At 39.8% G+C, this 144,179-nt stretch overlaps 1 long non-coding RNA gene across 4 annotated transcripts; it reads right to left on the bottom strand.

The window, feature by feature from the left end:
- Positions 1-58,361: 58,361 nt before the first annotated feature.
- LOC120406621 lies at positions 58,362-119,559 on the bottom strand. Of its 4 annotated transcripts, none has more exons than XR_005599416.1 (5): positions 119,460-119,559; positions 116,945-117,012; positions 115,901-115,991; positions 64,656-64,819; positions 58,362-59,048 (listed from the first exon to the last, which is right to left on the bottom strand). It is a non-coding gene; the product is annotated as an uncharacterized LOC120406621 (long non-coding RNA). The 4 variants fall into 4 exon arrangements; XR_005599417.1 differs by having other exon boundaries at positions 119,380-119,521; XR_005599420.1 differs by lacking the exons at positions 58,362-59,048; positions 64,656-64,819 and adding exons at positions 111,376-111,639; positions 113,381-113,493.
- Positions 119,560-144,179: the final 24,620 nt, after the last annotated feature.

Raw genomic sequence — 144,179 nt, 5'->3', positions numbered from 1 at the left:
TGATGTGTCTCTTCCTACTACATTCTCTCCCCAAACACAGCCAACACTGAAAGTAAAACCAAACCCTTCTGTCTCTGGGCTGTGGCTTATGACTGATTCTGGTAGTATTGCTAGCCAGTTCTCTCTCCATCCTGTACCTTAGGCAGTCTGGAAAATAGACTCTTTATAAATGTCTGCCACCATAACTGCTGTTTCTGGGTTGACTTCCTTAGAGCCTTAGGGTGGTATTTCAGGAGCACCCTCTCCAAAGGGGTTACACCATTTGTAGTTCCATAGAATCTCTAGTCATGGATCAGGACCCCATTGGGACAGGTGCTATACAAACAGGAAAAAAAAGATGGTCCCTATTTCAAAGAGCTTACATTTTAAGTACTGCTGCTCCCAGTCTTCAGGAGGCAGGGAAAGAAGAGGGGTGCCCCATTGTCACTTCCAATCTCTAAGCTGCTGGGGACAGAATGAAGCCCCTGGCCAGCGTTCCTCCTAAGGTGGTTGTATTCTGCTGCTTCTGGGCATTGAATGGATGGAGAAGAAGGGGAAGGAGCTCTCACAGCAACTGCTCTTGCTTTTCCGTAGGTGACTAAAGAAGGGTCCTTTCGCTTCAGCTATTACCTAGAGTAGAGTGCAGTATGGGAGGTAACCCAAAGTAATGGGTTCCTGTGGGGATAGAGATTCTGCAATCCACACTTCCTCAAACAAAAGGACCTTATCCTTGGGGTGGCTGCCATGCCAACCTTCCTGAGCAGGGGCAGCAGTCACTCCCACTCCCATGCTTCAAAGAACTGTGTGGGTCAGGAAGGGCATCTGCTGGCCCCACCCTGGAGAGTAGAGAGCTGTGTGGCTCTGCCTAAAAAGCTTCTCCCAAATGGTCCCACTGCCTCCCTCCAAATCTCCCCGAGAGTCCTCAGTTGAGGTGAATGAATGAGCAGCACTCTCTGTGCTGGAGGGAGCAGCAGTTTCCCCTTCCCAACAGCCTTCTACATCACACTGTCAAGAAGCTTTCCATCTATTCAGCATAAATGTTCCTTTTCCCTAATTCATCCCTTTGCTTTGATTAAATTCCTGTGTACCAGCCTTACTGACTCCTTTTTGTCCTTTCTGAAATTATTCCTCCTTTAACAATTTTAACATGATTATCCATATACCCCTGCAGAATCATCTGTGCATATTTACTTGTTTTAGTAATTTCTCACAAACAGAGCTGGTTGAATAATGCAAATATGAAAACATTCATATGAATAAAACCTGGAAATTCTCTTCAATGGTATTCATGTCCTTTTTATTCATTTTCTGCAAACATTTGCCCTTTTTTGTTTGTTTGGTTTGATTTGCAAGACTGTTAGCAGACTAATAAATCTCACAAGTGCTCATGAAAATGTTTGATTGCACAAAGGTTCACATCAGATATGTTTGCATATCACCAAGAAACTTTTTAATAACCCCACTGACTTAGTCCCTCTCCTCCACTCATTTATAAATTTAATTTATCCACTACCTCATGACTACGAAGACTGCACTCATCCAAAATTATGAATAGTGTATTTGCCAAGCAATAGTTTGCATAAAACAGGTGCCAAAACATTTCTACTACCCAAAGTCATACTAAGTAGTTCCTGGGTGATTCATGAAGAGGAAAAGGAAGAATGCAACTTATCTGCAGAATAAGTTATTTGCTATGAGGTGTTCACTCAGCTCTGCTCATAAGTCAATACCTTCAGTGCCATATTCACTGCTCCCTCCAGTTTGTATGCATTTTCCACATAATGAAGTGTGCAGAATTTAAGAATAGAAAGGTATTATAACCTCTTTCTCCATGATATATTGAAGTATTTTGTGTAGTCATCTTTAGATCACACTGGCCTTTCCTTATTGCAAAACCAACTCAAATTTGCCATCTACTATCATTTCCAGTCTTCTCCTTGCATGATTCGTTTCCAGATTCCTTCAGAATAATGTTTCTATGTTTTGGTTGTTTTACTCTACGTTTAAGCTTTCATTTTAAAGATTGAATCTAACTTCACTATAAATCTTAAGAATACATAATCAATAACAGAGCAGATACTAGCTCTGAATATTGCCTATTCTAAGCTGAAGCCACAATTTGTTTTTATTTTCTACTTAAGATTTTACTTAGCAGTTTTAAAATTGCAAACATAAAAACCACATAGAGACTTGTATAAATCAGAGTGGGTGCAATTCTACACCATAGCAAAAAGAACAATGTTAGGTTTGTACTGAGATGCAAAACACAGTACATCTGGTATCGTATAACACAGTTCCCTGTCGATATACTACCAAAACTGCAGCAGTATATTGGGTGTCACAACCAGACAAACAAAACAAATAACTAACAAATTCAGCATGTGAGAAGATAGTCAACAGAGGAGTCAGCCAATACAAAACTAAACAGCCATCAAATGCGTAAGAGTAAATGGCACCTCACAGAAGACTGCAGGGACGTTAGATATCACCTAAAAATGTAGCTGGAAGAGCTAATAAGTGGGAATCCAACCTTATCTCTTCTCCAGGAAGCTAACCAGGCCACAGCCAAAAGAGAAACTTTTCAAAAGGGTCAGAGTTGTATTTTATTAAAGACCTGCAGGAAGCATTAGGGGACTGATACAAAGCCTACTGAAGTCAATGGGGGTCTACACTGCAATAAAAGATCCAGAGCTGACTTGGGCTGCAGGGCTATAAAATTGCAGTGTAGACGTTAGGGCTCAGACTGGAGCCCAGAGTCCAAGACCCCATGAGGGAGCTGGTCTCAGAGCCTGGGCTCCAGCCAAACCCTGAACTTCTACAGTACTATTTTATAGCCCCACAGCCCGAACCCCACTAACCAGAGTCAGCTGATCTGGGCTGTGAGACTCACGGCTCCAGGTTTTTTATCACAGTGTAGAAATACCTGGGGAGTTCGTCTCTTGGGCCTGGTCTACACTAGGACTTTAATTCGATTTATTCTGGCCAGCCACACAGGAAATGACCCGCGAAAAATTCATTTTTTTTTGTCTGGGCGGTTTTTGAATTGACAGCCAGGATCTCTTCATCACCCTCACAGATGTCTGTGCAGGGCTTCTATTAACATCCGCCTCTCTGTGTGCGCTGACACGCCGCTCAGGTGTGATTGTGGAAGTGCTGCATCTAATTAGTTTAGTTAATTACTGTGTTTACTATTGTGCATGGTAGACTTTTTTTTGCATAAGAATGAGAGAGCACAGCTAAGCACTATCTGATAAGCAGTCTGTACTGTAAGGCTTACCAGGACTTTGTGCAGAGGATGATGCTGTGACTAGTTCCGAGATCTCCTGAACTTTTTCCCTGTTTGGTCTTCTTAACTGAAAATGACTAGACTGTGTTTACTGTTGGCAACATGTATTTTTTCAAAGAAATCATACAAGTGACAAGAAGGAGGGGCGCGGGCCATGAGAAACTGGTCTGCACACGCAGCAGAGCGCTATGTACACAACACACCTCGCGCTGTAAATTTGTAAGTTCTTCTTTTACAGGATCCCAGTCCCAAATCAAATCCAAGTTTCAACCCCTGTATAACATTATTAAAATTAAAAGCTGTTACTCTGTTGTTTCCTCGTTTCTTCTCATGTCAGAAGACTTTTTTGGGGATTTTTAATTACCACATTACCAGGGTACAGACTTGTACAGACTTGGGGGGGGGTCAACTGCAGGGCACACACAGACTGCAGTCCTGCAGGCACCAGGGACAGGGTGTGTGGTGTGGTGTGGTGTGTTCTCTTGTCTTGGTTTGATGTGCCCTGTCCTGACCCTGCCCCCCCCGCAGGCAGGCTCTTCACATCCATCACATGCGTTTGGATCCTCGTAGTCACGATCCTCCCGGTGCCCAGAGAGAGAAATCAGAGATCATCACCCTTCTCTCAGCACGGGTGTCTGGCTGATCATAAAACAGCAGCCAGGGATTTTGCTCAATGATGACCTGGACATTTCCGACAGTCACTACCTTTGAGAGCAGTGCTCAACGAGATGCGTGGCTTTGAATGAGTGGAAGAGGTGGACGATAACGCGCGAGGAGTTGACACGCCATAAGTGCAGCGCGCGATCACAGCGGCTCCCATGCTCGCAGTGCTGTGTGGCGTCCGCGCTACCCCCGACCAGAGAAGCGGCGACTGGGATAGCTTCCACAGTGCACCGCTCCAAAAGAAGCTGGCCCGTGAATGTGTGGACTCAGAAGTCGAATTGTGTAAAGCCCTTGGTTTCAATGGGCTTTGGATCAAATTGTGAAGGCCAAATTCTGCTTTTACTAACACTAGTGTAAATCTAGACGTCCTCTATTCAAAGCAATCATAGAACTCCAGATTTAAACCTGGGTAACTGAAAGCAGAACTAAATCTTAAGTATTCTACCTGAATAAATCTTAGCAAAATGTTGTTTCCAGGGGTAGGGATCATGCCTCTTTGTGTGTTTGTATGGAACCTACCAATGGGGCACCAATCCTCACTGGAGCTTTTGTGCACCACTTAGTGCAAATAATAAATTACCAGATTTGATAGTCCAGCCATCCTGAACTTGGGAGTCTAGACAGACACAAGTGGAAAAACAAAGAAATAATGAGACTTGAAGACCTTTTTCAAGCCAAAATTACATTGATAAGAGCCTAAATCCCATCAATTAAGTGCCTAAATCACTTGGGAAAATATTTAGACTCCTAAACCAGTTAGGTGTTGCAGCGCTGAGCACAGCAATGCCTAACTCTGTAACCTGTAAAACTCTGGCCTCAATACTTAGACAGAAACTTCTGGAAAGCTTTGGATGTACTGTGAGCAAAGGTTTGGGTCAATTCTTATATGAATCATTAATACATACCTCCTGTGAACTATCAGACATATATTGCTGTACATTATAACTCTTTTGGGGCTAGAGCAGAATATATGAGGGTTTCATTTAATCCAAGTAGAGGAATTCTGATGTACTCACCCTGGACTAGATCTTTTAACTGTGAAAGCTCTCATAGCTCCATTGAAGCCAATCGAGCTATGACAGTTTAGACCAGGGATCAGCAACCTTTGGCATGTGGCTCACCAGGGTAAGCACCCTTGTGGCCTGGGCCACTTTGTTTACCTGCCACGTCTTCAGGTTCGGCCGATCATGGCTCCCATTGGCCGCGGTTCACTGCTCCAGGCCAATGGGAGCTGTGGGAAGTAGTGCTGGCCGCGTGCCAAAGGTTGCCGATCCCTGGTTCAGACCATCTGAGGAGCTGCCCTCCTCTATTTGGAAGTGTCCATGTGCTATGACATCCTCAACTTTTTATGACCATAAATAGAACTGTTTACTAGAATAATCCATTTAAATTATACATGCCCCGTTACATTACACTATGACCTATCATCATCCTGTCCAAGGGCAAGGATGCTTAATGGAACAACTACAACCTACCAGCTTTGGCTTCAATTAAAAAGGTTATAGGAAGCTGGCTATTTTCCATGTATTTTACATGCTTCAAAGTTTGTTTGACAGTTTCTCCAGTGACTCCAGTTAGTATGCTTTTTTTTGCTAAAGGTCTAGCAGTCGATCCTCAGGTCTTATAAATTGGCAGAGCTACATAAGCCTCACTGGAGTTAAACCAATTTACACCAACTGAAGTTCTGGTCCATAAACTTTACAAATTTGTTTAAAAGCAAGTACAGGGATTGCTTGAATGTATTTTTTCTTAAAAATAAACACCAAAACAAACAAAAAAAGCCCAAAGTCATGAGGTCCTATAAGGCAATGGCATAAAATCTCCCAATCTTTAACTTTCTGTATCAGAGTTCTATTATCTGGTAGATTCATGTTATTTCTAGGGAATAATGTCTGTTACATTGAAAACCTAGATTTATTATGGTATACTAATGTTTTCCCATGGTTTTGAAAGGAACAGTTAAATAATCTGTGCCATGCCTTGCAGCGAGAACATATTGGTTTGAACTACAGGGCAAATTTTCCCCACTGTAGGAAGACTATATTTTTATTTCTATCCATAACTTGCAAAAATTTCATCAAATTCAAAGAAATACGATGGAAGGATCAGTGAGTAGATGACTCATGTAATTCTAGAATAGAATGTGGACAATTTTGAAGTCTCATTGATTGGAACATCTCATCACTATCTTTCCCCTAACCTCACACCTCAGCAGTTTGCAACTAAAGAAAAATAGTGTTTAAAAAATAAATAAATACTCCTACCCTGGATATATCACAAGGACATTTTTAGAGATGTCTTCTAAAGATAGAGGTTAAGAGGGTATAAAACCAGGAGTCATGGTGAGGGGAGATAGATTAATAGATTCCAAAGGCAGAAGAGACCATTGTCATCATCTAGTCTGATCTCCTGTATCACACACAGCATAGAAATTACCCAAAATAATTCTCAGATCATATCTTTTAGAAAAGCATCCAATCTTAATTTAAAAATGGCTAGTAATGGAGAATTCTCCATGACCCCAAGTATATTGTTCCAATGGTTACTTATCCTCACTGTTAAAAAATGTATGCCTTATTTCTAGTCTGAATTTGTCTAGCTTCAACTTCCAGCCATTGGATTATGTTATACCTTTGTTTGCTAGACTGAAGAGCCTGTTATTAAATATTTGTTCCCCATGTAAATACTCAGTCCATAATCAAGTCACCTTGTAACCTTCTCTTTGTTATGTTAAATGATGAGTTCCTTGAGCCTATCACGATAAAGCATGTTTTCTAATCCTTTAATCTTCCTCATGGCTTCTCTCTGAACTCTTTCCAATTTATCAACATCCTTCATGAATTGTGGATGCAAGAAATGGACACAGGATTCCAACAGCAGCTGCACTAGTACCAAATACAGAAGTAAAATAGCCTCTCTAATCCTGCTTGAGATTCTTCTGTTTATGCATCCCAGGATTGCATTAGTCCTTTTTGCTAGACTTGTACTGGGAGCTCATGTTCAGCTGATTTATCTACCATGACTCCAAATCTTTTTCAGAGTCAATATTTTCCCGGATACAGTCCTCCATCCTGTAAGTATGGCCTACAGTCTTTGTTCCTACATGTATACATTTACATGTAACCATATTAAAACACAAATTGTTTGCTTGCTCTTAGCTTACCAAGCAATCCAGATCGCTCTGTATCTGTGACCTATACTTGTCATTATTTACCAGTCCCCAATTTTTGTGTCCTCTGCAATCTTTATCAGTGATGATTTATGTTTTCTTCCAGGTCATTGATAAAAGTATTAAACAGTGTAAGAACTGGCTGGACCCCACTAGAAAAGTACCTCTGTGATGGTGATTCCCTGTTTATAAGTACATTTCTAGATCTATAATTTAGCCAATTTTTATCCTTTTAATGTGTGCAATATTCATTTTGTATTTATTCTAGATATCTAATCAAAATGTCATGAAGTATCAAGTCAAACGACTTAAAGAAGTCTAAGTATATTACATCAAACATACTTGTAACTTCATCAAAAAAGATATCAGGTTAGTTTGTCAGTATGCCTTAGTTTGGAATAAATGCTTTCCCAGAATAAAGTAATGGAGGAAGTTTTATAATACGGTACTCTGTTTCAGGTTCATGGTGTTGATATGTTGGGATTTACTTACAGATTATAAGAAAAAAGATGGAATCATTAGATCATCTAATCTGGTCCCTTGCATATCACAGGACACTTCACTCAGTTACCCTTGTAATGAGCCAATAACTTGTGTTTGACTAAAGCATATCATTCAGAAAGGTATCCAATCTTGATTTGAACACACAAAGAGATGCTGAATCATTTCCCTTAGCAGTTTGTTCCAATGGTTAATCACCCTCATTGTGAAAAAATTGTTCCCTGTTTCTAATGTGAATGTGTCTGGCTTTAGCTTCCTGCCATTGACTCTTGTTATGCCTTTCTCTGCCAGGCTAAAAATCCCTTTAGTACCTGGTATTTTCACACAGTCATAAAAATGTAGGACTAGAAGGGAATTCAATAGGTCATCTAGGTCAGTCCCCTGCACTATGTAGGCAGAACTATGTATTATCTAGGCCATCATTGACAGGTGTTTGTCTAAACTGTTATTAAAACCTCCAGTGATGGAGATTCCAAAACATCCCTTGATAGTCTATTCCTGTGCTTAAATACCCTTACAGTTAGGAAGTTTTACCAAATGTCTGACCTAGATCTCTTTGTTGCAATTTAAGCCCCCACTTTTTTTTCCATTCTAATCTCAATGGTTAAGGAAAACAATTTATCACCCTCCTCTTTATAACAACTTTTTATGTACTTGAAGACTTATGTTCCCCCCTCACTCTTCCCTTGTCCAAACTAAACAAACAGTTTTGTTTTGTTTTTTTCAATCCTTCCTCATAGGTCATGGTTTCTAAATCTGTAATCATCGTTATTGCTCTCCCTGGAGTTTCTCCAATTTGTCTACATCTTTCCTGAAGAGTGGTGCCCAGAACTGGACTCAATACTCCAGCTGAAGCCTTATCAGTGCTGAGTAGAGTGGAAGAATTACTTCTCGTATCTTGTTTACAACACTCCTGCTAAATTTCTCCCCATGAAGATACTTATTAGAGCTGGATAGAGAAAGGTGATTCTGTTTTGCAGACAATTTAGATATTTTGAAATTTGGTTTCATTCTGATTCCAAATCAAAACCACATTTTTAAAGTGCTCCACAAAATGAAAAAGAGCAAGTGCTCCAAGGCAAACTGTCCAGAAGGCCAGCTGATGGGGGGTAGGGGATGGTTCTGAAGTCAAGTTTGTGTGATCCACAAATATTATCAGCAGTGATTTTGTATTTACTTCCAGGTCATTAATGAAAATCTTGACTAGTGTTGGCCTGGTTCTGATCTCTGAGAAACCTCACTAGAAACACCCCATTCAATATCAATTTTCATTTGAAATATTAGTATCTGGGGAGTGATATGCAGAACAGGAGCACATTCAATCTGTATGAATTAAACATCCAGTGATATGCCATAAAGAGGTCACATTAAATCAGCCCAATATATGAAAATAAACTAAATCAAACCAGCCACAAGAAGGAAGAAAATGATAGGGTCAGATGGCTATTAAAATAACATTAGGAATCTCATCCAACTCTAGTTCATATCAGTGGAAGTCTTTGCATAGGCATCAATGCAAAAAAAGGTTAGAACCCTAATAGATGTGCCGCACGTTTTTGAATGAGCTTCTTTGAGTTAAAAACAGACTGAGGTCATGTTCCTGCTATGATTGAGGTCAATGTCAAATCTTTCATTAACTTCAGTGGTACAGGATCAGGAATTTATTGTCCTTATTTATTTATTTTATTTATTTATTTATTTATGTAAGGTTAATCCAAAATGATTAACAGTTTTCTGAGAATGAGCCTGGGGGAAAATACTGTTCACCCATGATAAAAAATTCTTGAGACCTTTTGTTTGGAATGCTTTAGCACTCTTATGATTTGGATCAGGGATTTGAAATATGGCAAGGTGGGGTGAACCTTGTGTCAAGGGCGGGTGCCTTATGCTATCCACATGAAAATCTCCCATAATTTGGCCTAGTTATAAGCCTTTGGGAAAATTGCAGTTCAGGTATGCTCAATAGAGACTCGCTAGAGTTAACAGACGATTCCATGCTCACTGAGCATGTTCAAGCCTCACATGGATCCTACTGTTGACCAGATAGTGCATGCACGATCCCCACAGAATGACTGACCATGCTCCAGCCCCAGTTTATGGGGGGGAAGAAGGGGAGGGGCAATTCAGAAGGATTTCCCCTCTAATTGCTGCTCCAGGCCAGGTGCTAGAACTGAGATTATGGAGCCTGTGTCTCCTGTGCTCTCAACTCAGGCAGTGTGGAGGAGGAAGCTGTTTGATTCAGATGCAGAAAGGCCAAAAATTAGACCAAGATGAGATAAATCAAGGACAAGATAGGGGAGGGGAGGAAGAGAGAAACTGTGGATGGAATTCTGGGTAAGGAGACTGGGTTTTGCGGGGAGGGTAGTCTGGGACTGGTTGGATGGGAAGGCTGGGACTGGAATCTGAAGAGGGGAAGGGAGAGTTGGACTGGCAGATATGGGATGAGGAGACAACACTGGGACTAAGACCTAGTGAGAGAAGACAAGGGGAAAATGGGAGCCAGTGGGCTGGAGTGGGGAGAACACTGATATCAGATGAGGAGAGTAGGGACTGGAACTAGCTGCAAAAGGGACTGAGGCAAGGGACCATGGGCAGAAATGGAGGCAGGGGGAAGAAGAGACTGAACTGACAGGGCCACTGGGGTGTAAGAGGAAAATGTGGAACTGGCTGGGCAAAGAGACTTGGACAAGGAACCGGGGCTAGGGGAGAGAAGAGGGAAGATCAAGATTGGATGAGGAGCCCAGGGAGGGAGACTGGGACTAGAAAATATTGTGGAGTAGGGGAGGGGGGACATCAAACAGGTGGCACTGACAGTCTTAATGCTCACATTTCCGAACATTTGAGTGTTTGACTTTGCAACCTTAAACATGGTATTTTAACATAGTTTTGTGTGTGATAGCTAGCTAGCTAGCTAGATACAACGGATTTAAGTTATATTCTGTTCTCACTTATCCTAGCATAAATCTGGGGAAGGAATTACTGTAGATTTACAGCAGTATAACTTCATATTCAGCCCTGCACCTTTAATTTAATGTTCTGTTATAAAAAAACATTCAGTATATATGGTTATATCAAAGGCAAACTAATCCTCCATGGCTGCAAATTGTTTACTGCAATGTATGATATGCATATTGTCTGGATAAAGCAACTGTTCTGCAATATGCTCAGAATCATTGATGCAGTGTAGATATTAAAATATGTTTATGCTAATACAACTTACTAGGTAAAACCAAATTGTACTGAATGCTACCTCTCAGTATGAAACACCTACCTATGAACTCATGGCCAGGTACTGACAGTGAGTGGCACCTTGCTCTGTCAGTAATGGCCTTGAAATTCATGGAACTATTCCTGGTGTAAAGTTCTGTTCATTGTGGGATCTGAATCTGGCCTGCAATTTACTGTTAGTGAGACTCCCAGGAAGGTAACAATAGCAATATTTTGTATATGGAATTATACTTTAATCATAGCCCATTCTTATATTAGGGAACATCTTGCCCCATCACTGCTGAGAGAAGTCCTGACTGAGGAAGTGGTATGCTTATATGACACAGCATGCACAGAATTTGGGGAGGCTGCAGAAAGGATGGAGACAGGGAGTTGTGGGTTGAACACAGTAGATCTACAGCTATGAATCTACTGACCTTCACCAAACTTCCAAATGAAGAGGCAGGGCAGCTATTTATAACACAGGTGGCTCCCCTGCTCCTGCCGTTTTGGGGATGGGGGGAAATTGATTCCTCCCCTAAGCTCCCATGAAGCTTCTCTAAGTCAAGGATCTGTACTCAGTTCCAGCATGTGTAGCAGTATTTACTCCACTTTGCAGAAAGTTTTATGATGAGAACTCTAATCGTATTTCTCTTCTGGAGAACATCTTCCTTTATGAAATGTCAAAATTAAGAATTTAACCTGCAGACATTGGCACTCAAGGAAAGTGGGTACAGAACTGTCACTAAATGTGTGAACATCTGAAAGAACACGCTGGAAATCCAGGATAAGAACTCATGCCACACACCTACTTTCCTTTATTATACTTTAATACAGTTTTAAAATTAGAGTATCATCTTGTAAGTGGAAAGGCTGAGAACTACAAAGCAAATCAGCTCACTTTTGGCACTTATATACCAAGTGAGATGACACGTACATATTGGTACCATAAAAGAAAATCCAAACTGGTATGTTCATTCATTTTAAAAAAAATCATTGCATTTTATTAATCAGGATTACCTGATATTCTGAGACTGTCAGGAAATAACAGGAACAGAGAAGTGCTTCAGAAATTTGGGCAAACCTATCATGATGGCTGGATGAAGAGGGAATGATATATTATATGAGTTCATAATGGTTTCTCTGCCTGTATCCTTCTCACTTTATAAAGTGTTCTTATTCAATTTGGGGGTAATAAAAATAGTGCAAACCACACGAGTTCTTGGAATTACTCACAGTGAGATCACTTTAATATTTTGTATAAGACATGCATAGGAGCAATTATAACTACATTATTGAGAAATAAAACTTTGATATGTAATAACTGTTTTGAACAAGAAAGAAAACGGTAGTTACTTTAGCCCAGCAGTTTCTTCTCTAGTGGAATTTCTCTGAATAGCTCTTCCTGTAGTTTTTCTTGCCATGCACATGAAGGTTCTACAACAATAGGTAATTTCTTTGGATGGAAACAAAGACATACAAAATTATTATACATTATTAATTATTAGCATTGTGATAGCTTCCAAAATGTACCAGGCAGTTTCCAAACACAGATGAAGAATGTGCTTGGCTGTAATTAGTAGGATGGTTTTCAGTGCCTTGTATGGAAAGTAGGATTTGTCACTGCAGTCAAGAGAGCTAGTAAAGCAAAAAAGGGGCAAGGAATGGTTACACTTGAAATTAATTTTTCTAAATAACTGGTAAGCCCTGTTTAAGATGTGTTGTAATATTCTGCAGTCATAGACTATGTATAAAGAAAAGGCATAAGGTCTCTTGTGGTAAAAAATAACCCTGGAAGGCATTAAGGCATGCCAAGAAGAGAGTGATGGGTGTGAGCAGAGAAGGCATGGGATGATACGTAAGCAAGAGATCTGTGCAACCAAGATAAAGTTTTAATATCTTCCAAAAGAACAACAGAACCCAGTTCTGGGAGTTACTCATGGAGGTAATAAATGAGTGGGTAGGGAAGAAAACTTTAACTAGAGTCTGTTGAGGGAAGTGATATGTGAAATGAGAAGGCCAAAGAGAAGAGGAGGTTGTAGAAGTTGAAGTGACTTGTGCTATTTACAGTATTTCATTAAAAAGAGAAATATTATTAATAATGTATTTGCATTCTACTACGACCCAGTGAACTACCTTTAGCACTTCTTACATACAGTTCAGAATTTTCTACTACAGTACACTAAAACTAACAAGACGTTAGTTATTGTCTTAGTTTCCCTTGTGGTAATATTCAGGAAAAAGAAGGCAATGCAGGTCTGATCAGAAACATTCTTTTTTAACAGCAAACTGGTAGCTGTATTGTGCCTTATAGATGGGACTGTATGGAAGAGGGCCAGGACATAGCAGCAGATCCCACAAAGGACTGTCATCTGTGGGACTTGCTGTGATGATATCTGATTAAACTATGACCATGTAGATAATTGTTGCCACCACTGTTATATAATTGCAATAAATCTTGTACAAAATGTGGCATATAAGATGTCTATGGAAAGGTTATGATTCACTGAATATGATTATGATATTTGTATGAATGTATCATTTTTGTAGCTGAAGTTAGGAATATTAACTATTTGCCTGTATTTCTAAGGTATTTGCTTCTGGGTAGCACCTACAATGTGTTTAGCTACCACATTGTGAAGGAACTATTAAAGTGAATGGCCCATTAAAGAACACCCAACTCAGAATGGAAGATGCCCATCTACAATTAATGGACTTCTCTGCTGTGACTTGCCCATATGCAGGGGCGGCTCCAGGCCCCAGCACGCGAAGCACGTGCTTGGGGCGGCATGCCGCGGGGGGTGCTCTGCTGGTCGCCGGGAGGGCGGCAGGCGGCTCCAGTGGACCTCCCGCAGGTGTGCCTGCGGGAGGTCCACCGGAGCCGCAGGACCAGCGGACCCTCCGCAGGCACGTCTGCAGGAGGTCCACCGGAGCTGCGGGACCGGCGACCGGCAGAGCGCCCCCCACAGCGTGCTGCCGTGCTTGGGGCGGCGAAATTGCTAGAGCCGTCCCTGCCCATATGACTTCAAAACACCATCTTGTTCCCTGTGATTTTCCACTAGCTCTGCTGAGGGCTTTGTTTGAAACAATGGGTTTCCCTCCACATGGCAGAAGCTATAAAAGGTGCTGGAAACATTTACATTTTGCCTCTTTCCTACTCAAGCCTCTGTCCTTCTGAATCCTCCAGACTATGGACTTATCCTAGGGGGAGAATTCTAACCAAAGGACTGAGGGCCTTCCAATGATTTGTAAGCAACCAGAGACTTGACTTAAACCAGCAGTTTATTCCATCACTGCTACAAGCCTGAACTAACAACTTGGCAATTATTGTATGTATTTGATTCCTTTATCCAATATTGACTCTCATCTTTCTTTCCTTTTGTAAATAAACCTTTAGATTTTTAGATACTAAGGGATTGGCAACAGCGTGATTATTGGGTAAGATCTGAGTTACATATTGATCTGGATGTGTGGCTGATTCTTTGGGATCAGAAGAAACTTTCATTTGATGAAATTGGTTGTAAAGAACCACTCTTCTTAAAGTCTAGTGTTTTTGGTGGTGATACAAGGACTGGAATGCCTAAGGAAACTGCTGTTCTGAGTTCTTGTTAGCCAATGTGGCGAAACAGAAGTTTACTTTTGTTGCTGGTTTGGTATTTCTTAAGGAAGAATAACTGCCAGTTTTGGGGTGTATCTGCCCTATTTCTCAGCAGTTTGTCCTGACTTTGGTATTCTCAGTTGTGACCCACAAAGGCACGGTAACACTTGCCAACAAAGATTCTGTGAATGTCAGACAATGTGGTGGCAACTGAGCCCCAAAGCAACTACATGAGTTAAAGTGCTCTGCTGTCTTTGGCATGTGACCAAACATCAAACACCTCTGAGAGCCCAGAAAAGGAAGAGCAATACAATGCAATGCTGTTTTCATCATCAGTGCCACTGCACTGAGAGAAGAGCATGCCTTATAAAGCAGTTCTTCACGACTCTTCCTCTTGGTCCCACCTCCCACAACCATGTGACCAAATTTTCAGCACTACTGATCACTCAGTAGCTCCTCTTCTCAGTGGGAGCTCTTGGGTGATGAGCACTTTTGAAAATCTGTCCAGTGGCACAGACGCATGCAGCAGTCAGATTGGATGCAGAGAATGCATAACCATCTTTCTCTGCTAGACTTCTCTGGGATCTTCTGCTCCCCTCCAAACCATGTAAACTGGATGAGACAGTTATGTTTAATTTCAGGGGAGGGGAGAGGTCATGACCACCCTAAGCTCAGGCTACATAACAATAACACAATGTTACACACAAAAAATGAAAAGATCTGGAACAAGATAAAAAGACATCCAACCCCTTTAATGGCAGCGACCCATCAAAAGACTGAGAGGACCCATGTGAAAGAATTGAAATGCATCCTTTATTAGAAATGCTTGTGTTGGAGAAAATGGACTACAGTCACCTTTGGTGTAACTCCATTGACTCCAGTGGGCGAATATCTGTGATAGAAGCAGCTCTAGGGAGAATATTTTTTCGAGTATACCTACACTGCAGTTAAAAATCCATAGCTGGTCATGTCAGCTGACTTGGGCTCACAGGGCTCAGGCTGCAAGGCTGTTTAACACTAGTATAGACATTCAGGCTAAGGCTGGAGCTTGGCTCTAGGATCCTGTGAGGTGGGAGGGTCCCAGAGCTCGGGCTGCAGCCTGAGCTGGAACACCTCCACCACAATTAACCATCCCTACAGCCTGAGTCCAGTGAGCCCGAGTCAGCTGTGGGTGTCTAATTGCAGTATAGATATAATTGGTTTCCGCAAACTGTTTATTTAATTTAGCATCTTTCCATTAAAGTTCTGCTAACGTTCACTAAACAGGATCTTACTTTCTCACCTAAATATACATTTATCTCTTTGAATCTTAATGTTTCTAGTTGCTTTGCTAGGATTAAAGCCAGCTCTTACTTAAAAAATTAGATTTAGAGCTCTTAGCAGCACACATACTATAGGCAAGGGATTTCTCTGGAGCGATTTTTGCTTGAAATCTGAGCTAGATTCCATTCAGTTTGCTTTTGAGTAAAGAAGGATTTCACTTGCTTAGGCTTTCATTGATATTAGAATGCCTTTGAAATTAATCTATCCTCCTGATGTTTCCATACTATTGTTGCTGTAGTAAAATCAATATTGTTAAGTGTGTTTATCTACTTCCCTACCTTTTCCTCCTGCACTAGTTGGTAGACTAGTAGGTCTTCAGGAGACATTTTTGCAACCAGGAATGAGTAGTTTGTTTTAAATATATATATAAAAAATAAAACATAAGGCTGTAGAACAACTATGTTGCTTAGGATACCCATGCTGCAGATCATGGTGCTGATCCATGTAGCTCTACTCTGCCAGGGATGCCAATCCAGACTGCCCCTTGTTCAACTTTTCTAATGCGCACATTTGCATTCTCTCCCATGCTGACTGATGTGAGTGGAAAGAGATCCCCTAAAATCTCCAAAGCCATTTTAAAGTATGAGAGCTTGAAGAAATTCCAGCGACGCTTGGATTTGATAAAATAACAATTTCCAGTGACGAAGTGTTTGCTGAGATGAGTAGATTCAAAGTTCCAACAAAAACCAAGTTGTGTTTTAACTGATACCTACCTGGTTTCCTGCCAGTTTACCTGCTCAACTCCATGTCAGCCTGCCTGCCAGACTTCCTCAGAGTCAGGGACCCCAGCATAGAGGTAGCCCACCACATTAACTGCCCTGGGGCTGGTTCACATATTGAGCAGTGATTTTTTTGTTTTTGTTTCATCCCAATTTGGAACTAAAGCAGAATTAGAAATATTGAAATCATCTGTGAAACAGAAGTGTCTCTCTCCATTATCTGTTTGTATTACTATATAATTTGTTTGTATTACCATAGAGTCAAGTCCTTCCTTAAAATTATTCTTTGCTGAGGGGATGCCTGTAGCCATTGCTTATCTAAGTGTTCATAATCATCTCATTGTTATCTTAGGCTCACTTTATCTGTAGCATGCATCCTTTTTATTTTTTCAGACTTAGAATGTAAGCTTCAACATGGACTGCCTTTTCAATACGCATTTGTACAAAATTCTTTGGGGAATTCTGCACCAAATAATTAAAAATTTAGCACAACATATTTTAAAATTCTGCATATTTTATTTGTCAAAATAACACAATAGAATCATTCCAGTTTCAATTATTTTGGTAATTTATTTCAAAATATCAGTAGCAAATATGTCTGTAACAATACAGACCAAAAAAATATTTTTTGACAAAGATTCCTTACTAGGCATATTAATACAGAACTTTGATTGAAATATTTTGGCTTCTTTGCAGAAAAATCATACTGTTTTGTCTAATATCACCACCAGCTACTATCAGTATACTAAATATTGCACTATAAGGGTATATCTACACTGCAAAACAATACACCATGGGGATCAATTTAGTAGAGATGAAGACTAACACAAATAGTTAGGCACTCTTAGCTATTGCAGCTCGGCTTTAGGGTCAATTATTTCTCATTTCCTTTTGCCATTTCATAGAATCATAGAATCATAGAATTCAAGATCAGAAGGGACCATTATGATCATCTAGTCTGACCTCCTGCTAGATGCAGGCCACATAAGCCGATCCACCCACTCCTTTAGCAAGCGACCCCTGCCCCATGCTTCGGAGGAAGGCGAAAAACCTCCAGGGCCACTGCCAATCTTCCCTGGAGGAAAATTCCTTCCCGACCCCAAATATGGCGGTCAGCTGAACCCCGAGCATGCGGGCAAGACTCTCCAGCCAGACCCTCTGGAAAAAGGTTATATCATATCATTGACCCATTGGACTATTTACTTCAGTGCGGCACTTAATTGACCTATTGACTAAGCCCGTTATCCTATCATACCATCTCCTCCATAAACTTATCTAGCTTAATCTTAAAGTCATGGAGGTCCTTCGCCCCCACTGTTTCCCTCGGTAGGCTGTTCCAGTATTGCACTCCCCTGATGGTTAGAAACCTTCGTCTAATTTCAAGCCTAAATTTCCTGACTGACAATTTATATCCGTTTGTCCTCGTGTCCACATTAGCACTGAGCTGAAATAATTCCTCTCCTTCCCTGGTATTTATCCCTCTGATATATTTAAAGAGTGCAATCATATCTCCTCTTATCCTTCTTTTGGTTAAGGAAAACAAACCGAGCTCCTCAAGTCTCCTTTCATACGACAGGCCTTCCATTCCTCGGATCATTCTAGTGGCCCTTCTTTGTACCCGTTCCAGTTTGAGTTCATCCTTCTTAAACATGGGAGACCAAAACTGCACACAATACTCCAAATGAGGTCTCACCAACGCCTTATATAACGGGACTAGCACCTCCTTATCCCATTTCTGCATCTACATCTATTACTGATCACTCATATATCTCAACTTTCATAGGCCTCAGGGTTGTCATATTAATTTAGATGGAAAGTATGGGCTAAAGGTGTTATCATAACCCTGTCACTGCCCAGCATTAAACAAGGTCCAGGATTTGGTATACAGAGATCTCAGCCAGCTTAGAACCATGGCAAACAACACTAAAATCCCTTTAACTCTTTTATTAAAGATACAGATGTCATGAATATAGGGGGAAGGGTAGCAACCTTTCTGTATGCTTGGCAGCTGTACTGGATTGCCTTACCTGTAAAGGGTTAAGCAGTTCAAATAAGCACCTGACCAGAAGGACCAATGAGGAAAAAAGATCCCCACTCCCAGATTTGCAACTATTTGTTTTGTTGTTCTGGGGATTGTTCCCTTTCTGGATGGAGGGGGAAACCAAGCAGGTACAATATCTCCTGAAACATATACCTGGAATAATCCATTTAAAACCACATAAACTGTGAGTAGGGCAAGGAAATGTGTTATGTTATCTTTTGTTTTGGCTTGTGAATTTTCCTATGCTAAAAAGGTAGTTTCATTCCTGTTTTGTAATTGTGAAGCTGAACTCAGAAGGGAATCCTCTGTGTTTAAAATCTTTTTATTACCCTGTAAAAGTTACATTCCATCCTGATTTTGCTGGTGTGATTATTTATCAAGAAAAAAAGCAAAAGAAAGTTATTTTTAAGAACCTGATTGATTTCAGTGTCCTGAAGACAAAGGGTCTGGTCTGTGCTCACATTGCTAAGGCAACTGGTTGGTATTTTAGTCTCGTTCCTTTCCAGGAAAGGGGGGGAAGGGGCTTAGGCGATGGGGATTCCATGTGACCCTTCCCTGAGTTTTTTGTGTACATCACTTGGTGGTGGCAGCAATATACTTTCCAAGGACAAGGAAAGGAGTTTGTGCCTTGGAGTTTCAAACGAAGCTGGTAGAATATAAGCTTAGGGGGTCTTTCATGCAGGTCCCCACATCTGTACCTCAGAGTGCAGAGTGGGAGGTGGGTACCCTAACAACAGAAAAGAAGGGAAAAAATCAGTTAAAGCATTTTAAATGTAAAGTATTTTGTAAGGCATTCATTTCTTGCCCCCTTTCCCTTTATCTGGACAGAGTTTTAGAAGGAAAATATCCTTGTTTGACAATCTAAGATCATATTAAAAAAATGAGAGTAACTGTCTTTTTTGGGTAAAAAATTAGCTGAGATGAGCTTGTACTGTTGTTCCTATCATTAAAGTCCAATCCCATTTCACCTTGTGTGATATTTGAGATTCGGCTGAAGCTGATAGTGGTGGTGCTGATGCCATCTGGATCCCTCCCTTTGGTCTGATCTGGTAAGGTAAGGACATCTCAAGATCAGGACGACCAAGAGCCAGAATCTCAGGAAACAGTGGGGATGGAGCCATGATGATGGAGCTCACTCCAATAGCTTGTCAGTTCTTCTCTCTTTTCCCCCTCAAAGTCTTTCTTTAAAGATCAAAAAAGGAGTAATGGGTGGAATAGCTTATCCCCTCATTACTTTGTCCATCAAGCAGGCCTAGTTTCCAACACATCAGTTTTGGTTCACTGATTTCCTAACCCACATTTTCTTGTTTTCGAAGTATGATCTTAAATCCTATCTTTAAATATATTAATAGGCCTTTTTTGTTTAGACTATTGGTTCTCAACCTCTGATTGGGCCACAGGTTGAGAACTACTGGTTTAGACTAATTTAGTCTGTCTCCTTTTCATACCTTTTCTCATTAACATGTTTTTTCTAGGTTATTGTGACATTTTAATTTTTTACATATACTTTTTACAGTTGAGATCACAATTGGACCAACAATTTTTTCCTAATTTTCACAAAGGGCAATGAAAAGATTGTTCAGGAAGTGTTTTGTTTCTTTCTGCCCGCCCCCACCCCATATTATAGTTTTATATTACAGGTAAATGAACCAATTCTTAACTCATTCTTCCTACCCCATCTCAATTATTTCCTTTAATGAAGGGTATTACTTTTCTGTGAAATTACATTGAAGTGAGACTCAGAGTTGCACAACTTCAGGCATCCCCATGGGTAACAGACTAAAAACATTGCTTTGGCATATTTTTGAAAGGTTCTGTGCATTTGTTCCAGCCAAATACCGTAGGCTTTAAATGAATCCAGCCTTCATCCTGTTGGCATGGAAGCCACCAGATGTTGTGAAGGAACATTAGGACAGTCAGCCTAATTCTATTAAGAGGCACCGATTTTATTCCATGAACAGTAAAAGCTCTTTGCTTACTGAATTCTTCAACTTTTGCTCAAGTGTTATAATTCTTAATTGCAAATCTAGATTCCTTTTCAGACTTTGGGGCTGGATTTCTGATGCTACTAACCAGCCCTTTGAGGATTAGCCGTGTGGTGTACAGCTGCAAACAGCAGTTCATAAGTCACCCACTATTCCTTGCAGCTTGTGTTTGAGAATATGGCTGGCTACAGAGGGTATGGCAAGAGTATCCTGACAATCCAGCTATGCTGCTGGAATGCCCTCCTGGGGGCACAAGTAGCTAGCTTAAAACGGAGCAGCCCAAAGGCTGCTCTCATTTATTCCAAGGACCTCTTTAAAGATACCTTTTGCATGCCCTTCCTAATTTGATCAAAATATTAAAGACAATTGAGGGGGGAAAGGTCATTAAGCATCTCATGGCTCCTAACCTGCTGCACAGTCTCCTAAGCTTTCAGAACTTTAATGGGGAAGGCAGGAGGAGTCACTGGTACTGAAGGCCCAATTGTGTCAATACTTTGTTTTTACTTCAGTATATCTCCAGTCTCAGTAACAGCAGAAACCAGCACCTTATTTCCTTGAAACCTGGATAAAGTCAGCCTGGTCTTTTCTCCTTTTCTGAGCAATCCATCTAATTAGACATTTCACTGGATAGGCAATTTAGCTCTGCATGCCCATGTGGTGCACTCAGTTCACACGAACACTTCCACCTTAACCGTTTTCTTTTGCACTTGTTCTGAGAGCTTTACAGATGTTCATGACTGTCATTTTGCAACCACATTTCCTTACGTTTAGCAAATAATGTATTAAATTTGAAGAGCTGCATGCAAGTCCATTTAAACTTAAGGAGGAGATTTTCAGAAGACCTCAACAGGACAGTTCTGATCCAATGATAAACATTCCATTCACTTCACTTGCAGCAGAGTTTGGGTGATGGTGTGTGCTTTTGAAAATCCTTCCCAAAATGATTAAGATAGAATTTCCATAAGCACCTAAATGACTTAGACAAAAAGTTAGTGGGACTCAATCACTTAATGCTTTTGGAAAGCTTACCCTTAGCCAGCTTTTGCACTAGCCTCGGGAAAAATTGCAGTGCAGTTTAAGATCTGGGATAGTATGTTTTCCCCTGTTCAAGTGGTGAGAGGTTTTGTTAAAACTTTAATTTGACGTTGGGGCAAAAACAAAGCATGGGAAATAGACCCCAAAGCCGAGGCTTTCAGAAAACTGAGCAACTGAAAATGGAGAGTTATAATGGAAACTGTTTTGCAACAATAAGTACAGCAGCTCTGTTGTGGCCAAAAGAGGGAGGGCCTGTCCCTAGCATAGATTAGCCCACAGGCTGTGGGTCAAGCTCCTGTCAAAGGACAATCCACAAGCTAAAGATAGCTGGGCTGGCTTTGGGTATGTTGGTTCATCCCCTATTGGAGGATGCATCACAAAGCTGACTGTGTGGGTCCAGAGAGTTTCACACACTATTTTGGAATTCACTGGTTGTAAATGAGCTACTGATCTTTTTTGGTCCCATATATCACCATTTACCAGATAGTTTGGGCAAAGAAAAACTCTTAGTCCTTGCAACATATCTGGTTTCTTTACTATAACTATTGATGTCTTTTCCTGAGCACAGTGATGCTTCCTACTTTGGTTCCTTTATTGATAATTTAGCTCATGCTGTGAATGAAATACATGTGCTTGAATTTCAACTTTAGTTCCCAGCATCCCAACGTTTAGATCATATTCTGCTGATGTCTTCGGTACCAGCATAAGAAATGTATCTGGATCAATTTCAGCTTCCTGAATTTAGGAATTTCAATGAGGTCACTAAAAAGTTAATGTCCCTTATTAACTAAATATGCCTTTTTCCCCCTCAAACTGAGCTTCCAAGTAAAATAATTGGTTCTTGCGGCTCAATGCTGCATACACTCTAGGTTAATTAGGTCTTTAAGATATAGGGCTTGATTATCCACTGTATCACACCTTGGACTCATTTACAAAAATGGTGCAAAATACTGGATGTTGTTCAGCACTCTCTAATGTGCTCTAGTTATATCTAACCAGAGGGTAATATAAATGATGTTTCTGATTTATATTATGTTTATTTGTTATCTTTGCAGCTACACATTGGGTTAGAGGTACATGGATTTATCCACAATGACACCTAAATCGCTTTTGGATAGTATGCCGGAGCATCTTTCTATTTAGAAGATGCTCGCTAATTTGCTTTTCTATAACCTCACACTGGAGCATCACTGTCTGTGCATGTAGCTAAGGCTCAGAAATGATCTAAATGGCCAGAGGGTGTTTATTTCCCCATTGTTTCATAATAAGACCTGTAATTCTGTACTCTCTAAATAGCTAAAAATATTGTAAAACAGCTCTCAGATACTCATTAATAGCTTCTAGCAGATTGAAAGATAATGGGCTTGACCTCATGCAGACTCCAGTAAGTGTTCAGTGCAGTTGAGAGCTGCTAAGGAGTCATTTACACATCCCTGTTCCTGAGGCCAGTTTTACATTAGTTCTGAACCCAACATAGTTTAGAACAGCTTGCTGGGATGTACCAGCTGCACATAAGCTAGTCCAGAAGGTGCAGAAAGTAGAGGTTAAAAGTTTGATGCCCTAAGATTAGGCTCAAAAATTTGGAAATCGGGCCACCTGTCTATATTATGTATGTTACCATTGTACTGACCACCTCATCATCATCAAGGTATTCATCCTTACGATACCTCTGTGTGGGAGAGAGTTATCATCCCCAATTTACAGATGGGAAATGGAGGCACAGAGACACCAAGTGATTTGCCCATGGTCACACAGAAAGTCTGGTTCAATTCCATGCTCTGCCACAGTCTCCCAAGCTAATGCCCTAACCAATAGGCCATTTATCCTCTAACATGCCAGCACTAATTTACAATTCCAGGTGGAATTTAGCCAATGTCCTTGTCATCCATAAAAGAGGTCAAATTCTGCCTTTTGTTATACTGTGCAACCCAGCTATGGTCAATAGTGGTGCATGAGTCTAACAGGGGACAGAATATGGAAAGATGTTGATTATCCTTATACCATACTTCCAACTTGTTCTCCATTAGGCAACTTTAGGGAATTCTTGCAACTAGTTAGTTATAATCCATAACAAGGGAAAACCTAATCACGAATCCGTAAGAACTCTGCAAACTGTTCACAATTAACTTTGATTCAAAACCATGCAACCCCTGGTTACAAATTCTAAATTATGCTGCATTCATACAGGTCATTCTTTTAAAACTAATATTTAAGAATTCTAATTTAATAATCATTATACACTGTTATCCTAATCCCGTTATCTTCTCTTGCTGGATTAGTGTTCCTTGATATAAAGCAGCTACCTACTCTTACACGTATTTAAGAGAAGAAGGAAATGTTTAATTTACTGCAAAGTTAAGTTAAAGAGATGGTTTTCAAGTCTAGACTAGATTTAGGATTTTGACTTGAATCATCGGTAGGGGTTAGATCCTCTTTTTGCTATGTGTTTGTACAGTGCCTAGGATAATTGAGCTCTGCTCAAAGTCTCTAGGCACTGCTATGACTATAGAAACAACCATAACCATCTTCAGAAGATTATGGCTGCATCCATGAGTCAGTATCTCCAGGAACACAGTGCCCCGTTACACCATAGTGAGATCGGTTCAGTACTGACTCAGAAGATAGTAAAATAGCATATGACAGATACATAAAAATAAATTAATAAAAGGTCTCCCATCCATAAACTAACCAGGCAAAGTCTCTCTTAGCTTACCAAATCTAAGTTTAGCTTGAAGTGGCCAAATAGGAATGAAAAATGACAGAGCGAAGGATAAAGACTTGTGACAAATTTTCTTTACCAATCTGCCTGGAGCATCAGTTGATCAGGCTGACACCACAGGATCGTTTGGGGAGGAGATGACAAAATGCATCAAGTGTCTAGATTTTAAAGCTTTATTAATAAAATAATAAAACAGCAGAGAGTGTTGGGAAGGCTCCCACATCACTCAGGGGAAGAAAGAAAGCATTAGAGGCCCAAGCCCTAACCCACTTTCATTCTCACACATGCACTACCACAAAGCTGGCTGGACTTGGGTGTAACGTAAGAAGAAGCGGGGATGGAGGATGGACAGGAGTGCTGTCCTGGGCCCAGGGCGTCCGAAAATCTCCGGTGCTCTCCGAATTGCTTCAGCTCTCAGGAGGGTTTTAAATCCTGGGCTCCTTTGGGGGTGTTCCATTCTGTGACCTCTGTTCCTGGTGCTTTTTGTGCCAGTTCAAACTGGCTTTCTGTGGTCTCCTGTACTTTTCCCAAAACACACCAGCTAGACTCTGTTGTTCTCTCTGTTTTCCTCTGTGCTGGCCTTTGCTTGCCTTGCTTGTTATGGGCTGGCTCTGCAGGTCTTTGTCAGTTCATTCCGGGGCCCGCTCATTCTTGGCCAGCAGCCAAGAGTCAGATGTGTGCTGTGGCTTTGAGCATTTTATCTTTGGGCCTAGCAGGAGCGTGGAGTTAACCAGTTCTCTGCTCTTCTTCTTTCTCTCTCCCTCTCTCTTGGCCTCTCGCACTCCTGTAAAGGAATCTTCCATTCCTCACTCACATACCTTTGACCCTCCCCAAAATGCTTTGCAATGCTTGCAACAGCGTTAGCCACATAGAATGCTGATCTGCCCCTGAGGGGGCAATTGGGGTGTGACAGACTTACAATTGGAAATGACAGTGACTATTTTACAGATGATATACTGTTCTGTACATTACCCAAAAGGAGTCACAAAAGGAGCTGTTGGAATGTCTAAAGTCCCAGGTGTCCTGTCACATTGTGGAATTCACAGCTCTGAGTTAGACACCCAATCTCCCTGTACCCTGTATTAAATATTACATATTAATAAAATATATTAAATATTAATTGGACCAGATAGAAAAAGATGTATCTGTAGTCCAATGGTTAAGGCACTGATATGGGACAGTCAGGTTCAAATCTTTGCTCTTGTAAATATTTAGTGATTTATACAGTGGAACAGTGCCCAACAGGCAAGGCACCCACCCCAGCATACCCGGGTGGTTAGTGCACTCATCTAGTATGTGGGAGATTGGGAATCCTTCCAAAGCAGGGATTTGTACTGAGGTCTTCCATGTTACAGGCAAGCACCCTAACCATCAGGCTATTTAATATACACACATAGGCCAGCCAGCCATGCTCAAAAATTTCCTGCTGTTCTGTTGTGCAGGACAGATGTTCTCAGAGAACACCTACTGGACTGGGCCTTGCAGACAAGAAAGTTAGAGGAGCACCTCATTTGAGAATCCCACTGGGGCAGAGGTGGTGCCAGCCTCTTCCTGGCGGGCTAGACAGAAAAAAGGGGAGCTGCACTATACATCATGTGGGCACACACCACCCTTGCTTCTGTAGTTCAGCACTGCTGCTGGCAGTGGCGCTGCCTTCAGAGCTGGGCACCTTGCCAGCAGCTGCTGCTCTGCACCACTCATCTCTAAAGGCAGCACCACCAGCAGAAGAGAAGTAAGGGTGACAATACCATACCATGCCACCCTTACTTCTTCATGCTGCTGGCAGTGGCGCTACCTTCAGAGTTGCTTGCCCAGCCAGCAGCTACATCTCTCTCCACTCTGCCTTCAGAGCTAGGCAGCCAGAGAGCAGTGGCTGCTGGCTAGGCACCCAGATCTGAGGACAGTGCCATGGCCGGCAGCAGCACAGAAGTAAGGGTGCCAAGCTATGCCTTTGGTCTGGGAGGGGTGGCAATGGAAAACTTTGGAGGGGCTGCAGACCTCTCAACCGCCACCCAAATAGCACCACCCCTGCACTGAAGTCCCTGCACTGAAGTTTAAGCATGACCTAGCATGCCAAGCAGTTCATTAGCTGTGAGGCAGCATCAGAACGTCAGTGGCTTTGCACATGGCCTTGGATGGAAACTGAGCTGCCTAAGGGACTTTAGGAACAGATAATTAGGCACCTATGTACCTTTGTGAATCTTGCCCTCACATTATACCAGGGGTCGGCAACCTCTGGCATGTGGCTCGTCAGGGTAAGCACCCTGGCGGGCCAGGCCAGTTTGTTTACCTGCCGCGTTGGGAGGTTTGGCCGACCGTGGCTCCTACTGGCCGTGGTTCACCGTCCCAGGCCAATCGGGGCTGCAGAAAGCAGTGGGAGCCAAAGGATGTGCTGGCCATTGGCTTCCCGCCACCCCCATTTGCCTGGGACAGTGAACCGCGGCCAGTAGGAGCCAGTGGGAGCCGCGGTCGGCCGAACCTGCCGATGCGGCAGGTAAACAAACTGCTTACCCTGGCGAGCTGTGTGCCAGAGGTTGCCGACCCCTGCACTATACTCTCTTGTCTGATTCTGCATTTATAAAAGTCAGTGGGAGCCTCCCTTTCGTTTCAAATGAAAATAATGTTTTTCACTTCATTGGACTGATTTTTTCAGTCATCCTTGATGTCTGGACTTCTGCATTTTGTGGGCAAAAATAATAGGGTGCAATTTTGGGGTCACTATGTTTTGTGAGTGCAATTGATGACACTTACACATTTAACTACCTGTTATATGGTAGTCATTTATATTGTTCCTGCCATGGTGCTGAGGACAGTCAGGTAGTTTTGGAAGTCTAAATTACAGCAACTGTATCCACAGTTAACTGATCCTTCTACATGGGGAGGTCAGAATCACAAACAACCCCTCAATTATGCTGTAGCTTCTAAATGGCTGCTGAGTTCACTTCACTAGTTAACAAAATTCATAGTTTAAATGATTATGATATAGACAAAAAACAGCACTATGATCAGATGAAGGTAGGTCTGATATTTTTCTGATGCTTTAGACAATTATCACTTTATCAGTGACTTAATAAGCTAATTAATGCTTGCATAATTCACTTAAGAGATTATTTAACAATTTTATGCTGATTTTTCAAGGGTTTTATTTTCTCCACTTTTAGTCTTAAACTTATGTCTTACTGAAGACTGCTTACATCACTCCATTTCATAGTGAATAAATTTAAACACATAGATCAGGATTTTGTCTAAATGTAAGATGGTTCATTTTCCTGGTATTGCCCAGGATTTCAGAATTTTTAGTATAAACATGTGTTTCAGAGAACTCAGTAAACACAAACACACCACCCAAGGTGAGCTAACACATGGCAACAAAGTCAAATCCTACTTGAGCCATTACTGAACAGTTTAAAGAAAAATATTGTAAAGCTGTGGAATGCAAGATGTCCTCTCCTCACCCAACCTGGCTTTATTACCTGATTTCTCCCAAATTTCCACTCTTCTAGTTTTCTCTTCATTTTGGGGCGCGGGGGAGGGCAGTGGGCAGCAGAGGTGTTTGTGGTATTGCAAAAAACATGATTTCAAATGAGGAGATCAGGCAGGGAGAATCACTAAACGAGTGAAAGAAAATAGCAAGACTTAGAAATCAAATAAACCTGTAGGCAAAGAGCACTATCGGATGAAAGCAGATGGATAGCTTAGGTTTTTAGGTTATCCTTATGACTACATGCAACTGAAAAATAGTTTGTTAGTTTGCTGGCAAACTGTTTACTATGCTATACCAGGGGTTCGCAACTTTTTTCTTTCGGAGGCCCCTGCAACATGCTATAAAAACTCCATGGTCCACCTGTGCCATGACAACTAATTTTCTGCATATAAAAGCCTGGGCAGGCGTTAGAGGGTAGCAAGCAAGGCAACTGCATGTGGCTGCATGCCACAGGGGGCCCCATGAAACTAAGTTGCTCAGGCTTCACCTTCAGCACCAGGTGGCAGAGCTTAGGACCCTGGGCTTCAGCCCCATGTGGTGGGGCTTTGGCTTTCTACCCTGTACTCCAGCAAGTCTAACACGGGGATTGCTTGGCAACCCCCCTCCCCCAAACCTGCTCATGGTCCTGCAGGGGGCCCAAGACTCCTGGTTGGAACCACTGTGCTATACAACAGAATTCTGCTATTAATTTTGTTTGATTACTTTTGCCTCTTTTAGTCTGAGCAGTTAGCCAATATTTGGGGCTTCTCCAGGTTGATTCCTTTAGGATGGGGGCGGGGAATGATGATAGAATCTAGTACTTCTTTGGGGCAATACTACTTATTTACAAAATACACACACAATGTTCTGCTTCCTTTAACAGAATTGAAACCAGTGACATGGATGCAGTTTCCATGTTAAGAAATCCAAGCCTGGCTCCAGTGAACATTCTGCCCAGGGCCACATTAGCACTGTCTCTTCAGAGTTCCCTTAGCTTTCCCGTTTTTGCTTACACACAATCCTGTAATCCAATCAATTTCCAACATGTGCATTTGCAATCCATTCCCTGGGAACCTACCCCAGTCTGATTTGGGCTGTGGCCTCTATTGTTTCAGATATCCCAAAACAAAGGGATGTTTAATCGCTCCCTCATTGAGACCTAATGCAGCATTTCAACCACATAAAAAAGCTGGCCGGACAGAGGTGAGACTGCATCAGACCTGCAACTGCATCACTGGGGATATCCTCAGGGTAGTTAAAAACATTTGGGATGTCGGGGGAATTGAGACTCTATCCTCCTACCACCCGCATGTTGTAAAGGGTCCTACAGTGAAAGTTGTACACTGTGCCTTGATATGATTGATCTAGTGCATGAAAGCTTAACCTTGTTGGCTGAATGGAAATGATTCATTAATCATAAACAGTATCTGAACACTTTGGCAAGTTGAAGTCAACTGCCTGCCACGGGCAGGCTAGTGTGGCCTGCCAATGCACAGTGTCTGAAAAGTCAGCAGATTTTGCCACTTTGGAATTCTTTGGTATAGGCATTGATGGAGCACACACTATTCCAGATATTCCTGAGTGATTAAGGGATGTAGAGGGGATAGAGCAGTGGCTCTCAACCTCTCCAGACTATTGTACCCCTTTCAGGAGTCTGATTTGTCTTGCATACCCTCAAGTTTCACCTCACAAACTACTTGCATACAAAATCAGACATAAAAACACAAAAGTGTCACAGCTCACTATTACTGAAAAATTGCTTACTTTCTCATTTTTTCCATAATTATAAAAATCAATTGGAATATAAACATTGTACTTACATTTCAGTATATAGAGCAGTAAAAAAGTAATTGTATGAAATTTTAGTTTGTACTGGCTTCACTAGTGCTGTTTATAAAACTATGCAAATATCTAGAAGAGTTGATATACCGCCTGAAGACCTGTGTATACCCCAAGTTGAGAACCACTGGGTTAGAGCAATTTCCCAGGGAGTGGATCCACCAACTTTACAGCCTGTTCAGGGCTCCAGACCTAGTGGAGAAGGTATTAAGTGGAGTGGTGCTTCAAAGGGTTTTGAATGAAAAAATAGAAGTAATCCAAAAATGTTTGTTTGTTTTTGCAGGAAGAGAGGGTGTGGGGGGGAGAGAATCAAGATTTTTTCAAAGTTTCCCATTTTTTGACAAAGCCCCAAAAATGGGGGGTGGGGTGAGGGGTGGAGGGGAATCAGTTTTTGGTTTTAACATTTTAGGGTGTTTCGTTTAATCTCCTTCCACACCCCCGCCTTTCAGTGGCAAAATGGAGAAATCAATAAATGAAGACAAGGGAAAATAGGAGGAGGGAAAAGAGAGGGGAGAAGGAGAGCAAAAAAAGAGGGGGGGGAGCAAAAATGAAAAAATTGACAAAACAAAATTTTGCTAACCAAATTTTTCCAATAAGCATCTGTGAAAGATTAAAAAAAAAATCTGCTTAAGAAAGTTATTTTGAATATTCACAAAAATCCTTATCATTATTTGACCAGCTCTAGTCCTAGGTCTTTGGCTGGGCCATATTTCTGACTTGTGTTCCAAAGGGTAAACCATAATGTCATAGTTCTGGGCAATGGCACCTGTATTCTTCTCACAGCCCTGCAAGGGCACCCACTCTAGTCTCCCAGACATCACCTCTTTTGGGCAGAGGCCTTCATGTCTCTCCCCTGAACTGGGGATTTTCCCGGCTGCCCAGTTTTCTGCCTACACTGAGATCTCCAGCAAATTAGATAGCTGAAACAGCTAGCATCTGCACATCATTTTCTCTCCAGAGGCTGTGTAATTGCCCCACAGATATAAGTTATGTTACCCCACAGCTCTTTCTAAGCAAACACATTTATTCTTAAGGTGAAATCCTTACAGAATATAAAATAATAATAATAATAAAAAAACAGTAAAAGAACAAACCTACACACATGCTAATAAGCTTCCCACAAGAGCTTTGATAGGGGTTTTCTTGTGGTTACAGATTCATAACAGCCTTATCTCAGAACAAGCACACCCATAAATCTGTAAATCAATCATTTATACAGTTTGGGCCTTTGATCCTGGGACCAACGGTGGGGTTCAAAGATGGGAATTTTCATTCTCCTCATCCCAAATATTTCCTAGGAAACCCACTCAACTAAAAGTTTATTCTTGTCTGGCAAATTGTTTAAAAGTGTCCATTGAAGTGTCCCATGTTTTACATTAGTCACAGCTCACCCCTAAATCCCACAATAATATATAAACATTTGCATTTTTAGTACAATAAACTTTAAAGATACTTAAAGTTAATTCAGGAAGGTTTGTCCAGGATATGGCAGGAAACTGGCATATCTGTCACACACTTCCATTTATTTTTATCATGGTATGCAAAACGGAGGCAGTGGGCTAGATTCAGCCCATTTTCACTCTAGCTTCCTCTCAAATCAGTCTACATCAAGGGCACCCCAGCCGATCTGCCAGTGTGGAGGCTGCAGTAGTTGAAAGCAGCCACCATATCTGCTGGAAGCCTCCCAAGCAGCTAGCATTGGGAAAGAGCTGCTGGCTGAGAGGGGATATAGCTAGTGTGGGGCTGACTCAGCACATTTTCTCAATAGAAGACCCCCTTAGGGCTCCTGGGGAAAAGGTTGGAGTGTCTAAGGGTATCTCTACACTTCAAGCTGGGAGTGTGATTCCCAGCACAAGGAGACATACTTATGCTAGCTCTGATTGAGCTACCATGCTAAAAATAGAGTGTAACCATGGTGGTGCGAGCAGGGCTAACCCCACCCTGTACATACCTGTCCAAGACTCTAAACTTGTACTCTGGGGGGTGGGTAGCCCCTCCCAAGGCAAAAGCTGCACTAATTTTAGCACATTAGCTTGATCAGAGCTAGCACAGGTGGTGTCCTCCAGCTGGAAATCACACACCCCAGCTCCAAGTGTGAACATTCCAGCATAAAAGTTGAGGGAGGCCAAGCAGGGTTAATACCACCTGCTATCACTCAGGTCAATCCTTTCTTGGGTGTAGCAGGCCATGGTAGAGAAAGAAGATTTATTTTACACCTCCCTGTGCTAGCAGGGATGATGCTTGTATGTTTGTGTATTTCCATTTTTTCCTTAAAACCATCATTATGATCTAAAGTTTATTCCACAAGAGCAAACAAATTCCATATTACGTCTAAACTTCCACATCAACATTACGAGCAATGGGGTTAGATAGGTACAAGTCTAACATTGAAATAAGTGAGGTTGCATGAAGAAAGCATTTTGCTTTCTTTCCTTGACAGGGATAATATATCAAATAATGGCTAGAGCACAAAAATGAGAGCCAATACTCCTAGGAAGGCAGTATTGCCAGGTGGATAGAGCACTGGATTGTGAATCAGGAAACATCAGTGCTGATCCCAGGTCTGCTGCAGGCCTGCTAGGTGACCTTCAGCAAATTGCTTCCTTTCTATATCTTAGTTTTCTTATCTGTAAAATGGGGATAATGATACGGACCTACCTTCTTGGTAAAGTGCTTTGAGATCTACTGATGAAAAGCACTCTGTAAGACCTGGCTATTATTATATGCCCAGCTCTTTCATCAGTTCACAATATAAGCATACTATAGAAGAGCAAATTTCCAGCTAGCATTCCCCTTTCTGGCTGGGAATGGTATAGCAGGCTCTCCTCCTCTGGCACACCCAGTTCTGACAGCAGCTCCAGCCCTGCAGTGGTCTGTTTGTTTTTTGTTGTAACATGGCTTTCTGGCCAGTTCACTTACAGTCCCCCACCCAAACCTTACTTTTCAGGGTAATAAAGTCCCATCAACCAAACTAACCACCTTGTGCCATGTCTTCAGCGCAATTCTGTCTCAATAGTCTTAACACTTCTTGAGTAAAGGGGCTTTCACACCAACTTCCTCAGTTGCCAACAGGGGAAATCACATCCTCCTTCTACTCTGCAGTCTTGTGCAGGATCCCTATAAGCAGCAGCTAAGGTCACATTCCTTGCTGCCTCACTGGACAACTTCTTAGTTTAACCACTCTCTAGGCCCTTTTCCCCCAGTCCTTCTTAGGCTCACTTCACTGCTCTTTGTTCAAAGCAACACTCCCCAGAGCTTTCATCTCTGAGGTCTGGATCCTTGTCTGTCTCTTTCTACATCTTTCTCTTACCCAGAAGACTGATGGCAAGCCACCTCCTTAGCTTCTGGGCCTTTAGTCAAGGCTAACCCTAGACCTGTCCTGTCCTTTCCAACTGTCTCTATCAATCCTTTACCAGAGCTCTCATCATATTGCTGTTCCCCTCAATCTTCTACTTCCCTGAAGTCCTTCCTGTATTAGTCACTCAATTCCCCCTAGCTGGGCCTAATACTAGATTGGGCCTCACTCACTCTCCAGGTGCAACTGGGAGCACTAATTGCACTCTGACTTCAGTTAATCCTTTCACTGCCCATACAGGGAACACACCCCATCACACACACCCTTCCTGGGGCCTCAATTTACCCATCTGTAAAAAATAATATCATACCAACTGGCTTCATAAGGGATGTTCTGAAACTTAATATCTGGAAACTGCTTTGAGAGCCTTGAGTATTTATAGGGCCAAATCCTTCCATTCTTACATAGGCAAAGCTCCAGCTGAAGCAATGGGTAGCTTTGCTTGAGTAAGAACTGGAAAGGACTTCAGGATTTGACCCACAGTTAACTCACACCAATGTACCAAGCTGTTGCAGACAGCTGCTAGTAAGTGCTGTGTATCAGCCAGGCTGCAATACTTAGGCACAGCTAGGGTTAAGTAGATAGAGTGTCAGTACTGACCTGTGGCCTTATCTCTATAATCCATTTCTTTAAGGGGTTTAAGTCACAACTGTGACAGTCACTGAATACAATATTTTTTATGTTTTTTTGTTTAAAGAGATATAAGATTCTAGCAAATTGGCCTGAGAGATCACCTGGAGAGCAAGATAGTACAGATGATTTTCAGATCTAATTGCACAACAATTTTAACAGGTTAATTATCATTTCTTGTATTGTCAGTTATTTAGTTGTTCTACACTTTCAGATACAGATTCATGTCCAATTTTCCACAAAATGTCTTATGCATTTACAGCAGTAGTGATTTCATCTTCTCTTTGTAACAACAATTACCTTTCAGCCTAACTTCTATGTGCTTTTTTTAGGATTAATATTTGATGCTTTCTTTAGAGTTCCTGAATTGTACATTTATTCTAATTATTGTCATTTAATTTGGATTAAACCCTAAATTAAATAACTGGGCTACAATAGTAAAACTTTGTATAACATATTCTCCAGTGCCACCATTTTTTATGTTATAATGTTAATTCAGTTGTCATGGTACAACTTTTCAATTTTAATTAATCATTTAACTCAGTGTAATTACTAGTAATGGATTCAAACATGCTGCTTATTTTAATAGAGATGTCTAGTTCAATCTATCCAAAATATAGTTGAGAAAGAACAAAAAGTTATAATGTAATCTTCTTTTTTCATCTATTTATAGCATACAGTTCTAATGCCTTAACATTTCTTATGTCCTGCAGGTTAGTTTCTATTGAATACCATACCATTGTGTCTGACTTTTCACTGCCTTTCACATTGTGCAGTCATTTATAGCTGTGCAAATTCAGTGAAAAAATGCTATCTGCTTTTCATAGATGTAAATAACTACAGTAGTGAATATGGTTTAGTGGAAAACAAAAATTCTACTTCATGGGGGGGGGGGGGGGGAAATGAGGTTTCATTTTGCCTCAGAATGAAATTGAGACTGTTAGACCAGGCCTGGTCTATTAGAAATCAAGGGTTTTAAGCCTTGGTCTGGCTTGTTTGGAGCAGGGACTTGAACGTTGGTTTCTCACATCCCTGGTGAGTGGCCTCACAAGGCTATGCAGTCAGTTTCTCCTGTTGGAGCTGTTGCACTTAATTAATACATACTAAATATTCATTGGGCCATAGTGAGCTCCATTGATGAATACAGCCCAGAGTCTCAGTGACTGAAAGCTCTGTGGACTTTATGCCTCAAGTGGTGCTCAGTCCTAATCCCTAGCTGCAGTTCTTTTTCTTGTTCTTGACATACGGCAGTGGGTTCAGTTCTTAAAGAAGAATGGGCTAAGTGCTTAACATCAACAACAGTACATTTTAGGTAATTTCAGACCCCAAATCTGGCTAATCATGTTATGTTCCTTCTGACAAATCCGTGGTTCTGTATTACCCATACATACATTTATTAACATCAAAAAATAAAGATTAAATTTAAGATGTTTTAGTATTGTGGAATTCTCAGAACAATGTGGAGGAAGGTTCCTAAGTGTGAATCTGTATGGTTATTAGATAATTTATGCAAGTAGGCAGATAGAAGGACAACATAATCACAATCACACCATTTAAAGAAGAAAGTTAGAAAGGTTTCAGCCCTTACAGCATGAGTATTTCCTTGGAACATAAGACAGTCAGAGTTACTACACCACAATGCTGAGAAGACACATTGCTAGCTGCCGAGTAGCAGGTATCACAAGGACTTATGAATTGCAGTTAGGCATTCACTTTTGTCCTGGCTCCTTTATTCAGTTGGTATTTGGTTGTTTCTTTGCTCTTTTGCAAACAGATGTTGAAGCCAATCGAAATTATCTGCAAATAGAAGGTTTTATTTCCCACCACTTCACACTTTTGCACCTGTGCCAAGTAGATGTAAAATACCACCAAGTCAGACTGGTAGCATTTTACATCCCCTTTGAATTCGCAAAGAGAATTAGACCAGAGTTACAGAGCCAGATTTTCAGATAGCGTAAAGTTGCCTAGCTCTACTGTAGTCAATGAAGCACTCCAATTTACACCAATAGAAGATCTGTCTCCTATTCTGTTTGTGTGGAGTTTGGCACCCTCTTTCTCACAACAACCACAGAATAGAGACTAATATGTTATAAACAAACAAACAACAAAAAAAGCAGAATGAATAAAACAGATGTTTTTCTTACATCAAATAGAGACAAATATTCCATCTGTTTTATATGAGGCTAAGTAGGGGATTACTGAGACTACCTACCAGGTGATTCTGTCTGATCACTTTTATTTCAGAATGGTTTCAACCTTTTTCCTTTTTTCCCCCTTTATGTGTTCAAAGACATGTGAATATGTAATCAACATCAGTAATTATACAGTATATTCTCATCACAGAAATGTCCTGAAAGAACCAACAAAAGAGTTTTTACCTACAGTGCAAGCACGAGAAGTAGTCAGAACTATTAACTCCATCTTATCCAGTTCTTCCTTGTCGTATCTGCCACATTTTCACTAAGGGAATGCAGTGCTCATCAGTAGTTGTTAAAGAAAAAAAAAAGAGTGATTTGCATTTTCATTAGCTCAGACTGTGGTTTCAGTTACACTCCATTTTCCAGAGTTGGTCAGATATAACAAGCATAGGTAAATTACTTGAGTGCTTATTCCCATATCTGAGTTTCCAGAACTTGTCTTCACCAGTTAGCCTCTGCAAAAACCTCCAAATGGAACATGCTTTTCATACAGACAGAAAACATCTCATCTACGGATTCATCAGTGTATTTCATGGCTGGCTCAGATATGTCCAATTCCTCCTTTCCCACCATTTCAAAATCTGGCAACACTTCCACAGATTATTGACTCCATAAAAACAGTCACCTGCCTATCTGGATTATTTGCCAAACACCTGGAACTGTTTTCCTACCTCTCTCCCTTTGTTCCCTGTTGTCCTAAACTACTTCACCTCAGGTTCTTGTGTTCACCCTTAAGCTTCTTACACAAAGTAAGTCTCTGCCTGCCACTCCCCTAATCATATCCATTTGCACTTGGGCCAAAAGATATTTAAAATTTGCAGAGCCTGTGCTGTATATGGAAATATTTTAATAATTTCCCTTATTTCCCAACCCAATGAAAGGGCACCAGCTGTTGTCAAGACCAACAAAATGAAAAAATAAAATAATTTTGGAGTTATTAGGCATAGAGATTTTGAAGAATCAAAAATGCATTAGGAAATTGAAATTACCTTGTATTCTTAACCATCATATCCCTCAGATTCCTTTTCTGATTTGTTCCAGATAAAATTCTACCCTGGCATAAATCGTGCCTGCAAAATTTTAAACTGATAGGTTAGTCTGAGCAAAATTAGGAATGGGGTTCAAACTCAAGCTTCTAATAGGAAGGAAGCTTCAACATTAATTATGGAGGAAGTAGTGTCTTTCCATAATACAGAGCAAAGCTCCTTTACTAAGCTAGTCACACTTAGATAACTGCTATTATTACTTTTCTAACTGCCTGTCAATCATTTTTTACAATTATCTGTTTCCCAGTATATAACAAACTCTGCAAAAAACACATCTACTTATATCTGTATTCCCTGGCTCAGTCACACTTTGCTTGTAGCAAAGGCTTTCCTCCATGTGCTTCCAGAGTTTTCCTTGTGTAATCACTTCAGGAATTATCCTTGCTACATGCAATGCACAGTGGTCTGGTTTTCACAGGGATTTCTAAAGGGCAGGGGCAGCATGACAACTTTTTAAACATTGTCTGCCAGAAACTGGAAAATTATTATATGACCTAAACAGTTTTGAAACATTCACGATTATCATGCCTGGCGTTTTCCATTAGTTCTGGTATTAATACAGATTTTTATTATTTGTGTGCTGTGGGTAGATGTTACTTACAAGCAACTTTTCTTCAGCAATATCTTTGGAACTCTGTATCTTTTATTTAAATTACCTTAAAGCACTACTGACTTCATTTTGGAGTGATACTTGTTATTGGCCAAATCCCTGAGACTACTGACAGCTAGTGGATTGAGGAAAAGGTAGCAAAGTTCCAAATTAAAGATTGTTTGTCTCTGGAGTCCAGGGAAGTTACAAAATCTGGCATAGTTCTTCACTATGGGCTTGACTGAAGGCCCACTAAGGCATAAGGGAATATTTCCTTTGGCATGAATGGGCTTTGTATTAGACTTTACAGGAGGTAAAATCACCATCAAACTGTGCATGAACTCCTTTGAAAATAGAACATTTTATAGTAGTCAATACAGTTAGATATATTTTACTTTATTTACAACATGTACATTGCAGTACATCTTAGTTAACATATCTTTAATGCAGATAATATAGCAAATAGACAATAACATTTTGTATCATATAATGCATTTCATTGTCATGATATCCCAAAGCACAGATTCTCATTGAGGCAATGTCATCTAAATGAAAAAGCACATAGCTGGGAATCACGGATTCCTGAGCTCTTATCTTGGCTCCATTAATGTCAGACTATTTAGTAGGCCTTGAATAAGTCACTTCAATTCTGTGTTTCAATTTCAGAATTCATAAATGGGAATAGGACTTAACTAAATCAGAGAGTTTGAAGATTAACTAAGTTAATGTTTGCAAAGCACAATGAACATATATAAAAGCTAAATATTATAACAGAAGCAATTGCTTCAGTTAAGGTTGACGTGTATGTGCATTTATTGACTTTAAATGCTTACATGTGCAACCTTATCATTCTCAAAATGTTTTTTGGTATTTAATTATTACAAGGGTAGCTCAGTGGCTGTGAAAGGAAATACAACAGTGGCACAGGAGACAGCAAACAGAGCAGTAAACAGGGGAGTTTGAGTGGGAGTTTACAGGGGCAGTTTGGGAGGAAGACTAAGAGAGGCAGGCAGAGGAACACACAGGCTACTGAAGGGAGTGTGCAGTATTCTAACAGCGTCTTGGTGCTTGTTGTGGGTTTGTTTTGCTATGGGTGGTGGCGTTTTGGGTTGGTTTGCGTTTCCCAGATTTACAGGATTTAAGTGGGAAGTCTATGGCAGATACAGAAGCAGCAGTTGCAGTGACCTAAGCAGTGGAAGACACAATGAAGATGACTGGATGTGGAAGCTGCGGCATGTACATGATCCTGGAGGGGGTACCTGAAAAGAGTTTTGTCTGCATGAAGTGCCGCCTGATAGAGCTGATGGAAGAAAAGATCCGAGGATTGGAGATGCAGGTGGAAACTCTGGTTGAGTTTAGAAGGGGGTTTGAGCAGATGATGGAGCAAAGACATGAGGAGGCTGAAGGGACAAGATCAGACTTGCAGATGGAATCAGGACCAAAGAACTCTGAGGGGAGACTGCTGGGTGAGAAAAGTGGATGGTGGAAGCATGTGACTAAGTGAACCAGGCAGAGGAGAAGATAGGCTACTGAAGAAGCAATAGAGCTCAGGAACAGGTTTGCGGAGTTGGAAAATGAAGAAGGGGCACAGTAGGTGGTCACTGAAGGTGAGAGGGCAAGGAAGAAGAGAAGAGCAGCTAGCCCTATAAGGAGAGGGGAAGAGTCAATGGATATGACACCAAACATGAGCCCCAGGAGGATATGAGATGGGTTGTAGAGGGTTGCAAGGGTGAATATGAATCGAGAGGACTTGCAGCCAGAGGGAACAGGGGATAGATGGGAGAATCACACTGTCACCAGAAAAAGGCAGGTCTACGTGACTGGGGACTCCTTACTGAGAAGAATAGACTGGCCTGTAACCAGAACTGATCCAGAGAACAGAAGGGTGTGCTGTCTGCCAGGTGCTAAGATACGGGATGTGGACCTGAGGCTGAAGAGGATCCTAACGGGAACAGGAAAGAATCAGCTGATTGTCCTTCATGTGGGAACGAATGATACGGCTAGATTCTCTCTGGAACGTATCAAGGGAGACTATGCCAAACTGGGGAAGACACTTAAGGAAATCGAGGCTCAGGTGATTTTCAGTGGGATTTGGCCTGTTCTTAGAGAAGGGCAATGAAGGTGTGACAATATTATGGCAATCAACAGATGGCTTGGGCAGTGGTGCTATAAGGAGGGCTTTGGGATGTATGGCCATTGGGAGGCATTCATGGACAGAGGACTGTTCTCTCAGGATGGACTTTACCTGAGTAGGGAGGGAAATAGACTTCTAGAATGGAGGCTGGTACAGCTGATTAAGAGAGCTTTAAACTAGGAATTAGGGGGAGATGAATGGGAGATGTCCATGTAATCTCCACGCCAGATTTTAATATTGAGAGGGAAGAAAACGAAGCAAGAAAGGATACTGTCATGGGTAGGAAAATGGACATACGCAGGAAAGGTACCGTAGATACAATTCTCATAGGTGATACTAGCTGTAGAATGTCTGGGCCTAATCAGGTAAAGAATGTGAATGAAGCCAAACAACAAGAATTAAGATGTTTGTACACCAATGCCAGGAGCCTAGGTAACAAAATGGAGGAACTAGAGTTACTGGTGCAGGAAGTGAAACCGGATATAATAGGGATAACAGAAACATGGTGGAATAGGAGTACAGGGATTTAAGGGTATGCGCTGTTTAGGAAAGACAGAAATAAAGGCAAAGGTGGAGGAGTAGCATTGTATATCAATTATGAGGTAGACTGTAAAGAAATAAGAAGGGATGGAATGGATAAGACAGAGTCTGTCTGGGCAAAAATCACACTGGGAAAGAAAGCTACTAGAGCCTCCCCTGGGATAGTGCTGAGAGTGTGCTATAGACCACCGGGATTTGATTTGGGTATGAATAGAGACCTTTTTAATGTTTTTAATGAAGTAAATACTAATGGGAATTGTGTGATTATGGGAGACTTTAACTTCCCAGAAATAGACTGGAGGACAAGTGCTAGTAATAATAATAGGAGTACTTGTGGCACCTTAGAGACGATCAGCTTTTGTGGACTACAGCCCACTTCATCAGGTGCATAGAATGGAACATATAGTGAGTATCCTTTCTTGCTTCCCGTTCTTTTTGCAGATACAGACTAACATGGCTGTTACTCTGAAACCAGTAATAATAATAGGGCTCAGATTTTCCTAGACGCGATAGCTGATGGATTCCTTCACCAAGTAGTTGCCGAACCAACAAGAGGGGATGCCATTTTAGATTTGGTTTTGGTGAGTAGTGAGGACCTCATAGAAGAAATGGTTGTAGGGACAACCTTGGTTCGAGCGATCATGAGCTAATTCAGTTTAAACTAAATTGAAGGATAAACAAAAATAGATCGGTGAAAGCCTACAAGGAATGGAAGGTGGGAGTGATCAGCAAGGAAAGCTACCTTATTGAGGTCAGAACATGTAGGGATAAAGTTAGAAAGGCCAAAAGCCATGTAGAGTTGAACCTTGCAAAGGGAATTAAAACCAATAGTAAAAGGTTCTATAGCCATATAAATAAGAAGAAAACAAAGAAAGAAGAAGTGGGACAGCTAAACACTGAGGATGGAGTGGAGGTTAAGGATAATCTAGGCATAGCCCAATATCTAAACAAATATTTGCATCAGCCTTTAATGAGGCTAATGAGAAGCTTAGGGATAATGGTAGGATGACAAATAGAAATGAGGATATGGAGGTAGATATTACCACATCCAAGGTAGAAGCCAAACTCAAACAGCTTAATGGGACGAAATGAGGGGGCCCAGATAATCTTCATCCAAGAATATTAAAGGAACTGGCACATGAAATTACAAGCCCATTAGCAAGAATTTTTCGTGAATCTGTAAACTCAGGGGTTGTACCGTACGACTAACATAGTTCCTATCTTTAAGAAAGGGAAAAAAGAAGTGATGTAGGCAACTACAGTCTTGTCAGTTTGACATCTGTAGTATGCAAGGTCTTGGAAAAAATTTTGAAGGAAAAAGTAGTCAAGGACATTAAGGTCAATGGTAATTGGGATAAAATACAACATGGTTTTACAAAAGGTAGATCGTGCCAAACCTACCTGATCACCTTCTTTGAGAAGGTAACAGATTTTTCAGACAAAGGAAATGCAGTGGATCTAATTTACCTCAATTTCAGTAAGGCATTTGATACGGTTCCACATGGGGAATTATTAGCTAAATTGGAAAAGATGGGGATCAATATGAAAATTGAAAGGTGGATAAGGAACTGGTTAAAGGGGACACTACAACGGGTCGTACTGAAATGTGAATTGTCAGGCTGGAAGGAGTTTACTAGTGGAGTTCTTCAGGGATCAGTTTTGGGACCAATCTTATTTAATCTTTTTATTAGTGACCTTGGCATAAAATTGGGAATGTGCTAATCAAGTTTGTGGATGACACAAAGCTGGGAGGTATTGCCAATACAGAGAAGGACCGGGATATCATACAGGAAGATCTGGATGACTTGTAAACTGGAGTAATAGTAATAGGATGAAATTTAACAGTGAAAAGTGCAAGGTCATGCATTTAGGAATTAATAACAAGAACTATTGTCATAAGCCGGAGATGCATCATTTGGAAGTTACAGAAGAGGAGAAGGACCTCGGAGTATTGATTGATCACAGGATGACTATGAACCACCAATGTGATATGGCCGTGAAAAAAGGTAATGCGGTCTTGGGATGCATCAGGCGAGGTATTTCCAGTAGATATAAGGAGGTATTAGTACCATTATACAAGGCACCGGTGAGACCTCATCTGGAATACTTTTTGCAGTTCTGGTCTCCCATGTTTAAGAATGATGAATTCAAACTGGAACAGGTTCAGAGAAGGGCTACTAGGATGATCCAAGGAATGGAAAACCTGTCATATGAAAGAAGACTCAAAGAGCTTGGCTTGTTTAGCCTAACCAAAAGAAATTTGAGGGGACATATGATCGCTCTCTATAAATATATCAGAGGAATAAATACCAGGGAGGGAGAGGAATTATTTAAGCTCAGCACTAATGTGGACACAAGAACAAATGGATATAAACTGGCTATCAGGAAGTTTAGACTTGAAATTAAATGAAGCGTTCTAACCATCAGAGGAGTGAAGTTCTGGAAGAGCCTTCCACGGGGAGTAGTGGGGTCAAAAGGCATATCTGGCTTCAAGACTAATCTTGATAAGTTTTTGGAGGAGATGGTATAATGGGATAGCCTAATTTTGGCAATTAATTCATCCTTTTCTACTAGCGGTAAATATGCCCAATGGCTTGTGATAGAATGTTAGATGGGGTGGGATCTGAGTTACTACAGAGAATTCTTTCCTGGGTGTCTGGCTGGTGAGTCTTGCCCACATGCTCAGGGTTTAGCTGATCACCATATTTGGGGTCGGGAAGGAATTTTCCTCCAGGACAGATTGGCAGAAGCCCTGGGTTTTTTTTGCCTTCCTCTGCAGCGTGAGGCACGGGTCACTTGCTGGAAGATTCTCTGCACCTTGAAGTCTTTAAACCATGATTTGAGGACTTCAATGGCTCAGACTCAGCTTTGATACAGGAGTGGGTGGGTGGGATTCTGTGACCTGCATTGTGCCGGAGGTCAGACTAGACGATCATAATGGTCCCTTCTGACGTTAAAGTCTATGATTCTATAACAACTATACTGCACTCAGGAGTATCTCACATACAGCTTGGGACTCCATACCCAGTTTTACTGAAGAACATATTCTTTCCAAACAAGGACAAGACACTACAGTTAACCCTGACTCCTAAAATTTAGGGAACTGGATTTGAAGACCCTGGCCTGTATGTGAGCAGGAAACAATCATGATTACACATACATTTTAACTGTGCCTACCCCTATGTACACAAGTGATAGATTTTAATAGCTATGTGCAGATGTTAGTGCTGAGAAAATGTTCATGGAGGTGTATGTGGACAGAAGTAGAAACCAGATTGAGGCCTCAGTGAAAAAAAGGCCCAGGATGTCTAATTGTAAGTGATCACAATTTGTAGATTGAGATATGCATGTAAGAGAGGATTTATTAATACCCTGGTGATGTCTCTGTCCTGCAAGAGCAGACTGAGGCTGGGAAAGTGACAGAAATGCTTAAGGCTATTTTTCCTCTAAATGTATGTGCATTATTTCCATTAACATTAGTGGGAATTATGTGTACACGTTGAATTGAGAATAAATCACTTAGCCTGCAGACTACTGAAAGTGTGCAGGTGTTATCATTTTCAATTTTTTCTCATTAAACTGCTTATTTGTAATTTTCCTGGGTATGTGCACCCTTTTACAGCTCTCAGATGAGCATTTGCAGCACATTGCATCCTCACAATCATTCACAGCAACTTGATTCTTGGGAAAATTGTCTGTATCACAGATATTTATATAGGGCTCACTCATGGCTTTCCCATGAGCCTCAAGCTAGGGGCCTCATGTTCTTGTGTTTCCTTGGAGCAGACTGGAAAGCATATGGTCATGCTTAAGGGCACCCTTTACCTTTTGGGGTTTCCCCTGATCTGAGTGGGAAGTAGGCTGTGCCAAGTATATACCCTGCACAGGTTATTTCCCTTGGCAAAGCAGCTTAGCTACACTAGTCAACACATGGAAGGGGCTGTGCCAAAGCTCTGCCCATTCCTCACCCTGTCCTGCTCTCCCCTGCACCTACTTGTGAGGTGATGGAGGCTGTAGCCCAGGCTGCTCTTCTCACAGCACTGCTAGCTGATTCAGGTTGCCAGCTCATGGCATAAGGCAATGCTTTAGGCCCCTTACTCCCTTGTGTGGCCATAGATGTCAGGACACAATCTGGCCCTTAATAAAATATTCTTAATAACTCATTGGGTAACTAACTGCTAAGTTAATTAGGGAATCCATGGATTCTCCAGCAGTGAAGTCTTTAAGTCATGAAAGGATGTCTTTCCAGAAGACATGCTCTAGCTCAAACAGAAATTATGGGCTTGATGCAGAAATTACTGGGTGAGATTCTTTTGCCTATGTTATATAGGTGGTCAGACGAGATGACCATAATGGTCCCTTCTGGCCATAAAATCCATTAATAAAAAAAATGTTGTTTCCTTTCTAAGTTGACTGACATGGTTTCAAAGAAAGTTCTTAATTGTGTGGCGTAAAGTAAGAAGTATCTCATGTCTTGTGATGCCCTTTGTAGTCTGTGACTCTTTGCTATAGAAGATATTTTAGATACATTATGGAAATCCATAGTGAGCTTTTTTGGGAGCTCCAATAGCTTTTTGTAGTTATCTCCCTATGGATTTCCATAACCATATCTAAAATATATTTTATAGCAAACATTCACAGATTACAAAGGGCATCACAAGACATGAGATACTTCTTACTTTACGCCACACAATTAAGAACTTTCTTTGAAACCATGTCAATCAACTTATAAGGAAAAAAAAAATTCATAGATTGCAAAATTAATCTAGCTATCCTTGAATGTCAAAGTAACAATTTCTGTGCCTAAATTCTGGTCCCTCTAGTGTATATCTGGCTTCAGTGAAGTTATTCTGAATTTACACAGGTATAATTGCTAACAGAATTATATATATGGAGATATACCTATCTATAGAACTGGAAAGGACCTTGAATCCAGTCCCCTGCCTTCAATAGCACGACCAAGTACTGTCCCCAACAGCTTTTTTTGTTTGTCCCAGATCCCTAAATGGCCCCCTCAAGGATTGAATTCACAATCCTGGGTTTAGGGGTGTCAATACTCAAACCAGTGAGCTATCCCTCCCCCCAAGACTTTATTTGGAGTAGTGACCTATCTTTAAGTCATTTATAGTACTAATTGCCGTAACTAATTCAAAATTTCTCCTCTTGTTGCTGCACTTACCAGAAAATAAACACACATGCAGACATAGATAATCAAGAATCAATAGCCTTGCTTGAGACTATAGGTTTTCAAAATATTTACAACCAAAAGTGAAACTAGACCTACCCAAAAAAAACCTCTCTCAAATCTGGGTTTAAATCAAGACCACTCTCCCATTAAACAACATCCCTGGCATCCCTGCCACTGGGGCTAGACAGGTATTTCCAGACCAACCTGCTAAGTCTGTAATAAGGAACAGAGAGCCTCAGGGAATCTATCCACTTTCCCACCTTGAGACTAAGCATTGCCATTAAAATTCTACCTTCCCCCAAACACACAAATGTAAACCCTGACACTCCACCCTCTGTCTTTGTAAGGTAGAATAATACCACTAATATACCGTAGCCTATTTCTGACCTGTGCAGGTGAAAGCCCAAATGGGGACTGGCACAGGATAGGGGTATTAAGGCCATACCCCATTTAATCCAATAATGTCCCTTATACTGACAGTTTGGAGTGCAGAAGTGGGATAGGCACTCCTACGATGGCTACACAGCACTTCTGAATTGCACTGGAAGTCTCCAACGTCCAGATACAAAATATTTAGGGCTAGATTTTATCAGCAATGTGGCACAAGGCAACGATACTGAACCTGAGCATGTGACCACAGGAGGAGGCCTAAAAATAAATCCCTCTCCCATTTTCCTAAAAGTGAATGAATTAAACTGACATAAAATTGTGAAGAAAAAAAAATCCTTCTTTTTTAGCATCATTTCCAAATGGGTCTCAATCTCAACCTCTGAAACAGGACTGAAAATTTTGTAATTAACACAGCTGCAAAAGAGTGAGGGATTTTCATCAGAATAAAAAGGAGCAGACATTACGGTGATTTTGAAAATATCTTGAATGTGGTAGAATCTACACACTAAGCTTCCACAGGCAGAGTTTACATTGGCTTTTTAATTATTCTACTCATCTGGTGCTTAATGACAATGCTTCCTTATCCAACAAAAAGTTTCATACCATATTACAATTCTGCAAACATGGAATTACCTGCCTCTTGTAAATATGAAAGAAAAATTGTACAAATAAATTAGCAGGTTTATCAAATGACTTCTAAATACTCACATATAAACACTGAATCTCACAGTACTATAGTTAGATTTCTAAATCAACTTAGAAATAGGAAGCATGTTTTTATTTACCCAATACCATGTTGATTTAAGACGTGCAATTGATTGCCAGATAACTCTTCTGCAATAAATGCCATCTGCAAAATCATTTACTAAACTATTCTCACAAAATGCATTCAAAAAGTAATAGCACTTCAGTCACTAGTCACTGAGCACTAACATGTAAGGCTAGCTACAGACTAGAAAGTACAGAAACTATAGACATCACACTAACTTAGACTAGCTTGTTCTCAGTCAAAGTCAACAAGGCCTACATCAGCTTCGCAAGCATTTTGTTGCATCTGTTTCACTGATAGGAGTGTGGTATTAAAATGTAATGAAGAACCCTATTAATGGACAATTTCAGCTGAAAAGCATTATCCAAAAAAGCAAAGTAGGTCAATATGGAGACAAAAAAAATCATTTTAGTACTTCAGCCTGGATATTTCTTTCTAAGACAGTTATATCCTTCCCCCATATTCTTTATTTGTATAACCAAAAGATGGCAGTACTTCATCAACAATTCCTATACAGCTTAAGAGTAATTTTTCCTTGGATCATCAGGTACAATTTGTGTTTACTTTAAGGAAATACGCATTGTTTTAAAAGCTGGTCACTTATTCCCCTCTCCACACTCCCTTTTTCTTTTAGCCTGTCCCCATCCAAACTAAGATTGGAAGGAATGCAAAGGCATCTTTTTAAATGTGACTTCTTTCTCTGGGATTTTACGGAAATAATTTGATTAATCTTCTTTGACTTCCTTCAAGACAGATTTTGAAGAACACTTGCAGATACATTTCTATTAAGACAATCTCCTTGAGTCTATTAAAGATGTTAGCAAACATTAGTTATTTCAAATCTTCAGTGATGTAGAATATCTTAATCTTTCCTCTAGTCCATAATATTGTAACTTGTACCAGAAAGAGCAGAAAACCATTTCAAATTAACAGAGGTCAAAAACAGAAGTGTAGATTTGGATATGGATCTGACTGTGTCACTTCATTTTCTCCTATTATTTTAATTTTTTGTCTGTTCGTTCTAAGAAAAGTGAAGATAAATGGACTATGTTCTTTGATTTTTCTTCTTGCATTTTCTCAGAACTTTTTCTTCTCATTCAAAAAAAGTCATCTACAGTAATTCTATCTTGTAAACATTTAGGGTCAGATCCTCAGGTGGTGTAAGTCATCATAATTCTGTGGACAATAGAGCTATGCCAGTTTACATCAGCTGAGGTTTTGGCCTTGAGTGTTTATTTTTATTAAAGCTTCTCAGTAAAATATTTTACTTTGTGTGAAATAAATCTTCCTAACCTGGCCCACGTACATTTTACACACAATGTTTGTTCAGATTTTCTTTTTGTTTTTATTCTTTTCTGATGTGTGTTTTTGAATAATGTATATATTTCTTCCCAAATATTAAGTTATATTCTCAGGATTCCTTTAAATCCCTTTTTTAGTGAATACTACTGAGCCTAATGTTCAACCTTATCTCACAGCATACATTTGGGTATCATTTTGGTTGTTCTGTTATAGGTGACTTAGTCTCTTTGAGATTGCAGTATTATCTACTTTTGTTCAGTAGTCTTTGTGATACGGGCTAATACAGAAACTAATATATCCAGAAATATGTGCCATATGGCATCTTAGATCACACAAATCTCTAACAGATTAGTGGGGAAATTTCCTTAGGAGGAATAGCTTAGCAATAGATCTGGTTGGAAAAATATTTCCCCATGGCAAATTTCAACAATTTGAGAAGAAATCAAAAACTATTTAAAAAATGGTTGAAAACGTTCAGATGAAAACCTAAATTTGGATTCAGAAATTCTGCCATGGTGCCTCATGCATTTGTAGTTCAGGCACCTCACATCCCCCATTCTCCCCTATAGGCTGGGCTCTACCTCCCATGGTGCACCACAGTCTCCCCTTTTGATAAACTACCATGACACTTCATGGGAGATATAGTATGGCTGGGGAACCTGGCCCATAGAAGAGAATGAGGACATGAGATAACCAAACTACAAATTCCTATCAGGCACTGCAGCAGAATTTCTGAATGAAATCTACCTGAGTGCCTGATAATTCAGCAACTCACCTGGCAGGCTTTGCCAGTCGTAGTTCTAGGAGGTCTTTAATTTGTTGGCCATATGAATCTTTTGCAGTGTTGTTGAAGAAGAGCTCTTTGTAAGCTTGAAAGCTTGTCTCTCTCACAAACTGAAGTTGGTTGAATAAAAGGTATTACTTCACCCACCTTTCTCTATAGTAGTCTTTGGCATTTGTGTGTATCACTTCATTTTGTTTATTACTCCTTCCACCTATGCCACTTGTAGTACTGCTGGAGCTATAAGACTATATGCAAGTGCACATGCATCTTGATATGTGTTATATCAGACTGCTATTAATGTCTTCTGTGGGACTGTTCCTCTGTTCAGAGATGGCTTTCCATATATTGCCTTTGTTTTTCTGAACCCTTTTTTTAATACTGCTCAAAAACATTAAATTTCTCACTGGAAGAGATTTCCATTTTCAGGCTAACTCTACCTGTTTCCCCAGTGGACATTCACTCTCATTCAACAAATTTGTGATAAGCATGAAGAAACCTAGGATAAAGAAGTGAACCCTGGAGCTTTTTGCAGCAACAATCAGTAAAGTATTTATTTCACATGTTCATAAATATAACTACTAAAATGAGCATCTTCATTAGCTCTCCAAGCTCACCCCATGCACCTTTTGATAGCAACATTTTTGATGCATAACAACCTTTCAAATCCAAAACATATCACTAGAATACTGGACTAGATTCTCTATTAATTTGCACCTTGTGCAGTCATTTATACCTGTTTAAAATGGGCATTCAAAGCTACCATTCTGATTTGTTTACATCTCTTTCAGAAATAGCTGAGATATAGGAAATAAAAACATACAGAAATGAGTTTCCTCTCAGGATATTTTTAATGCAGAAAATCTGATATGATTTTGTAATCCTCATGGTGGAGGATTTCTGATCTACTCATTTATTTCCCTCTGCAATCATCAGCACTGGGAACACTTTTTAGCTGAGCAAGTTATTTCTTAAGATAATGAAATTCAGTAACTCGGAAAGCTTTTCTCCCCAGCTGGCAAGAGTGCTAATAAAGTCTAGACTTTTCTAAGCATGTGGTTTGCAATCAGAGTTAACTTTCTTCCTACCCTCAAGAAAACTTATCCTTTAGCTATTTTGGATATTACTTGAAGAACGCCAGCAGTTAAGGAGATTTCTTAATCAAACACATATTTAGCCCAGGTAGTAGGCCATTATAAAGCAAATTATAGAACACTATATCTACATAAATAGTCAGCAATTACAAGCTGACTACCAGGTCTGTACTCAACCTAACATAAAGATAAAAAGAATATACCATCTGGTAAAATTTGCTTTTATTTTCCACATTTGATTAACCCACGCATGAGTATAATGATCTAAGGGGGAAATATAATATCCCTAAAAAAAAGACTTCAGCAAATACACAGTACAAGCTGCCTCTTCCCATGAGCAGTGTAACACAGCACCATTCTTCTTCCAATGTCTCTATCTGTAATGGGAAGATCTTAGAAAAATCTAAATTTCTCTGGACTGTGTGGAAAATTTACACAGAAACTAAAACCAGGCAAGGATTTTCAGTAGCATCTGAAACTAGCTCTGGCTAAGCAAACCTTGGAGAAGATATGGGTTGGCACAAAACTGGCCAGGGACATTCCCCATAATGTTGCATCCTTAGTGTTGCATGAAATCCTCACTTCCTTCCACAGCCTCACTAGAGACCATGACTCTCCTCATTACCCTTAGGTATCATATGAAAGAAGAAATGTTGATTTGAAAACTCCTTTCCCTCCTATTGTCCTATGGGATGGTCAGGGCTATTCAGGGAATGGCAAGCTGTCCCCCAACTGCACTAGGCACAGATGTAGGCAATTTCCCTATTCCCAGTGGAAGCATGGACAAGGGGGCTCATTACTGACCTGTCTCTCCCTTATCTTATTTATCAACAGTGAAACCAAGAATGCTGCTGTAATCTCACTGCTAAAACTCATTAAGACTCCTTACCTTATTCTGGTGCTGAAGTACATCATGCCACTAGGAAATCTGCATCTGAGTTGATCCTTCCCAACAACTAAGGGTGTGTCTACACTTAAAATGCACTATAATATTTTAAGTGTAGACACTAGTACACCAACAGGAAGGCTTCTCCCATCAGTGGACCCAAACCACCTCTCTGAAGTGTAGTAGCTAGGCTTACAGAAGGATTCTTCCACTGATCTAGTGCTGTCAACACTGGGAATAGATCAATATAGCAATGTCTTTCCTGGATGTAGATTTTTTTCACACCCCTGAGAAACATAACTATAGCAAAGTAAGTTCCTAGTGTAGACCAGGCCTAAGTGGGTTGCTTTTATCATTACTTTTTTTTCTTTTTTTTTTTTGCCATGGTTTTTAAGCTAGTGTTCACTCCATATTGCAATCTCCAAGTCTTTTTTACTTTAATTTGTCAAGCATGATTTCATCAGTTGATCTATCAAATTAATTATGTTTTAAGTCTTTTGCATTCTCTAAATCCATTCATTTTGTAACATTTAAGAGGGGGCAAATTTGCCCAGTATGATTAGATCTTTATATAACTGATCCTAATTGTTGATTATATCTGTCTAAACTTAACATGTTTGGGGATTTTATCATTATCAGGGGGAGGGATAGCTCAGTGGTTTGGGCACCAGCCTGCTAAACCCAGCATTATAAACTCAAATCCTTGAGGGGGCCACTTAGGGATCTGGGACAAAAATCAGTACTTGGTCCTGCTAGTGAAGGCAGGGGGCTGGCCTCAATGACCTTTCAGGGTCCCTTCCAGCTCTATGAGATAGGATAGGTACAAGGTCTTCAGGTGAGATGAAACAAATGATAATTGAAGGATCACTTTTTTTTTAATCAATGGTACACATTTGCTTTAGTTCAATCATCTGGTACTGTACCTTCCCAGTTTTCTATAATTGTTCATAACAAGTGTTAAATGGTTACATTTGTTAGCTAATACCCTTGAAACACATCATTCAGAGTTGCTGAACTGAATATATTCCATTTCTCACTCCCCTAACAGTTATTTTTCAATAGTTCATGCCACTTTTCCTTATATGTCCCGTTGAAGATCAATTTTTAAATGTAGCATTTCAATTTTATCCTTTTTATAATTAATATTTTCATTTCCTTTGTTAATACTTAAGCCTCTTTTCTGTTTCATATTTTAATGACTGCACACAAGAAGCTATTTGCAGTGCACAAGTTTTGCTAACCCTACAAAAACAAGAAAATATGGTGTATATTTTTGAGTGTCATCTACTGACACATTATCTACTCACTATTTACATATATACAGATATCATTTTTACAGAGCCCTCCTGTAACACATTGCTTTTTCAACACATACATTTCTAAGCCCTCTACCATTAAAGTTTCCTTGTGGGCTTTCACAGGCTATAGAGGCTTGCTTGGGTCTTTCATCTTTGACCATTTCCAATACAAGTTTTTTTCCTATTGCAGTTCTTCAGAATTGTCCCTGCATTAGCACTGCCAATTCTGGCAGAAGTAGATCAAGAGAATATTTCATTTAGTTAGTTTCCTTCATCTCTGGATCATTATGCAATTCACTACAATTGATGAGATCCTCTTTAAGGATGCATATTTGGGTTATTATTCTTATTTGTTACCCATCTGATAGCAAAGTATTTTTATGCCCTAAAACTCCTCAAGTGTCTAGGCAATTTCTTTCATGCTAATGGTCCAGAAATTTCTTTTATTTACAGGCATTTCTAGGGTGCTTGTTTCCATGAGTGTTTTAAAACAGTAAGCCTATTTCTCCAACACAGGAACTGAAACAGAGAAGAGTTAACAGTCTTGCCCAAAGTTGCACATGAAGTCTGGAATGGCCAGAAAAGAATGCAAATCTTCTGACTTGCAATAACCTTCCCTAACCACTAGACAATCCTACTTTACTCATTATCGTCCTGCCCTAGGGAATTTCCCATCTACTGCAGTTTCTCCTTTGTTTTAATGTATTGTATCCTTATCCCCAAAGTTTACCCCCTCAGTATCAGATTTAATCCCTGGGGTTTTGTAAATTAGTTTTGTAGGATGGTTTTGTAAGTGCTTCTACATTTCTTCTTCCCTTTCTCTTTTTCCCACTGTTTACACATCAATGTTAATACTCCAAATGTGAGTGAAATTCCACCTACAGTATAATGCTATGATTATACTCTATACTTTGAATCTAATAATCAGCTCATTAGTGATGATAAATGGATATGTATCAAATGTAGATGTTTAATTTATTTTTGGAAGTTTTAGAATCCATTTCTTTTTTTGCTACCACTACCTGTGAGAAGCTTAAAAATCCCATTGAAAAATCAGGACAGGATTAGATTGAAATATATATATAATATATATTAAAATTTAATGGCTCAAATTACAGGGGTGGAGAAATAAACTTTACCACGGTGCAGTTTAAGAAACTAGCTGCTAATTAAAATCCCAACCCAGCACATGCTTAATTTTAAGAAAATGATTATTTCAAATTAAATCAAAGGGATTACTTACAGCACAAAAAACCCCCCAAACAAACAACAACAACCAACCAAACAAAAAAAACCACTTTAAGTCCCCAAACTTCTAGTTTGCCATGAGGTCCTTGTCTTTAGCTGCACTCATCTTATGTCTAGCAGTGACTAACCTCTATTTGAAGGGCATTTTCCAAGGTTCTGCCCCTCTATTAGGGATTATCCATTATCATCCATCCAAAATAATTTAAATCTTCCTTTCCATTCAACTACAATCCCACCCCCAATTTGTTTTCCAAATAACTCATTCCTCCCCCCCAATTAAAAATAGATATTAAAACCATGTTCTTTGATTATTCAAAAACAGATAAAAGTGTGTGTAATAAAATATCTGCCCAACAATTAAACTACATTTCCCAAAAATCCATGGATCTAAGGCCAAAGTTCACATTGCCACCCTTAATGTAAGAAACTCCAACTTCTAGCCAAGCCCCATTATGGGGAACATGTACAAAAATAGTATTTCCTGTGTCATTGCTCATACTGTTCCATAAGCACTCCTACAATCTGCAAGCAAGATAAAGCATCTTCAATTACACATAACTTACTGCATTACACATAAACCTTCTCTGGGTTGCATACACATAACAAGTCAAATTCTCTGCTGCTTTAACTCTATTGAAATAAGTGAAATTACACCAGCAGAAATGTGGGCACAACAGTTATAATTAGGTTCTTAATTGCTTCTAAATCTCTAATAAATAAATCCATTGCTAACCTTTAACATTTTTTTTAAAGGCAGAGCCTTTAAAATATCCCTCTGATCCAGTAAACTACCAGCCACAATTAAAACTTGTAAGTTTCAGGATTATTTTAGGACACTTCAAACTAGACTAAGATAAAACAAAATTTCCAGGACATCCAAAAGCATATAAAAATTACACATATTCAATCACACACATTCTAGTAGTTGCTTCTGTTATCGTTCACATGCATTTGTTTTAGTAAAGTCTTCAGATCAACACCTAGATGACATTACAGTAATTTGTGAACAATAAATGTCTACTCTAAAATCTAATTGACTTGAATAGGAGTTTTTTCATTAACTTCAGTTGCCTACGTACCAGTCTCTAGATGTGCGATACAGACTGACTTTATCTTTATGCCTTGTGCAGAACAGAGATCATTGTTGGTGCTAAACAAATAAGAACACACAGCGATCACACTTTAAAAAATGCTTTGTTTGGAAGGATTTTTCTGGTTCAAGAGACATTTAAAACGGAAATACCACTGAAACCAATAATCTGTTTCAAAGGAGAATGTCACCTATCAGCCTGAAGTGCTGATATTTATGAAATTATTGTGGATGTTTCTTCCCCTAGTATTTAACCATTTCCTGTTTTCAGTGTGCATTCCTAATGAATTATTAAATAATGAACAGCCAATCAGGTCCACAAATTTAGGGTTAGAAACAATCAGGGGTTGTTGTGGAGAGGTAAAATACATTACCACACACTATTATGAAATAATCCTTGTTGTTGTTTTTTTAATCTTTATCCATGTTTTCTTCATTTCAATTATACTTTATTTCAATAGTTTCCACAAATAAATAGATTAATGACATTGACATTATAGTTAGAATGAAAAAAAAGATTTGTTTTTAATATGTTTGCAAGTACATTTCGGAGACCAAACTTCATCAAGCAAGCTGTATTTTGCTAATTCCAAGCTGTGTATTGGTGATACTGTATATTGTGAAGTAATTGGGTTTTTAGCTGATTGTCAGTAAAAATCTGCATGAAGCATTAGGGTCAGAAAAAAATAATTTGCAGTTGGGTTAAAAAAGCTAGAGGTCTGATTCTCCTCTCACAGTGTGTAAATTAGGAATATCTTCAATGGAATTATACAAGTAAAACATTGGCACAGTTGAGGAGAATGAGCCTTGAGCAGTCTAAGGTCATAATACATATACATTTTCATGATATTTCTAAAATTTGCTATGTGCATAAAGAGTGTTCCAGAGCAAGATGTTTAATTGCAAAACCTGTCCAGTCTGAAAGCCATAGATGGATGTATAGAAAACTTCACTGAGTACTTCATTGGCCACCTGCCATTCTCTAAATGATAGTCAGTAATGATTTTGTGGAAGTTCAGTTAACTAGTTTGTATTAAATATAGTGCACTTATGTTTCCAAGACATCCAACTAATTTCCTAATGGCAGATTAAAAATACATAACAATAGATATAAAAATATTTGTGAAGTTCCAGTAATAATTCCTGAATACCCAAAGAAGACTGAAAGTTTTAAACATTTAGGGCCCGATTTTCAAAAGTGCAAAGCATTCAACAGTTGCTACATTCAGAGTGCTTTTGAAAATCTGCTCTCAGTTGTGGCTGCTGGCTGAACACTTTCGAAAATCTAGTGCATAAGGTCAGCTCCTCAGCTGATGTCAATGAGCAGTGCACCATTGACTTACACCAGGTGAGGATCTGACACTTAAAGTAAAACTGGAGGAGGAGGAAGAGGAGGAGAAAAGAGCAAAGCTGCTCATGTGGATATAGGAGATAAATCAGCAGTCCTTTAAAGTCTGCAGTGTAGCATCCTTCAATTGGAAAAAAAAAGGAATTAAAATTTTGAACATTTCTCTCACTTTTTAAATACGTGGCACATAAGTGTTTACATAATTATAAAAGAGAGGAGGAGTTAAAAAGCTAGAACATTTTTATTTACTTATTTTACTGATATTACATAAGAGGGTTCAAATATTGTGCAAAAATGTTGTGGTGACTTGCAATGCATTTCATGCCACATTTGGCATAAGCATAAATACAGGATAAAAGTATCATCATGAACTCTGCATGTGTGTGAAAGAGTATGTGTGAGAGAGACTCTGTCCTGTCTTGGATGGACTCCAAAGTGTTCAACTGTTTTGCAAGAGGATCTCAGCTCTTTCCTCTCTGCCAACCTGAAGTTCTGAACATGCATGTCTTTATGGCTTTGGTAATAAATTAACTGTCTAAACAGAAAGGAACAAAACTAAATTAACAGTAAAGTGTGCACATGGGTGGGATCCAGCAGTATGTGCAAAGCTGTTCTGTCCTGTGCTAACTCCATACAGACACATTCACCTCTGCCTTCACAAACTTGGCCCTTCATAAAGTTTGTGAGGGCACAGGGTGAATGCATCTGTATGGAGTGAGCACAGGACAGAACAGCGTTGCACATACTGCTGGATCCCACCCATGTGTGCACTAGTCCTGGTTCTCAGCAGACAAGGGAAATCCAGGATGCAATATGTTCACACATTCTGGAAGAGCTGGGAGCCAGATGGCAATTTTGGTGACTATGGTGATAGACATTAGGTCACCCTATCCTGCCCACATTACCTTTTGGGGGGGGTTGATCCCCTGCAGCTGATGTTTATGTACCTATTGACTTTAGAAAAGTGTGAGGGCACTGTGATGTCACACCCCATATTCTGCATAGAAATGATATGAATATGACATATGATATTATATGAATATGGCATAAATAAGATATACTTTATGCAAGATGGCTCATGTAAGATATCATTGGAAAGGTTATGATTTACTGAATGTGATTATTCAATTTTTATGCATGTATCATTTAGGTATCTAAAGTTAGGAATATTGACTCTGTAACAATTACAACTGGGTGTGTACTTGGAGGGAACGCCCCCCAGACAGTAGACAATCCTCCTGAATGACCCATTAAAAAGAAGAATGTGAAGATACTAATCTCTCTCCTTCCTGAGAGGCATCCTGGGACTCAGCTGTAACACTACCAGGTCAAGTGATAAGATGACCTGATACAAAATACCACTTTGGACAGAGCTGTTACTTTTCCTCTATAGAGGGATGGAGATAAAACAAGTATTCCCACATTTGGTAAATCCTTTTTAAAGGATGAGGAGGGAGTTGATTGGGACTGTCCTCCATTGCCTACCCAAGAAGAAGGACTGCTGAAAAAAACCTGAATGGACAAGGGAACTAACCTGAAAGGAAAGGCAGGGGTGAGTCCAGACTGAGACAGGGGTCCAATCTGTAAGTAAAATAACTGGAACTCTAAGCTACTGAGACTCTGCAGCATATCTAAAATAACATTTAGGTAAGAGATTATTTCTTGAATCTAGTCTCTTTAAGATTTTAAGATTAGTATGTGTCTTTTGTTTTATTTGCTCAGTAATCTGCTTTGTACTGTTTGCTATCACTTATAATCACTTAAAATCTGCCTTTTATAATTAGATTTATTTTGTTTATTATTAAACCCAGTTTGTGCAATTTCTAATGGGGGGCAAGACGTTGTGCATCTCTCTCTTCATAGTGATGGAGAGGGTGAATTTTTATGAGTTTGTGCTGTGCAATTCTTTCTATACAGTGCAAGACAGTATTATTTTGGGTTTATTCTCCAAAAGGGGTGTGTACGTGAGTGCTGGGTGAATGCTCTCACACAGAGGTGGCTTCAGTCTGTGTCTGCAGCTGGGTGTGGCCCTACCTCTGTGTGTGTGCTGCAAGAGGCTGGAGAGCAAAACAGGGAGAGGGAATCCAACCTAGTGGAGCAGAAGAGGCATCGGTACATCAGGTGGCATCCCCAAAGCATGAGTCTAACTCATCACAGGTGCCTACTCCAGGCTGACACCTTTGGGGGTGGGTTTGTGCTGTGCCGGGTGTCTATACACTTATACTGCCATCATAGTGCAATATTTCTGTTTTATGTTAAAACTGGTCTTAACAGTGCCTTATCTGGAGCACTCAATTTTAATGACTAGAAAAACAGTTCTGTAAAGGGTTGGGAGAGGCTTCAGAACTTCCTTCTTTACACTGATCCCTTATAGCAGTGATTATAGCACTTTTTTTTGCCTATTATGCATGACTACACCCAAGTTCTGAAGGTTTGCTGGGGGCAGCAGGGCAGGGGTCTGATTAAGCACTGTTCACTGCATGATGTCTTTGCTATTAATTTAGTTTTGCTCCCTTCTGTATGGACAGTTAATTTATAACCAAAGCCATAAAGACATGCCTGTAAACTTTTCCTGTGTTTTTTTATTTATTTTGCTGCTGGTGAACGGAGCAGTTTGTTCTGAGTGCAGTTCACTGTCCTTAGCTCTCTGTTTTTTTCTTTTAAATTAAACGTTTAGGACTTGCGGGGTGGGGAAGGAAAATGGCATGGGAGAGACAGAGAATTCGTTCCAATGTTATGGTAAGAGACACTTACAGAAATCAAATTCCTGTGCTATGAATCAAGAGAATCCATGCTACACCTTGAGAAATGATCTTGTTGATCTTAGTCAGCAAGGAGAGTGTACACACAGAAGTAAATCAAATGGTAATATTTATTGAAAGTGACTCATGTAACATATTGGTAAACCTTTAAAAAAATGCAAATGAAAACACAATGGTTCAGACTTCTTGAGCAATGTGTACATTTTATTGTTTCTAAACCCAACTCCTTGCCCACCACCTGGGGAATTGCTGTGGAAAATTGCTCAGCGGGACAAACAGGGATTTCTCCTGTGTGGGGTTTGGGAACCGGACACTTACTGGGCTTGGTGGACAACCATGGGCTCATCTTCCCCTACCTGCATGCTATGGTGGTTTCCTCTGCAAGGGGTTTCAGGTGCTAGCAGCTGGTGTTCTGCCCGTTCTTCAGCAGACTCCTTCCTGTCACTAGTTGGGGTTGGATTCTCTGAGCAACAACACCCTGAGAAGCAACCGGAGATGGGGGTGGGGAGGAGGAGAAGCAAAAGGAGGTGGTGAAGTTCTGAAAGAGGGGCTGCAGCTATGACGGCAGGTGAGCCCTGAATGTGTTCCACCACCAGCTGAATACATGATTGTATCAATACATGATCCAGTTCCCTTTGGGCAAATTCCCATTCCCTCTGGGCATAGTCCCAGTACCCGAGGCATGTCTCCTGCTCCAGGAACCAGTTCATCAGTGCTTTTTCCTGCTGAAAAGTATGATCCTCCTGTGCCCTGAGGAAATCAAACTGTTCCTGGATTCTTCTGTCCATGCGAATTAGCAGGTTCTCCAGGGTCCTTTTTCATTTGCTGTCTCTGGGGTGCTGTTCCTGCCCTCCTGGTGGAATTGTTTTCCCTCTTGGCAGTGGAAAGACAAGAGTATCATTATATATTTTACCTGTGAAGGAAGCAAAGAATCCCCCCACTTAACATAACAGAGCTGCCGAAGACCACAACATTGATAAATGTTAGGAATGTAATTTTTATATTCTCCTTCATTCTCAGATAACTTTAGGAGCTCCTGGGAAAGGAGCAGAAGCTAATAATGTAAGATAGCTGTACTCATGTTTTTTTTGTTTATATATTATATATATATAATGCTTACAGTGTATCAAGGGCCCAATTGGGGTAGGGTTTGTCTTTTTACTGGGTGACATTAACTGTTACCTATATTTTTCTGTAAAGGGTTGCCATTATCTGGAGAACACAGCATTTTTCAAGGTACCAGAATGGACAAGTCCTCTGGAGAAGATCCAACAATCTATGCCAAGCAATGTTTCTGCTAATGATCTCCCCTCTCCATATTGCTGAATAGAGGAGTTTAGTCAGCTGTGAAGGTGGACTAAGCACATGTGTGCAGCTGTTAAACCTTAAGAAGCAGTCTGAATTTCTGCTACACCAAAAAAAAATTGCTGAAATATACTTACAGGACTGGGAAGCATTTTTAAAGGTGATTGACAGTATTCTATGCTAGCAGATGGAGTTCCTAAGGCAGAGGAAAAGTGAACTACTGAAGATGGCCACACACACCCTAACATCCTACTGACATCTTCAGAATATGCAGCCCCTGTGTCCACTGAACAGCAATGAAAGGGACAGCGAAGAAAGAGACATACCCCAACTTAATTTTGTCCCGAGTGTGCCAATTAACACTGCAAGCCAGTTGCCCCCAGAGCTAAGGGGCACAGTATTGTGTTTGTGCAGCTGCCAGAGCAGATCCATCATCCACCCTCACTTCTCCCTGGTCCTGCAGAGTGCCTCAGAGCAGAGAGAGGCCAGACACCAGGGACTGGGAATGGTTAAAAATATTTCCAATTCACAGGGAGAAAGAACTGCTCTGATGTTCTTTGGACAATCAATCAAAGGTAAATTCTCCCTTCTTGGACCTAAGTATTCTTGCACGTAGAAAAAACACCCCCATCCCACCTCCTGCATTCCATGTGGCTTCCATTCATAGGGGTGGGAAAACCGGGGTCAGGGAAGGATGTTTGAGGGGATCTGTGAATTACTCTATGTTTTCTACAACTGTCCTACTGCAGCCATCCCCTTTCCAATCCCACCTCAACCCTCTCTTTCTCCCAGTCCACGCTACCCTGGACTAGCACCGGCAGTGTTCTGGCCAAGAAATGCAAAGACGGGGGGAAGGGAAAGGGGGGGGGAGACAATGATAGCTTGTTAATAATCTTTGTTAGAACTTCCAGTAAATGCATAACAGTGGTTCATGGGATTTCAATAAAAGCTTTCATTTATACCTCTGCCTGGCTCTGGCACCATTTTGGGGTAAAGTAGAGCAGGGACTGGGCTTTGGGCATACAGCACCAGACCAAGAGGAGATATTGGTGGGGAGGGTTGGGATGCATCGTCAAATGTATAAACCTTGGATTCTGGTTCTGGCTGTGGCTTACAGTCCTCTTGAGGGTAGCTCAATCAGCTCCCTCTGGGCAAAGGGGAAGAATCATATGTTCCTCTTCCTTCAGGTCTCCCAGGGCTTCCTCCTTGCTTTCCCCATCATGGATACTCCATCATATGATACGGCCGGCAGGCTTGAGGAGGGGGTCATGAGCCACTGCAGGCTCTGTCCTGGTTGTTCTGGAGAGCACCCAGCCCAACCTATTGCATCACAGGCATATATGAACTCTCTCCTGGAGTGTTTGTGCAAATTCTTCACTTTCCAGTACAGGACCCCGAGGTGATTCCTGTGTTCCTGGCTGTGCACTGCAGTCCAGTAAATGCCCAGCTTCTTCAGCCACCATGAAATCTCCCAGTACAAGTGACGGTACTTCCTGATGGTGTACCCTGACCACACAATGATGAGGACCCCTGTGTGCTCAGTGGACCAGGCAGCTGCTCTAGGAACATGATCCATGTAACTCTGTACTGCCCAGAGTGTAGCAAAAACTGTTCTGAAGTGGTCACTGCAGCTCACTTCTACCTCTGGCAAAGGAGGGCCCAGGACATTGGGTAAGGGTCAGGTAGAAAATGGGGGACTATTGAAATACGAGACCTGGTATACTCCCCTAACTCCTGTTCACCCCACATGTCATTTAACTAATTTTACATGCTGTACAAGTCTAAACACAGTAAACCACAAAAATCTAAATGTACTATACAGTAAATGCATTACCAACACCTATGTGATTTTGGCAGAACTTGTAGTAGGAAACAGTACTGAGATGTATTAAATCTTAGTTTACTTCCCTTGACATCTCATCTACATTGTCTCCAAATGTCAGACATTTGAACACTGGGACAAAGAAGGCACAAACTCTTGGCTTTTTCCTTACATTTCTTAGGCCTCCTCACCCTCTTCTTTCTCTGTTCTCACTTGCTTTAATTTGAAGGATTACCTCCATGTTGATAAGTACATTTTAAAGAACAAGCCCACCTTTTCTATTTCAGAAGGCTTTGAGCTACAATCCACTGGAATAATGGAATTGTCAGCCTCAAGAATGAGATGTGTGTGTGCAGGAGACAAAACTTCCTTGGCCATAGAAAAGTTGAACTTTCTATGGGCATTTTTTAGCTTATACAGCGGATACAGTATGAAAGATATTGCTGGTTTGAGCTGCATTCTCCTAAAAGCACAAGGAATCTCTCTCAGCAGAGTGATAGATTTCCCAATAGGAAAAAAGGAAATTATTGCAGCCACTGTTGTGTTATTTGGATTTCTATTATGCATATTTGTTATTCTAAACAGCCTTTGAGAAAGAAAATAATTAGATTCAAAAGCATTTTTAGCCCATCCTGTGAGCTAAAACACCCACCTCAAGGTCTACATAGTTTAACAGCAAACTTCTCTGTTCTCCCAGACTCACCCACTTAAGTTCAAGAGGTTCTACATGAAATGCAGGTTTTTAAATTCATTTAATTTCAAACTCAGTTATCTAAAAATACCAGAGCAAAATCATTCAGTGTCACAGATATTTCATTACTCTTAAATGAATCCATAAAAATCTGTGACCTTGTGTGATATGATCTCTGGCAAAGTATAGTACTCATAACCAGCAATCCAGATTTCCAACACCCTTAATAAGATGTAATTATAGTAAGTCATATTTAGCTAGGAAAATGCAGAATTAGCTACATGACATTCACTGTGACGAAACTGTGTCTCTAGAGTGGGGGAAAAAATTAAAACTTAAGTACCCTTCAGCAGACTGAAAATAAATTTATCATGAACCTATATGATGTTCTGAAACATGGGTGCTCATATCCGCAGCACAGTTGGGGGATTGATAGCTCTAAACATTAAGCTTAAATAGACTAAAGCCATTAATAAAACAGTCATCTTTTAGGTTGTTATCCTTAATTCAGTTAGTCACACTGTCTTTGTTTGATGTAATATGTGTGGAAGTCACTACACAATATAAATGTGTTACTGCCTTTGTCGTACATTATACTTCTCTTTTTGTAATATCACTATAAATGAATTGCCAACTACACATGGAGCGGCATAAATTCCAAGGCCTGAAGAGACCACTGAGATGATCTAGTATGCTCCTGGGGGAATTCTGCGCATCCATTCATACCGTCCACAGATTTCTTTGCTCCTCCCACAGAAAAATGGGAGAGCAAAGAAATCTGTGGGGAACATGCACCCATTCCCTGGCAGCCAAAGCGCGTCTGCTGGGAGCAATCGGCAAAGACACAGATCCACAGGGGGTATGGGGAGGTTGGGCACGTGTGTGTTTATGGAAAGACGTCAGGAGACGTCAGGGGATGGGGCTGGGCGCATGCCAGTGTGCCAACAAGTGAGAGAGACTTAGGGCTTGTCTACACTGGCAATTTACAGCACTGCAATTTTCTCATTCAGGAATGTGAAAAAAACACCCCCCTGAGTGCAGCAAGTTTCAGTGCTGTAAAACGCCAGTGTAGACAGTGCACCAGTGCTCAAAGCCATGCCCCCAGCACTGGGAGCTACACCTCTCATGGAGGTCGGATTTTTAGAGCTCTGGGAGAGCTCTCTGCCAGTGCTGCGCCGTGACCACACAAGGCACTTTGGCGTTGCAGGTGTAGACTAGTCCTTACTCTGTCTCTCTCGCTGTTGAGGCATCCCAGGGTAGGGTTGTGTGAGACAGGGTTTATCTCTGAGGTAGAGCAGAAATGTAACAACTAAGCAGGCAGGCTGCTAATGTTCCCATTGTCAGTTAATTGTTCCCATTTTTATTCAATTAAGGCTCCTTTCCATTGCCAGAGTGTTGTAAAGGAACCTTACTGTAAATGACAGCAAGGGAATCCTCAGCAAGGGAGATCTATGTGCTTTCCCCCTCTTTTCCTGTGCCAAAGTGGCAAAATGGGGTTAGATTACAGCTCAGGATGTATTTTACTTAACCTATTTAAAAAAAAAATGCAGGACAATAATTAGAAAATCTGTTTCATGTGTGAAAGTCTGAGCAATTTAAAGTGATATTCTACTTTACTTTTATTTTGGTGTTCGGTATTCTGTAACGTAATTTACATGAAAATCCAGGATTATCACTGGAATGCAGGGTATTAGTTACCCAGTATTTGTAATTTAACTTTCATGAGTTTAGGAAATGCTGAACATTTATTATGATTTTTTTCCCTATGGAAGTTTAAATAAATTACCAAAATACGTGAAACTGGTGTGATTATATTGCATTATTTTGACAAATAAAATATGCAGAATTTTCCAGATTTTTTAATTTTTTGGTGCAGAATGTTTTAGTTTTCGGAGCAGAATTTCCCCAGGAGTATTAGTATGACCTCCTGCATAACACAGGCCTGCAGTATATCCTGTTTGAACTAGAGCATATTTTTTAGAAAAAAATCCAGTCTTGATTTAAGAATAGACCTGTAATAACAGCAGGAGAAAATAAAGTTTTTATGTCTGGCGGTTACAACATATAAAACCGTCAGCTCATCTAAGACATCTGACATCCACCAAAGATGCACACAAGTATTGCTTCGGCTGGGGTAGTACTTGAAGCAAGTATTCAGATCATCTCCATCTATGCTGATGTCATCTATGTCAAGGCAACACCGGCATAGAGGGAAATGATAGCTGCTCAGTCCCACAATAGTGTTAATCATTCTTCACTAATCATTCTGCACTGTACTAGCTCCACCTATCCCAGCCCTCCATTCCTTCCTTACTGCAGGGCATGGCATCAACTAAGGAATTATTCTCTTGGTGTCTCTTCTATACCTCACCGTTCTTTTTTTGCCACACTACCCTTACTCCAGCAGGCCTAAGAGCAGCCAAGGTAAATTTGTTTAATTTAGTCCTAAATATTTTTTTTCAAAACAAGACTGCTATGGCACCATTAATCAAACAAGTGTGCTGGATCTTGAGTCCTACTTCAATGAACTGGTGATGGCACAATAAATTCAGTCTTGGGATTTTCTGATGTGCAAAGTTAGGATGGTTAAAATTTGTATGTATTTTTCTTTAAACAATGATCTCTGTTTTCTGATTGTGGCCTGTATCTTCAGTTTAAATACCTGAAATGTAGTCTGCTAGAATCCAACCAGCTCATGTTCTTTTTACCCTGTCCTGAAGAAATGACTGCTGTATCTTGACGTGTTTTGGTTTGCTGGCATCATCTAATTGCTGATTTTTCCTGTTCATTTCTTGCACTGTAGTGGCAGTGTTACATTAAACATTTCTGCAAACAATAAGAATTTTAATGGTGAATTTTAAATTAACTGAACTGCTGCTGGAAAACGTAAAAAAATCACTTACATATTAGAAGCCAAACATGTTTCTGTGACAGTTGAAGAAGGTCCTGTTGCTGTGGCACTTGCTTTAAAATAAGAAATTTCCTGCTGTGACAACAGATCTAGCCTGTGTGTACATCTTAACATTTCCAGTTATGTTATATTTATAATTGAACCAGAGGACTTTTGTAAAAGTTTTAAGTGCTGAAAAAATACAGCTTTAAATTTACTGTTGTGTACTCTCTGTTTTGCAAATGGTCATTCAGCTTTTAAAGCACCCTCCAGATCCACTAATATTACACTTTTCTTTATGAAACGTTCTGGAATAAAGCCCCTATGATTAAGTCAGAAAAGTTTAAAATGTAAGAGTCATGCACAGAAGATTTTGCAGTTTAAATAGACAAAATGAAGGAGAAAAGAAGCGACAACAGAGAGGTTAAATAAGTGATTCTTACTTGTTGCATCTTGTTTCAAATCAGGTTGTCAGATCTTTAGGGCAGGGACTATTTCATCATCTGTGTTTGTACAGTGCCTAGATCTTGCTTGATGTCTTTGGTACTATACTAATTAATAATACTAGCAGAAAATAATATATTCTGTCAAAAAAGTATCTTGGAGCTGAATTTTAAAACAAAATTAAAAAATATAGGGTTGAACAACTGCATTTATCTAGTATGTGAGATGACCAATAGGAAAAGTCCAATGAGGATATTGATTTACAAACAAAATATTTTGTGCAACAGTCGAATGCTTTTATCTTACAGAAGTCCAGAAGAATAACACTGTGATATAGTAAATGCAAGGGGGAAAAACAGTTAATGATTGACCTTTGAAGATTTTACACCCCCCCTCATTCTTTGTATTTTTAAATTTTAAGCAGGGTAGGAAAGAGAAAAGAAGGCATGTATAGAAAAATGAGTTTGACATGATAGCCTTAAGATAATCTTCTTTTTAAAAAAGGTTAGCTTCAACAAAATTATTAGCTGTTGCTACTAAGAGCCACTGTTGGCAATTAAAATTATATTTAGCATGAATCTCTCAGACCCAAAGTTCCCCACAAGGAGTCTTAAATCGCAAGTCTCTTACACCCATATCTCCAAATAAAAAATGATTTTTCTATTTCTTATCATGAATCTTTCAACCCACTGTTCCTAACAAAAATTATTCTTCCATCTTGTCATGAATCTGTCAAAGGCACTACTGCCAACAAAAATGACTTCTCTAATTTATGTCTCCTTCTCTGAATCTCTCAGACCTGTGTTCCCAATAAATATATATATATATATATATATATTCTTTTTGAGATCCACAGCCCCAGGTGAAAATGACTTAACTTTTTTAAAAAACTTTTCCCCTCCACACCTAAAGTTCTCTTACAGCCATAAGCTTCTAACTTCACAAAAAACAAATTACTTATTTCCATGGATGATTCTCCTTAGAGTTATATTAACAAAACATTTCTTTAATCACAAACTACTAAGAGCCACCATTTGTAATGTTGTTACTTCCTTAAATATCTGAAACCCAAATATTTGAGGGGGAAAAAACTCAGTTATCTTGAGTTTCTCTAGTTCAAAATATAGGTTCTGTCAATGCATTATTGAATGAAATGCTAAGATTCCCCATGCAAATTCCAATATTACACATTTTAGTCTCCTTTAATATTTACCTTAAATTACAAATCCACACAAAATCCAAAATTCTTCTCCTTTTAAGTCAGAGTCCAAATTTGAAAAGAGAGATTAGGTTTTGCTAGGAAGGATATTTGTATTAAAGACTTCTCATTTTTATCAAGAACTTTAGCTAAAGCAAACCAGCTATTTTCATGCATAGATAATTACAAGTCAGAAAGCAGTGTCTGAAACCAATGCAACTGTACCAGTTAAAAAGAACAAAATGCAACATGATATTGTATTGTATTGTATCGTAGCACCAAATAATGCATTGTACTAGCCACTTCAAGGAAGTCAGGAATCTACATTTCTTTCCTTCACTTACTCATGTCAATGGAAACATTTTCATTGGTTTCAATGAGAGTTTGATTTATCCATTTGTGAATTACAGTAATTGGAGGCAATCTGAGAGACAAATTCCATATATAACTGTGTATGAAAGTCTGGAATCTTGAAGTGATAAATGAAATAATGAAAGAGTGCTAAAACAAAATAACCTAGGGAAAGTAAAGAATATCATAAATAAACTTGAATGAATATGTATTAATGTGTTTTATTAGGTTTATTTATGCATTATTAGGCAGTGTGGCCTAGTGCATAGAGCACTTGATGAGCACATGGGAGACCTGGGCTCTATTCCCAGATCCACCCTTGACCTGCTGGATAACAGTAGCAAGTCACTTCTCTCCTGTGCCTCAGATTCACCATCTCTAAAATGGGGATAGTGATACTTACCTTCTTAGAAAGCACTTTGAGGTTTATGGCGGAAAAAAATATTTTAAAAAGGCCAATATTGTTATATTACATGTCAATGCCCACTCTCATCATGCTGAAGTTAGCTCTATAAATGTAACATAAGCAAATTAGGGAAATGTGGTCTAGATGAAATTACTATGAGATGGGTGTACAGCTGATTGTAAGACCATGTTCAAAAAAGTAGTTATAAATGGTTCACTGTCAAACAGGGAGGGCATACCTAGTGGGTTATGTCAGTGCTGTGTCCAGGACTATTCAATATTTTCATTAATGACTTTGGCAATGGAGTGGAGAGTATGCTTACAAAATTTGCAAATGACACCAACCTGGGAAGGATTGCAAACATTTTGGAGGATAGAATTCAAAACAGCCTTGAATAGAGAATTTGTCTGAAATCAACAAGATGACATTCAATAAAGATAAGTGCAAAGTTCTACGCTTAGGAAGGAAAAAATCAAATGGGGAAAAACTGGCTGGGTGGCATTACTTCTAAAATGAATTGGGGTTCTAGTGGATCACAAGTTGAATATGAGTCAACAGTGTGATGCAATTGTGAAGAAGATTAATATCATTCTGGGGTGTATTCATGGAAGTGTCATATGTAAGACACATGAGGCAATTTTCCTGTTCTACTCGGCACTGGAAAAGCCTCAGCTGGAATACTGTGTCCAGTTCTGGATGACACACTGCAGGAAAGAGCTGGACAAATTGAAGAGAGTACAGAGGAGAGCAAAAATCATTAAAAAAAATTCCAAAAACTTGACTATAAGGAAAGGTTTAAAAAACTCGGCATATCTAGTCTTGAGAAAAGAGGACTGAGGGGGACTTGATAACAACCTACAAATACATTAAGGGCTGATATAAAGAGGATGGGAATCAATTGTTCTTTGTGTCTGCTGAAGGTAGGAGAAGAAGCAACAGGCTTAATCTGCAGCAAGAGAGATTTACTTTCTAGCTATAAGGGTAGCTAAATTCTGTAATAGGCTTCCAAAGGAAGGGTGTAGAATCCCCATAATTAGAGGCTTTAAAGAACATGTTGGACAAACAAATGTTGGGGATGGTCTAAGTTTACTTGGTTCTGCCTCAGCACAGGGGGATGGACTAGATGACCTCTCAAAGACCCTTCCAGCTCTATGGTTCTATGACTGAATATGAGATTTCAGTCAACTGTTAAATACATACATTCAAAATATGTAGAAAGTCTCCAAATATGAGAGCTAATATGGCAAAATTTAACTATTTTACCTGATTTTTTAAAAAATACAAATATATACAGTTTCAGAAAGCACCAGGTATGAAGGCCTCTTCTAACATTTAACACTGGAACATTTTATGTTACTGAGGTAACCCTTCTGTCAGGTGGACCCAGCAGCAACCAGGGCCGGGTTCAATATCTAGGGGTTCCTTTTCAACAATACAACACAGAACCAGCTCAAGCCACCACCCAGTAATCTGAAAAAATTGCACACCACCCCTGGGTGCCTCTGAGAGGTAATACTTCCCCACTCACAAGCACAGAGTCTGAGTGTAGAAAAGAAACTTTTAATGAAAGGCGAGAAGTTACCTGAGATTAATTAGGGAAAATGCCACAAGCAGGATTCATAAACATAAAACTGTGAGCAGGACACCCACCCCAGGGTACTCATGTTCATGAGTTCTACAACCAAAAGTTCCTTTACTTTGCCCCTCTCTGCTCCCTCACCATATCCCACTCACAATGGTTGTCCTTGTTCATTGAGGACCCAGGGTTCAGAGGTGCATCTGTGTGAGTTCATCTCCCAACTCGGTATGACAGGTCACTCCATATTATTTATGAAAATATGCTTATGGTATGAATAAGACATAACTGAGATGTACTTTATACGATATGGGTCTTGTAAGATATCATTGGAAAGGTTATGATTTACTGAATGTGATTATCCAATTTGTATGTCTGTCTCATTTTTGTATCTGAAGTTAGGAATATGGACTATGTATTTCAACTATACTACTTTGGGTGACACCCACTGCTAACACTTCAGGTACAACAGTGGAAAAGCCAGACAGGGCTGATGACCCATCAGCAAGAACAGTGGACTGTGAAAAAGCTTGGCCTTCCTGCGTCTGCTCCATACTGCCACTGACTCATGGACACTGTGATACTACAGAGTCAGGTGGTCTTGTCACCTGATACTAAACATTATCTAGGACTTCTTTCAACTGGAAGGGAAGGCGGGTAAAGTTTTGGAAACAAAGGATTTCCGCCTTATGTAAATCCTATTTAAGGGTGAGGAGGAAGGCAAACGGGACTCCTCCCCTCCATGGCCTGTCTGCCCAAGAAGAATGACTGCTAAAGCCACCTTAAGGGAAAGCAAGGGGAGAATCTAGATAGAGACAGGGGTCCAGTCTGGAAATGAATATAATTGGAACTCTAAACCACAGAAACTTTGCAACCTGCCTAAAATAACATTTAGGGTGAGAATTTACATTTTGTAACCTGGTTTTTATGTATATTGAGCTTAGCTTGCATATTTAACTTTATTTGGTCAGTAATTGGCTTTTTTCTGTCTCTTATCCCTTATATTCAGTTAAAATTCACCTTTTGTACTTAAACTTATTTCTTGTTTATAATATAACCCAGTTTATAATATAACCCAGTTTATATAATTAGTAACTGGTGGGAGGAGGAAGGAGTTGTGCATATCTCCCTCCACATTGAGGGAGGGGGTGAATGTCATAAAACCTTTGGGTTTGTACCTCTTAAAGGGAGTGGGCACCGGAGTGTTGGGGCAAACCCCTAAGGCTGAATCATTCCAAAGCGGATCTCTGAATCTCTGTGCAGTGGGGTGTGGCCCTACTCATGTGCTTGGCTGGAAAAGACTGGTGAGCCTAACCCAGCAAAGCCAGATAAAGGGGACCCAGGCTGACAGAACAGGCTGACTCAGTGGCATCCCAGCACATCAGGTGACACTCTAAAAGGCCCAAACCTGTCACACCGGGGAAGGAGGCACCTTGGATGCTCTGCCATCTGAGCACTTGCTCGTCACCTGCAGCTCCTCTCTGTTGGCTGCCCCATCAGCCGTGGCTCCTTTCTGCTGGCCTCTCTGCCAGCTGCTGTTCCATGCCACCTGGCCAACCTGCCAGTTGCTGTTCCTCACCACCTGTCTGCCCTGCCAGCTGCTCGCGCTTGCTACTTTCATCTGTCACCGATCAGTTCATAGAATCATAGACTTAAGGTCAGAAGGGACCTTTATGATCATCTAGTCTGACCTCCTGCACAATGCAGGCCACAGAATCTCACCCACCCATTCCTGTATCAAACCTGTGTCTGAGCCATTGAAGTCCTCAAATCATGGTTTAAAGACTTCAAGGTGCAGAGAATCTTCCAGCAAGTGACCTGTGCCCCACGCTGCAGAGGAAGGCAACCCCCCCCCAGGGCTTCTGCCAATCCAGGTGGTGGTGGTAGCTGAGGGTCCTGAGTGCTGTGGACAGGCAGAGCCCCCAGCACAATCAGTCAGGAGAAGATGAAGTCTCAATGGAACTGATGCAGATTTTGGATCCAGACATCAGAGCACTTACTGGGGGGTGGGGGTTGTAGGGAAAGAACAATAGTTCAAGGGAGAACACTAGATTTGTTTATGGGTAAACTGATGGCTCAGGGGAGTATACCAAAGTTGTTTTTTTCAGACTAGATAATAGGAACTGATCATTTCTGGGTATGGACGGTGTTCCTTTGAGGGAACTCACAATGCAATTAGGCAACTTCAGTATTTTGGATTCCCAAAAAGGATTTATTACTAGAATTGGTCTGATAACCACTGAGTTGGATGTGTGCAGGCGTGGGTTCATTAGCATCTGGAGCAGAGATCCCCCATCCCCCATCCCTGCTTTTCTGGTCCCAGGGTTCATTGCGGTTCTTGCCTTGGAATCTCTGTTCTCCATTCTGTATGCTAATGGAGATGCCTCGCTGTCCCATCTTTGATGCAAATGAGGCTAGGGCAGTTCCTTAATCCTGTCACCCTTGTCCAGAGGGGGTTAGGTATGTATCCCCCTGTCTTTTCATTGATTTTTGTAAGTCTTTCTTCTGATTGGTTTTGGTTCAAGCAAACTCACCCTAGCCAGCAAACAGCTATTCAGTGGTCACCTGGCCAACTTCAGACCAGTGATATACTAGTAAAAAGCTCTGTATCTCATTTCCAGTCCCCTGAGCCATCCAGTGCCTGTATGCTTTTTCACCTTTTCATTTCAAAGGTAGTAAATGCTTCCATTGCTTACATCTAGCAGAGGGATTATCATTTAAATTCTCTGGGTAATTTGTCATACACTAGCTTTCTCATTATTATTTACATGCATGCCTGTCATGTCAAGCCTCAGCTCTAGATTCAAGATTTACTGTCACTGCTGAGCTGGGAGCACTGATTTTACAGTCTGTGAGGCTCAGCTTTGATAGCCCCCAAAGATGTAAGAGAAATGTATGGGTGACTTCCCATTGCCTTAACCCACATTACATGCTTTGTTGCATTTATTTTTATCACGTCTTTATTCTGGCCTCAGGTGGAGCTTGAATTTTAAATGCTAATGAGATATTTAGTTACATAACTGAGAATAGCTCAAGAAGTAGAGGAAAACAAATCCAAAGCAAGATACAAAAGCTAACCCTACTCAAGAGACAGCAGGCCCTACTGGATAGAGCACTAGGGAAGAGAAAGGAAAGCTGACACTATCCCTGGCACTGACACTGACCTTCTGTGTGACCGTAAGCAAATCATTTCACTTCTCCTAACCACCCCTTTCCCCTTTGTTGTCATGTGTATTTAGACTGTACAGTGTTCAGGGCAGGAATTGATTCTTACTTACGTCGTGTGTGTAGTACAATGGAACCCCAGTCTCTGATGGAGCCTCTAATATTACTGTGGTACAAATAAAGTAATAATCTACTGCACACCTATGGTACACCCTGATTCCATACCTGAGACATATTTTTCCAAATTAATTTACTAATAATTATAATTTAAAATAAGGCTACGTCTAATACTACCTGCCACTGGAGGCAGTGTGTAGTCTACATGTAGCTACATGCTGCAGTAAAAACACATCTGTGCCCCTATTGTGGCATGTGGCTACACATGTCAGTGAAAGGCTCAGAGGGGAGACAACAAAATGACTTCAGCAGGTCCTTGCTCTGAGGGCTTTTCACTGCAGTGAGAAAAGTCGCTAGCAGGGTGGAGGCTCAGCCTTTCTCTGCTGCCAGAGCCTTTCTTCATTGCCAGAGCCTTTCCCTGTGCCATGGGGAATGGCTCCAGCAGTGGGAAGCTGGCAAAGTCTTTCCCAGCTGCTGGAGTATCCTTGACTTTAAGGCCAGAGTCACCACCAGGATCATATAATCTGCCCTCCTGAACATCACAGGCCACAGAATTTCATCCAGTCACTCCTCCAGTCTTTCCCCACTGCTGGGGTCTTTCATTGCATCAGGGAAGGGCTCCAGAGGCTGAAATCTCATTTAAGGGGTAGAAATATAGCAGATCCTCCCACCTCCTCATTACTATGTTATTGCTTTTGCCTGGGGGCCTGGAAATGGGTAGCATTGGGATTATGATGTCAGAGGTAAATCAGCCAATCATCAGTCTCTCCCTTTTTGCTCATGCCACATCTCTCACTTCTTCTCACTTACCCAGCAGGCTTTTAACATCAGAAATAATTTATCCATTCTCACTCCTTCTTAATACTCTTGCTTATTGATCTTTAATTATCTATTGAATAGAAATTGAAATGAAGAGGTATTTATTGCTGATTGCCATAAATATATTTAAGCTAAGACAGTGGTTTTCAACCTTTTTTCGTTTGCAAACATCTAAAAAATATCAAATGGAGGTGCAGACTCCATTGGCAACTTAACACATACTGGGACCACAGGTTGAAAACCACTGTTCTATGATGATAACAACCTTTCGCTGACCCTTTAGACATAGTCTGTGGACCCCATGGGTTCACAAACCACAGCTTGAAAACCACTGGGCTAAGATTTTCAAAAATAGCCAGTGAAAAATGTAGGCTACTAAGTCCATATTTACTTTCCTTGATGAATGGATTATATCTGTGACGTAGCTTATCTAGTAAGGGGGAATATCAGATGGCATTGAATCTCTGAAGCAACTTCCATACTATCCCCTTTCCTGTGGTTAGTGTGTGAGAGGTGGCCCTGTACACTTGTGAACACCAGCTTGTATAATACCTCCTTGAGGCCATGAGCATCTGGCAAAAATTAGAGAAGCCTGACAGGGAGCAAACTCAGGATTTGGGGAATAAAAAAGTGGTTTAAAGTCTCCTTTGTACCCATCCCATTCACCTTTCAGCAGTGCTCACTGCTCCTTGGCAACAGCTGAGGATCTAGACTTTGTACTGCCGTTAAACTTTTGGTTTTAAAATGCCTATTAATTTCTTTAACATTAAATGTTGTAAATGACAGCATGCTGTATATTCAGAATTGCCACATAGTACCAGAAGTTTTACTCGGACAAATTTGTGACTTTCATACAGCTACGATGGGTAAATGGATTGATCTTCTGTTCAAAAAGAAGATGCTTCAAAAGCAGTATAAAAAGATAAAAGAAGGTCATTTCATTTGACTTTTCTCAGCAAAGAAACAACCTGAAATATTTGCTCTAATCGGTATATTACAACTAGCTGTGAAAACTCAGGAAAAGAATAAAAATGAATAGATTATCTTGGATCCCACCTTCATTTACCCAGTTAAATAATTTTGAAGGGTGTTTTAAAACTTGAAAGGGTCAAATTTTGCCCTCAGCTCTGTAAACACAATTATCTTGGACTTCAAGGAGAGTTATGTAAGATCATCTGCCTGTGTAGTTTGCCCATAAATAATGCCTGCTGATTGAGATGTATTCTAGCAATTGTTTCTAAAACAATGTGATGCAGTTTGCATTTTATTTACTCGTGATAATATGAGAAAATAATCCAATTTAAGTTAGTCAATATCATATAATACCAAAATGTGTTGTATTTAGGCTATATACTATACTCCCAGAACATGCTAAGCTGTATTGTGGAAAGTTGCTAGTAGTTAAGGAAAGAGGTTATATACAGTTTATCTATGTTGAATCTGTCAGAAACAATACATATGTTCTCTTGAGGCTTCCCAAATATGAACTGTGTGTTAGGTACGGTTGGTGCAGTGTGCCAGAGAGGATTGGAACAGATGTCTGTACTCTGAAAAATATGTATAAAACCTAAATAAGAAAAAGGTGTGTAAGAGTTATAGAATCCTTGGAATTTTCTATCTGTTAGAAACAAGGGGAAAATAAATATGGGCAGAACTGAGCTCATAATGTGGGAAGAGTGACAATGTAACTGCTTTTAGACTGTTCGCCAGATAAGATAATACATTTCCGATCTGTATTGTGCTGATCTATCTTTGATTAATAGAATGAGCCTCATTATCGGATACCTTATCAATAAAGGAACTGAACTCTCAATAAAGTATTGACTTTTATATTTAATGTACCAAACTGAGCTTTTTGCATTTGAGTACTCTTCATTGTGGTGAAAGATAAAATAAATTGCTCCCATTCATGTTATTGCTACCTCCTTCTCCCAACTTCCTGTTACCCCCTTTGTCTGTTTCATCCATATATTGTGTCAAGTCATAAACCTAGTTTGTAAGCACTCCAGTAAAGGGACTGCCTTCTCTTGTTGATTGTTTGTATAGCGCAGTTAGGCTTTGATCCTTGAGCGGGATTCCTAAGCTCTATCGCAACATAGCAACATGTAGTTCAAAGCCAGAAGATCATTTAGTCTAACCTCCTGTACAATACATGCCACCAGACACCCCTGCCCCGAGCCCAGCAACCAGCTTTATGACAGACCAATGTATGACAGCCCTCAGAAGACTAAGCTATTATGTGCCACAATCAGAGAACAAGAGAAACCAACGTGCAACAATCCCCAAGACCCAGGCAAAGGTAATATAAATAACAATCAGGCTTGGCCAAATTAATTTTCTTTTATAGTATATAATTTTGACAAATGATACCAATGTTTCTTTTTAAGCATTTTTTCATTTTTATCTATTTAAATCAGGGATCGGCAACCTTTGGCACACAGCCCGCCAGGGTAAGCATCCTGGCAGGCCAGGCCGGTTTGTTTACCTGCTGCATCTGCAGGTTTGGCTGATCGTGGCTCCCACTGGCCATGGTTCACCATCCCAGGCCAATGGGGGCTGTGGGAAGCAGTGCGGGTGGAGGTGTGTGCTTGCCGCCACTTCCCACAGCCCGCATTGGCCTAGAGCAATGAACCTGTGGACATGGCAGTTAAACAAACCAGCCCGGTTCGCCAGGCTGCCGATCCCTGATTTAAATTTTCACAGTCATGAGAAATTATGGGGCACTGGGTCAGACAATAATTATTTAATGACAGTAGGCACTGAGATTCAAAGAATTAAAGCTTTATAATGGTTAAAACACAAATTGTCAACATGACATATCAAAATATACAAAATAAATATCAAACTTCAATTCTCAAGCAGCATTTTCTTCCTTTACCTATCTGTAAAATTTTATTATTATCAATAGAATTTTTTGTGCTGGTTTGTATGTGTACAATGTAATCAACATTTTCTGACATTTACCAAGAAAAATCTAATCCTTCCAAGCATCATAATAATAACAACAACAACAATAATAATAATAATATTCAAACAAGCCATACTAATTCAAAGTAAAGTTGGGGTGGATGCTCTGTAATTTCCCAGGATCACTATTTTTTCAGAGCCCATTTCCCCCAAACATCCAAAGAAGCCTTTTGCAGGAGATGGGGAACATCCTTCAGAGCTGGCCCAACACACACCGGGTTCAGTTGTTTGTAGAAGTGGTGGAGGAACATTTGACCGAAGCTATTTACTTGCATGTGAAATCATCATCAGAAAAACATCAATATTGTACTGTGGTTGTGGTGCATTATATTTATTACTCTGCATAATTCTGTAAGTAACATGCATTGTGTTTTTTTCCTCCTCCTCAGAAAACCAGACAGAAAGGAAAGCTTTTTGTTGCCTAGGAAAAATAAAAACTAGGTCTTTGAGATTATGTATTTGATATTATCAGCTCTCAGTGTGTTCAGTATTTTTTCTTTCTATATTTTTCAAGTTAGATCTGGCTGCACAAGACCAGGTTTGTATTGCCTCATAAATCAGCTCTCATTTAGATGAAACACCATGAAAATTCTTCAGAACTTAATATATTATTACCACATAATTTACACATTCTACAGACTGCAAAGCAGAGAACTGTAAGATAATTTCACTTTGTGCTACATCTGTTTTCAGGCTAAAAAAAAAAAGGGGGGGAGAGAGAGATTGATTCAAGGATGACTATAATGAATTATTCCACTGCTTACTTTTAAAAAAGTGATAATTGTTAACAGATTGTATACTGTATAAACTAGAGAGAGAACATTGAAAATATGTGGATCCTATAGTCACCAGTCCGAAGAACCAGGCTGCACTTGCACTTGCGATGTTAAGTCTGGGCTTTAAAAAAAATGTTTCTGACTTGTGTGATCAACATTAAGACAATTCTTTTAGAATTATATGTCAATATATACTTATTGTCATCTTACGAGAGCCAGACAAGTTATACTTGCAAATGTATGCCATCGGATGCCAAATCTGCACAGGCAGTGTCTGCGAGCTAGTCATTATTGCACCCAGTTTGGTACCAATATTTGGAGACATCTAATTGTGATAAATAATTGCACACATAAATTAGGGACACATTGTGCACATATAATTGTGTGTTTAAACTGTTTGAAATATTAGGTCTTTATTTAGCTTAATGGCGGCACCTGCCATTTTAATAAAGAGAATAAGATGAAGAACATCAAATGCTTCATTGTACTATGCAATATTCCATAACCAAGAAAACCAAGATTAAAAAAATCAAACCCAGTTTCTTACATAAAAGTTAATGAGTTAAAAATGTTTCCCTAGCTCTCTGATAGGAAAAGGAAAATTTGATATAACATACTAAACTAGTTTATTTGTACACAGGAGTCAAAATAATGCACCTGACTTATGGAATCCTTATTAAACAAGGGCTATAACCATATAGCTCTTTATTTATTACAAAGCAAGCAGACAAAAATATAGTGATCTAGAGATTCCAGTCCCTGTACCCAGTCTTAGATTTGTTTGAGTACCTCAATGTCTACCAATTGTAATTGCAGTTGGCATGAGCTGGAAATGCAGACTCATAAGACTTGCTGATTTTAGCATTATGGAGCTGAGAAAGACATGTCTCCTGCTGGTGAGAGGATTTGAATTGTTGATGGTATGAGGACATTTTACAAGACTTTCCTCTTGCAAAGTCCGTTTGTTTTGACATATTTGTAAATCTAGTTTTAATAGCTCCTAGTAATTTTTCTTGAGAGAGTTCCAAGAATAGAAGAGGTTTGAGGGAACTAAAAAAATTAAAGTGCACTTAAGGGACCTGTTAAGGTGACCTATATGGCTGGAAATGATTGACAGCTTTCTTACAGCCTTGTCAAGGTGAAGAATAGGCTTTTTCAAAGCATTTTTTAAATTTATTTTCAATTTTTTTTCCAGTTAAGGTAAATCAGATGTATATTTCTACTAAAACAAAGGCAAATAGGAGAAGGATAGGCTTGTAGTAAAGACAGTATAGTAGGGGATGGTTACACTGGATTGATACCAATTGGGCAACTCTCACTGCATAAGCCAAGGGAAAGGAAATGATATGGCTAGTGTTTAATCAAGTTAGGGAGATGGGGACAGAGCTCTATTAGCATTCCCACCACATTCCCCTTTGTTTCAACTCTTGGGAATGGGGCTTAGGAGATGGGAGTACAGATTCTGCCTGTTCCCCATGCCTCCTATGTGAGTCTGGGCAAGTGACTTAATCTTGGGCCTTGTAGCGATGTGGGACAAACCCCGCGGCGCCTCCGGCTGGTCTCTTACAGGAATTAGCTTATCCAGCCTCTGGAGCGCCCTCTACAGGCTTGTGTCCTGCTACCGCTTGGCCCCCATGTCCCTCCCAAACCCAGTGCCCCTTTACCCAGGGGCTGTCCCTTGGCAGTAACCCCTTTGTCTCAGGGTCTCCCCTCCCCAGGGAGCACCTACCCACTATCCCCACCTCGCCTCAGTGTAAGGCTACTGCCAGTCCCACACCCTGGGGCAGACTGCAGTATCAGCCTACTCATCACCAGCAAGGTTTGGTTTGGATCTGCTGCCTTTGCCTACCCCTGGGCTGCCCTCTGCAACCCCCACTACTCGTTGGCCTTCTGCTAGGCCACAGCCTGGGGCTTTCTAGGCTGGAGCCTCCCCAGCTCCTCTGCCTTTCCTCAGCCCTGCTCCACTCAGGTACTCTGCTCAGGGCTCTGAAGCCAGGTCCATCTCCCTTTACATCTAGAGAGAGACTTCTGAGCTCCTGGCTTCCAGCCTCTTATATAGGGCCAGCTGAGGCCTGATTGGGGCATGGCCCAGCTGCGGCTGCTTCCCCAATCAGCCTATTAGCTGCTTTCCCTGCCACAGCCCTCTCCCAGGGCTGTTTTAAGACCTTCAGTGCAGGAGCGGGGTAACCACCCTGCCACAGGCCTCAATTCCCCATTGTAAAAGAGTGGGTTAGTAGCACTCTTCTGACTCACAAAATTATTGTGGGGATCCATTCATTGACCTTTGCGTGGCACTCCAATACTCCAGCGATATCACCAGAGAGTCCACATGCAAAGATCCAGGAACAACTGGGGGTGTCCTGTTTTCTTTTGGAAAATATGGTCACCCTGCAGGTATGGGCAGTGAGGGGACCCCACAGCTCCCAGCCACCACGATGGCGGGGGAAATTATGGAGCCGCAGCAGCAAAAGTCAGACAGTACATGGCTACTGTGAATTTTTGTTTATTGCCCATGACCTGTCTGTGACTTTTACTAAAAATAACCATGACAAAATCCTAGCCTTAGTTATTATACAGTTTTCAGATCTATCTGAGATCCATGTAAAAGACAAAGAAAGAGAGTGAATTAGCAAGAGATGATATTTTAAACAGACCTAGGAAAAAAGCCAGAAAAATGAAGCAAGGATAAGTCAGGAAAAATTGTCAGGTCCAGGGAATTAGAATAAATGAAAAAGGAGCCTGGTGAGTGCACACCAAGGTGATCCACTCATAGTGAGGGCTCTGTGTGAGTGCATGTAAAGCAGTAATTCCATTAATATTTTTTTCCCATCACTTTGGTAGCTGTACTGCCAGAGAAGCAAAGACAAGTGTAGACTGACCTGCCAGGTCAATAACTCAGCAGGAAATGGTAACAAGAACCTGTCAGCAAGACTCTTCCAAAGCAACATCTTTGATGTTGATGCTAAAAATATGATACTCACATAGTGGGCAGACTGGGTATTGAGAAGAAGGCTTGGAATACTGATTTGTCTCTCTAGTCAATAATTTTGTTAGATATCTATTACAGTCCATTGCCATCTCATTGATTCTTTGCTTGGATCTAGTCTTAGTAATAATATACCCCATCTGGTGGGCATTATGTTTTAACACCTTCAAAACACAAGCCTGGAGCTTAAATTCAAAACTTTGCTTGACAATAAAAATCATCAATTAAATAGAGGCACTGGATTTATGGCTTAAAAATAGTCTATAACCCACTAACAACCCCCTGCCCCAGAGCTGTCTCCTCCTTTCCTTTCCTTTCCTTTCCTTTCCACTCCTCTCCTCCCATGACTGGAGAAGTCTTAATGGGCCACTTGAAATATGTGTTAACAACTCATGCTAAACAATCTGTTCTACCTTGTATTTAGCTGTGATACTCTCAATATATTTCCCAGACCTGAAGAAGAACTCTGTGTGGCTCTAAAGTTTGTCTTTCTCACCCACAGAAGTTGGCCCAATAAAAGATCTTACCTCACCCACCCTATCTCTTTAACTTTTTGAGTCAGACTGAGTACTGACAAATGTCCTGATTTTTTTTCAAAACCTCTTAAATACAGACTATAACAAAGCTTCTTATAGTAATAATTTCTTTATTAAACACATTTAAAAGGATTGTCTGTACAACCCTCTTATCTGCCAGTATATGACCATGTATTTCTGATATTCTTAGGTAGAATAGCTTGTAAAGATAGAAAACTTGCACTCATGAAGCCAAAGACAATTCACAGATCCTGGAATGGCTATGCCTTCTCCAGATTTAAAAAAAAAAGCATATAGTCTTTGAAATCTATCATAGAATATCAGGGTTGGAAAAGACCAACCCCCTGATCAAAGCAGGACCAATCCCCAAATGGCTTGTCAAGGATTGAACTCACAACCCTGGGTTTAGCAGACCAATGTTCAAACCACCTTTGGTATCATAAGCAGTGTTTTATATATATAAACACTAGGGACAAAACAAAAATAAACTTGTATTTACATAATTGAGAGCAATTCAGCTTTAGCAGAAAGACTGAAATTTTAAACATTGCCCATGGGTGAGAGAAACTCTATTCCAATTCATTTTAATATATTAATTTCAGTGGGAATTGGGAATTAGGTGGCTTTGAAACTCTCAGCCTGTGTATACTTCTGCTCAGCACCAGGTAATCATTTTCTCCATATATTATTTGTGTTTTATAAGTTAGTTCTAATAAAAAATCATTACTATACTAGAGATGTTGCACTTTAATATCCATATCCCTTCATTTAGTTGTGTAGAAGATGTTTTGTATTATTCATGTATTCATCATTAAAGAGATAAGCAAGAAAAAAATAATCAGAAGTGAGAAAGCAAACAAGAAATGTGTGCTAATGTGTTACTTCCCACTCGCCTTTGTGCTTTTAGTGTGTACATTCTTTGGCAGGAAGCGTGTCTTCATTGGTGCTTAGAATGTATATGTTACTGCAACATCAATGCATAATTAATGAATAATAATACACAAAAAATGTCAGGAAGTTGGTATTTAAATTCCAGGGCAAGATATGAAATTATTAATCGTTTATTCCAATTTCATCTGTTGTACACAGCAGCAACACTTAAAGAGCTATATAAATAAGAGTATGCTATGTGTGTTTGTTGTGCACCAAAGTTTATTCACTTGTCTAAGTTTATGCATATGTGTATTAAGGCTGAGTGTTCTGGATTTAAAGTTACCTATGAGATGAACTAGTTAAAACTGTTAATATTTTTGGTCAGATAGTGGGGTAACCTTTCTTTTTGTGTATGTCTGTGGCTTTTATTTTTTCCCTCATTGCTTTATAAAAATATTACATTGAGACTAAGCTATATCAGTAGGGGGAGCTTTAAGACCCATGAGCCAAAATTGTTTCTGTGTTCTGTTACTAAAGACTTATAGTGCCTGAGGGCTGAAATGTTAAACATATTGCTTTGCTCTGTGAATAGTGGCACTGAGTTTTCTACAAATGTATATGTGTTTCTAAAGCACTTGTAGGGTGTCTATAATCACTATGTCCTTTGTAGCATTGATTTTTAATATATATGGTTAGTGCAGGATATTTTATAACCCAAATGAGAACCTCCTGGAAGCAAATGAATATTACAAAGGAATAAAAAGCACATAGTTTATGTATCAAGAAATAGAAAATCATTTGTTTAAATAAACTCAAGCTGAGTGCGGTAATTGATGACATCTTTACCCCCTGAAGTTCAATGAAATGACTATAGCATTATATAATAATTAAAATCTGTCAACAACAATTTAATCGTATCCACTGAAATTGTCAAGCATCATTCCAAATACAATTGAAAAGCAAAGCTCTCAAACATGGTATTATCTGTCATTTTAATTTGTAGAGTCTTAATAAAAAAGAGAACTGCCACATACCTTGTATGTACCTACACTCAATTAAGAACAGGTATCTAATTTTTTGTTGTTTTTTCCCCGTTCTTGCCACCCACCCCACTTCCCCCACATCATAGTATTTACCTTTTACCTTTTTTGCCTCCTTTTTCAACATTCTTCTTGGGTCTTGTTAACCTTGTTAACCTCCTGAAACTTTCAAGGGTCACAAAGTGGTGGGAAAACGAGTTTGTTTGTTTGTTTGTTTGTTTGTTTGAAGGACCATTTGCTGTGGCCAGCAGTTGGAAGCTGTGAGCTTATAAACAAGGTTTGAAATGTAGAAGCCTCTGTTCATTGGCTGAGCCCTAGTCAGAGGCAGGGCTATCAGGAAGGCCAGGGATTTATAAAGCAGTGAGTCAGCGACCAGGAAGGTTTACGAACTGGGATTCCTAACAGGGAGTTTGGAGTGGGAAGGGGGTGAGGTACACTTGCCATTCTTAAACCTTTAAACTAAACTATAATCAAAACTTCTTGATTTAAACACAACAACAACAACAATGTATTATTAACCTAGATAGCTGTAGGAGAGAATGTCAGCAGAAGCCCAGCAGCAAAGTGGGGGTTAGCCTGTTTATTGCCCTCAATGTAGCATGTATGATTAGCTGCCCTGTGGGCTGGTGGCGTATGTGTGCATTCAGTGCAAGGAGCTCCTGGCCCTCAGAGACCACATACGGGCTTTGGAGTCCAGGATGGCAGAACTGGAGGAGCTAAGGGAAGCAGAGAGGTATGTTGATGAGGCTTTCCGGGACATTGTAGATTTGTCCCACCTCCAGTCAGACAGCCCCTGCCTGCATTATTAAGGAGGATGAAAGTCTCAGGGAAGGAGAGCAGCGGGAAACCTTCCCATAGTTGGGATCCTCCTTCCAGATGATGGGTATCCTCTCGCAATGAGGTTACCTCTCCAGGGGAGGGAACTCCAATCATTAGGAAAAGGCAGGTGTTAGTAATGGGAGATTTGATCATTAGGACCATAGATAGCTGGGTGTGTGATGACCTGGAGAACTGTATGATGACTTGCCTGCCTGGTGTGAGGGTTGCAGATATCTTGAGGCATGTAGGTAGGCTTATGCGTAGTTCTGGGGAGGAGCCGGTGGTCGTGGTACATGTAGGTATCAATGACATAGGAAAGGGTAGGAAAGACTTCCTGGAGGCCAAATTTAGGCTGCTAGGAAGGAGACTGAAATCCAGGACCTCTATTGGTGGCATTCTCAGAAATGCTTCCAGTTCCATGCACAGGGCCAGGTAGGCAGACAGAGCTTCAAAGTCTCAATGTGTTGATGACACAATGGTGTAGGGAGGAGGGGTTTAGATTTATTAGGAACTGGGGAAATTTTGGGGATAGGGGGAGCCTATACAGGAAGGATGGGCTCTACCTAAACCAAAGTGGATACAGAATGCTGGCACTTAACATTAAAAAGGTTGCAGAGCAGTTTTTAAACTAAGAGATGGGGGAAAGCCGATTGCTGCAGAGGAGCACGTGGATCGGACAGAGACTTCTCTTAGAGGAGAGTCTATTGATAGAGATTCTCTAGGTTTTAGTCAGGAGGAGAGGATGGAAGAGGATAAAGTATGAGCCAGATCAGATGAGAAATATTCACATAAAAAAGAATCTGACACATCAAAAAAAGTGTTGGGCTGTAGAAAAATAAACAGTGACAACTTTTTAAAGTGCTTGTACACAAATGCTAGAAGTCTAAATAATAAGATGAGTGAACTAGAGTGCCTTGTATTAAAGGAGGATATTGATATAATAGGCATCACAGAAACCTGGTGGAGTGAGGACAATCAATGGGACACAATCACTCTGGGGTACAAAATATATCAGAAGGACAGAACAGGTTGTGGCAGGGGCGGAGGGGAGGAAATCCCACTATATGTGAAAGAAAAAGTATAATCAAATGAAGTAAAAATCTTAAATGAATCCACATGTTCCATAGAATCTCTATGGATAGTAATTCCATGCTCTAATAAGAATATAACAGTAGGGATCTATTATTGACTACTTGACCAGGAGTGTGATAGTGATTATGAAATTCTTAGGTCGATTAGAGAGGCTATCAAAATAAATAACTAAATAATAATAATAATAAATCAACTATCCCCATATTGACTGGGTACATGGTGCCTCAGGACGAAATACAGAGACAAAATTTCTTGATACTTTAAATGACTGCTTCTTGGAGCGGCTGGTACAGGAACCTACAAGGGGAGAGGCAATTCTCGATTTAGTCCTGAGTGGAGCACAGGATATGGTCCGAGAGGTAACTATAACAGGACCGCTTGGAAATAGTGACCATAATATAATAACATTTAGCATTTCTGTGGTGCGAAGAACATCTCAGCAGCCCAACACTGTGGCATTTAATTTCAGAAAGGGGAACTGTGCAAAAATTAGGAGGTTAGTGCAACAGAAATTAAAAGGTATGGTGACTTGAGTGAAATCCCTGCAAGCTGCATGGACACTTTTCAAAGACACCATAATAGAGGCCCCACTTAAATGTATACCCCAAATTAAAAAAACACAGTAAAAGAACTAAAAAAGAGCCACCTTGGCTTAACAGCCATGTAAAAGAAGCAGTGAGAGATAAAAAGGCATATTTTAAACAGTGGAAGTCAAATCCTAGTGAGGTAAATAGAAAAGAGAATAAACATTGCCAAATTAAGTGTAAAAATGTAATAAGAAAAGCCAAAAAGGAGTTTGAAGAACAGCTAGCCAAAAACACAAAAGGTAATAACAAAATGTTTTTTAAGTACATCAGAAGCAGGAAGCCTGCTAAACAACCAGTGGGGCCCCTGGACAATCAAGATACAAAAGGAACACTTAAAGATGATAAAGTCATTGCAGAGAAATTAAATGAATTATTTGCTTCAGTCTTCAGGGCTGAGGATGTTAGGGAGATTCCCAAACATGAGACATCCTTTGTAGGTGACAAATCTGAGGAATTTTTACAGATTGAAGTGTCATTAGAGGAGGTTTTAGAATTAATTGACAAACTTAACAGTAACAAGTCACCAGGATCAGATGGCATTCACTCAAGAGTTCTGAAAGAACTCAAATGTGAAATTGAAGAATTATTAATTCTGGTTTGTAACCAGTCCTTTCAATCAGCTTCTGTACCCTATGACTGGAAGATAGCTAATGTGATGCTAATATTTATAAAGGGCTCTAGAGGTGATCCCGGCAATTGCAGACTGGTAAGTCTAATGTCAGTACCGGGCAAATTAGTTAAAACAATAGTAAAGAATAAAATTGTCAGATGTATAGAAGAACATAAATTGTTGGGCAAAAGTCAACATGGTTTCTGTAAGGGAAATCATGACTTACTAATCTATTAGAGTTCTTTGAAGGGGTCAACACACTGTGGATAAGGGGGATCCAGTGGACATAGGGTACATAGATTTCCAGAAAGCCTTTGACAAGGTCCCTCACCGAAGGCTCTTATGTAAATTAAGTTGTCATGGGATAAGAGGGAAGAGCCTTTCATGGATTGAGAACTGGTAAAAAGAAAGGGAACAAAGGGTAGGAATAAATGGTAAATTTTCAGAATGGAGAGGAGTAACTAGTGGTGTTCCCCAAGGGTTAGTCCTAGGACTAATCCTATTCAACTTATTCATAAATGATCCAAAGAAAGGGTTAAACAGTGAGGTGGCAAAGTTTGCAATGATACTAAACTGCTCAAGATAGTTAAGACCAAAGCAGACTGTGGAGAACTTCAAAAAGATCTCACAAAACTAAGTGATTGGGCAACAAAATGGCAAATGAAATTTAATGTGGATAAATGTAAAGTAATGCACATTGGAAAAAATAACCCCAACTATACATACAATCTGATGGGGGCTAATTTAGCTACAACTAATCAGGAAAAAGATCTTGTAGTCATCGTGGATCGCTTTCTGAAGACGTCCACGCAGTGTGCAGAGGAGGTCCAAAAAGCAAACAGGATGCCCAGTAATCATTAAAAAAGGGATAGAGAATAAGATGAAGAATATCTTATAGCCCTTATATAAATCCATGGTATGCCCACATCTTGAATACTGTGTACAGATGTGGTCTCCTCCTCTCAAAAAAGGTTCAGAGAAGGGCAACCAAAATGATTAGGGGTTTGGAACAGGTCCTATATGAGGAGAGATTAAAAAGGCTAGGACTTTTCAACTTGGAAAGGAGGATACTAAGAGGGAATATCATAGAGTATATAAAATCATGAGAGGTATGGGGAAAGTGAATAAGGAAAAGTTATTTACTTGTTCCCATAATATAAGAACGAGGGCCACCAAATGAAATTAATGAGTAGCAGGTTTAAAACAAATAAAAGGAAGTTCTTCTTCACACAGCATACAGTCAACCTGTGGAACTCCTTGCCCGAGGAGGTTGTGAAGGCTAAGAATGTAACAGGATTTAAAAGAGAACTAGATAAATTCATGGAGGTTAAATCCATTAATGGCTATTAGCCAGGATGGGTAAAGAATGGTGTCCCTAGCCTCTGTTTGTCAGAGGGTGGAGATGGATGGCAGGAGAGAGATCACTTGATCATTACCTGTTAGATTCACTCCCTCTGGGGCACCTGGCATTGGCCACAGTTGTCAGACAGGATACTGGGCTGGATGGCCATTCTTATGTTCTTATGTATAATATCCAATTTATTAATAAACAGATGACAAACTACATTCACAGAAGACCATGTTTCGTATACCTCCTATTGGAATCTTGAATTCTCATTTTTAACAAAAATCATCAATAGTGTAGGAGCTGATTGATCTGGAATGATCAATGGTGCCTAGGCTGTACAAGATACCTAGAAAGAGTTCTGGAAACTAACCCTCCAAGAAACTCATCACTTGACTGCTCATTTCCTCTGAAATGAGACTACAAATGCATAGCAGTGATATTTTCATCCACCTTCTTATTTTTCTCTGGGCCTGTAACCAGCCAAACAATCACAAAAATAAAAATAAAGTTGAATTTGGGATCCCCTTGCCTAGAAAATGTTGAAACCCCAAGTATAATTTCCTTCACTTGACATTATTTTAAAATATTTCAAAAATATGCAAGGGTAAGAAGCATTCTCATGAAGTTGTTTATGTGCACCTGTGTATTAAAATCACTCATCGGTAGCATACTTTGCCTATCAAAAGCACAGGACTGCAAACTTCCCTTCAAATATATATAAACATGTAATGAATAATCCATAGAAAGAACATTAAGGTTCCTTAGTGAAGAACTAAGAAAGTCCAGAAATGCCAAGTTCACAGTTGCACATGCAACCTTAACTCTTTCCCTTTGTGTTTAACAGCCTTTATATACATTAACTACACTCTGTTATTTTCACAGGCCTTCTTTCTCATTCAGTGTGCAGGTTGGAATGTGCACACTGAATGAGGCAGGTTTTCAATAAGAACATAAGAACAGCCATACTGGTTTAGACCAAAGGTCCATCTAGCCCAGACATTGACCAATTCCAGGTGTCCCAGAGGGAATGAACGGGTAATCACCAAGTGATCCATTCCCCGTTGCTCATTCCCAGCCTCTGGCAAACAGGCTAGGGACACCATCGCTGCCCATCCTGGCTAATAGCCATTGATGGACATATCCTCCATTAACATATCTAGTTCTTTTTTGAACCCTGTTATAGTCTTGGCCTTCACAACATCCTTCCTTTTGTTTGTTATAAACCTGCTGCCTATTAATTTCAATTTGTGACTGCTAGTTCTTGTGTCATGAGCAGTAAATAATACTTCCTTACTTACTTTCTCCACACCAGTCATGATTTTATAGACCTCTGTCATATCTCCTCTTAGTCATCTATTTTCAAAGCTGAAAAGTCTCAGTCTTATTCATCTCTCCTTATATAGCAGCCATTCCATACCCCTAATATTTTTGTTGCCCTTTTCTGAACCTTTTCCAATTCCAAAATATCTTTTTTTGAGATGGGGCAACCACATCTGCACACAGTATTCAATATGTGGGTATACCATGGATTTATACAGAGGTAACATGATATTTTCTGTCCTATTATCTATCACTTTCTTAATGATTCCCAACATTCTATTCACTTTTTTGACTGCCACAGCACATTGAGTGGATGTTTTCAGAGAACCATCCACGATTCCAAGATTTCTTTCTCGAGTGGTAACAGCTAATTTTGACCCCATCATTTTATGTATAGTTGGGATTATTTTTTCCAATGTGCATTATGTTGAATTTATCAACATTGAATTTCATCTGCCATTTTGATGCCCAATCACCCAGTTTTGAGAGATCCTTTTTGTAGCTCTTCGCAGTCTGCCTATCTTGAGTAGTTTTGTATCATCTGCAAATTTTGCCTCGTCAGTTTATCCCTTTTTTCCAGATCATTTATGAATATGTTGAATAAGACTAGTCCCAGTGTTACCCAGGGTTCTTTCAACCCAAAGCTCTTGGTAACTTTACTCTGTGCGAGGAGGTGTCAGGAAATAAATCAGGGGAGACAAGGCCGTCTGACCGATAGATGGCTGGCACAAACAGGACAATACAAGAGTGCTTTCACTTAAAGCTAAACTTTACTTAGTCTCAAGCACTTACACATGTCCGCAACAAGTTAGTAAAACACACCCAACCCTTGATAATTACCAAAGCTGAGTGTGGCTTTCGAGTGATACAGCGGCAATCCGTCTGCTGCTGGGGAACAGAAGATGCATCTAGAGGGAGAGGCCAGTCCCGAAATGAGTCCCACCTGTCTCAAGCTTTTTCCCCTTATTTATACATTAGTAATTAAAGAAACCTTGTTAAGTAAGCAGTTTCAAGCAAGAGGTTCCTTCTGATTATTGATTAACCAGGTGTGGGTTTTTCCAGAACTTGCAGCCTTGAGACCTCAATAGACATTCCTGGAGCATATCCTACTCTTTGAAAACGCATGTATCCACAATTTTAACTCAATTCTTATCAGGAAGGACGAGGGGTCAAGCTGCCCTTTCAGTGGCACCCTAAATCCCCCTCCCCTCCTGCTTTGGTCAAGCTGAGACTTGCTTTTAACAGCTTGCTGACTAGGCTGTCTTTAACAATAAGCCATAGTGGTTTCAGGCACTTTACTGGTTTGCCAAAGTCTCCCCGTACACCAGTACAGACCTCTGTGAGACCCCCAGTATTTACCTCTCTCCATTCTGAAAACTGACCATTTATTCCTACCCTTTGTTTCCTATCTTTTAACCAGTTATCAGTCCATGAGAGGATATACACACGCAGACTGTAATGAAAGGCCTGGACTTGACATAACTCACAGCCATCTTATGTATGGACTTAACATAACCCACAGCCATCTTCTATGTTCAGCCACCAGAAGTTGGAAATAAAACTATAGAGTAAGGAGAACTTTGCCTTGGCGTAGGCAGATAGAAAAGTATTAGCTGCAGCTGCAGCATTACGAACGGAAGATAGATATATATTCATGAAGTCATGAGAATGGGGAGAAAATGGACAAGCTAACCTTCAGTTTCTCCGGTTTCTTTCTGATAATAAAATGTATGAGGTTTTGCTGTTGCTAGAGAAATTTTAAATTGTTAGAAAGTGTACTTTACAGAAGCAAAAATTCACGGTCTATTGTTGATTAAGCAATGCTACCCTGACAGTGTATCCCACTAACAAAGCATAAAGATAAGTAGACCTTGAGAAGTTTTTTTTACTAACTTTGAAAAACACAAAAGTTAATGAGTAGGCGGTCTTCAGTGTGTGAACCCTTGCATAGTATTATATGAAGTACAATGATTGATTAGTGTTTTTGGATAGCTATGTTTTAAGTAAAATAATTGGTTAAGGCATAGATAAGAGAAATCCTCATTTTAATTATATGAGGGTCAGAAGACAAGCTTGTTGGAACTTAACTCAGGGATACAGCTCAAGACCAAAGCTGCTAGAACTTTTTAACCCCTCCATGACCTGACTATGCAGAAGTCAGAGCCACGGACAACACGACCCTGACTGGCCATCAGGAGTTGTCCATCTGTTTCATTGGTAGGGGTGAGCATTAGATGTGTGGTGTGTGTATTCTTATGATTAATTGTTGATTACTAATAAATACATGTACATATTTAAGAATATTCGTCATGTGATAAATGCTCTTTCACTGGGAAAAGATCCCATTAACTCATTGAGAGTCATTGGAACCCTGGACCCAGGGAGGGTACAGGTTGAGAGCCCTAAATTGTGTGCATAACAACACACACCCATTAGTGTATCACTATACCATTACTATCACTCTTCAGGTTTCAGAGTAGCAGCCGTGTTAGTCTGTATCTGCAAAAAGAACAGGAGTACTTGTGGCACCTTAAAGACTAACAAATTTATTTTAGCATGAGCTTTCGTGAGCTACAGCTCACTTCTTCAGATGCATAGAATGGAACACACAGACAGGAGATATTTATACATACAGAGAACATGAAAAGGTGGAAGTATGCATACCAACAGGAAAAGTCTAATCAATTGAGATGAGCTATCATCAGTAGGAGGAAAAAAAACTTTCTGAAGTGATAATTAAGATGGCCCATAGAAGGTGTGAGGAGAACTTAACATAGGGAAATAGATTCAATTAGTGTAATGACCCAACCATTCCCAGTCTCTGTTTAGGCCAGTGTTAATTGTATCTAATTTGCATATTAATTTGAGTTCAGCAGTTTCTCTTTGGAGTCTGTTTTTGAAGTTTTTTTGTTGCAAAATTGCCACCTTCAAGTCTGTCACTGAGTGGTTAGAGAGGTTGAAGTGTTCTCCCACTGGTTTTTGAATGTTATGATTCCTGATGTCAGATTTGTGTCCATTTATTCTTTTGCGTAGAGACTGTCCGGTTTGGCCAATGTACATGGCAGAGGGGCATTGCTGGCACATAGATGGCACATATCACGTTGGTAGATGGGGGCCATCATGTGCCATCTATGTGCCAGCAGTGCCCCTCTGCCATGTACATTGGCCAAACCGGACAGTCTCTACGCAAAAGAATAAATGGACACAAATCTGACATCAGGAATCATAACATTCAAAAACCAGTGGGAGAACACTTCAACCTCTCTAACCACTCAGTGACAGACTTGAAGGTGGCAATTTTGCAACAAAAAAACTTCAAAAACAGACTCCAAAGAGAAACCGCTGAACTCGAATTAATATGCAAATTAGATACAATTAACACTGGCCTAAACAGAGACTGGGAATGGTTGGGTCATTACACTAATTGAATCTATTTCCCTATGTTAAGTTCTCCTCACACCTTCTATGGGCCATCTTAATTATCACTTAAAATTTTTTTTTCCTCCTGCTGATAATAGCTCATCTCAATTGATTAGACTTTTCCTGTTGGTATGCATACTTCCACCTTTTCATGTTCTCTGTATGTATAAATATCTCCTGTCTGTGTGTTCCATTCTATGCATCTGAAGAAGTGAGCTGTAGCTCACGAAAGCTCATGCTAAAATAAATTTGTTAGTCTTTAAGGTGCCACAAGTACTCCTGTTCTTATCACTCTTCAGTGAATGATCACTGCATAATATTGAGCCCATGCACTATGGTTCCTCCAGTTCTGCTCTCAGTTAAACTACCTCTTACTTCAAGTAAATCTGTCTAAGCCAATTGATTTTGTTGTAATTCCAGAGGCCCATATCATAATCCCTAAGCACATGGGTAGCAGATAGTTTGTGTCTCTATCTCTAGACCCTGGGAGGTCTCTGGAAGTCACAAGGTTTCCATGTAGGCGTAAGGGAAACCCTCATGTTTCCAGTGCTCAGTTGTAGTATTGTGTTTATTGCCAATAGTATATTTATTTGCAGAGTAAGGCCTGGATATGACAATTTGATCCACAGGGCACACACTGCCCCCAAGTTGCGTCTCACTGAATTTATGCAGAACAGAAGGAGTCTGTGCTATCTGTTGACATTCTAGAACAAGAGCCTAAATGTTAAACAGTCTATCAAAATCCCAAATGGCACATAACTGCAATTATATTCTTGATGTTTTGGTACATAAGCAAAACTAGTCAGTTTGGAAGCCATGTTCAGTGTAGTGAAGATAACTTTTTTGTATTAAAATTTCTTCCCATGTAGCAAATTGAATACTGGTATATTAATTTTTCTGAGTACTATTTTCTGAGAAGTTTGAGGGCAGATTTTTAATACCAGAGCCTTTTTATTTGGAAACAGCAGGAAGACAGTTAATGATACATTAATGCGGTTTAATTAGGCTGCAACTTTATTAATGTACTGCTGAAGATTTCCAACTTTAGTAACTGTACCAACCTTCCCTTAATAAACATGACCATCTGAGGATGGCTAACCTAAGACTCTCAGTCCAATAATTTGGTTCCAGCCTTTCTTGCTGCAATTCCACAGTCTTCCTGCAATCAGTGTAGGGATAGCCCCCATCTACACAGCTACTGAAGCCATCTCCCTACCTCTATTTTCTTAGGGGATACTCTCCCCTCTTCTTTTTTCTCATACCATTTTACCAGGGAACTGGAACCCTTTTGAACAAATACCAACGTTGGGCATATGAAAAGTTGCAATAACATGAAATTATTACCCAGCCAGGGTACAGAGGAGAAGATGAAAACTCACCAAGCTGTCCTGATCATTTTGCCAATCTAATGCATAAGAATGGGTTAGTATCCCTTTAAGTAGTTTGTGAGCCCTCTGGTGGTGCTCACCATATTCTGTTTTATGGGGGGTCAATCACTAGAACCCAGTAAGAGCAAAAGGGTGCATATGTATAGCTAGACCTTTCATGGTGTGTGTATATTCAGCAAATGCAGTTATTTGACTTATGTGGTTCTGCCATCTTAAGCTTGTTTTGGGAAAATGGCTTTATTTGATAGTTCAGTAGATAATTGGCCCACCTATATTAAGAAACTGTATAGTACAGAAAATGATACTGGTTGTATTGACTGCAGTAGGGCTACTAAAACTTAAAACATGCTGTACTAACAGCTCCTATTAAACCACCAAGGCAAATCATTTTCTAATATTGTGGAGATTTTGCAGAATCACCTATCCCCAAAACTACTGTTGATTGTGGAGCATTTCTGCTTTTATAAACAGCACAAAAATAAAATGGAACAATTTCTGAATATGTGGCTGAACTAAGGAAATTAACAGAGCACTGTCAGTTTGGTGAGAGTTTTAAATGATGCACTAAGGGACTAGTTAAAGTGTAGTATGCAAAATGAAACAACCTACAAATGGTTATTGACTGAGGCTGTTTTGAGCCTAAAGCATGCACGTGAAATTGCTGTATCAGTGGAGATAGCTTCCACAAGATGCCAGTGAGACACAACAGCATCATGTAATCTGTGCAGAAAACAAACTGGGGGTCAAGCAGAAAACACAATATAGACAACACTCAAAGGCTATGTTTTTTCATGATGGGAAAGAGTCTTAGAGTGCAAATAAAGTTAAAACAAACTTTGAACTTTTTTTTTTATTATTCAGCCCATTCTCAGAGATATTCTTTCAATTTTTTTAGAGTTTGGCAGGAAATGAAATTCTATTTTCTAAATTCCAAACACGTCTGTTTTTTATATAAAAGTTTTGAGTTCTCAAAATGGTCTTTTAAAATTAAAGAACTTTTAGAAAGTCTTTAGAGAAAGTTTTAATTTCTACATGAAACTTTTGGAAAGATTATTTTCCTTGTCTTCCTTAGTTGGGTGAGGGTTTGCTTGTGCATGACCAGCAATTAATTCTCTATTTTTATAAAATTCTATACATAAATGACTTTTAGGCTAGTTTTGCGAGGTCATTAGATTCCATGTTGGTACATAAAACATTTATAATTTATGTCGCCCTGATACTAGAAGCTATATTAGGAGGTTTTTAAGGTCAGGCTTGACAAAGCCCTGGCTGGGATGATTTAGTTGGGAATTGGTCCTGCTTTGAGCAGGGGGTTGGACTAGATGACCGTCTGAGGTCCTTTCCAACCCTGACATTCTGTGATTCTATGATTCTTTGCATTTATCTACCATATGTGCAAATACACACCCATGTCTGTCCCAGGACATTCGAGATACTCTCTCTCTCTCTCTCTCTCTCTCTCTCTCTCACACACACACACACCTAAAAAGACAAAGAATCATCCTTTTGGAATTTGAGGGTAGATTATGAGTTGAGAATTAGGTCAGCCCTATTATGGGGAACATGTGGTAAGAATTTTACCTTGAACCAAGTCTAGTTTGTTAAGTTTTAGTTACCAGAAAGATTTTATCTTTATTTCTGTTGTAACCATTTCTGACTTTAATGCCTTACACTTGTATTTCCTTAAAATCTATCTCTTTGTAGTTAAATACACTTCTTTTATCCTTTAATCAAAACAAATATGGTATTGTTTGTCTGTTTGTGAGAGTCCCAGGTTGGGAGCTAGAGCAGCAAAGCATTGTGAGGCACACAGGGTTGCAGGACAGGTGGTGACACAACCCCTCACTAGTCCGGATTACACCACAGTTCATGATAATTGCCGCTTAGAATATGTGCTAACTACTAGAGGACAGACAACTGTTCTCACGGGATGGGCTCCACCTAAGTAGGGAAGGAAGTAGACTTCTAGGAGGGAGGCTGGCTCACCTGATTAAAAGAGCTTTAAACTAGACACTGAGGGGAGACGGTTGGGAGAGGTCCTGGTGCTCTCCACGCCAAATTTATACATTGGGAGCGAGAACAACAAGATAACAACAGATATAGCCAGAGGGGGGCAGGCAGGTGTAAGGAAGAGGGGGGGGACGGATACTAGATCTACAGGTCATGCTGGTAGTACTGTGTCCCTACCGAGTTGGGTGAAAAGAGTGAGAGGAGCCCAACAGCAAAAATTAGGATGTTTGTTCACCAATGCAAGAAGCTTAGGTAATAAAATGGAGGAACTGGAGCTCTTGGTCCGAGAATTGAAGCCGGATATCGTAGGAATAACCGAAACATGGTGGAACGGTAGCCATGACTGGAGTACAGGTATGGAAGGGTATGTGCTGTTTAGGAAAGACCGATGCAAAGGTAAAGGGGGGGGAGTAGCATTGTATATCAATAATGAGGTGAAATGTAATGAAATAACTAGCAATGCAATGGATAATACAGAGTCTGTCTGGGTAATGGTCACATTGGGGAAGAAAACTACTAGAGCCTCACCCGGGATAGTGATTGGGGTGTGCTATAGACCGCCAGGATCTACCCTAGAGACGGATAGAGAGCTCTTTAATGTTTTTAAGGAGGTAAACACTAATAGGAACTGCTTGATCATGGGGGATTTTAACTTCCCGGATATAGATTGGGAAACAAATGCTAGTAACAATAATAGGGCTCAGCTTTTCCTAGACGTGATAGCTGATGAATTCCTTCATCAAGTGATTGCTGAACCGACGAGGGGGGATGCCATTTTAGATCTGGTTTTGGTGAGCAACGAGGACCTTGTTGAGGAAATAGTTGTAGGGGACAACCTTGGCTCGAGTGATCATGAGCTAATTCATTTCAAAATAAATGAGAGGATAATCAATAGTGCATCTGAGACTAGGGTTTATGATTTCAAAAGGGCTAACTTTACTAAACTAAGGCGACTAGTTAGGAAGTAGACTGGCCTAACATATTTAGGGATCTAAGGGCAGATGACGCCTGGGGTTACTTCAGGTTGAAGTTGCAGGAGATGTCAGAGGCATGTATCCCAAGAAAGGGAAAACGGCTCGTAGGTAGCAGTTTTAGACCGAGCTGGATGAGCAAGCGTCTCAGAGGGGTCATTAAGAAAAAACAGAAAGCGTACAAGGACTGGAAAATGGGAGGGATCAGCAAAGAAACCTACCTTATTGAGGTCAGAGGGTGTAGGGAAGCAGTGAGAAAGGCAAAACGACGGGTGGAGATGGACTTAGCGAAGGGGATTAAAACCAATAGCAAAAGGTTTTTTAGCCATATAAATAGGAAGAAAACCAAGAAAGAATAAGTGGGACCGCTTAAAACTTTGAACGGAGTGGAGATTAGGGATAATCTTGGAATGGCACAATATCTGAACGAATATTTTGCCTCGGTCTTCAATGAGGCTAATGAAGGGCTAAGGAATAGTGATACAGGGACCGATGGGAATGAGGATATGGGGGTAGACATTATGGTATCGGAGGTGAAAGCCAAACTTGAACAGCTTAACGGAAGTAAATCGGGGGGCCTGGATAATCTTCATCCTAGAATATTAAGGGAACTAGCGAGTGATATTGCTAGCCCGTTAGCAATGATTTTTAATAAATCTCTAAATTCGGGGATTGTACCGTTGGACTGGAGATTAGCTAATGTAGTTCCTATATTCAAGAAGGGGAAAAAAAGTGACCCGGGTAACTACAGGCCTGTTAGTTTAACATCTGTAGTATGCAAAGTCATGGAAATTTTTTTAAAAGAGAGAGTGGTTACGGAGCAGGAGGCCGATATCAACTGGGATAGTTTACAGCATGGATTTACGAAAGGTAGATCGTGCCAAACCAACCTGATCTCCTTCTTTGAGAAAGTAACAGATTTTTTAGACAAGGGAAATGCAGTGGATCTAATATATCTAGATTTCAGTAAGGCGTTTGATACGGTACCGCATGAGGAATTACTGGTTAAATTGGAAAGGATGGGGATTGAAATGAAAATCCAGAGGTGGATAAGGAGCTGGTTAAAGGGGAGACTGCAGAGGGTAGTATTGAAGGGGGAACTGTCAGGTTGGAGGGGGGTCACTAGTGGAGTTCCTCAAGGTTCGGTTTTGGGTCCAATTTTATGCAATCTATTTATTGCTGACCTGGGAACCAAGAGTAGGAGTGGGCTGATAAAGTTTGCGGACGACACCAAGTTGGGAGGTATTGCCAATTCGGAAAAGGATCGGGATATCCTCCAGGGAGATTTGGATGACCTTGTAAGCTGGAGTATTAGTAACAGGATGAAATTCAATAGTGAGAAGTGTAAGGTTATGCATTTAGGGATGACTAACAAGAATTTTAGTTATAAGCTAGGGACGCACCAGTTGCAAGTAACGGAGGAGGAGAAGGACCTAGGAGTCCTGGTTGATCGTAGGATGACCATGAGCAGGCAATGTGATGTGGCCGTTAAGAAAGCAAATGCGGTATTGGGATGCATTAGGCGAGGTATTTCTAGTAGGGATAAGGAAGTGCTAGTCCCGTTATATAAGGCGTTGGTGAGACCTCATTTGGAGTATTGTGTGCAGTTTTGGTCTCCCATGTTTAAGAAGGATGAATTCAAACTGGAACAGGTACAAAGAAGGGCCACTAGAATGGTCCGAGGAATGGAAGGCCTGTCATATGAAAGGAGACTTGAGGAGCTTGGTTTGTTTTCCTTAACCAAAAGAAGGATAAGAGGAGATATGATTACACTCTTTAAATATATCAGAGGGATAAATACCAGGGAAGGAGAGGAATTATTTCAGCTCAGTGCTAATGTGGACACGAGGACAAACGGATATAAATTGTCAGTTAGGAAATTTAGGCTAGAAATTAGACGAAGGTTTCTAACTATCAGGGGAGTGCAATACTGGAACAGCCTACCGAGGGAAACAGTGGGGGCGAAGGACCTCCATGACTTTAAGACTAAGCTAGATAAGTTTATGGAGGAGATGGTATGATAGGATACCGGGCTTAGTCAATAGGTTAATTAAGTGCCACACTGGTAAATAGTACAATGGGTCAATGATATGTTATTCTTAACCTTTTTCCAGAGGATATGGCTGGAGAGTCTTGCCCGCATGCTCGGGGTTCAGCTGACCGCCATATTTGGGGTCGGGAAGGAATTTTCCTCCAGGGTAGATTGGCTGTGGCCCTGGAGGTTTTTCGCCTTCCTCCGAAGCATGGGGCAGGGGTCGCTTGCTAATGGAGTGGGGAGATCGGCTAATGTGGCCTGCATCTTGCAGGAGGTCAAACTAGATGATCATATTGGTCCCTTCTGATCTATGATTCTATGATTCTATGATTCTAATGTTAAACTATTGATCTTGTATTTAGCTGTGACACTCTTAGCACCTTTCCCAGACTTGAAGAAAATCTTTGTGTCGCTTGAAAGCTTGTCTCTCACACCAACAGAAGTTGGCCCAGTAAAATATATTACTTCACCCACCTTATCTCTCTAATATTTGCATTTCATAAATGATTTAACCCTTTCAACATTTATGAAATAAGCAAAAGTTTAAAATGTTTCCAGCTATATGAACACAGGTTGGTTTTCTTGAGAGTGGCAAGTCACCACCCCTACCTTTTAGGTGCCTAGCAAATCACTGGGATTCAGAAAGCCTGAGTTTGGCACCAAGGCTCCCTATACAGTGAAGGAGGAGAGACAGGCACCTCAGAATGAGACTCACAAAAAGCCAGCATGCTGGGCTGCGCCTCACCTAAGCTAGCTAACTGGGAATGTTAAGCCAAGGGTGTGTGTGCTAAACTCTCCCCTTTGGAACCCAACTCCTACGTTCGGGCTGCAGGGAGGGATCTCTCCCTGCTTGAGATTCTCAGCTGCAAACCCTCTCTTGGTGTTAGGTGCCTATGATATTTTAACAAGAAATGGGAAGGGGGAAGCAAGAGGACCCCCCTCATTTCTTTCAGCCTAATGGTTAGGGAACATACCTGAGAGGTTGTAGATTCTAATTCAAAATCCCTTTTCCTTCTCAGGCGGGGGGCTACAACCAAGGATCTCACATCCCGGGTGAGTACTCTAGTCACTGGACTAAAAGTTATGAAGGCGCTCCTCCTCCTCCTGCTTATTTCATTAGGAGGTGGTAAGCATTTCTCCATGTTTGACCTAGCCCAAATGGAGAGTGCAAACGGTGACAATTAACCTCACAATTAACACATAAGGGAATATTTCAGTATAACAAACTAGTGTCTGGAATAGCATCTGCACCCAGCATTTGGCAGCTAGTCATGGACCAGGTGTTAACAGAGTATTTCTGGTATTCAGTGTTGCTTGTACGATATACTGGTGACAGGAGTGAGTGATTAGAGCACCTTGAGATCCCACAAAAGGTACTTGCAAGGCTGTTTGAGTAAGTTATTAGAGAAAATAAGCCAAAAATGTGACTTTTGCAAAGATTCAATTTGCTATACCTCTGATAAAAATCAGTTCCATAAATCACAAAGCTGGAACTATTGATAGGGCACCCCCAACCAAAAAAAAAAAAGGGTTATAGTTACTTCCTTTCTGGAGGTGGTCAGTTACTACCATAGATTTTTTCTTAAAACAAAAACAGTACTACATTCTCCAAATAAACTGTTTCATAGTGGACAGAAATGATACTGGTCCACACATTGTACTGGGACTTTGATAAGGCCAAGAAGCTAAGTTAAATCATCCGAAAAGTTCCTGGTAGTGAGATGGAGTGGTCTCCCTCTGCGGCTGACTGGCAGGAACCACTCCCTGCCCCAGGTGGGAGGAGTCAGGCCAGGCCTGCCCCCTGCACCAGAAGAAGCGTGGGACAGGAAGTAGAAGAGGTGGGGATTCCAGCTCAGTTGTGTGGGAGCCAGAAGCCCCTATCATCCCCTGTAAACCCAGAGGAGCTGCTGGGACTGCTGTCCACTGAGTGCCCCGAGGAGACAGAGGATTTGTGAACAATGGAGCCCTGCAAACTGATGGGGTAGAAAGTAGCTCAGGAAAACCAGATATTAATCTGGCTTTGGTACTGAGAGTTGAGTTAGCATGTTGTGGTGGAATCCCTGCTGACCCAGTGGGCTAGGACCCGGTGAAGTAGAGTGGGCCTGGGTCCCCCTACCATGTGCTGCTGACCACACCCCTCTGGGGACAGCCTACCCACCTGAGGCTGGAAGACCTGTGTTTGTTTGCTGTCTGCTCCAGCCAGGGAGGCTGGGTTAAAGACTGATAACTGCTCTGCCCTGCCCAAAGAGCTAGAGCCTGACAGTGTTTGCTCTCTTCCCAAGCAAGGGAATTTGTGTGATAGAATGCTGGTTACCAGACCCCGCCCCAAGGGTCTGGGGCCCTAAACCATTGACTTCTACTATACCTTGCAAATCCCCTACCAATTGATTACTGATTGTTAGGTGGCATAGTGAGATGGAGTGGCCTCCCTCTGGTGGCCTCACCAGGAGGAACCACTTGACGCCACTACAGTTTTTACAATGCATCTTTGCCCATCAAGTTAGTTTGTAATGCTTCCCCATGTGGAATAGGAGAAGTAATGTCATATGTGATGGAAGAACATACCAAAAAGCCTGTAAAACATCAACTTCTGGTTTCCTTTTTTTAATCCAAAGAAAGGGATACTGTTAATAGCTGCAGCATGATTATGAAGATGGGCAATATTCCTGATATGAGGGGTCACTGGGTAAAGAGGGAATGCAGGAATTTAGGTTGGAAGTAACTCAGAAACATGAACAGAGCTAAAGGATTCAATAAAATTTCACTTGTCCAACTTAACCTGCATTCAGCTTCATTTTTTGCAATTGAAACTAGTATGCCAGGAATTACATTAGGACCATTAGAGAACTGCAAAAGCAAAAGACCTTGCCAGGAGTTGTGGTTGGTTATAGACTGATACACAAATAGAGAAAATGGCAAAATGTCAAGGCCCCAATAGAATTGGGAGCTATCATGCTGGATGCTGTACAAATCTACACATTTCTCCAACCTGGGTTGGGTTAGATTCTGGCAGTTTTGAGGTATAACATTTAGAGGTCCAATACTGCAGCCACTGAAAACAATTAGAGCTTTGCCAGTGACCTCAAGGAACAGGCCTTTAGTTTTAGAAATATTTAAGGAATTCACCCAAACTGTTTTATTGCTACATTTAAAACAGTTATAGGAATGTTGAATTTGAAGAGTGGAAAATCAGTTTTATCAGGAAAAAGTGATCTATTATTTGGAGTAAAATTTGGAGCTGATTCTGCATTCCCAGTGTACCCAAACAACTTGTTGATTGCCACTGAAACTCTGAGTATGTAAGGAGAGAAGAATTAGATGTTTCATGAAATATCCAACTTTAAAATGAACTTTCTTCTTTTCATTTTACCTATACTTATTATTCCATTTCAAGAAATATGCTACTCCAGTGAAGTCAGACCTAACAAAATACAATACACGTTTTAGCCTGTAGATTTAAGCAGATGTTTAAAACTGTTGTTAGAGCACAAACAGGGCTTGGGAACAGAGAAGAGGTTTGTTAGCAATTGTTGTTGATTCTTTTTGTCAGCTACTTGACCAGATTAGTCAAAGACAAATAGGGCTGTTTCCTAATATTTTGAATAAGTTTCTCAGACCACTGTATCCTTTTTATCTTTTTTTTTAATTGGGCCAATTTACACATCAGATACCTGTATCTAGGACCTCATCCAAAACCCACTAAATCAAAGGAAATAATCTAATTGGCTTCCATAAACTTTGGAGCAGTCCCAGGGGTTTTTGACAAAATTTTAATCTAAATTCACCTTTTCGCATTTGTGACTACTTGATTTCCATCTTCCTTACTCTGAGGGAAGAATAAAGAACCTGCTGAGACACCCACCATCAATATTGTTTCATGATAATCTGCTCTGGGCTCTCTAAGGTCCGAATGACTTCCAGTGTATCAGTCCTGTTCCACTCAATAAGTGACTAAGCAAATCACTTTAACCCACAGAGAGAAGGAATTGCTACCAATAGCACTGTGATTTCTTAATATTTTTCAGATGTAGTTGATAACAGTTTATTAACTGCCTGTTAATTGGCAAGTTAAAAAAAAAAAGAAAGAAAAAATGGTGATGAAGGAAGATCAGAGTGGTTGCCCAAAATGCATCTAAAAGCTGCACTTACAAACAAAGAATTATTCTGGATCAAATAAGGGCTATTATTTTAATTGATGTATCTTTGTTTCCTTAAGTATGATAATAAGGTCCCTCATAGGACCTGATGTATTGTAATGTAATACAATACAATGTTTGCTAATATGAGACATAATTAACACTGATCTTATTGTGATAGTGAACATCAGATCATATTAGACTTTGTTTTCCCTTTTGCACTGCAGTGGTTCTGTACTGCACTTCATTGCAGATCAGATTAGTATGAAAAGAAATATTTTTATTAACTATGTTGGTTTCCACAAACTGATCATGATGTGAGGAAACATAGTTTCTTATAACATATGAAAAGATGTGCAGCTATATGGAACAGTAGATATTTACTAATGGAGTGAGCAGGCACTCGCATAAAAAATGAATAAGCCATATGTTTTAAGCCAAAGAAGTAAAACATTTTTAGACATGACACACTTTTAATCCTTTCACCACATCCAATGATTGCATTGTATCTCTTGACCTTGGGAAAAAGTAATAAATTATTCACGATAGATCCAAATTCATGAAAAATGAATGCATAATTTCTTTAGGATTTAGACAACCTCAGAAAATGTCCTGAACACATTTTATTTAGAGTCAAGAGAATAAAAATAACTCTTTCTTATGACTACAAATGACTGTCATATATCTAAACAAACAATGAAAGGAGAGAGAATAGCATACTGGTATCCTTCATATAAACAATCAGTGTAGCCCAGTTGCACTATTACTTAGACCAAATTATTTGAGGCCAAGACTCAAGACTGTAGTATTGTAATATGTATACAGTGCACATCACAGCAGGGATGCAGACCTTGATTTGGGGCCCTCTAGATGCTACTGCAATACAAATTAATAATAATATTCTGTTAAAGCTGTACTTCCATTAGAGATTCTTCTCTACAGAGTTTTGTAGTTCTATCATGAAATGTTGCTCTGGACTAAAATTGGTCAAACAAGATATAAGTCTGGGAGATAATCTGAATTTTTCCCACATATGTAACAATCTATTCTTCATTTATGCAGATATAAACACTTACAGACCAAGGTGATAGAATACACTTATTAATCTATAGTCTAGACCGAGCCCTTAAAAATATAAAATATCATTTTTGAATGTCTATTTTATATGGAGTGAAATTGCTCTCTAGGCAGAGAACTATCAGAAAGATATTATTAAGTCCCCCATAAGCACTGGCACCAACTCTGTGAGTGCTCTGGGCCTGGAGTACCCACAGAAAAAAAAATAGTGGGTGCTCAGCAACCACCAGCAGCCCCGCAGATCTGCTCCTCCCTTTCCTTCCCAGCAGCTCCCGCCCACTGTGATCAGCTGTTCAAAGGCATGCAGGAGGCGCTGGGGGGGGGAGGAGTGGGAGCAGGAAGAGGCGGAGGAGGGGGCGGGAAAGGGCATGGCAGAGCAGAGGTGGGAAGAGGCAGGGCAGAGGTGGGAGCTTGACGGGGAAGGGGTGGAGGTGGGGCCTCGGGCAGAGTGGAGGTCGAGCACTTGCTGGGAGTTCGGGAAGTCAGTGCCTCTGCCCATAAGTCCTCAAACAAAGAAATTAAATTGGTCTTATATATTCCCCAAAAGTAGAATTCAGAGGGCAAACAGATGCTATTTAGAAAAAATACAGTTCACATTTTTATTCAGAAATCTATCCCTAGTTAATAAGCATTATGACAATTAGGAATGGAAAAATGTGTTTAGCTTAATGTCAAACCCATTTAAATATTTAGTGTTGGATTCACAGCTGCAGTCAAAGATTGCCCAGCACTTCTGAGGAGAGGAAATTATAACAGTGCTCTTCCCTGAGCTGTTCTGACACAAAAGAGTAGTCTGAAGGCTGATTTAACCTGCATCAGCTGACAAGGACCCCAAGGACCTGTTAGAACAGCCACTGATTAGATGGTCATAGGAGAATCCCACCTACACCTGCAGCCTAGAGTGTGGTGCAAGAGCTGCTACAAAGCCTGTACATCAGCTGAGGATTTCCCTACATAGGGGAGATTCTACAGCAGCCAGAACCACTGTGTTTAGGGCCACTTAGCACTAATGGAGTGACACAAAGTTGTCAGAATGTGGTCAAGGATCAGGGCCTGTTGGATTCAAAAGTTAGGTTTCAATTCTGCTTAAAAGAACCTGAAAAAGCAACACAGAAGGACAGAGTTAAAAAAAAGTGAAATATGGAGTGTAAAAATATCATAGAGAAAATAAATGCAGAGAGATTAGCAGCAGGATTAGAGGGCAGCAAGGCAGAGACTGTGGAAGATTGGGTTGGGGAGCAGGGAATCTGGCTAGCCGTAGGAGAAAGGAAGGAATTCTCTGCACTGTAAAGGAAATTGGCCAGTAGGAGGGAGGTTTCTGGTTCTAGCAGGTTGTTTTCTCAAGGAGCTGAAATTTACTAAAAGTGGTGGCAGTCATTTTTATAGAATCCAAGGTCAGAAGGGAACATGGTGATCATCTAATCTAACTCCCTGTATAACACAGGCCATAGAACTTTCCCAAAATAATTCCAAGAGCAGATCTTTCAGGGAAACATCCAATCTTGTTTTAAAAATTGTCAATGATGGAAAATCCATCACAACACTTGGTAAATTGTTCCAGTGGTTAATTACCTTCACTGTCAAAGATTAATGCCTTATCTCCATGTCTCAATTTGTCAAGCTTCAGCTTCCAGATACTGAATTATGTTATACTTTTTTTCTTCTAGATTGAAAAGCCCATTATTAAATATTTGTTTCCACATAGATACTTACAGACTAATCAAATCACCCCTTAACTTTTCTTTGTTAAGATAAATAGATTGAGCTCTTCTGAGTCTATCACTATAAGGCATGGTTTCTAATCCTTTAATCATTCTCATGGCTCTTATTTGAACCCTTTGTAATTTATCAACATCCTTCTTAAATTGGGAGCACTAGAACTTGACACAGTATTCTAGCAGAGGTTGGACCACACCAAATAGAGAGGTAAAATAACCTCTGTACTGCTACTCGATTCCACTGTTTATGCGTCCCAGGATCACATTAGCTCTTTTGGCCACAGTGCTACAAGACCAGCTCTTTTAGTTGATTATCCTCCATGACCCCCAAATGTTGTAAATATTAGTTCTTTTGAATTGTTTTAAGGTTTGTGTTCAGCTGAAGACAAATACCCAAAAAAGATTCATATATGAACGGAAGATTTGTGACACCCCTAAGTTTTACTAGGAAGATAAAACTTCGGATAATGACAGAAATGGATCTCATACATATACAAATTTGAGGCAGAAAAATGAATAACTGTGTATGAAGAGTTAGTGAAAGAATGAAAGTGGATGTCAAAAATATCAGAAACTAATAACATTTTGGCATTTCAGCAAAGATGACCTGAGACTATAAAAATTCATCCTGTTATCCACAAAAATAGCTTCACTCATAAAGATAGGAAATTTAGCTCTGGGAAATGTGCAAGCAATTACTGTATGCAAGTTCTGCTGTAAAGGACCAAATAAAAATTAGTTACTTTCTCTACTAGGATGTATCCCTATTGATGAAAATATGAGCTACATTATCCCCAAACTACACATTAGTTCCAGTTAATATAAAAAGTCAGAGCATAAAGGTGGTTTGAACTCCTTTTAACAAATTGTTTAATTTCTGGCATCATCCATTATGCATCTAATTGAACCATCCTCCCCACCACACACACACTCCTCCAAATAACTGAACATGGTATTTTGCTAAAAAAGTGGTGTTTCATCACTCAAAAGTATTCATTCTGCCTGTCAAACACTGTGTGGGAGTATGCCTCAGGCTACTGAGGGCCTGATGAAATAATGTCAAAAACGGCTGTACACATAATTATTTCAATAAACACTATTTTGTCTTTCTACCGCTTCCAAGCCCTGCTTTTACAGAATCGTACTTGTATTTTGAATGCTTACTTTTTAAGTCACCCAATACTAAGCTAATAATTAATTTAAAATTACAGAGGTTGCCTTTTAAGAACATGCCAATTTTGCCTTAGATAAATAGATGCCATTACCTTAGTATTTGCAGAATTGCCTAAACTTTTGCAAACTTACTGTAGGGAATAGCATTAATATAGGAAATGCCCAGGTAAAAGTTATTTCATATCTAAATTGGTATTTAAAGCAATAAGCGTGTGTTTGAGAAGGACTACTGTATTTTTCATATTAAAACCAGATGGTGCAATTGACTCTCAGTTATAAGTAAAGGGGCCGAGGAGTAAAGAAGTAGATCTCTCCAAGGACAACGTGCAAGAGAGACTGTGTCTTTAGAAGCAGAATCTCTTCAAGAGCTTTAGGAATTGTAAGGGACAAGGACAAATCCACAAAAGGATTTGCATTGCAGCATCTAACCTTTAGACACCTAGCCATCCAGTGAAGTCCACCAACCCTGGGTCAATAGTCTAGGTTCCCTAAATACCCATGGAGAAAGACAGGCACCTGAAAATGGGATCCACAAAAGCCAGTGTGTTAGGTGGAGAACTGCCTATGTTAATTAGTAGCTGATATTAGCAAAAGAGGTGTGTCTCTGTGATTTAGGTATCTAAATTTTGAATGAGGGAGGGGCCTATCTCTGCTTGAGATCCACAGTCAGGAACCCTCACCTGGGATGTGGGATTCACTGCTTCAGTTCTCACCTCTGCTTGAGGAGGAAAAGGAATTTGAATATGGCTTTCACACCTCTCAGAGGAATGCCCTCACCATTAGACTATGGAGTCACTTACTTTTGCACATAGCCCAATGGTTATGGCACAGGCCTGAAAAGTGGGAAACCCCTGTTCAAATCCCTTCTCCTCATATAGATGAAAGAAGTGAACTCTGGTCTCCCACATCCTGGGTGAATGCCCTAATCACTGGGCTAACGGTGATAAGGAAAGCTTTCAGCACCTCCTTCTCTGCTCTCCCTCTTGGTTTTGTATGGAGTTAGGCATGCTCTGAGGGCACAGATAAGCTAGGTTCTGCCCCACCTATCTTCACCTGATCTGAGGGATATTCTAGAGTTTAGGGATGAGAAAGGCTCCCAGATGCTTGCCTCAGGCAGTAGAGTGCATGACCAGAGGCAGACATTTAAGCATGTAGAAAAATTTACAGTAGAAATGTAGATGTCAAGTGAGTTTCAGCACCTACACAGTTAGGCAGCAGCTGGACAGGGGTTTGGGGCATTGTAGTAGTGTCTTGTAGCATCTTGAGGTACATTATAGATTCTAGATTCTAAGTTAGCTTAAAACAATGTATCATGTTTGGCAGTAATGCAAGGAACCTACAGGCTCAAAACTGTAAAATATTATCTTAAGTGGTTAGCATAAGGCAGTTAGGCCTATGAGCCTTAGTTGGCCAGCAGTGATCCTAAGTCACAAGATGGCATAAGATATTATTTTGTAATATGCAATTTTGCTGAAATCTTGCATAAAACACTGACAGGTTAACGCAGGAAGTCAGTTGACACCAGTTTTGGGTATTTTGGAATAGAAAAATCAACAGATGTATAAGCGCAAGATTCCATAGTAACCAATTGAGGTATATGCTAATATGTTTGGGATAATTAATACAACCTATAGGATGTGGACACCCCAACATTATTAGGGGGAGACAGTTAATTATGGGCAAAGGAGGAAGAACACTCTTATGAATATTCATGGTCGCCATCAGAACCTATAATAGGTCCAACCATCATCTAGGCCACCAAGTTCTCAACAATTGGATTAGGTTGGCATGCCAGAGACAGGGCATGCCAGAGATAGGGCCCCCATGGACCACCCCCTGCCTATCCACATCTAGGCCTCTACAAGAATTGTGTGAATATACACCTGATATAATGCAGGAGGTCAAATTAATATTGCACTACTGCTACGTTCTTGTTCAGATTGGAACATTTGTGTTTTTACTAACAGTGTTCTTAAAATTGTTGAAAACTCAACTTTTTCTTAAGTGTGAGTGTTGCGACCATGCACGTGGGGGTTCCCAGCCAAACAGTAATGCTAATACTATTCAGCCTGATTCTGGGACTAGAACCTATCAAACATCAGAGGTCTAATTACTTTGTTAATTGGGGATTTTTAAGTAACCAACATAATCAATATACAGTCAATAGATCAGACAACAACCTAAATCCCTTTTTGGATCTGAGCCTTACTGTTTTTTTAGTGTCATGGCTACTACGCACTGGGTTTTATTTATTACAATGTCTGCTGTGAAGTAGGTGGCTATCAGTATATGATAAGCATCCAATTAGTCTAATTGTAAATGTTAATTAAATGTTAATTTCTAGTAATGGCCCTGAGAGCACCAGATAGGTGTTTACTGATGGTTTTGTAAGTAGAAATAAAAGTGTGCAAGGGATGCTTCATTGGTGTCTTGTGTGTTTTCCAATATTCCTGAATATTTAGGCACCAAGTAAGCCTAGACACCAACAGGGCTAGGTGACGGCCAAGTAGGGGTTTTGTGGATCACACAGTGCCTAAATCTGAGACATAGGTTTCTAAATCTGGGGTTTAGGCCCTTAAGTATCTTTGTGTATCTGGCCCCTGTAAATTCAAACATAGGCACCTTCACTTATTAATCACAACTGTCTGAAATGCGAGACAAGATCTGAAGTAATTAAACCCAAAACCTATTTAGGGCTTTAAAGAGAACATCAATGACTCAGTATTGAATTAGCAGCTAGAGTAGAATGTGGAGCTTTGGTGTGATGTGCTCTTCTTCCTACCATATGCCATTGTGTATTAATCTACCTTTTGTATTTGGGTGGCCTTTACAGTCTGCCCAAGAATGGAATGATCCAGTCTCATGGTGATCAAAGCAAATAATGTTAGTTAGTTTGCCTCCAGGACGTAAAGGCACAGTTTGCAGTTACTGGCTTTACTAGATGTATTCTTGTTGTTTTGTTACAAAATCAGGACAGTGAGGGGATGATGATGCCAAGATTTCTGTAGAGTCCTTTGGGTAGTCCCTTTACCCAAGAACATCTTGAATTCTTAGGCATCCACAATGAAATGCTTGAAATTAACAGATTTACAGGAAATATAATGCTATGTTTATTTTAAAATAGAAACAAAAAGTCTGGTATGAAAGGGCATTCTTCCAGGTCTGGAGCAATGTCCCACATTCTTTGCCTTTCCGTGTACTTAGAGCCATACTGAGGTACTTATACAGCCTTCAACATCATCATACTATGTAAGCACCTCTCAAAATGACCTAGTCACACTAAAACTAGTTGTGATGTCTATTTTATATCCACACTGTTTTATTCTTGGGCTTAAGCTATTTGATAACAACTTTTGACAATGGACTGCAACACTGCATTCTCTGTATATCATGTATGTGCAAGTTAACTATTGACTATCACCTGTTTAGAAATGCATTACTTAATTTAACTTCTGTATTTATCATAGTTATGGGAGGAAAACTTATTTTAAACCAAGAAAGTTGACTCAGTATTATCCATGCTCTTGCAGCGGTTTGACAGATATACTTAATAAAGCAAAATGTTTATTATAACCTGCTCATTTTCACTTGTTTATAACTTTCTAAAATGTTCAGCTTTGGGCTGACATTTTCCCTGTTCGATTTCTGCCTGAAGGTAAATTGTTTTGAAAAGTTCGAATTAAATCCCTTTGCCTGTTTGATGAATGAAGAGAAAATATATTTTTCTCACTTACAAAAATTCTAACTACATTTTCTTTTGAAAAAAGGCTATAAAAAACAGCTGAAGTTTGAAAGTGGAAAGCTGGCATGAATGCAGTCCTGGATTAGGAACAAAACCTTTACTTAATTTGAGGTTTGGAGTGGAAACAACCTATTTTCATTTAACAAAGTGAGGATAATTTCAAAAATTGCATATTGAGTGTGTACAGTAGAATTTCTCATTAAATTGGAAGATGTATGCTTAAACAACAATGGAATGCACAAGTGTTCAGAGCTCAGGACACAAGCACTTTTGGCCTTCCTCTTGATATATTTTGTCTTTTAGAATATTATTTGCAATTTAAAGAGATCAAAAGCCTTACTGTGCATTAAACCTGTCAACTCTTTTTAATCAAGACTGAAGCTTAATTAATTAAGCTGTGCAGGTGAAATAAACTATATCCCAGAATGGGATGCAATAATAGGCATAAACCCTTCTCTTCCTGAAGATGTTTGACTTTACATCACACAATGCTATGGGCTTTGCCTGAGCAGTACAGTCTTGACATTCATTTGCAACGTTATTTGTGTCTCAGTTTTTCAATCATTATTTTATTGGTCAGCACTTACTCATAGGAGTAGGCTTGCTGACATGAATGAGACTCTACTCACATGAATATGTCTTCACCAAAGTAAGTAAGGATTGCACATTTTAGTTTTTTGAATGCCTCAGATTTTTCATCAACATTTAAGAAAGGAATTGAGAATCCTTTGTTCCAGAAAATAATGCTGCATACAACTGAAGTGAACGTGTTTGAAATCCGCCTACATACAGTGTCAAGGAGAATTCCTCATGCCTTTAGGAAACATATAGTGACTCTCCTCCCTGAGATGAAAGGAGAAGAGAAAGAAACAACAATGTCTGATTACAAAATGTGAGTGTATATATATGCAACTCAACATTTTTGGTTATGTAATTAATTGTGTGGTTGTCAGAATGCCTGTTTTTTAATGCTGGTCAGCTGATCTTCATTGTGTTTGTTCATTTCCACAGAAATCAGAACCTAGCTATTTCTGCAAAGAAGTGTCTTCCCTTGGACTAACTTCTAAAGTACTGCTTTTCTTCCCATTCCTTCTTCCCTTTCTGTTCAAGTTCTTTCTCACATTTCCAAAGACTAAGTTACAAAATCTGCTAGAACTGTGCCACTTCATCCACTGGCTCTATTTCCCCCTCCCCTTCTAACACACCATATTGCCTTCTTAGATTGTAAAGAACTGCAGCTCTAATTCAGCAAAACACTTAAGAAAATGGGTATCATTGGTAGATATATCTAAAGTGGCTCAATACATAAAGTTACATTGGTGTTTGGGCCAACAAAGAACCCTAGTTATCTTGAGCAGTGAAAAGAAGCCAATCTAAGATGACCCAACAGGTAAACAATGTATGTTGTTGGAGCGGGTACAGTTTAAGGGTATACAAGCAATATGAGGAATCCGTAATCTTCATCCGATTAATTAAATAGGAGATTGGGAGAGGGTGGCTTAACCAAATCTTCCTAGTTCTAAAAAAAGGTATTAATAGATTTGTGTCTATAAACTGACAGACTGAAGTTAAGCAGTGCTCTGTTTATTTTAAACAAAGCGAGTTCTCCAGTGCACTGTGGTTTACAGTTTACTTCTCCAAGGACATGTGATAGTTGATGCATATAATACAAATTTAAAGGGATTCTGAAAGACTCGCTCTTTACTTTAGCTGACACAAGAGATCTAAGAGTACAGACAAAACAATGAAACACCTACATACCCTTCTGGGCATCATTCTCACCATGCTGGAACATTTTTTCAGTTTAGGTCAGAGTCCTCTGGGGTATTCAGGATCCTCCCCTTTCCACATAACCCAGCTTTCTGCTTCTGGTCTCTTTTATGTTTCCTTAAGATGGTTGATAAGAAAGCCCTCCTTCTGTGAAGTTGCCATCCCCTTTGTCAGGTGGCCCTCTGATCATCCTCATCAGATAATCCAAGTCATCCACCAGGTAATACCAGCCTACCTGGGTGAGCAGGTTTTCTTGGACTAGCCATCTTCTTTGTCCAAGGGGCTTCTATTTGAATAGAAGATTATCAAGGTTCAACAATCCTTCATTGTTAAACCTGTGTCACCACCCTTTGGAATTTCATCCCAAAATGGATAAAAAGACAACAGAAAAGGCAAGCTAGCATTATAATCAAAATAGAGTTTGCAGTTCGATAAAGGTATGTACAGACAGTTCATAAAACTCAAAGTGGAATTCATAATTTTTTTCTAGATACATTTCCCAAATCACCGTAGACATTTTATTAAGGCAACTGGATTTAAATGTCCCCATGTATTTCTGGGCCCTTACCTACAATACTTTTACTTGCTTTTATGGAAAGTCTTCAGATGTCCTTTTTCATCTTTATGCTCTACTCATTCTTTTCCTTCCATTTAGGAGATATTCTGTGGCTTCTTTATTCATTTAATATGAATAATAATGAATTAGCCTTTTTTAAATTATTTGGTTACTATGGCTAGAACTCTAACTTCTTTGTTATTTCATTCATACTTGGGATAGTCCCTTGATTTTAAATCTTTTCATGTTTTTGGGGGGCTTTCCCCTTGTTTCAAAGGGCTTGTTTACACAGTGGGGTAATGTGGTGTACAGGGTACGATTTTTAAAGCGCACTAGTGTATTGTGCATTATTTGGTCTGACTCTGCAGGAACACACTAAAGGTTCTCTAGTATGCTTTAATGCAGTCCTGTTTCAAACAGCACTATACTAAAGCTCACCAATTAATGGACAATATGTTAATGCACTAGAGAAATCACACCCATGTAGGATACATTACTCCACTGTGTAGACAAGCCCTCAGGTGTTATTTTCTTGGTGGTTTTTTAAAACTTTCTTATGTATTTTTTTCTGTTCTCATTTTCCACTTAATATTGTTTGGGCAACATGTCCATTTCCATGGTGTGAAATTTCTGTACTACTCTAAACTCCCAGTATAATATTAGAGGAAAGCGGCATTTTCTAGAGGAGGGGACATGCAGTGAGAACCAGGAATTCTTGATTTCTAGTCTCTATTCTGCCATTCATCTGCTTGGAGACCTTGAAGATATTAATTTGCCAAAGTTTCCCATTTAAAATAGAGATAATATTTACCTACATCATGAGGAGGTTGAGAAGTATTTAATTAATAGTTGTAAAACATTTGAGAATGGAAAACACTGTCTAAGTTTCATGAGGTCTTTTTGTATTATCAGATTCAAGCAGAACTCCTCCTTGATTTAATTTTAGAACTATTAGTACAATACAATATAATATGGTCCATTTTATTAAGACTTATTTCTGAAAGGATTGTGGTAGATGCTCCATAGCTGACTTTTTTTTTCTTCTTTTAAAAATCTGGATTGGATGTTTTTGTGAAATATGTTCTAGGGATTATTTTGGGGAAGTTTTATGGCCTGTTTTATACATCAAGTCAGACTAGATAATCACAATGGTGCCTTCTGGCGTTGGAATCTATGAATCTGTAAAATTCTTAAGGATTAATCTGAATTCATTACTATCTCTTGTGTGACCTATTCTTAGTTCATATTCACCAAGCTGTATAGTTATATCAAATATCTGTTTCCAGATATGTATTTTCCTGTAATGTATGGTAACTATTAGCTGAGCTGTTCTATTATATTTTACATTTCCAAAAATACTATCCAGGGACAGCATATTTTTGTCCTTTTACAACTCTAGTTACAAATATTTAGGGATATTATTGTGCTCTGTTCACCCATTGATGTACATGTGTAACTCCTATTAACATACACAGAGTTACATGAATTCATTAGCTGGAAAAGAGGCTCTCTCATTTCTGTGTCTGTTCGGTAGCCATAAGTTTTCTGTATCCTTAGTAGCTGCAGAATGCCACTTGCAAAACACTGTGAGAAACATAAGATAAAGCACAAAGTTACTGTGTACTACAAGTTCTTCTTGCAGATACAGCACATGTTTGAAAAAGATTGATTTTTTTTAATTAGAAATGATTATTTCCCAAATTCTAGCCCTAGATCAGGGGTCAGCAACCTCTGGCACGCGGCTCACCAGCATAAGCACCCTGGTGGGCCGGGCTAGATTGTTTACCTGCTGCTTTGGCAGGTTTGGCGGACCGCGGCTCCCACTGGCCACAATTCGCCATCCCAGGCCAATGTGGGAGGCGGGAAGCAGCGCGAGTGAGGGATGTGCTGGCCACGGCTTCCTGCCAGGGTGCTTACCCTGGTGAGCCTCATGCCAGAGGTTGCTGACACCTGCTCTACAACTTCTTATTCTCTACAAGGAATACTAGTGTGAAACTTCAAAAGAGGACATATGACAAGTTACATTTAATTAAAATGGGAAAATATTCTGATAAAAAAAATAATTTCAGGAGTTCAATGTTAGTTTTAGGCAGTGATTAATTTGTGCCAGGGCTTACCAGGGCTGAGCCCCAGAACCTCTGGTTTTGCCGCATCAGCTATCAACGTAAAAAAATTGCTTGAGCCCTGACATTTCTTTTGTTACAATTTAAGCACTGGTTTTAATCATTGCATAAGTAAAACTTTCCTTAGAAGTTATTAATTCTGAGATTATATTATTAATATTTACTTTGATTTATATTAGAGTAGCATCTAGAGGCCTCAGCCTAACCTTGCTGTGCTAGGAGCTGTAGCCTGAACATAAACATGGTAAGAGATGGACACTGCCACAAAAAAAGTGTAGTCTAAATACACAAGACAGACTAATGAAGTCTTCTCATTTCCATTTTCATTGATAGGGAACTGAGGCAACTGAGGCATAGAAAGGTTATTTGACTTATGCAAAGTAAGACAGGAATTCTGTAGCATAACCTGCCAAGAATTGAATTCAAGATACTGGGTCTGAACTTCTGCCCTTAACAAACAAGGTGTATGATATTTTAAAAAAAAGTTGTTATATTTTGGGGGTTTTTTTGCATCTAGTCGAAAAGGTAGTATTTCTAGAAGCCCAGTGCTCCATAAAGCCAGGCTGCAGCACTGATAATACTATAACATAGAGGGAAGACTGTTCTGATTTTTATTTGATATCTTTTGGACCTTCAGCATCTTGGAAGAGACAAAATGGAAGTAAAGCGAAGTTAGCTCCCTTAGAAGAAAGAAACTTTAAAAAACAAAGTATATCATACGTATGCTAATAAATAATCCTAATAACACTACCCATACACCCCCAACACTTCAGTGATAGCAAAGAAAAATAAAGATAAGAGATGGAACTTTTTCTGTATAGTCACATCAAAATACCAGGAATTCAAACTTCAGCTGGAGAGGTTTAAGATCAATAATTCCAGCAGCTTCAGAGATTTCTGGGATCTTTCTATTTTGCTTTCTTTCTGTTAACAATATTACATATTGGCTACCAATAAAAAAAAACAAACAAAAAACAGTCTGTCTGAAGTAAAAAGAAAAGCCTTCTCTGTTGCATTGCATTACCCTACATTGCTGACTCGGAGTTCCTCCACATTTCATTGTGGATGAATGTGATGTGACATAACATGAAGCAGGAATAAATACAATTAGGATCAGTCTAACGTGAACCTTGCTTAGTTCAAAATAAATGTTTTAGTAGACACTGGATCTATTAAATACCAGAATATTAAATTCCACAGATTGTTTTGAACAGATAGCCAGATAATTAATTCAGCAAAGATGTCTCACCAGAGGATGAACTTGAGGATGAACAAGTCTGGGAAAACCAAGGACTCAGGGAAGAGGATAAGGAATAATGAGGCATTGAAACATAATATACGAAATGGGAAACACACATAAGAGATATAGGACTAAGCTTGTCCCATCTTACACAGGTGTTCTGGAAGGAAAGAAAGCATGTGTAGCTTCAAGGCAGGATGTCTATTATTTAAATACATACTAGGAGAGATGCTGGTTATTAGATCCATCAGTGCTTCACAGTCCCTGTGAAGTCTATAATTCAGATGGTTTGGTTTGACCTTTGTGGCATAAGTTGCACAGCATGTACAAGCTGGGGACACACATTGCTCTTTACCATTTGATCCTTTTTTCCCTAAAATCATTGTGAGTTTTTCCATTGATTTAACCAGGACAATGACAGTGGCCTTCTAAAAGAGCAGCATTATGCAGCATTTTACACCTGCTACTCACTCTGCACCCCAACCCTCTTCCCATTCCTGCCCTTCTTGACCAGTTCTATCCTGCATCAACAGAATGGCCCACAGAACACATAACCCTGTCATGATGTGCATCACAGGTGTGTGGATCATCTTCTGTAACCTGTTGTTGTCTTTATTCCCCACATTACCTGTGCAACTTCACCAACTAAGGGCAGGCTTTATCCCTAGAATTAACTGCTGATGTTCATTGAGTTCAGGGATGAATCTGGCCTTTGGACTCTAAAATAACCATTTTAAAAAAAATATCAGAAATCATAAATATAACATATCTACAGTATCCATAACACTAAACAAAGCCTGGGTGAGCAGCTGGTAATAAAATGAAGCAGGTGGTTTCCAAAATGTTCTTCCACATCAGAACTCATAATATTTTATGACCTCCAGCAGACTGTATGGTTGTTACAAATGTTGCCTCTTGCATCCATACACAGCTGTAAGAAATATGTGCATTGTGTATAACACGTGCAGCTTTATGGCACTACTAATGGTGTTTGCTGTTGGACTGTGGTACTGGAAATGGACTTCTTATGAAGCAGACTATCAAGGCTGCTTGTACTATATTACTTATCAATTTCTTTGAACATCAGTTTTTCATCCTCAAGTTAGAATTCTGAAGGGGAATTATTAATTGCCATCCAAGGCTCTTACTGACTATCCATGAAGAAGGTATAATTTTCACTAATCGCAATTGTATTGTCATTAAACTTGAATCTTTAGTGTATGAGTTCTTGATTTTTTTCATTAAAAATGCCTTATTTCTTATATTTATTAAAAAATCACACAAATTTTTTGCATCTTTATCATTCTAAATAAATACATACATTCAATACAATTAATGATACAGAATTATTCTATTATTAATTACTTTTTGAACTTTTTAATCACTTTCACCCAAGGACAAACTCCTGCTAGAGATGGAGTCAAACATAGATGCTTCTCTCAGATTAGCAAAATAAGGCAGACCTTCCCAGAAACCTTCTGCAGAGGACTGCAGAGTACCTCCATGAAAGCTTCCTAGAGATCTCCGTGGAGGATTCCCAGGCCATCTCAATGCATATAAACAGTCTTTTTCTGAGAGCATACCCTCTGCATAACTGGAGTGGCAACTGATACCCACTACACATACTTTTTCGTTCAAATTAAACATAAAAAATAATAGCATGTAACCCTACAGTTATACTGGAAATGTGTACTCCCCAGGGGTGCCTTCCACAGAATCATGCTCCGCCACCAACTAGTCCTGTGAAAAGATGTGTTCCAAGGTTAAAAACATTTCTTGGCAGTCGAGGAGAATGGATCCTCTGCTCACCTGCCTCACATTCTCATTCTCCTCTTCCTCCTCCTCTTCCTTGTCAACAATGTCATCCTTGTTGTTGCTCAAGGTTGCCCGTGTCTCTTGGGAGTTATCCCAGAAGTGTTTTGGGGTAGTGGTGAGGTCGCTGCTGAGAATCACCTGCAGCTCCTCATAAAAACAGCATGACTGTGGGGCAGAACCAGAATGACTAATTGCCTCCCTTGCCTACTGGTACACTTGCCAAAGTGCCTTTATTTTCATACGGCAATGCTGCGTGTCCCTGGTGTAGCCCTTTTCCCCCCATGCCCTGTGCAATCTTGGCATAGATGTCAGCATTTCTTCTACTGGACTGGAGCTCTGCCTGCACAGACTCTTCTCCTCACACAGCAATAAGATCCACCACCTCCTGTGCACTCCATGCTGGTGTGCATTTGTGGCCTTGAGTCTCCATGATCAGCTGTGCTGGCGAGTTCTCCATGCTGATCAAACAGGAAATGAAAATTCCACACAGCTGTTTCCTGTATACCTGGCTGACATGCCGTGGAGCTGAAAATGCTCTCCAGGGAAGTCACAGCGGAGCACTGTGGGACACGTCCTGGAGGCCAATTCATTCGAATTACACAATGCAGTGTCTGCACTATCCCCATGTTGACCCATGGAATCAAGAGCTATGCCTTTCATGGAGGTGGAGTTCAGAAGTTGAATTTACAGGACAGTTACGTCGGCAGAATGGATTTGTTAGTATAGACACACATGTTATGTGCCGGGGCCCATGACTTATGAGGAGAGGCTGAGGGAACTGGGCTTATTTAGTCCGCAGAAGAGAAAAGTGAGGGGGGATTTGATAGTAGCCTTTAGCTACCTGAAGGGGGATTCCAAAGAGGATGGAGCTAGAGTGTTCTCAGTGGTACCAGATGACAGAACAAGGAGCAATGGTCTCAAGTTGTGGTGGGGGGTGGTCTAGGTTGGATATTAGGAAACACTTTTTCATTAGGAGGGTGGTGAAGCACTAGAATGGGTTACCCAGGGAGGTGGTGGAATCTCCATCCTTAGAGGTTTTTAAGGCCTGGCTTGATGAAGCCCTGCTTGGGATGATTTAGTTGGGGATTGGTCCTGCTTTGAGCAGGGGATTGGACTAGATGACCTCCTGAGGTCCCTTCCAATCCTGATATTCTATGATTCTATGATTATTAGATCGACTCAATACGGCTTATGTCCTCCTAAGTTTCTAGTGTAGTCCTGGCCTTACCCTACCTGTTGCTAAAGCAGCTAGTGCATGTCATCTCCAAAGCACCAGGCCCTACTAAAACATGCCATTCATTTCAAACCACATTTTCTGAGACATGTACCATGTTGGTTACTTTGCAGGAGCTAAACCGCCTAATAATACATAACATTAAGTTTGCACAGTGAGATGTGATTTTTACCTCCTACACTTTTAAACATTTATTGGAATGGAGGAGCAGTAGATAATTACTATTTGGATGTAGATGAAAGCAGAGATGGGTATGGAGAAAGAGCTACATAATATATTTATGTAAAATGTATTATGCATAGTGTTCTAGAAGGTAATGAAGGGGCAGATCCTGAGCTGCTCTAAATTGTCGCCATTCTTCTGAAGTTATAGAGCTATACTCATTTACACCAGATGAGGATCTGATCCACAGAATCCTGTTTAGAATATTTTAATATAATTGTAATTCCACTATCTAGATTTCTGCCTGTGCATGCAGAAAGTTGTCTATGATGTATCTGTGCAATGAAGAGAGACACTAATATTTCTTGAGGACTAGCGCTGGTCTGCTGATGGTCAGCCTCTAAGAGAGAATCAACCTCATGTGCTATTGGACTAACTGGAGCTTGCTACCTTCCTCCTCATCATCCTCATTATCACTAACATCAGCACCCTGATTGGTCAGTTGTGCTTTAGGCAAATATTCCTCTACAGAGTTCTCTCCCTCAGGCAAAGTGGATACTGCTGACTCCTCCTCTTGGCAATCTGGTTTCACTTTCTGGGATTCATGGTGCAGAGCTTCCACACTAGCTTCTCTGCTGGGCAAGCCTAAGTCTCAAGAGCTGGTCTTTTTTCCAGTCTAAGTTTTCCCATGGCAAAATACTGCTTCCAAGCAACTTTATGATGAGGTTTCCTGGTTTCAGTAACAAAGCTGTCAGATGGGGTCTGTGGGAGAGATAATGTAATGCTGCTTGTAGTGGGAGCAGTGTCCAGAAAAGATATTTTTGGGTATTGTTTGGGAGTCACTAGACAAATGCTGAATCTGATCTAAACTGCTTACACTTCCTTGTCATCCTTACCAGAAGGCCAGGCTTTGTGAGGTGAAATCATGGCTTCATAACTCCACCCAGCCTCTGCAGGGGTCAAACAGAGAGAATACCTGGTAAGCCTTGCTCCCTTCTGCCAAAGATACAGTTTCACGGTCATACACTAATGTCCTCATCATTGCTCCCAATGACTGAACCAGGCTGCTAACAGAGAGCTTCCACACTCACTGTGACATCATTGAACCAACCCCACACCCTCACAATGTGCACTCATCCAGTGAAAGAACACACAGGGAAACTGACCAACAAAAACAATATATTTTAACATGAAATCCAAACAAAATGAAAGAGGAAATGAAATAAAACACACTTTCATTTCAAATTGATGTTCCAGTTCAAAACATTTCCGCTGGAAAAAAATATGTCAAAATTTGACATATTCCCAGAAAATATTTCCATTTAGACGAAACAACGTTTTCTGACAGAAAACTGGTCTGTTGAAAATATTTTGACCCATCCTAGTTGTGAAACTTTGTTTCTAGCAGTTTTCAGGCCGCTTCACAATAACAATTAAATATAAAAGTATAACAGCAGTATATTCTTGTTGCTGTGTTAATCACAATACCTGAACCCCATATATACTTACAAGAGACATTCACTGGTTCTCTACATGAATAGAATTTGAGATGTACATTCATATCCAGAATTACAGAATGAAACTTCACACTGGCAGGATAGTAGCTGAAAAACTAGAACAGTTGTCAAAGTTGCTTTGATAAAAAGCAATCTATTACAAATTACTGATTACTGGATCAGAAAAATTATGTGTTACAGGTACATAATACTGATTACTTGGAAGTAATTGATTACTGATTACTTTGCTTAGTAAGGCTGTTGCTGTGCAGGCTACCATGACTACCATTATATTGTTCACAATCAAGACAAGATTGGCAAGAAAAATAACTGAAAGTAATTGGAGTTCCTCTTTGGCCTGAAAAGTACTCAGATTACTTGTAAGAACTGTATTTTTTTTAAGTGTTTCATTTATTCTGCTCCATTCTTTTAACAAACCTGTTAGTGTCAGCCTGGCTCCTTCCACTCCACTATTCTCTGCTTTGGATAGATTAACCAGGCTCGCACCTAATGATTTGGTGCCATACTGGCAAGTAAACACACCCACCCCCATTGTGTCCAGCCATTTAATATGTTCCCTCTTTTACAGGCAGCTTTTTTATTATTATTCAATCTAGCAAGTTGACATTAAACTTTGAATAAGTAACTTTTAGATAGATAGATAGATAGATAGATAGATAGATAGATAGATAGATAGATAGATAGATAGATAGATAGATAATCTATCTTCTCTTTGTTGGCATTTCCGTCTGTCCTTTTCCTTTCCTTCACTCCTTTTTTCTTTCCATCAGTTGACATATATACCAAAATATACTTCTCCCTTTTTTCCCATTTTCCCCTTTTATGGTACAGAACTGTTTTCTTTCTTTCTTTCTTTCTTTCTTTCTTTCTTTCTTTCTTTCTTTCTCCTCTCCTTAGTCTCACTCCTTTCACAATCTACTCTTCGTTTTTCTAAGTTGTGCTGTCCAACTTCTCTCTTGCTCTCTCCAATTTAATCTGACTGAAGCTGATCTCAAGCAAGACAGAATTGATGCTGGTGGACATAGGGAAGCATTTTGCAGAGTTTGCACCTATATAGAACAGAATAGTCATAGTCCTTAATGCATGACAATAAGATATTCAGGTGTACAGTGAGGTAGTATAGAACCTGAATAGAACAGAAAAAGTATATAGAAAATATTAAAATTATAATATTATTTAAATCAATATTACCCCATTACCCCATCTCTTTGACAGTATCACACCTCTCTGTGTATCCCTACACTGGTTCTCCATTCTGCCTCTCTTCAAACAAAAGCTAATTGTTTTCAATTTCAAAGCCCTTCACAACCTGCCTTATATTATTGAGATGTTGACTTCTGCCTCCACTCCGCCAAGTTTGAAGCAGATAGGCCTGAATATAAAACATTAATCCTACAGTTATGATTTTAGAAGGAAAATACATTTTGCTCTCACTGAGTTAAAAATCTAATCTTTCATCCAGATTTTGTATGTCAAAAATACTGTTCAAAGCTGATCTGCTGAATACAGAAATATAAAAGGGGAAGTTATAAGTCTCCATAGAACAGGAATTGTCTCACTATATGCATGGCTGAATGAATATATAATTGCTGTTTTCCTATTGTTGAGATAATGCCTGTGGGCTGACCTATAACCTCAAGTGTCCCCAAATACCTACATACCTATTGACTGACAGAGCAGGAAATTACTGGAATGGGGAAGTTCTTCATTTGCATAAAATTGACTTAATCACATTCTATTGGATGGTGCCAGTGATCTCAAAAGGAGAGTGCCCCTTTCTGATTCACCAGATAGTCCTGAAGAGGAGTTCCAAGGAAGTGAAACTAGCCAAGCCACCATCTTCAAAGACGGAAGGAAAGGCAGAACTCTGATTGTTGGCCTTTACTTCTGTGTTTTTAGCTTGTTTGGCTTGCTTGCCTGCTGAAGCTGCTGCCATGGCTGCTGCTCTCTGCCTATGCAATGCCACCATGCCTGGTTTGTGCTTCCTCCTAGGTAAGACCACCAGTTAATCTTTTCAACCACATAGCAGCTTCCTGCAGTTGAATAAGACCACACAAGTCACAACAAGCAACCTGTATAAGTGTAATCTGTGTGGGTTTTCTTTTCTTTTCCAATTTTTAATTGTAGAGGGATGTCTCTATCTCAGCAGTCTTGCACTTATTGAACTCCATTAGATGACTGGTAGAGAGCATGTATGTGTGAGCACATAGAGGGGTGAGTGTGTGTGTGTGTATGTGTGAATAGAACTGATAATATTTACTTGAGAACAGCAGCCACATTATAATTCTTCAATACCTAAATCAGCCCTAGGTTAAATAACTTTTGCTGTCTAAAAGCTCTCACACATACATATGTCATGTTGTAGGAGCTGTATGTTTAATCTTCATGTGACTTTAATTTGTTATTGGAATTTTAAATATAACAACCTGCATCATCTTGAATTATACTGGAATGTTTTACATACCAAATATTGGGGTGAGGGTGGGAGTGGAATTGGTTATTAAACAACCACTAATAGTTGGGACAAACTGCCTTAGCTGGCATCAGAGCTGTATTCTCAACATTAGATAGGGTTATGTGGTCCTTCCTCAGCCCAGGGGGCTAGACTTGATGACTTCTCAAGGTCTCTCCCAGCCCTACATTCTATGATTCAACCATGCAATGATTTGCCCCTTTTTGTATCAGCTGTTTGTCTGGAACATAAATAGATCTGTTGGCACTGAAATTGATAATACCCTGTTATTTGGGGAGCTAATAGCTTAAGCAAGACTGCTGCCTTTCCAAATTAGTGCATTTGTCTCTTCTCCAGATGTCAGGGTCCTACACTCAAGAAGTTCTGTGGTAAGAAGCAACTCTTGTTGACTCAACTAGTGGAGGTCCAGAGAGAGAACTGTCCCATAGTCCTCCCATAAATGGTACTCAAATAAATATTGCTGTGTTTTGAGGGAAAGTGATTTACGCATCTTTATTTTTCTAAAATAGCAACCTGGGTTCCAGAATCTTTGAGGGTCTGGTATGGTGACCAGTTCTCTATAACAAGTTTATACTTATAGTTATGCCTAATGCCATCCTTCCATCATCCTCTTTTTAAACTTTCAAACCAGCACCTTTGTGCATTCTCTCATGCTGTCCCTTATGCTTGGAGGAGCTCCCAGTAAACATCTGCAAAGCCACCCCAGGATCTTCCTTCAAATCCCTCCTTAACAATCTCCTTTGCCATGATGCATACACAAACCCTATCTGTCAATAGTTAGGCAGCTGGTGTAGTTGAACCACTGCCTAACAGGTGACCAGTATTATCTCATTGCTTCCTTGTGCTCCTCATTTGTCTGTGTATTACAGGTCTCTTGTCTTATACTTAGATTGCAAACTCATTAGGGCAGGGACTTTCTGTTCTTATTTGTACAGTGTGTGGCATAATCGGTTTCTGGTCCATGCCTGGGGCTCCTAATCACTACCATAATACAAATAATAAAAACAATAAAGCCCCAGCGAAGTGTTAAAACTCATGGGCTTTTCGGAACTGGCTGTGAATGCATAATGCAGATTGCTTCTTATATATGCTACACTGCTTTCCTGAGACCATCACTGATATATGAGAGTTCATCAATTCATTGTTTAAATAAAAGAGCAAAACTGCTAACAGCCTGAAGTCTGACATGTGGACAATCCTACAGGTAAAATACTTATTGGTAACCGGTGAGACATTGTCCTGCTACTAGAATATTCTCAAGTTTGAAGGTTCAAACCACTTCAAATTTGACAGTAGAAGCATAGAATTAGTAAACACAATGAGCATATCTATATATAAATAAGAAAGCCAAAGGCAAAGGGTTAGTCCACTAGCTGCTGAGCATCTGCAGCTCCCATGACCTTTAGTGAAGTTACGATTGTTTAGCACCATTCAGAAATCAGGCTATCCAGGTGCAGTTTGTGTTTGCAGACATTTGCTCTGCGGGTTGGCTTTTTGCCAGTTTGATGATAGAAAGATTAATTGAGTGAAGTGTGGGAGGTGCAGGGGGAGGAGTTGGACTGGGTTTTAGAACCTCCTTCTTGCTGACAATTTCTTGTGAGATGTTGGCAGGACACTTTGTTAATGAAAGCTTCTCCAAAAGTGTTACATCCAGCTGATGCTACAAGTAAAGTAAGAACTGATATGAACAGCAGTAAGGGGGTGCAGGAGGATAATTTAAAGGTTAGCTTTTTGCTTTATATCTGTTTTGTAAGAGTGGAGGATAAGCATGCTTTTTATGGCTGGGATGTGTTTGATTATTTTGATGGACCTTAGCCTCATCTCACTTTGTTGCGGAAATTATCATCCTCTTTATTCTCACATCTTTCCTCAACTTCTTGCTGGTGGAAAATTCCACCCTCTAGTGTCACTTTTCATGTCTCACAGCTAGGGTGTGGATAGTCATGCCTAGTGGTTGGAGCAATGACAATCAGAGGCCAGGAATAGTAACAAAGATTGGAGCTGGACTCAGGAACCAGGCATCAGAACCAAGGCTCAGAAGTCCAGGAGCAAGCTGAGAGGCAGGTCCATCATCACAGCTGGCAGAGGATTCCACCTTGTTGCCCAGACACTTCCTGGAATGCCTCCTGCGCTTACATAGGGTGCCTGGACCAATCAGAGGCTATGAAGGAAGCTCTCAGTCCAGCCTCCTGATGTGATACTGCCTGTGATGTGTTTCTCCACAAGGTCTATGTGACAATGCACACAACCCTCTCACCATTAGTGGCATGGAGGTCTGAGCAGTGCAAAAACAGCCAGTCTGCAGACACAGGTTCTAGTCCCCTCAAAAATTCACATCCTGTGGCTAAGTAAGCTCTTTAATACTTTCATCACCGATTGGTTAGTTGATGATGCTACACGAATGCAGTAACATACCATCAGTCCTGAAACCATGATCATGATCCTCCTAACCCTTACACATCTCAGAAGTCTGGTGAACAGTCTCATTGACTTAAAGTCCTTGGTAAAATCTTGATACTATTAAAGTCAATAGAAGAACTCCCATAGCTTTCACAAGAAAGATGTTTTCACTCCATTACAGGGGTGTTGACATCAGTGGGCTTATTCATTTTGAAGTCAGGTTGTTACCTTCGTAACACTGAGGTATAAACAAAAAGTGCATAGTAATGTGGAAAAAATTTCTAACAATTTCATAATGACTTTAATCAAGTGATAGTCATCCAAAACTGAATTAAAGATAAAAATGTAAGTTACTAATTTATTAGCATAATAAACACCAGATCAAATCAAATTCCTACTGATAAGTGTGGTTAACCTCAGATAATACTAAACAAAGGAATCAGGAAATAATAAACTTTCTGAATTGAATGTCTTAATGTTTTTACTAGATTTGTTTGTTTGTTCTAGAATGTACCAGTAGTTCTAATCAACTTACAATAATTAACTTAATATACTTCCTCTGTAGACTACAAACCTGTAATGCACTTTACATTTAGCATTTAGTCCCCAAATAATTCCTTTAAAAGGCTTGTGTTTCCATGTTGATACATGGAAAATATATCCTTTTTATAAATCAACTACTTTAAGAGCAGTCTTTATTGTATTTTACATTTTGGTGCAGTGGCGGTTTATTCCTTTTACTAGATACTAATTTAGCTGTAATCCACTTTACTTTAGGCCATAACAAAACCATGCACATTAATAGAAGCATGTAAGGGGCCATGTACATATTTCCCTTAAAGTTAACTGTGAGTTTGTAGCAGTTTAAGTTCTTCTTCTGATTTCATCTTGGGTAGTGTTATATAAGAAATGCCTCTGAATGTTTTGTTAGCTTTGTATTTTATTCTATATTGTAGCCCAATTTATATATTGTGTATTAACTGATTACTTAAGAATTCCAAGTTATCAATTTGAGGGTTGACAGGTCTTGTCCCAAGATCAGGCCTAGTATTATTAAAACTACTATATAGCTCGGAACCCTGATGTGCACAGCTGCAACAGTCATGCTATAGGAACTCTTCTATATTTACAATAGTTTATTAATACGATTAGCACAGTCACAAACACTCTAACTCAGTAAGGTAGATATAGATAATACAGAATGTGCAGCTGAACATCTATACTAATACCATCCCTTGTAACCTAAAATGTTAGCCATTATCTTTTTCATCACCATCAGCTTACTCCCCATCACCAGTGGCCAATATTCTGGCACCTCCCAAGGGCTACATCTTTCTCTCCCCTACCACACATAGGCTGGGATACAGGTTTTATAATATATTATGCTGATACTAGCATGTCTAATGTTTTCAGCAGGGGTTTCTCCCTTCTTCCTTATTTGTATTTCCTCACCCTACTAATGTTGGAGTGTCCTTCTCCTATAGGTTAGTATATTAATGATCTCAATTTATTATCATATACATCAATTCGTTGCCATGGCATTCTTGTGGTTGGATATTCTTTCCAAAAAATTGATGTTAGCTCATGGTTCTGTGGTTGGCTGATGTCATTATGGACAAAATTGCCCTTACACTCTATTTCCAATTCTCTAAAATGTAGGGGTTGCTATTGGGCCATTTATCTATGCCAAAGTTCATAGGCCTCAAGCCTTATGCTAACTGCTGAAGCTAATTCTTACAGGATGCAGGCCTGTAGGTTCTTTGCATTACTACTGAATATAATAAATGCAGAATATAATGAAGGCAAGTCAGTGAATATAATAAAGGCAAGTTAGCCCTATGGGCTACAGTATGATAGAGTCAGCTGAGGCCAGCTATAATGGTGTGTTAAAAAATAAGTGGAATAAATGTCAATAATAATAGCAGACTGCAGAATGGAATGATTGTTACAGAAAAATGCACTGAGGTAATTGTAGGGATAATACAAATAGTAAGTGTTACTGTGTGGTTGGGCACAAGATATTGGTTAATACATGTGGCATTGTTTCCATTAACCACTGTGATAATAAAATTGGTTGCTTGCTATAGTGACACATTATAAAGATGGGTGGCTGATATGCAGTTCATTTTATTTAGGAACAAAAATTCAGTCAAGGATTTCCAATGTGTAACATTGCAGTCATGAGCTATGCCATTCAACAAGTCATATCCAAGGGTAAGATGGCATGAGTTTGAATTATGTCTGCCCCAAGAGAGACAATGGAGAAGTATACTTCAAGTAGGATGAGGAAGCAAGCACAATAAGAAGTCTGAGCTGCCATGGGGCTAAAATGGAGGCCACTAATAGCAGAGGAGAGAGCTACTCCAATGGTAGCCACAAAGGGAGGAAATAAGAGAAAAAATAGGGAGAGACCAGCTTCCACATCTTTCCCAATATATAATATAGAGCCTGGTGTTCAAGAGGTTGAGAGGCTTAGGCAGCAAACTCCTTTGGGTGAAACCCATGCCCCACTGAAGCCAATGGACATTTTGCTATTAACTTTAATGGGACCAGGATTTTACCCATTTACCGATTCCCTGACTTGTGGGTCTCAGGTGTTGAGTCTGTGACCTGAGGTGCTTAGAGTAGCCCACACTAAAAATGCCAAGGTCAGGGCAGGCTGCAAAAGGGAGAGAAGATTCTCCCAGAATTGGTAGTTAACACTGTAATTAGATTCACCAACCAGTCACAAACTGTGCTCCTGATCCCCCACACTGGTTATCAAGAAGCTAGAAAAAAGAAATAACATAGCCCCCTTTATTGCATTCCAGTCTGGTTCCCAATCAGCAAGTAGGTCCAGTAAAGTGAGAAGTTACTTAATGTTCTTCTTATCCCTAAAGGACCAGCCACATTACCAGATCAATATTAGTTTGGATCTTACCCAAAATACCACACACTCAGCCAATCCTTTAGTATCTAAAAGTAAAGGTTTTATTATAAACCAAAAGGAAAGAAAGAGAAGAGAGTTGTTCAATGGTCACAGAAATCAGATACATACATATGACTTCAGAGTCCACATATCATGTTCTTAGCAGCACTGGTGAGTTTGCTAGTTTGTAAAGTCCCTCTGGAATACACCCAGAGCTTGGATGGGTCTACCATTCCTTTGTTCAAAGCTTCAGTTTGCATAGAATTCCAGAGGTGAGAAGCAGGACTGAGGACAAAATGGAGCATATGCAGCTGCCTTTTTATATTCTTTGTCATGTGGCTTGAACATCCTCTATTCCAAACACAAGCTCACAGGTCCTGGTGACTCATAGGCGTAGCCCCTGGCTTCCCTCAGTGGGTTCATTATACAGATGATTTCCCTTGATGGGTCATTAAGCAGACTGCAAAGTGCTGATTCCAGTCTGTCTGCGGGGTGTCACCCAGAAACACAGCACAAGTTTGAGATACAAATATATCACACATATTTATAGCTCACAATACAAAGATGATTCCTACATATAAACAGGGTTATCAGACTTAGCAAATCACAACTTTTCTACAAATACCTTACATGGCATATCTTGTAAGATTCATTGCAATTTTGTAATATTGGTATCCATAATATTAGAAATGGTCACCAATATTCCATACAGAGTCACTGTGTCCATAGTACATGGAAGTATCTTTTATATGTATGATAGTTTGTGCCAAGCAGTTTCACCTGGAGCCTGTAAAGGAGACTAATATGGAGTCTGTCTAGAATCTAATGCAATATCAAGTCCTGCAGCAGTAAGTGGCTTTTCCAGATCCTTGGGAAGGATAGAGTAATCAGAATCCTTTATTAGGCTAAGAAATGCATTTTACAAATGTATTACAATGCAGTCACCAAACTCAGTTAATAAAATACAATACTTTAAGAATCCTCCAGCCAGAGAATCCAGCCCTGCCATTTTAATTATTTTCTCTTTAAGAAATATGGCATAAACTAACAAGGTACAAAAATGTCCTGTTTGTGGCTCCCATTATACAGCCAGTGCCATGTATCAGCTTAGTATCAAGGATCTATTTTACTGGGTTGTGTTAGGAGGAAGAGGGAAGTCTCCATGGATGGCCACATTCTGTAATGAATGAGAATTTATGAGGAACAGTTGTTTTAAATTATGTCATTTCTCCTTATTGAGTCAAACTGTAAGGTTGTGCTCCTCAGGGCCGCCCAGAGGATTCAGGGGGCCTGGGGTCTTCAGTGGTGGGGGGCCCCTGCTTCGGCAACAATTCGGCGGCAGGGGGTCCTTCCGCTCTGGGACCCGCCCCTGAAGTGCCCCGAAAACTGGCGGCAGGGGGCCCCAGGCCCCAGGCCCTGCAGGGGCCCTCACAAGTGTTTTTCGGGGCCCCTGGAGTGGGGTCCTTCACTCGCTCTGGGGGCCCCGGAAAACTCTCGCGGGCCCCTGGCCCCCAGAGCTTCTTCTGCTCCGGGTCTTCGGCAGTAATTCGGTGGCAGGGGGTCCTTCCGCTCTGGGGTGGAAGGACCCCCCCGCTGACGAACTACCACTGAAGCGGGACCCGCTGCCGAAGTGCTGGGTCTTCGGCAGCACTTTGGTGGCGGGGGTCCCGGCCGTGGGTCTTCGGGGCACTTCGAGGGCAGGTCCCGGAGCGGAAGGACCCCCCCGCCGCCAAATTGCCACCAAAGCGGGGGCCCACTGCCGCTGAAGACCCCAGGCCCCCTGAATCCTCTGGGCGGCCCTGGGCCCGGAGCCTGGGGCAAATTGCCCCACTCCCCTCCCCCCCCCCCCCGGGCGGCCCTGATGCTCCTGATTGTTTAGCATTCTCCTAACTTGAACATTTATTTTTAATAAGCCTCCTTTTCATTTCTGTTTTTTCTTGTAAATGTAATTAGTTAAAATGTAGATCGGAAAATATCAATACAGTGAAAAGTCATCATTATCAGAATTTTATCTGGTATTATGTTATTGATAGTCATTAATCAAAGCTGACATACTACTTTTATTGTTAATTTCCAGAGACAGAGACTTTTTAGGATTATTTGTGCTACCCATTTTTGCATATACATTAAATTAACTAACATTTACTGTATACACTCTCTCACTCATAATTAAGAAAAAATTGAATTATTCTGGATTTACACCAGGGTAACCAGGAGTAGAACTTGGCCCAGGGACTTTATGTAAAGGCTCTTATTCTCAATGTTTATACATTGATACAAATATAGGGCTCACTTGTTGGCTTAGCTCTGCAGCCCTGTAAGGGAGAAGGAAAGTGTAAGGAATGCTCCTATTCCCTGATGTGGGGTATGTGCATCACTATCCCCTCCATGGTGGGAGGAGAGTATGCTACTCGCCCATTTGTTTGGGTAGGGGGGGTGTTGGGCAAGTGAAGGAGGCATATGCAGAATCTTGGCTCTGCCCTTTCCCATTTCCTGCCTGCAGAGCCAAGGCAGCGTAGAGGGAAAATACGCTGTGCCATGAAAAGAGCTAGCATAGTTTGCTTCCCTGCTGAAGCAAGAGGGTAACAGGAACCTGTCACTCAGAGTCACAGTCCAATCCGTGCTTTGGTCTTGGGGCAGTCCACCTATGCTCTGCCCCTTACTTAGGAAAGATTGTAGAATTACAATCTGGACCTAAATTAATACAGAACATTCTGTGGATTTCCAATGAATGTTCTTTGGCACATTATGTAGTAGGTTTTAAAAAGAGCCAATGCTGTCCAACTTGCCTCTTCAAAGTGGCTTGAATTTGGAACACTTGCACTTCTTCCTATCTTAGTTATGTATAAATTAGGTAATAATTCTGAATAAATGGCCAGCCTATACCATCTCTTGGCTTTAACACCAAAATTTGAACCTGGAGTCCAGTTGTTTATGAAAAATCTTGGAGGTGCAAATGACACCTGCAAAAGGATAGCTGCGCTTCTAAAAAATTGAAACTATATAAAAAAATATGAATCTACAGGCATTAAACCATAGCAAAAGAAAGAGAGAGAATAGGATTGGGTTGTTATGATATTATAGTCAGTTTTAGACCGAGGTTAATTTATAAATATAAAACCCAAACATTTTGGCCTGTTTCCATTTGTTCCACTGTTCAGTTCTCACATTAATAATGCTCATCAAATTATTAGAGCTGAAACATCAATTCTGTTTCATGAAGGATATTGAGACTTCGAATTTTGAAATTGAGATTTGTTTTCCCTTTCCTTTCCAATTCAGAGCGAAACTTGAAAACACTGAAATTCTCCATGAAAGAAAATTCTTCCCCAAATTCATTTTGGATTGATCAAAACCTTTCATTTAAAAAAATATTTTAATTTTTATTTTGACTGTCAATCTAACATAAATTTTAATTCTAAAGCAAACAAAAAGTAGTTGCAAAATTAAAAATTGAAACATTTTATTCCGTCAGGTCAAAACAAGACATTTCAGCATTGTCAGAACATTTTTTTGTTTTGTTTTGTTTTCACAAAAATAAGACTTTGGTAACATCAAAACAATTTCACAAAGCATTTTGATTTCAACAGAATTCCATTTTTCCAATGGAAATGGTTCTGTTGAAACTTTTCTAACCAGCTCTGAAACCTTTTCTTTCAGGAAATGTCAGCTTGCTGCTTAAACATTACTCAGTCTTGTCAAATCTGATCATTAGAGCTTGATGGGGTTTTCCATGTTAGAACTCTTTTTAATAATATAAGCTTTTAATTTAGTAAACCTTGATATTATTAATCAATTTCTATGTGAAACACTCTTGACTATTTTCCAATATAATGTTTAGTTGAAGAAAACCTGGTGGTCTCATGGATTGTATGCATAATTTGTTCTTCATAACAAAGTAGAACAGTTAAGTCCAGGTTAAGATTCTATTAAATATCAGAAGGAAGTCAACAAGCTCTATTTTAATTATTATTTTTTTATAAATAGATCATGATATCAAATCATATTATTTAGGAAATATGTTTGTCAAGGGGTTATATCAGATGTTCTAGCTATAATCTAAAGTCTTTGAACCTTTTGTGAGAACAAGGAATAAATACCCTATTTCTTATGTAGGAAACAGCTTAGTTACATCATTATGCAGGGCATCCAGACAATGAACATTTCATCTGGAACCGTCCAGCAAAACATTGTAATTTATAAAAGCAGATTTTACTTCCCTAGCTAGCTTTCATCACAATCTGAAAGAAAGACATGATTCATTTTCATCAGAATGATGTCAGCATTCTAATTCTTGCTGTTTAAGGACAAAAAGCATCCCAGCACCAAATATTATGCAGAAATATAGTATAATAATGGAAACTCTTTGTAATGTGTGTGCCATCACAGGAAGAAAGAAATAACTTTTATGTTAACAGTGTTTATGCATGTCCACTTTCCATCTTGTCACCAGCTATATGTTTCTCCAAAATGTGGGTTTATGTGATTTACCTTTCCATCTAGTAACCAGGTGTGTGCATACCCAAATTTCTACCTATTTACTGGCAATTTGAAATCCTTATAGGCCTCTATATTGCTTACCTAAAAAATAATCTTTCTTTTGGGGAAAAAATATTTTCTCATTCTCACCGTACCTTAATTGATCTCCCAGCTTGTTTTTCACATACACTTTCACTGAGGAGAGAGATTATTGAGATACAACAGGCTGGGTGAAGTCAGCAGCTGTGTTCTTACACTTGAATAACAGAAAACATACCAATTTAGATATTTTTCCTGACCTTTAGTACACTGTGGCATTTCTCCCAATATCTGGTGCTGTATATGTATTTTTCAAGTCTATCATATGCAACTGATGAAAGTTTGAGAGAAATGTGAGACATGAGAAAAAAGTAGAAATGTGTAATGTTTAGAAAAATAGTCTTAAAAATGAAATCTTGATGATTGCCTGTAGTATAGCATTTGAGCAATGAAGCATTTTGATCTGTTAATACATCTTGCAATATATGGAATAATACTCTGAATGCTACTTTTTTTTCTTCAAATGATCTACACTGCCTACTAAAAGAAAAATGTAAATTTTAAAAAAATAGATTTATGAGCAAATTAATAGCAGAGAGGGGAACTGGATCAAATGCAATACATTAGAATTTAACTATTTGTTTGTGTTTCTACTATATTCCCAGGGCCAGCTGGTATAAATCAGCATTGACTGATTTCAGTGAAGATGTGCCATTTTATATTGCTGAGGTCAGGGCTTATTGTTCAAGTTGTTCTAAACAAAAGGTTACAACAGAAAGATAATTATATTAGACTAAACATAAACAATCTGAAGACCGTATTAAACTAAAGCTAGTGGCTTGATTTAAACCCACCCAAAAAAGTTATGCTATTCAAGTTAAAAGCTCAAAGTTCATCCTTTACTCATCTTGTTGTACCTATCAAAAAGAAAAAAAAACATATGGAAGGATCCCAGGGAGGTCCATGAGGTTCCTCCTTAATATGTTTTCCAGAGACTTTTTCATTAGGGGTGGGATGAGGTGAACATCTCATCCCTAACTTTATAAGACCCAGGTCTGAAAACTTTTCAATGTTAACAAACTTGAAACCACCAGAAGTGCTATCACGCTAGGGGTTGCTTGAATTGTTAGCATGATGTTATCTATTCCTGCTCCAGTGTTTTGTGCTATAACTATGAGTTAAGATGTGAAAAAAATATCTAAATTAATCTAGTTTGTGCTGAATGAGGACTCAGAGGGAAAAAAAATCTTTATTCCCCTGAGGAATCAGGACATCTTCCCATCTAGCACAGCCATGATTTGGGCATGCCACAGGTTCTAGTCTCTTCTTGTTTAAAGGAAACCTCCATCCATTCTACCTTAAATCTTTCCACAAACATACAGACTACCTATGTACCTATGACACATCCCTGCACATTTACTCTCATGGGAGTAAACTACTCCAGTGAGCAGAATACAGCAAATGGAGGGGAAAAGTTGTGCAGTGAATCTTGGGGCCAAATGTATCTGTAAGGTCAAACAGCAGAGTCCCAGGGGCTCCAGTTTTGTTTGAAATAGTTCTGAAACTCACATACTTTGGGGCCTTCTGGAGGCCACAACAGTCCAAACAGAAGTGCTGTGCTCCTGTTCCAGCTGAGGGCCTCCTTTCCCAACCCTCCTTCCCTTGTTTCCTCAACTTCCTGCCCATTGGCAAGGCAACTTCAAAGGCGCCAAAATGACAAGTATTCACCTATCAGCAAATGCTCTTGGAGCCAGTTTTACAGGGAATTTCCTAATCCAGAGGAGGCTAAAACAAACAAACAAAACAAACAACAGCAAAAAAAAACACTGTTAATGTAGACTACAGCCATATTTACTGCTGGTTGCATAAGGAAACAATGTCGTTTCCCCACCCCCATCCTCACAGCAGGAAGGTAGTGTCCCTCTGAGGACAGTTGCTAGTTCTTTTCCTTCTGCCTTCTCCATCTCTCACTTTTATCTCAGCTACCTCATTTACCTGCATGCCACTTCCCTTTACTGATGTTTCAACACTATTGCTAACTAACAATTTTAACTTCTACCAAAGATATTTATATGCTCTCATTGCTATAGTACTTGAATACTTCACAGTCATATATATATTCTCACAACACTCCTGTGAATCAGGGAAGTACTGGTATTCCTATTTTACCCACAGAAACTAAGTGATTTGTCCAGAGTCACACAGGGACCCTGTGTTGGAGAATTGACTTGAATTTCACCTTTCTTACTCTCTTTTCTGCCACTCTAGTTGAAAGCAATTGTTGCTTGTCTCAACTTTCAGGAGCAAAGCTAAAGTATCTTGGAGACAAAATAGCTTCACTTGGGCAAGAGAAGCAACCATAATCAACACTCTTTTCACTTATCTCCATCAGTTCAAGCCTCCCTTTACCATTGCTTTCTGTACTCATGCACTCATCCTTCACTGAATTCTTCTTCTCTTCCCTTATATTTGTAGTGTATTCTGAGATTTTTCAAAATTGGGGGAGCATCATAGACTTCAGACTCTCATTACTACTACATTTTACTTGGTATTTTGTTATAATATCATTTCATAATAACAGGGCAAGATATTTCAGCAGTAAAGCAGTTAAAAAGACTCTCTTATGAGCTCATGAAGTAGCGGTCTAGTGATCAATTGGTAAGCTCTTGATTTGCAGCTATTGAAGATTTTAAAAGTCTATCATTTCCCAGAAGTCTGACTGGCCTTCCAGGTCCTTGAAGATAAATAGGAATCTCAAATTAATCAAAAGCAATAAATCATTGGCCTTTCTGCTGATTGGGAATCATGTCCTCCACTTTTCAGGCTGGTTGTCACCTAATATTCTAATGAAACATCTAATGTCTCTCAAGGGGGTTTCTACACAAAGTGTTGAGCAAAAAGTGGTCTGTAGAAAAGAAAAGAAATTGGACTTATAGCAAGACAGCAGTAAGATGCTTTAAATTGTATATCTTTCATTGAAGAGAGTTCAAAAAATCATTTAATTCCTAATGTAAAATAAAATTATGTTGTTTGCTAATGTGAATTAATTTAAGTTGTAGCAATTAATAAAATTGAGGGGGAAAGCTTATGAAAATGTAATTTGTATTGCATTAAAATAAATTGCAGAATTTGATATTGACAGATAATATGTAATCCTGTGGATCCATTGAAGGGAGTGAAAGCCTCAGACATAACAGTATGGTAGTATTTAAATATGTATGAAAGATAAGGTGTAGCTTTCAAAGATTTCCTGGTAGATATTTAACTTCCAGACAATGTCTGGCTGCTGAGTTTTCCACATTCTATCAGCACATCATTTTAGTGAGAAGAAAACACATAAGTGAATATAAATAACTAAGTATTGAACCACTAAATAAGCCAAATTATGGGTGTTAATGCATTGTGCATAGAAATGGGATGAGACAGATAACTTTTTCCATTAATGAATAATTAACCATTAAAACATGTATTTCAAATGCATACTATTTGTATTCTATAAAGTGGCAACAGAGAAGCTTTGGAAACTAAAGCTAATCTATTAATACTTCAGATATGCATTAAAATAATTAAAATGAAAGAATACATTAATCAATCAATTATTTCAACATTTACAAAAGAGAAATTGAGGATTCATTTTATTTGTTTATTTCTGTATTGCTCAGGTACTGCAGTACTTTGAGTCCACACTATGTCTGATCCCCAATTAGAAGTCAAAGAGGCAAGACTCATTTGAGAAATCTAAAGTCTTGTCTACACTTACTGGGGGATCGACGAGTGGAGATCGATGCAGTGGAGACCTGCTAAATTGACCACAGATCACTCTCCTGTCAACTCCTGTACTCCATCAGATCGAGAAGAGTAGGAGTCAATGGGAGAGTGTCTCCCAGTGACATTGCATAGGGTGGACCCGACAGTAAGTTGATCTAAGCTAGTCTATTTGAGTTATGCTATTTGCGTAACTCAAATTGCGTAGCTTAGATTGAATTTCCCCTGTACGGTAGACAAGGCCTAAGGCATTTTTAATACAAAGAAATCTGGGCATAATTATGTTTAAATTTTAAAATTCTGATTGAACTTAGGGGGAAAAATCAGTGCAGTATATTTTAAATATTGTATATACCTATTATTCAACTAAAATCTGAAAATAATATATGCAGGTGGATGGCTGCCATAACGTTCTTGACTTGGCATTTTTTTTCTTGGAATAGTTTAGCTTACTTTACATGGAGGAAACCTCATAACAATAAAAATGATATAAAAGCTAATTGTTGAATAAATATAAATACAATACCTCACAAAGATACAGGTGAAATTGAAGTGTCCCAGGAAAGAAAATAATAAAATCTATTTTAAATTACCCCCAATTTTTCTTTCCTCTAGTGGGAAAGTCTGCAAGATCCATTGCAATGGGTCTTACTCCTTGCAGCTACCTGGAGACAGATACCAGATCCTTAAGATGTTTGTCAGTTCAAGGTACTTCCAAAGCTGTTTCACAGAGCTAACTACTCTAAACTTTATTTCATAGTTAATTAGGTAGAACAAGAAATGTCTATAAAAAATTCCTACTACGAAGCAACTTCAAATTTCATACTAGCTACCAGGACATTCTGTATACATGCATACATACAGAGAGAGAGAGATCATGTCTGCAAACAACATGGAGGAGTGTTTACGTTTAAGTCTTCCTATCATGGGGTAGGTATACCCCGTCACGGGGTGTTGGGTCACTTGTGGTCAAAAGAAAGAGCAAACACCATACCGCACCCAGTTAGGTCCTATGCATCTTAATGTTTTGGTCTACCTCTGCCACCCCATTTCTAATCAATTTAATTAATTTTATTTCAGTTTTCTCTCTCTTTTCAGTTAATGGGAACAGAGCAATGTTAATTAATATAGGAAAATATAAAGACAAATAGCATAGCTCGATTTATCAAATTTCTGAATAACATTATGAAATATTATCAACATTTGTAATGCTGCAAAGCAGAGACAATATCATAATCCTAGTAGCACCCCATGATAGGAACATAAGAACTGCCATACTGGGTCAGATCTAAGGTCCATCTAGCCCAGTATTCTGTCTTCTGACAGTGACCAGTGCTAGGTGCCCCAGAGGGATTGATTAGAACAGATAATCATCAAGTGATCCATCTCCTGTCGCCCATTCCCAGCTTCTGGCAAACAGAGGCTAAGGACACCATTCCTGCCCATCTGGCTAATAGCCATTGATGAACATATTCTCCATGAATTTATCTATTTCTTTTTTGAAACTTGTTATAGTCTTGACCTTCACAACATCATCTGGTAGGAGTTCAACAGGTTGACTGTGCATTGTGTGAAAAAAAATACTTCCTTTTGTTTGTTTTAAACCTGCTTCCTATTAATTTCATTTGGTGTTACGAGAAAGAGTAAATAACAGTTCTTTATTTACTTTCTTCACAGCAGTCATGATTTTATAGACCTCTATCATATCCCGCCTTAGTTGACTCTATTCCAAGCTGAAAAGTCCTTGTTTTATTAATCTCTCCTCATATAGAAACCTTTCCATGCCCCTAAACATTTTTGTAGCCCTTTTATGAACCTGTTCCAATTCCAATATATCTTTTTTTGGGATAGGGCAACCACATCTGAATATAGTATTCAAGATGTGGGCATGCCATGGATTTATATGGAAGAAATACGATTTTTCTGTTTTATTATCTATCCCTTTCTTAATGATTCCCCACATCCTGTTTGCTTTTTGAACTGCCACTGCACATTGAGTGGAGAACTATTCAAAATGACTCCAAGATCTTTTTCCTGAGTTGTAACAGATAATTTAGACACCCATCATTTTAAATATATAGTTGGGATTATGTTTTCCAATGTGCATTACTTTGCATTTATCGACATTGAATTTCATATGCCATTTTGTTGCCCAGTTTTGAAAGATCTTTTTGTAGCTCTTTGTAGTCTGCCTGGGACTTAACTATCTTAAATAGTTTTGAATCATCTGTAAATTTTGCCACCTCATTGTTTATCCTTTTTCCCAGATCATTTATGAATATGTTGAATAGGACTGATCCCAGTACAGACTCCTGGGGGACACCACTATTTTCCTCTCTCCATTCTGAAAACTGACCATTTATTCCTACTCTTTGTTTCTTATCTTTTAATCAGTTACCAATCCATGAGAGGACCTTCCCTCTCATCTCATGACAGCTTACTTTGCTTAAGAGCCTTTGGTGAGCGACCTTGTCAAAGGCTTTCTAAAAATCTAAGTGCACTATATCCACTGGATCCCCCTTGTCCACATGCTTGTTGACCCCCTCAAAGAATTCTGGTAGGTTGGCGACATATTATTTCTCTTTCAAAAACCATGTTGACTCTACCCAAATAAATTACGTTCACCTATGTGTCTGACAATTTTGTTCTTTACTATCAACCAGTTTGTCCATTACTGAATTCAGGCTTACTGGCTTGCAATTGCCAGGATCACCTCTGAGCCCTTTTTTAAAAATTAGTGTCATATTAGTTATCCTCCAATCATTTGGTACAGAAGCTGATTTAAATTATAGGTTACGAACTACGGTTAGTACTAGTTCAATTTCACATTCAAGTTCCTTTAGACTCTTGGGTGAATACCATTTGGTCCTGGTGACTTATTACTGTTTAATTTATCTATTTGTTCCAAAACCTCCTCTAATGACACCTCAATCTGGGACAGTTCCTCAGATTTGTCACCTAAAAAGAATGGCTCAGGTTTGGGGATCTCCCTCACATCCTTAGCCATGAAGACCAAAGCAAAGAATTCATTTAGTTTTTCTGCAATGGCCCTCTTGTCCTTGAGTGCTCCTTTAGCATCTCGATTATCCAGTGGCCCCTCTGGTTGTTTAGCAGGCTTCCTGCTTCTGAGGTACTTAAACACATTTTGCTATTACATTATGAGTCTTTGGCTAGCTGTTCTTCGTACTCTTTTTTGGCCTTCCTAATTATATTTTTACACTTCATTTGCCAGAGTTTATGCTCCTCTCTATTTTCCTCACTAGGATTTAACTTCCACCTTTTAAGGATGCCTTTTTGTCTCTCACTGATTCTTTTATTTTGTTGTTTAGTCCCGGTAACACCTTTTTGGTTCTCTTACAATGTTTTTAATTTGGGGTATACATTTAAGTTGAATCTCTATTATGGTGTCTTTAAAAAGTTTTCATGCATCTTGCAGGGATTTCACTTTTGGCCCTTTTCACCTTTTAATTTCTGTTTAACTAACATCCTAATTTTTGAGTAGTCCCCCTTTCTGAAGTACAGTTTTGGGCTGATGTGGTGTTTTCCCTGCCACAGAAATGTAGAATTTAATTATATTATGGTCACTATTACCTAGTGGTCCAGCTATATTCACCTCTTGAACCAGATCCTGTTCTACACTTAGGACTAAATCAAGAATTGACTCTCCTCTTGTGGGTTTCAGGAGTAGGTGCTCCAAAAATCAGTTATTTAAGGTGTCATCCTCTGGAATGTCAGATGAATAGATATGGGAGTTGGGAAGGAATTCTATTTCTCATCCCATAGTTGTATGACTTGATCAAGTATTACAGGGTTCATCTTCTTTTTAAGCTTCAGATATTCACCACTTTCAGAGAGACAATATTGAATTTGTGTACTTACTGTTTGATCCAGTGATACAACACTAATTTCTGATTTATATTCCCTACTTCTCCCAGACATGGTAAAAAAAAAGTTTATATACTTAAAAAAGCAATCTTCAGTCACCTTAGACTGTTACCCCATGTCACCCTGTTAATTTCTGTCATTTTAAAACCAAGGTTGGGAAGTAAATTGCTTTCAAGAGGGAAAAATCATATTTATCTTGTCTGTGTGTATATATATTTTTAAAGAAATTCTGTCTTATACAAACCCATCATTCAGTTGTAGAGAACATCCTCTTACTAAGGTTTTATATAATCAGGAGTAAACCTCAGAATCTTTCCTCTTTAGGAAAAAAAAACACACTTTCACTCTGCTTCTATGTAGCTGTCTGGGAGACAGGAAGTCTAAAGTACTGAATCTCCTGCTGAGGCAGAAAGAATTTCAAACGTCAGTATGGCATAGTACAAGCTGATGAACTATTCGTTATGAAATGCCCATGATGATCAAATGTTCTAATAAAAGTAGCAAATGTTTTCAAATTAACCCATTTTTATTATAGCTGGGAACATTGGGGAAAAACTGTCTGGAAGCAAACAAGCAATTTTCTTTCTTAAATTTACCAGACATACAAGCCCATGAAAAGCTGAATCTGAATTTTTCGTGTGTGTATGTGTGTGTTTTCTTTTTCTTTTTTAAAGGGAAGAGAACAGAAAAAGAAAAAAAAATAAGTAAGAAGAATCTGTCTTCAGTCAGCTACAATTCCAGATAGAGTTTGGGTCAAGGACAGTTACGCAGGGCCTCCCAGAGAGGGGGGCAAGTGGGGCAATTTGCCCCAGGCCCCGGGCCCTGCAGGGGCCCCCATGAGAATACAGTATTCTATAGTATTGCAAATTTTTCTTATGGAAGGGGCCCCCAAAATTGCTTTGCCCCAGGCCACCTGAATCCTCTGGGTGGCCCTGCAGTTACGCTCTTTAACTATTTCTTCAGTTCAAAACAGCAGTACATGTAATAGAGAAAACTGAAAATATAAAGCCCAGTCCTGCTCGCACTGAAGTTATTGGCAATATTTCTAAAGTCACATGTATACTGATATTTCTGATAAATTTAGATTAACTGGATTGGTCAATTTAAGTAAGAATTCAAACCTTTGGATGCCTACAAAACCAAAGTGTTCTGGCACAGAAGTAGAAGTAAAGAGAGGGACAGTCCAATCATCTGAGTGTAGAAGGTGAAATCTAATCCTGTGCACAGAGTCAGTATGTTGTTTATTCAGGACATCAAAATAGGGCAAATGTGGAACGTAGGTGTTCAGAGGCCTCTGCTCATGTGTGAATTTCACCCAGAACAAAGAGCCAGGCCTTCCCAAGTGCTGATCTTCTCTTTTGATACTGACATATTCTGTACCTTTGGACAATTTACTTAACCCTCCTGTACCTCATTTATAATGACTTTCTTAGAGAACCTTATAAGGATGTTGAGTAGTAACCAGTTGATGTATGCAGAGTACTTTAAACATGATAAGTGTTAAATGTTAAATGCAAAAACATCACCTCTTGTAATATTTCCAGTCAGATATCTAGACCAAAGTACTGCATACAAACTTAGACTAAGCATCTTAACTTTTGTAAGCTTATCCAAAACCTCAAAGCTTTTTGAGCTTCATTCATCATTAATTACTGTATGAAGATTCTACTTCATCTGCTATTGGCAGTTTCAGTAGAAATCTTCATTTCAGTAATACAGTAAAATAGAAGGAAGTGCAGCAGTTCTTTTATATCAGAAACTATTTTTTAAGCAATCAAGCAAAGCAAGATGAACAAAAACTGAAAATCATTTAGATCACTGAGTCTTCTCACTTTGGACTGGTCTTCAATCTTGTCTCCTGAGCTGAATCCTGTATTTCTAAAGGACCAACATTAGGTGCTTTGCAAGAGCTTTGCACAGTCACCTGAGTGCACTTAAGAAAGAGGGAGAATTGTCAAAGAAGACCATTCTTTAGGAACCCAATTATCTGGTTTCTCAGGCCTTGATGTCATTGTTTTTTTTCCAAACCTTACTCCTTTATGGTGCTGTCCCCATCCAGCTCAGATTGGTTCTTCTACTTCTAATTTTTATAATTTCTCTTTCTTCAAAACTACTAAGCCATATTAGTACTTAAACTATATATATTTAAAAAAACATAAAAAGAGCAGGAAATATTATAATTGGTTTTGAAAGTCTTTGCTAGAATGTTGAAAATGTGAAATGTGAACCTATGAAGAAGCATTTCCTCTTCAGTATGATCCCCAAAGAACACACACTGAATGACACTTCCCTCTCCATGCATGTCATGACTTATCTTTTGCCATCTATATATCTGAGACTTTCACTGCAGCATGCCAGGACCATTAGGGTTAGCAATGTGCATTTTATACTTTATGGGTCTTGGTAAGAATATAGAAAGGGGAACTTGCCTAAAAATGACATATCCTGAGTGCTTCATTCTTTTGTTCTAGGCAGAGAGTTAGAAAACCTAACAAACATTAGACACACTGGAACACACTAACAGAGGATGGAATGAAGATGACCTAGTAAAGATAGTATGGCAGGGGATGGTGATAGGAAAGATACCCTAAAGAAAGGCAAGGAAGTGATGGATGGATTGTATCAAAGAAGATAACCTTAGTGCTGCCTCAGACAGATAAAGCTGGTGGATCCTTGTATGACAACCTGACTCCAGAGGATGGAATAAGGGGAAGAAGAAGATGATCCCAACACAAACATACTGAATGTTTCAATGGCCACTTGTACTTCATATGGGAAGTTTCACCTGTTATGTTTGCCCTAGAGCTGTTCAAGATTGTTTGGCACAACCAACATGATCCAATGTAAAGCCATAGCAGTGGGAGTGTTCATACGGCTTTACCAGTTAAGCTGCTGGAAAGGTTTGCCTATCTCACCAAACCAGTTAAACATAAAATCAAGAATTAACCAACATTTGAGAACCTGAATTCTATTCTTCCTCCAGTGCCAATATGTTCCTGCCTTCTCTTGAAATAGGAAGCTGCCAAAGAACACTGACTTGCCTGATACGAAGCAGGCACAAGTACAGAAAATGCAGTTCTTTGTTTCATTTAGTTATTCAGCTGGAAAAGGCCTGTTTGACCACAATGGGGGAGAGGAGCAAAGAAGGGTGTGCTTATGAGACTAGTAAGTGGAGTAAATCTCATAGTGCTATACAAAGTATCCAAAATGGAACGGCAGAGTGGCTACTATATTCTCATTCAACATATTCCCTAAATCATTTTCAGAAGTACAAGAATGAGACATGCCTCCTCTACTGACCCTCTCCAGCATGAACAACCACAATACCTGCAAGAGATTCTGTCTCTGTTACCCTGTCTTTGAGATGGGGTATACTAACCCCACACTGGGCAACCAAGGGTTAAGGAACTGCTCTGGGATCAGGTAGCTGCACCCCGCCACATCTGTAGGAAATGCTCCAACTGAAGGAGTTAAAAGGCAGAGGAGCAGCTCATTTGGGAGCAGTCCAAGGAAGAGAGCAAACCTACAACCTGCAGTTCCAGCAGATGAGAGCTAAGGCTAAGACAGAATCTCTCTCCACAAAAACTTCCAAAAGATTCCCCTTCCTCTCCTCCCACCACACCTCCAAGGGAAGGGAGGACCTGCTACAGAAACAGCCTGAGAGGGAAGCAGTCCTCTCTTCCTCTTATATGGATTATGAGTTTAGTTAATTCCTCTTTACTTTGTTTGGACTATCCCAGCAGGGGAAAGCCCTAGGGTTGATCTGGCCCAGGAGGGTGGACCATTCCACTGAAGGTTGCAGTTGCCTCCCAAGAGAAGCAAAGAGCTACCATGCTACACACAGCCATTAGAAGGTGCTTTGTGGTGAACAGACACCCTTCACGCTGCCTAAACCCAGATGGTTACTTTGGGACAATTGCAGGAGGGGGTGGGGGTGATAGGAAGTTGCCTGGGGAGGGCAGCCTTAAGCAGCCCCTGGCTGTCAGATCACTGATAGCCCTCAAAGGACCCTGGGTCAGAGCCTGGTGGAGTTGGATGATTCCAGCTCCCCTATCAACAACCTTCCTGCAAGTCACAGGCCTATGCCCTGACCTCTAGGTAATGCTGACCTAAAAACTAACCCTTGAACCAGTACCATCACAGTCTTGCAACCTCTCACCTGATTAACAAGAGATATAAAAAAACCAGGATTCTCCTGATAATTTTATTTTCTGATTCACACAGATGCAG

Source organism: Mauremys reevesii, linkage group 5 (assembly GCF_016161935.1).
Source record: "Mauremys reevesii isolate NIE-2019 linkage group 5, ASM1616193v1, whole genome shotgun sequence".
Lineage (NCBI taxonomy): Eukaryota > Metazoa > Chordata > Testudines > Geoemydidae > Mauremys > Mauremys reevesii.
The sequence above is the reverse complement of the archived record's forward strand: the minus strand, read 5'-3'. Positions and strand labels throughout refer to the sequence as shown.